Source organism: Cervus canadensis, chromosome 3, assembly GCF_019320065.1.
Source record: "Cervus canadensis isolate Bull #8, Minnesota chromosome 3, ASM1932006v1, whole genome shotgun sequence".
NCBI lineage: Eukaryota > Metazoa > Chordata > Mammalia > Artiodactyla > Cervidae > Cervus > Cervus canadensis.
The window spans coordinates 87871016-87991597 of record NC_057388.1 but is presented as its reverse complement, the minus strand read 5'-3'; the positions used below and the strand labels follow the sequence as shown (position 1 = coordinate 87991597).

The 120582-nt window shown below is 54.8% G+C and overlaps 6 protein-coding genes and 1 pseudogene across 17 annotated transcripts; 2 read left to right on the top strand and 5 right to left on the bottom strand.

Annotated features, from left to right (window-relative positions):
- The first annotated feature begins 5171 nt into the window (after nt 1-5171).
- Nucleotides 5172-34513, top strand: LOC122438619 (kielin cysteine rich BMP regulator). Of its 7 annotated transcripts, XM_043463675.1 has the most exons (42): nt 5172-5526; nt 8575-8741; nt 9262-9451; nt 9532-9608; nt 10210-10285; nt 12020-12087; nt 12287-12383; nt 12535-12617; nt 12822-12915; nt 13759-13847; nt 17580-17673; nt 17789-17868; nt 17945-18038; nt 18366-18451; nt 18526-18607; nt 18862-19014; nt 19105-19208; nt 19286-19379; nt 20376-20549; nt 20669-20751; nt 20907-21000; nt 21089-21277; nt 21621-21791; nt 22507-22683; nt 23330-23415; nt 23641-23749; nt 23862-23929; nt 23999-24092; nt 26083-26256; nt 26523-26605; nt 27201-27321; nt 29695-29774; nt 29971-30070; nt 30553-30641; nt 30949-31051; nt 31147-31289; nt 31544-31716; nt 31801-31912; nt 32007-32108; nt 33060-33224; nt 33642-33948; nt 34093-34513. In XM_043463675.1, exons 1-42 carry the CDS (start codon nt 5184-5186, stop codon nt 34359-34361), a joined length of 5337 nt encoding a protein of 1778 aa, XP_043319610.1. In that variant the 5' UTR covers nt 5172-5183; the 3' UTR covers nt 34362-34513. The 7 variants fall into 7 exon arrangements, with proteins under 7 accessions (XP_043319610.1, XP_043319604.1, XP_043319603.1 ...); XM_043463669.1 differs by lacking the exons at nt 23641-23749; nt 23862-23929; XM_043463668.1 differs by lacking the exons at nt 23641-23749; nt 23862-23929 and having other exon boundaries at nt 18526-18682.
- A 2692-nt stretch (nt 34514-37205) lies between these two features.
- Nucleotides 37206-37608, bottom strand: LOC122437824 (annotated as a pseudogene).
- Nucleotides 37609-42851: 5243 nt separating this feature from the next.
- LOC122438620 (proto-oncogene FRAT1-like) lies at nt 42852-44293 on the top strand. Its single transcript, XM_043463676.1, has 2 exons — nt 42852-43625; nt 43697-44293. The coding sequence occupies exons 1-2, from the start codon at nt 43071-43073 to the stop codon at nt 44099-44101; spliced, it is 960 nt and encodes a 319-aa protein (XP_043319611.1). The 5' UTR covers nt 42852-43070; the 3' UTR covers nt 44102-44293.
- Nucleotides 44294-44298: 5 nt separating this feature from the next.
- On the bottom strand, nt 44299-47005 carry ATP6V1FNB (ATP6V1F neighbor). Of its 2 annotated transcripts, none has more exons than XM_043463677.1 (3): nt 46882-47005; nt 46082-46533; nt 44299-44593 (listed from the first exon to the last, which is right to left on the bottom strand). In XM_043463677.1, exons 2-3 carry the CDS (start codon nt 46500-46502, stop codon nt 44484-44486), a joined length of 531 nt encoding a protein of 176 aa, XP_043319612.1. In that variant the 5' UTR covers nt 46503-46533; nt 46882-47005; the 3' UTR covers nt 44299-44483. The 2 variants fall into 2 exon arrangements, with proteins under 2 accessions (XP_043319612.1, XP_043319613.1); XM_043463678.1 differs by having other exon boundaries at nt 46082-46178; nt 46408-46898.
- A 26-nt stretch (nt 47006-47031) lies between these two features.
- On the bottom strand, nt 47032-49814 carry ATP6V1F (ATPase H+ transporting V1 subunit F). The gene is made up of 2 exons (XM_043463679.1): nt 49554-49814; nt 47032-47507 (listed from the first exon to the last, which is right to left on the bottom strand). The coding sequence occupies exons 1-2, from the start codon at nt 49709-49711 to the stop codon at nt 47306-47308; spliced, it is 360 nt and encodes a 119-aa protein (XP_043319614.1). The 5' UTR covers nt 49712-49814; the 3' UTR covers nt 47032-47305.
- Nucleotides 49815-52770: 2956 nt separating this feature from the next.
- On the bottom strand, nt 52771-80888 carry FLNC (filamin C). 3 transcript variants are annotated; one of them, XM_043463665.1, is made up of 49 exons: nt 80219-80888; nt 75390-75638; nt 73770-73867; nt 73504-73654; nt 73294-73412; nt 73042-73119; nt 72671-72833; nt 72216-72416; nt 71760-71825; nt 70686-70823; nt 70198-70324; nt 69911-70047; nt 69488-69681; nt 69281-69394; nt 68492-68635; nt 68183-68306; nt 67869-68029; nt 67566-67656; nt 67308-67477; nt 66972-67089; nt 66615-66877; nt 65410-66007; nt 64620-64793; nt 64339-64501; nt 63938-64098; nt 63004-63171; nt 62803-62926; nt 62101-62257; nt 61836-62025; nt 61716-61739; nt 61359-61606; nt 60826-60906; nt 60413-60512; nt 59971-60111; nt 59585-59713; nt 59325-59498; nt 58623-58784; nt 58324-58527; nt 57729-57881; nt 57518-57640; nt 57149-57391; nt 56707-56976; nt 56472-56609; nt 56091-56206; nt 55256-55388; nt 54991-55167; nt 54626-54844; nt 53774-53983; nt 52771-53660 (listed from the first exon to the last, which is right to left on the bottom strand). In XM_043463665.1, the coding sequence occupies exons 1-49, from the start codon at nt 80571-80573 to the stop codon at nt 53473-53475; spliced, it is 8229 nt and encodes a 2742-aa protein (XP_043319600.1). In that variant the 5' UTR covers nt 80574-80888; the 3' UTR covers nt 52771-53472. The 3 variants fall into 3 exon arrangements, with proteins under 3 accessions (XP_043319600.1, XP_043319601.1, XP_043319602.1); XM_043463666.1 differs by lacking the exon at nt 71760-71825; XM_043463667.1 differs by lacking the exons at nt 60826-60906; nt 71760-71825.
- Nucleotides 80889-87024: 6136 nt separating this feature from the next.
- CCDC136 (coiled-coil domain containing 136) lies at nt 87025-114598 on the bottom strand. Of its 3 annotated transcripts, XM_043463662.1 has the most exons (19): nt 114433-114598; nt 113527-113634; nt 111717-111974; nt 111559-111633; nt 105792-106115; nt 103459-103570; nt 102701-102869; nt 102311-102451; nt 101818-101973; nt 101366-101536; nt 100705-100890; nt 98995-99189; nt 98323-98550; nt 96386-96889; nt 95781-96008; nt 94405-94686; nt 93388-93693; nt 91509-91615; nt 87222-87355 (listed from the first exon to the last, which is right to left on the bottom strand). In XM_043463662.1, the coding sequence occupies exons 1-18, from the start codon at nt 114488-114490 to the stop codon at nt 91514-91516; spliced, it is 3603 nt and encodes a 1200-aa protein (XP_043319597.1). In that variant the 5' UTR covers nt 114491-114598; the 3' UTR covers nt 87222-87355; nt 91509-91513. The 3 variants fall into 3 exon arrangements, with proteins under 3 accessions (XP_043319596.1, XP_043319597.1, XP_043319599.1); XM_043463661.1 differs by lacking the exon at nt 91509-91615 and having other exon boundaries at nt 87025-87355; nt 114433-114595; XM_043463664.1 differs by lacking the exons at nt 93388-93693; nt 94405-94686; nt 95781-96008; ... (4 more) ...; nt 101366-101536; nt 101818-101973 and having other exon boundaries at nt 114433-114593.
- Nucleotides 114599-120582: the final 5984 nt, after the last annotated feature.

The following is a 120582-nucleotide window of genomic DNA, read 5'->3' as shown; positions in this document are numbered from 1 at the left end:
GAATCAGATCTGTGATAAACATCGCTCAGTCAGTCAGGGTAACCGCCGCCTGGGGTGAACATGATGTTGTGAGTGGGGAGAGAGGGTCCTGGGTAAATAGGGAGGTGGAGACAGGAACCACCAAGAGAGGAGCTTCAGGGGCGAGTGGGTGACTTGCAGGGGCAGATGGTGTGGGGGGATGGGATCCTGCATGGCCCGTTCCCTAGCACCACACCCGAACAATACCATGCGTTGCTCACAGGCTTGCACATGGTCGTGTGGGCCAGGGGATGGGTGTGGAACAACGGACCTTGTTACCATTGGTCACGTTGGGGGGTGGGGGGAGTGATAAGCAAGGAAGGGCTGAAGCAGGTGTCATGATGCACTTTGCCTTTATAACATTGTGATGGCTTACTTCATTTGTTACAACTGGCGTGGTTTGAAAGGTTGCTGTCTTTTAGTCAATAAGTTGTGTCCAACTCTTTTGCGACTCCCTAGACTATAGCCTGCCAGGCTCCTCTGTCCATGGGATTTCCCAGACAAGAACACTGGAGTAGGTTGCCATTTCCCTTCTCCAGGGGATCTTTCCGAGCCAGGGATCAAACCCGAGTCTCCTGCATTAGCAGGTGGATTCTTTACCACTGAGCCACCAGGGAAGCCCCGGACTTGAAAGGCATTAAGTACAAAATTTAACAATTTTGCTTCTCCCTATCTCCCTCACTCCTTACAGCAATCTTTTGCTTCCAGCCACCAAATCCAGAGGAAAACCAACCTGCTGCTCTTGTCATACAATCCGAAGGAGGGGAGGAACGGAAAGTAACTTATGTTGGTTTCTTTTGTGTACCAGGCGCCACACATGTGTCAGGCACACATCACATGTACATTGCCTCATTGGACTCTCCCAACCTACAGCAGTGGTTATTACTTCCTTTTACAGATGAAGGGGCTTCCAGGTGGCTCAGCGGTAAGAATCTGCCTGCCAATGTAGAATATGCAAGAGACATGGGTTCAATCCCTGGGTCCAGAACATCCCCTGGAGTAGAAAATGGCAAACCACTCCAGTATTCTTGCCTGGAGAATTCCAAGAACAGCGGAGGCTGGCAGGCTATAGTCCATGGGGTTGCAAAGAGTCAGACACAACTGAACACTCGTATGCATGTATTATATTACAGATGAAAGATTTTGGCTTAGGGAGGTAGAGTATATGTGGTAAGGTTAGCATATAGGCTAAAGGCCCAGGAGAAAAGAGAATTCCCCTCCAAAGGGGTTAGCTAAAGACAACTTTAAGAAGGGACCTTCTTAAAGACAGGTCTTCTTTAAGACAGGTCTTTAGACATGGTTATGAGAATCACCAGGGATGCTGAAGGCCAGGAACTTGTTAGCAGGGATCCCCTGCCACCCTCTGAGCAGATAAGGGGCAGGAATAGTGTGGTGAGCAGGAGGCCAGGAAGAAATAGCCCAACCACTCTCCTCTCCTGCCCTCAGGTCCTGCCTGTGCCTCTCTTTGGCTGACCCAGCAGGAAGACAGAGGGCATGAAAGCCAGAGTGAAGCAGTCTGTAAGGCGTGGAGGGGGAGGATGAAGGGAAGAGGTAGAAATGGAGATCACTCAGCACAGACAGTAAGTGGTGGAGCAGGATTTGAACTCAGGACTCACTGACTCTAGACCCGGAGCCCTTCTGCCGCCTTAGTGAGCTACACACGCTACTGTGCCCACAAGCTCCGCTAAGTCCCAAACGCCCCTCCAGACGTGGGGACACCCTGTCAAGTAAGGACTCAAGCCTGGGCCAGAGTTATTCCTTGTTTCTCTAGCCAGAAAGTTCCTGGCTAAAGAAAACAAGAAAGCATTGGTTTTTGGTGAGGATGGTAGCATCTGGTTCCACTAGCTGAGCGGAGAAATATGAACCCTTTATTCCAAGCCTGACATTTGCGTGCACCTAGGGTCCTGTGTTCATGCCCCTCCCTCTGCCAGGGGCCATGTCCCGCATCCCTTGGCCTGGTCCAGGGCGTTCTGCCCATTGCTCTTCCTGATTTGTTCATCCCTGTATTCCTGTATCTGGCTCAATATCTCGCGCCAAGAGGCTATGATCAGTTGTGGATGAAACTCAACTGCCTCTCCCAAACAACACCCTTTCCTGGGTTTTTATTTCATACAGTGACTTTTCCAGAAGTTTCTGTACCTTCTCTGGCAGACAAAGAACACTAATATTAGCTTTTCAGGTTGGGATTCAGCAGAAGATGATAATGATGTCAATAAAAATAATAATATGCTTTAGGTGCTTAACATGTGCCAAATACTGTAGAAAGACTTCTACAGGCATTGTCTCATTTGTTGGACACCTCTTCTGCGAATTCTTTCAGTTCAATTCAGTCACTCAGTCATGTCCGACTCTCTGTGACCCCATGGACTGCAACACGCCAGGCTTCCCTGTCCATCGCCAATTCCCGGAGTTTACTCAAACTCATGTCCATTGAGTCAGTGATGCCATCCAACCGTCTCATCCTCTGTCGTCCCCTTCTCCTCCTGCCTTCAATCTTTGCTAGCATCAGGGTCTTTTCCAAGGAGTCAGCTCTTCTCATCAGGTGGCCAAAGTATTGGAGTTTCAGCTTCAGTATCAGTCCTTCCTATGAATATTCAGGACTGATTTCCTTTAGGATGGGCTGGTTGGATCTCCTTGCAGTCCAAGGGACTTTCAAGAGTCTTCTCCAACTCACCTGCACCTTAATCGATTCTGCGAAGCACGCAGCTCTGCAAACACACGTCCTGGCAGCGTCTCGCTTCAGACCCCAGCTGTTAATCACTCCCATCTTGCTTTGGAACTTCCATGTTGCATGGCGCTGGACACCTCGGGAGCCCACTTGAACACTTGTTCATGCCTAACTGGGAGCAGTGAATGCCCTGCGGGGCTAGCTCAGGGGAAAAGTGTTTTCCCTTTCCGGCTGAGCTGTTTTCATACAGATGGACCCGTGGGATTGGACACACAGATGCCCAACACAGTGATCAGCTCCTCCACAAGGCGGTCTTGTATCAGCTTTCCATCCTTCCCTCCCCTCATTCCTGCTCCCTGGGATCATATTCCAAAATAAACCTACATGTAAGCCTTTGTCTCAGGCTCTGTTTTCAGGGAACCCAGGCTAAGACAGCCCTTATAAGAATCACAAGGGAGGTACTATTATTACCCCTACTTCACAGGGGAGGGACCCGGGGCTGAGACTTGCCAAAATCATATAGCAGATAAGGGTGGGGCCACTGAAACATTTAGGAAGGAAGGCAAGGGTATGAAATGCTTCTCTCTGGGAAGAGGAGATTGGATTTACCAGGGATTTTTTTTTTTTTTTTAAATTTTTGGCCTCATTGCACAGCATGTTGGATCTTTGTTCCCCAACCAGGGATCGAACCTAGGCTCCCTGTAATGGAAGCATGGAATCCTAACCGCTGGACCACCAGGGAGTCCCCTTACCGGGAAACTGTAATAGAATTTCTGACAGTGTTTCATGTCCATTGAAGTTTGTAGACATGAATTTGAAGTGAATCTAGTCACCCAAGGGCTGGAATGTTCTCCAGCGATACTCAGGTGCTCTGACAGAGGACGGAGGGGCTGGAGTGGGCATGGTGGGCGGGCAAGGGTGTGGGGGTTGGCCAGAGCAGGAAGCAGCTGGGAGCTGGGATGGCCAGGGGTGGGTGCTTGGGCCCATATGGAGTATGGGCCCTGGGGCCCCAAGGGCCTGGCATTGAATCCAGGCTCCATGGTTTACTCCCAGGGTAACTTACCTGACTTCTCAGCTGACTTCACAGCTAACCTGACTTCTCAGATTCCTCATCTGTAAAGTGGGAATAATGGGGTGACCGACATCCCAGAAGAGAAGTGATAAGACCTAATGCCTATGTTCCAGGCCCTGTGCTGAGTCCTCTTTCCAGCCGTTAGCTTGCTAACCCTCACACGCCAATGAGGTGGGTGCCGTTAGAGCTACAGAGAAGAAAAAGTAGCCACTGAAAGTTAAACGACTTTCCTGAGGTCACAGCAGAGAGCATCAGACTCTGGACTGACCTGGAGTCTGCTCTTAACCTCTCCTCCACCCAGCCTCCTGGGGCCCTGCTTCTGAAAGACATCACTTTGCTTAACCCTGGTGGGAACACAGTTGCCACTCCCTTGTTCCTCTTCCAGCCAGCTGGCCCTGGTGCTCTTCTGCTCCTGGGAGCCTGGCTCCAGGCTTAGCCAGGCCAGGTCTCACTACTGACCCATAGCTGCCCTCCCTGCCCCCTGCTGCCAACTGCTGGGGACCTTCCAGGGGTCCACACTCGGGGTGGGGGGTTGGGTGGGGGAGGAGACACATCTTTCCCTTATGGAGCTTGGCGAGTGGGCTAGAGGGACATTTAGCCCTGTCCTGGGTCGACGGTGGGGAGCTCTGGTTTTCTGACCTTTGTGGCTGGCGGACCAGGGGAGGGGGAAAACTGCTGTGGCTGGATTCGTGGCTCCACCCTCCATGTCCCTGGGCCTGTGAGCTGGGGCCCATCCCCACCTCCCCTGCTTCCCAGCTGCATCGAGGAGTTTCCCAGGCTTGCAGTCCACGTGACCAGCGTCTCTCACTTCCTCCCCTTGGCCCCCTCCCCCTGCAGAGCCCAGGGCCTAGCCCAGCCCCCTGCCTGGACACACAACGCCCCCCTCCCCAGGCCAGGCCTGAGCCCAAGATCTGGAAATGGGCTGGGAAAGGAAAGTCTCGGCATTTGGGGCCCAGCCTGGGGCTATCAGGGTGGATGAGGGTGGCGGATAGAGTCCAGGAAAGAAATGCAGAGGTGGAGAGAGGAGGAGGAGGAAACCAAGAGTCCTTGACTTTGGACACCTGGAGCATCACTGCTTGTTTTCATTTGTTTACTGAGCACTTAGTCTGTGCCAGCCACTACCCTACCCTGCATTCCTTATCTCCACAGTCTCGCTTAGTCCTCACTGCAAGTCTATAAAGTAGATATTATGACCAGTTTACAAATAGGGAAACTGAGGCATGAATTTAGAGGCCTAGGGGCACGTGGAATTGGCTGAGTCGGGATTTGAACCCAGCTCAATTTGCTTCTCCTATGCACAGGTGAAGAAGGGAATGCCAGGTGGCAGAGTGACCCAAGGGGCAGGGAGACCAGCGGTCCCAGAGGCCGAGAGTGAAGAATTTGTGCGTTTGTTTTTTTTTTTTTTAGGGCTGGCTCCTGGACCCTATGCAGGAGAAGTCGCCCCCACTTGCTTCCAGCTTCTGGCCCCCCCAGGCACTCTCCTGCACCTCTGAGCCAGGGCTGGGGTCAGGATGGGGCCTGGGGGCCCTGGGTGGAGGTGCCAGCAGGGAGGCAGGCACCACAGGCCGGGATGACAGACACCAGAAGCCCTCCCTGAACAAAGGCTGGGTGGGAGGCGGCCTGGTGTGTCCCCACCCCCCCTCCCAGTGCGTGCTGAGCCAAGACCACAGTCAGCAAGGCGGGCCGAGCATGGCCAGGGCCGCGGCCGTCCTGCTGTCCCTCATTCTGCAGCTCACGAGCCGGACACTGGCCCCGGGGACCAGCAGAGGTAAGTTGGGGTGCTGAGGGTTTGGGGGCAGCCAGGTGGGACCTTACCTCTGGCTCAGCCCAGTCTGAGAGAACAGCTGGGCCCCGAGGAGGACTGCCTCCTGGGGCCCTGCCTTGGGGTGGGTTTGCCTCTCCCGCCAGCCTGAGTCCTCCCCGTCGGTGGAGGAGCCAGCGTGGTGGCGGCAGGACCGAGGCTATGGCATGGGTTTCTGGGGTCCCGGAGCAGGAGGGGGCTTCCTGCTCTGGCCTCGGGAGGAATTCCTGCAGGCAGCGGTGGGGGAGAGGCTGCCCTGGAATCTGGGAGTCTGAAGTTAATTATTTGTCTTGAGAACAGGAAAAAAAAGAAGGTCTGCCATGGGAACTGGCTTTGAGTGTCTGTGTCTGGCTTTCCTCCAGAAGGACCGGCAGGAATAGAGGGGTCAGTGTGAGGAGTGTGTTGGGTGGGGGGGTGGGGAAGGGAGGGGAGCTGAGGACAGTTCCATTGTGAGCAATCAGGCTTTGCACAACAACTAGGAGCTCTTCTCTGCAGGTCTCTCCAAGTGAAGGACTGGCCGGATCTTCCCTGAGAGTCCCAGAGGACCCCAAGTTCTCCCGACCCCCTGATTGTGTTTGCTTAAGCAGGCCTGGGGGCAGGCAGTGGCCTGAAAGGAGAAATCATGGGGCATGGGGTGCAGAGCTGGGGTGGAGGGTATAAGATACCGGGACCCCACACTTGGCCACCCTTCATGGGGCTGGGGAGGGAGCTAGGTACCACACCAGGACAGGGAGTCCTTCCAAGTGACGACACCCTGCCCAAGGTGTGGGTGTCGGCGGGTAGGAGAGTGGGCTGAAAAGATGACGGCACTTGGGAAAGGTCACATTTGGACTTGCTGCTCGGCACCTTCAGATGTGGGATTTAAAGCAACTGTGCCAGGAGGAGAGGAGCAGCTGGAGGCAGGGAGACTTCAGCCTCCAGAGTGGAGATAGAGGGGAGAGGAGTGGAGCTGGGGAGATGGGGTGGGGGGATAACTGGCTGAGACCAGAGACTGATGGGGTTTGGGAGGGGTACCAAGAGGGCAGCTGAGCCCCAGATTTCTAGGTAGGTGGGGATGGCATCGAGCTTCCCAGGTGGCGCTCATGGTAAAGAACCTGCCTGCCAATGCAGGAGACCTAAGAGATGCAGGTTCAATCCCTGGGTCGGGAAGATCTCCTGGAGGAAGAAATGGCAACCCACTCCAGTGTTCTTGCCTGGAGAATCCCATGGACAGAGGAACCTGGTGGGCCACAATCCATGGGGTCACAAAGTCGGGCACGACCAAAGCAACTTAGCACATACCACAAGGGTGGCTTTAACCAAGCTAAGGAACTCAGGACAAAGTAGGTTTGGACAAAAGGAGGCAATTTAGGTTTTGGACTAGAATATCCAACCCACTTTGGTGGAGGCAGTCAGGGGGCTGGAGAGTGAGTGACATTGTGCCCTTGCTTCACTGGACTAGTGTTCACCAGAAACCCTTTCAGCCGCCCAGGCCAGCCTCACTAATGAGATGCCTCTGCGGAAGGACTCTTCCCTCTCCCTCCTCCCCTTCCTCCTCCTCACCCCCCTCCTGCTCCAGACCCTCTGCTGCCCTGCTCACCTCACCCAGAGGAGGGATGATGTTTGGGAACCAAGCCTGGAGTCAGACGATCCCCATCCACATGGTCTTTATTTTCCTGACTGCGGAATAGAGATCAAAGTGAGGCGAAAGTGGCCTTCCCCAGCCTCTCCTAGGACCCAGTGTCATCTAGAACACAGGACAGGCTGTCTTCATTCCGATGGAGCCTTGAAAGCTAGTAGGGGCCCTGCCAGCCCTTCCCCAAACCCTTCAAGAAATGCAGCTACATCCTGCTTTCTGGAGCCCATCCTGCCCAGTGTGGGCCACCAGGCCGCTCTGCCACAGGCCTGGAAAAGAGTGGCAAGGCAGCACGGGGAAGAGATGCCCATCACTGTGCCCAGAAGTGGTGTCCTTTCTGAAGGTGAAACCGAGCAGATGGAGGTGGGGTTTGCTCACAGACCCCAGGTGCCTGAAAGCAGGCCCATCTTTCACTGATCTGTCTCCCTCTCCTGCTGACTGTTCTGACTTGTGGGCCCTCCCAGCATGACATGTCAGTTCCCCAAGCCACTCCTGGCCAAGACTCTGGTCTGAATGAGGCTTGATGACCCTGGCACGTCCCCCGTCGTTGGGGACCCCTGCAGAGTCAGAGCAGGCTACAGGGAAACCTGGTCTATATCCTCCCCCAGGCTCCCAGTGAGCTGGGATCCCTGGGGCTTATACCTACCTGAGGTTCTTATTACTGTTGTTCAGTCAGTAAGTTGTGTCTGACTCTTTGATACCCCATGGACTGCAGTACACCAGGCTTCCCTGTCCTTCACTATCTCCCAGAATTTGCTCAAACTCATGTCCATTGAGTCGGTGATGCCATCCAACCATCTCATGCTCTGCCACCCTCTTCTCCTTTTGCTTTCAATCTTTCCCAGCATCAGTGTCTTTTCCAATGAGTCGGCTCTTCTCATCAGGTGGCCAAATTATTGGAACTTCAGCTTCAGCATCAGTTTTTCCAGTGAATATTCAGGGTTGATTTCCTTTAGGATTGACTGTTTTGATCTCCTTGCTGTCCAAGGGACTCTCAAGAGTTTTCCCAGCCTCACATTTCGAAAACATGGATTTTTCGGTGCTCAGCCTTCTTTATTGTCCAGCTCTCACATCCATACACAGCTACTGGAAAAACCATAACTTTGGCTATACAGGCTATTTTTTAGCAAAGTGATGCCTTTGTTTTTAATACGCTGTCTAGGTTTGTCATAGCTTTACTTGGGAAAACTGGTCTGGGTCACTTTTGTCCACCCAGGGCACCCTCCTCCTCCTCCCATGCTTTCACTCCAGCCCCTCACAGACCATCTCTCCTTCCCAGGACGGTGGGTTTGGCAGGTGGACAAGGGTGGGGTATAGGACGGATATCATTGGGAAGACAAACCCAGGAAGCCTTGCTAGCCCCTCACCCATAGGCCCTCCCTGGATTCTTGTGCCTTCAGGTGGGGCCATCTCCAGGGAGCCCCTTGGCCTTGCTGACGTCCAGGACTACCAGTCAGAGGGGCCAGCCCACTCGTCAGCCCCTGCTGGGGCCCCCGAGGAACGGCGGCGCCCCCTGGAGGAGCGGCTGGAAAGGCTGGAGGCTGAGGTCTCGGAGCTCAGAGAACAGGTACCATTGAAGGCGGTGGGTGTGCAAGGGGCAGGGCAGGCCTGGTGTAGTGGGAAGAAAGGAGGGAAGGGGAGCCTGTGGGACCCAGAAATGGAGTTTTGTTTTAAATAAACATAGAAAGGCTCTTATCTGAACAGTTAACATCGGTTCTTTCTTACAAGAGAAGGACCTCCAGGTATTTGTCAACCAGATTTTCATGTTCTTTCACTTATTTGGTGAACATTACGGAGTACCTACTTCATATAAGACACCGTCGGGGAAGATTTTGGATGGATAAAGGTCTTTAACTGTTGGGTAATGGGGACTGGGCACCCTTTTGTCTAAAGAAGAGGACTGGGGGCCCATGCTTCTCCAGGAGCCCATCCAGACCCCAGGCCATGAGAACTGGCGCTGTCTGAGCGGGATGCTGCCCGGAGGTGGGCCCATCTCTGCTCTTCCTTCTCCTCCTGCCCTGGCTTTCATACCCTGCGGGAGACAGTGGGGGAGGCTGAACCAGTGCCTCCTACCCCCCCTTCCCCAGAACAAGGAACTGCAGGGCAGGGTGACGCAGCTGGAGTCCTGTGAGTGCCACCCGGCTTCCCCCCAGTGTTGGGGCTTGGGCCGGGCCTGGCCCGAGGGGGCTCGCTGGGAGCCCGATGCCTGCACAGCCTGTGTCTGCCAGGACGGGGCTGCAAACTGTGTCCCCAAGCCCGGCCCGCCCCACTGCCGTGGTGAGTGCCATCCGCCTGCCCGTGGGCACCCCCCTGGGGCCTGGAGATGGCCCTGAGTGAGAGCACCATGTCCTCCCTAGGCTGCAGCCACAATGGTCAGGCCTATGGCAATGGGGAGACCTTCACCCCAGATGCCTGCACCACCTGCCGCTGCCTGGTGAGTTCTCGTGGACCCCCGGGATACCCCACCCCTGTCCCCCTCACCTCACCTGCCTGTCGCTGCAGCTGGTGTGCAGAATGTTTAGAAGAGGGTGTCTACCTGCCCTCCCCCCAAGCCTTGCTTCTGGCAGCCTTCAGTTGATTTGGAATTGTTGTGCTTTCTGGAGCTCAACCCCCACAACACACATAGAGGGGTTCCTGTCCTCCTGTACCCGCTCCTCACCTGTGCACCCTCAGTGTCCCCCACTCATGCGTCTGTCCCTGTCATCTACCTGCCTCTTCTCCCTCACTTGGCTCCACCTTCCTCCAGCCTTCCCTTCTTCACCCCTCCATTGAGGAAGCTCTCGGTTCCCTTCCCAGGATTTCCCCACTCTGGAGATGTGGCTGGCTCTTGAAAGCACTGGTTTCCGAGGGTTGAGAGTGGCAGGAGATGATGGGGCGGGGCGGGGAAGGACGTCCCTTTTCTGCCCTTGGGCCAAAGGTAGCCTGCAGACTCTGAGCCCGCTCAGCCTCTTGCTCCTCCAGTGGGTCCCAGCTTAGGGGGAGGTTTCGGTTCTGGAGGACCACCTTTCAGAGTTCCATCACCTGCTTCCCCACAGGACGGTGCGGTAACTTGCACCCAGAAGCCATGCCCGAGAGGACCCTGCCCAGAGCCGGGAGCATGCTGCCCACATTGTGAGCCTGCTTAGCTTCCTGTCCGCCCCAGCCCCACCTTCCACACTGGTTCCAGGGCCCCCAAGCCTGGCCTGCCCCCCGCCATGTGCCCAGAGGGTGCCCTCCCACTTGCTCCAGTTTAGGGAGTTTGGAAGCAAAGTGCAAGTCAGCAAATGCTGCCTCTGGCCTGGGACTGAACCAAAGGCTCGACATGATCTTCTCCCTTCCCTCCAGGAGCTTCTAATCTAGTGAGAAGATAAATTTATATAGCTAGTGTAATACAAGACTTAAGAGCCAGTGAACAGATTAAGAGGAAGCAGAGAAAGGTAGTAAGTGGCTGGTTGCCAGAGGAGAAGGCAGGAAAGCAGGGAGGGCTCTATGGACAATGGGTCATCCAAGCTGGGTCTTCAAGGGAGAGTGGGGTTTCCTTAGAAAGAGAGTCCTTTGTGCACCAGAATGCGGAGACGTGTGTCACAGCAAATCAGCCTGGGAAAGCCAGTGGGAACAGGCTGCTACAAGCCTTGCAGTTTGGACTTTCTTCTGCGGACAATGGGAGCCGTTGAAGGCTGCAGAGCTGGCGTGTGGCATGTTCCAAGAGGCATTTTTGGAATATTCATCTGGTATGGGCTAGATGCAGGAAGACCAGGTAGGGGGTTACGGTATGCCCAGTGGTGTGGGCATGGAACCAGAGATGACAGTGGGCTGCAGAAGGAGGGTTGTTTCTAAGGAACATGGTTGTATCCCATGCAACAGTGGACTTTGAGCTTAGGAGACAAGGAAGGCCGTGGGCCAGTCACGTGAAGAGAGCTGGGCAGAAGTGGAGGCAGTGACTGCTGGGAAGTGTTACTAGCTCATAGGAAGATAAGGTTTCCAGGTTCAGCAAATAAAAACAGGATGCCCTGTTATATTTGAATTTTAGATAAATAATACATATTTTTTTAAGTATGTCTGGTGCAATATTTGAGGTATACTTATACTAAAAAAATTATGTGTTGTTCATCTGAAATCCCCATTTAACTGGGTGTCCTATGTTTTATCTGACAACCATACCGCAGGAAGAATGGTAGCTGGTAGTTTGAAAGGTGGGACAGGGGCCCAGGCACTGGTTGAGGTCTGGCAATGTAGCCTGAGAGTCTTGGCCAAGATGAGATGAGGAGTAATGTCCTTGGAGTCACTGGATCTCAGTGAAAAGGGACACACAGACAGACACACACACATGCGTGCGCACATACACACACATAACTTGTAAGTTAAATGGTGCCTCGGGGCCATTGCCAGCCCATATGATGTCTTAGAGAGTTGACTCATTCATTTGAAAAGACCCTGATGCTGGGAACGATTGAAGGCAGAAGGAGAAGGGGACGACAAGAGGATGGGATGGTTGGATGGCATCACCGACTCAATGGACATGAGTTTGAGTAAACTCCGGGAGTTGGTGATGGACAGGGAGGCCTGGTGTGCTGCAGTCCATGGGGTTGCAAAGAGTCGGACACGACTGAGTGACTGAACCGAACTGAACTGATGATGTCTTTGGTGAAATTAAAAAAAAAAGTCACTCTTCCCTCACTGCTTCCGTGTGTAAAATCATGGACCTACTGATACTAGAGTCAGACACTACACTGCCATCTGCTGAAATGTTGTAGTAAATATACAAATCTGATTCTCACCTGAACAGTGCCCCTTTGATGTGGTGTCCTTGTCTTTTGCCCCAATTCTCTGGGTCCTTTACTTGGGGGCCTGGCCCTGGTTTTGCAGGCTGCTCTGGAGGCCACAGGGATGGGGAAACGTGGCAATTGGAGCGCTGTGTTATCTGCACCTGCCAGGTAAGGGAATCAGTGCCTGGCCCCAGCTACCACTTACATCCTTGCTGTCCAGCATACCCCAGGCCTGGCAGTGCCAAGCCTGATCTGGGGGCCAGGCAGGGCTGCTGCTGCCACCCTGGCACTGAGCCCTGGAGCTGTCTAGGACTCCACTCGGCTAGGGCAGTGGAGAAGGAAGGAGGGCTCAGAGTCTGTCCTGCAGGCAGGGACAGTGCGGTGCCAGGGGCCCTCATGCTCAGAGCTGAACTGCCTGGAGAGCTACACCCCACCTGGGGAGTGCTGCCCCGTCTGCCGGCCAGGTGACCTGCCCCTCTCCTGCCCACCCCGCCCCACACCCCAGCCTCAGCCCCAGAGGGTTCCGTACCTACTTGGGGTCATGCCTTCCCCTGGGTGATGGCCACCCAGCTTGCTCTCTGCTGACTGGCCTGTCTTTCTGGCAACCCTCCCCAGGCTGTGAGTATGAGGGGCAGCTTTACGAGGAAGGGGCCAATTTCCTGTCCAGCTCCAACCCTTGTCTCCAGTGCTCCTGCCTGGTGAGTCCCCCGCACCTTTGCCTAGGCCCTGCTCCTCCTGGGATGCCCGCGCCTGCCCCGGCCCGCACCTGCCACTCTTCAGCCCCTCACATACCTCGCGAGGCCTGGTGCCAGAGAGATCCTCCCTCCAGCCCCACCCTGTGGCCCAGCCTGCTCTCTCTGGGAGCCAGAGCCAGAGGCAGCACAGCTGTGGGTGTGTTACAGAAGAGCCTGGTTCGCTGCGTGCCCATGAAGTGCCCGCCCATCCCCTGCCCCAAGCCGGTCCTGAGGCCTGGGCACTGCTGCCCGACCTGCCAAGGTGAGAGCCCCTGCCCCTTCCCTGGTGGAGCTCCATGCCTGTCAGGGGCTGTTAGGCCGTTTTGTCAACCGAGAGCCCACTCTGCAGACCCCTGACCTGGGGGTTCCGTCAGCGGGCGAGCCGTGCCTGACCACACCTGGTCCAAGGTCTGCCCTTGACACTAGTGCTTGTGTGCCTCCGAGGGAGTTACTCCATGCCTCAGTCCCCCTTTTATAAGAGGGGGATAATGATACTGTATACCTCAATGAACATTGACTATTACCTGCTTTGTGCAAAAACACCCGGTGGACCCTCGAGGCAGACCATTAGAAGGCGACACTGAGTCACAAGCCAGGATTATTGCAAAAGTGGGATTAGATTACAGATGCTACGGAAACTCAGAGGAAGGAGACCTAGTGGAGACCTAGTCCAACCTGGGCACAGAAGGGAGGGCGTCCTGGGGGTGGTGGGTCCTAACTGAACCTCAGGGCTAAAGAGCAGTTCTCTAGGTGAAGGGCAGAGGGCATGCCAGGAAGAGAGGGCAGTTTGGGACCGACCCTCCATGTGAGGTGGGCGTGTGTTGGTTGGGAAGGTGCAGGCTGGTGGGCGTGGCTTACACTGAGAGGTGGGGAGGGGCCAGAGGCAGGTGGGCGTGGCCATGCTGGCCCTGGAAGACCTGGAAAGTCAGGTTAAGGAGCTTGGGCTTGACCCTGCCTGGGGTGCTGGGGAGCTGGGGCGAGGGGTCCAGGCAGAGGCAGGCTCTGGTGGGGTTTAGGCTCTGAAGAGGACCCTCAGAGAGCAAGTGGAGGAGGGAGGGTCTGGCTGAAATTTCCACCAGGCCTCCTCTCTGCCTGTCTCCCCTAGCTCAAGGCTGCACAGAAGATGGTTCTCACTGGGAGCATGGCCAAGAGTGGACCACCCCTGGGGACCCCTGCCGGATCTGCCAGTGCCTGGTGAGTCCCCATGCTGCTCCTGTGTTGCCCCCACCACTCCCCGACCCCAGGTCACCCAGATTCATCCCTTCACTCCACTGAACACACCCCAGAAGGCACCATGAGGGAAAAGAGATGGAAGAGACCTAATTCTGGAGGCCTGAGGGTGGGGAAGGGGTCGCTCCCCGTATGTCCAGTTCCAAGCACAGTAGGTGGGCGGCATGTTTGTGAACCCAAACCAAGGCACTTCAGGTTACAGGAGGAGTGAGGCTGGGCAGGCAGGATGTGACGAGGGCACAAGCTCCAGGGAGGGAGAAACACAGGTCACCTGAGATGTCCGGGGGCTATCTGAGCAGGAGCCACTCCATGTGGACACTGAGCCTCTGAAATGTGACCGTCCTGTTTGAAACATGCTTTAAGGGTAGACTATGCACTGGATTTCAAAGATGTATTATGAGAGGAAGGAACATAAAATGTCTTATTAACACTTCATGTTAATTACATGTTGAAATAACTTTTTGGATATATTGGTTTGAGAGGAATATAATGTTAACATTTAGTTCCATCTGATTCTTTTTCTTTTTGAATTTTGACTACCAGGGAATTTTAAATGACATATGTGGTTTTGTGTTATATTTCTATTGGGCAGCTCAGATCTAGAAAAACTTTGGGGTGGGGTGGTATTTACTTAGATCTGAATCAGTGAGTAAGATTTGAGCAGGGAGGAATGGGAGGACACTCCAGGTGTTATAGACTGACTATCTGTGTGCCCCCTTAAATTCATATGTTGAAATTCTAACCCCTAAATGATTGTATTAGGAGGTGGGGCCTTTGGGCGGTGATTAGGTCTAGAGGGTAGAGCCCTCATGAATGGGATTTTGTAGTTGTTCAGTTGTTCAGTCGTGTCTGACTCTCTGCGACCCCATAGACCGCAGCACACCAGGCTTCCCTGTCCATCATCATATCCCAGAGCTTGCTCTAACTCATGTCCATCGAGTAGATGACGCCATCCAACCATTTTGTCCTCTGTCATCCCCTTCTTCTCCTGTCTTCAATCTTTCCCAACATCAGGGTCTTTTCTAAAGAGTCGGCTCTTCACATCAGGTGGCCAAAGTACTGGAGCTTCAGCTTCAGCATCAGTCCTTCCAATGAATATTCAGGACTGATTTTCTTTAGGATGGACTGGTTTGATCTCCTTGCAGTCCAAGGGACTCTCAAGAGTCTTCTCCAACACCACAGCTCAAAAGCATCAATTCTTTGGCGTTCAGCCTTCTTTATGGTCCAACTCTCACATTCATACATGACTACTGGAAAAACCATAGCTTTGACTAGACGGACTTTTGTTGGCAAAGTAATGAATGGGATTAGTGCCTTTATAAAAAAAAAAAAAAAAAAGACCCAAGAGGGATTTCCCTGGTGGTCCTGTGGTTGAGACTCCACACTTCCACTGCACGGGGCACAGGTTTGATCCCTGGTTGGGGAACTAAGATTGTGTGCGCCATGGAGCACAGCAAGTGCAGCCAAAAAAAAAAAAAAAAGACCCCGGAGAGCTCTCTTGCCCCTTTCACCTTGTGGGGGACACAAGCAAGAAGACAGCCCTCTATGAAGCAGGACTGGGAATATGCCCTGGAGGAGGGCGTGGCAACCCACTCCAGTATTCTTGCCTGGAGAAGCCCATGGACAGAGGAGCGTGATAAAAGCTACAGTCCGTAGCATCTCTAAGAGTTGTACATGACTGAAGCGACTTAGCAGGCACTCATGCTTGAAGCAGGAAGTCCTCTCACCAGACACTGGAACTCCTAGCACCTTTATTTTTAACTCCCTGGCCTCCCAAACAGTGAGAACTAAAATTTTTGTTGTTTATAAGCCACCCAGACTACAGGATTTTTATTACAGTAGCATGAATGGACTAAGACACCAGACATAGGGAAGAGGTAGGGCAAAGCCTGGGGGAGAAAGGCAGGGACACGAAGGCCTAATGTCCAGGCAGGGTGCACGCCAAGGAGGGCTATGATTCAGAGGGCTGAAGCCAGAGCCACAGAGCTTCCTGACAGCTCACCAAGGACGAAGGACTCCACTGTGAAGGCCAGAGTGCACCCACCCCTTGTTACCGTGTGCTTCCCCTCTCTGTTCACACTGACACCCCACATCCCCACCCCACCTGTGAGAGAGTCACTGGCTGCCCAGGTAGCAAGCCCAGGTATAGATGTGAACTCCAGGGACTGGGTCTGTCTGGGAAAGACCATGGGGAGTCGTAGCAGCTAAGAGTTTATTAAGTGTCAGCTTCCAGAGGTGGATGCCACACCACACATCTATCTTATCCCCATTCAAGGATATGAGGCAGGACTATTATTGTCTCTTTAAAAAAATTTTTTATTTTATTAATAAAAAGTTCCTCATTGGAGCTAATTGCTTTACAACGTTGTGTTGGTTTCTGTCGTACGACAAAGTGAATCAGCTATCAGTTCAGTCACTCAGTCGTGTCCAACTCTTTGCGACCCCATGGACTACAGCACACCAGGCTTTCCTGTCCATCACCAACTCCCGGAGCTTACTCATGTCCATCAAGTCGGTCATGCCATCCAAAATCTCATCCTCTGTCATCCTCTTCTCCTCCTGCCTTCAATCTTTTCCAGCATCAGGGTCTTTTCCAATTAGTCAGTACTTCCCATCAGGTGGCCAAAGTATTGGAGGTTCAGCTTCAGCATCACTCCTTCCAATGAATATTCAGGACTGATTTCCTTTAGGGTGGACTGGTTGGATCTTCTTGCAGTCCAAGGGGCTCTCAAGAGTCTTTTCCAACACCACAGTTCAAAAGCATTGATTCTTCAGGGCTCAACTTTCTTTATGGTCCAACTCTCACATCCATACATGACCACTGGAAAAACCATAGCTTTGACTAGACTAGAATCAGTTATACGTATACACATATCGCCTCCCTCTTGAGCCTCTTTCCCACCCCTCAGCCCCACCCCACCCCTCTAGGTCATCACAGAGCACCAAGCTGAGCTCCCTGCACTATTGCAGCAGCTTCCCACCAGCTAGCTATTTACACGTGGTAGTGTATGCATCTCAGTGCTACTCTCCCAGCTCATGCCGTCCTCCCCTCCCCCGCCCCGTGCTGTAGGTCCATTCTCTACGTCTGCGTCTCTATTCCTGCAGATAGGATCATTCTCTGTTTTTCCAGATGAGTAAACGGAGTCACAGATAACTTTAGGTGACACACCAGGTTATCCATCCGTATTTGTTTTTAGGGCTGCGGTAACAAAGTGCCACAAACAGAATAGCTTAAACAACAGAAATTGGTCCTCTCATGGTTCTGGAGGCAGAAGTCCAAGATCGAGGTGCTGGCAGGGTTGGTTCTGACTGAGAACTGTCAGGGAGACTGTTCCAGGCCCCTCTCCAGCTCTGGTGGCCGGCTGGCAATCCTTGGCATCCTGTGGCTTCTGTCTTCGTCTCTACATGCTGTTCTCCCTGTGTGTGTCTGTGTCCAAATTTCCCCTTTTTAAGAGAACACCAGTCATTGGATCAGGGGCCACCCCCTTCCAGTCTCACCTCATCTTATGTGATTACATCTGCTACGACTCTATTTCCAAATAACATCACATTCTGAGGGGGTTAGGACTGCAACAGAAGAATATGAAGGGGGACACAATTTGCTCATAACAACATCTGGTAAATGGATAGCTGGGACTCGAAGGCTGTTTCTGCTACCTGTCTGCGCTCTGATGGCCCCTTCCTCTGCCCCCACAGGAGGGCCACATCCAGTGCCGCCAGCGAGAATGTGCCAGTCTCTGCCCATACCCTGCCCGGCCCCTCCCGGGCACCTGCTGCCCTGTGTGTGATGGTGAGTCAGCAGGTAGTAGGGGGATCAGAAAGCGGATCATGGGCTTCCTGAGAAGACCAGGACACTGACTGGCATGCGGCCCTGAGGAGGGTCTGAGGCACCGTCTTCCCAACAGGCTGTTTCCTAAACGGGCGGGACTACCGCAGTGGGGAGCCCGTGGGCTCTGGGGACCCCTGCTCGCACTGCCATTGTGCCGTGAGTGTGGCTACCCAGCAGGGAGGGCCTGGCGTCTGGGCCTGCCTCTTGCATGCTGACCAGGCCCTGTTGGCAGAACGGGAGTGTCCAGTGTGAGCCTCCGCCCTGCCCACCCACGCCCTGCAGACACCCAGGCAGGACCCCGGGGGAGTGCTGCCCTGTCTGTGACAGTGAGTGAGGGCTCCAGTCACCAGGGGGAGGGCTAGCCGCTGCCCCAGGAGAGGCTCTGGGTCTGGAGGTGGGGGTGGTTGCCTCCACTGAACCTACAGAAGCCCCCGTGAACCAACCTAAGCTCTGTCACCACGGGTGAGGGACAAGCTCTCCCCTCGCCTCATGGCATGTTGGGCACCTGGGGGCCGGCGGAGGCTGGCAGGCAGGGCTTCCTGGAGAACACGTGTGACTGTCCTTATCAGATGCGGGGTGGAGGCCTCGGGTGTGGTGAGGCTTCCCCATCAGCCCCCAGCCCTGTCCCCCTGCCCCTCTGTCATCCTGTCCAGGCTGTGAGTACCAGGGGCACCAGTATCGGAACCAGGAGACCTTCCAGCTCCAAGAGAGTGGCCGCTGTGTCCGCTGCGCCTGCCAGGTAGGCAGTCCTGCTGTCTCACATCCCAGGTCTGTCTTGTCCCCTGAGGGCCTCTCACCCAGCCTCCCTCCTAGGCTGGCGAGGTCTCCTGCAAGGAGCGCGAGTGCCCAGGCACGCCTTGCACCCTGCCTGACTCTGGCCCCCGGCTCTGCTCAGGTGTGTGTGCTGGGGGATGGGGGCGGACAACCATGAAAGGGTGCTGCTTGCAGTGGCCAGGAGTGTTCCTTCACAGTAGGTGGGGGGCGCATCCCTAAGTCCACCAGCCCTTCCAGAGTGGGTTCAGAGGCTGCTGTGGGGATGGCGAAGCTCGGGTCCTGGGAAGGGTCCTGGGTGGTCTGGGAAGGACAGGGATGGATGGAGGTGCCTGGGTTGCCATGGTGACAGCCATTCCCCACCTCACACCGCTGTAGTCTGCGTGCTTGATGGAGAGGAGTTTGCTGAGGGTGTCCAGTGGGAGCCTGATGGCCAGCCCTGCACGACCTGCTCCTGTCAAGCTGGGGTGCCTGTGTGTGGGACTTTGCTCTGCTCCCCAGCCCCCTGCCAGCACCCCACCCAGCCCCCGGGTGAGTGCCCTGCCCCGAGCTAGCTTTCTCCCCCGTGCCTTGACCAGTTCACCTTGATGGGTAGGACTCTGACCCACCTGCCCTGCCCAGGTGCCTGCTGCCCCAGCTGTGAGGGCTGCACTTACCACGGCCAAGTGTACACCAACGGGCAGAACTTCACAGACGCAGACCCTTGCCGCACCTGCCGCTGCGAGGTACCTCCCCAGGCTTGCCGCTGCCCGGCTCAGCCCCTCCCGGGACCCACCACCATTGCCCTCTCACCTGCTCCCAGGATGGGACCGTGACGTGCTCCTTGGTCAACTGCCCTCCCACAACCTGTGCCAGGCCTCAGAGTGGACCCGGCCAGTGCTGCCCCACGTGCCCAGGTATGTACTTACTGCTCCTGTGTGGCTCGGGAGGCCCTTGACTCTAACACTCCATGGCCCCTGGGGCCCTTAGTGAAAGTGAAAGTCGCTCAGTCATGTCCAACTCTTTGCTACTCCATGGACTCTACAGTCCATGGAATTCCCCAGGCCAGAATACTGGAGTGGATAGCCTTTCCCTTCTCCAGGAGATCTTCCCAACCCAAGGATTGAACCCAGGTCTCCAGTACTGCAGACAGATTCTTTACCAGCTAAGCCGCAAGGGAAGCCCAAGAATACTGGAGTGGGTAACCTATCCCTTCTCTAGGGGATCTTCCCAACCCAGAAATCAAACCAGGGTCTCCTGCATTGCAGGCAGATTCTTTACCAACTGAGCTATCAGGGAAGTCCCCCCTGGGGCCTAACCCTAACTTTAAACAGCAATGGCCTTCTGAATTGTTTTCAGTCTGACATAGCTTGGAACTCTCTGGAACTCAGAGGGTGTGGGTGGGAGACACGGTAGACATCTGTTTGTCTCTTCGTGTTACTATACCCACCCTTCTCTCCCATCTTATTCTTCCTCTTCCACTGCCCACACACCTGGATCCCCCCGTGTATCTACCTGTACAAGACTGATTCAGATGACAAGTGTTCAAGTTTTCTATACCTTAGGCTGGGAGCTGGGATGTGATGTGCCCTGATCCCTGCCCACATGGAGAGTGTGTAGGGTGAGAATCACAAATACAGGCAGGCATGTGCACAAGCCCTTCAGCTCTTCACCCTCAGAGGCACACACATCTGCCTGCAGGTAAAGAGACTACACACATACACACAAAGGTGTGTGCTCAGAGAGATACCCTTGCGTATGTACACAGCCGCTCCTCCTCCTCTCCCTCCATGCGGACAGCTTCCAAGTGGCACTTCCACAGTGGCTCTGGACTCAAGGCGGGAGGGGCTGTCGGCCTGCTCCTTGCACTGTCTCTGTGCCCCCATCCTGCCCACCCCCACCCCACTGTGCAGACTGCGTCCTGGAGAAACAGGTGTTTGTGAATGGTGAGCGCTTCTCACACCCCCAAGACCCGTGCCAGGAATGCCAGTGCCAGGAAGGCCATGCCCACTGCCAACCCCGGGTCTGCCCCCGGACCGCCTGTGCCCACCCGCTGCCTGGTGTCTGTTGCCAGAACAACTGCAATGGTGAGGCAAGCAGGATGGGGGGTGGTCTCCGTGACGGCTTGGCCTTTAGGGCTGGGGAAGGCCGCGTGCCCTGGAGGGAGAAAGGCCTCTCCCGGGCCTCTAGCTGCCCTCTCCTCCAGGTTGTGCCTTTGGAGGGAAAGAGTACCCCAACGGGGCCGACTTCCCCCACCCTTCTGACCCCTGCCGGCTGTGTCACTGTCTGGTGAGTCTGGTGTGGATGGGAGGAGTCCAGGGAGGGAGGGCGGGGCTTGGGGAGACCAGGAGAGGTCAGCCGAGGTCAGCCAAGGTCAGGGTGGGAAGGCGTGGGGTCTCCTCCACCTCCTATGACTAACTTGCCCTGGCCTGGTCCATCTGCAGGGAGGCAATGTGCAGTGCCTGGCGCGCCGCTGCCCGCCCCTGTCCTGCCCAGAGCCGGTCCTGCTGCCTGGAGAGTGCTGCCCACAGTGCCCAGGTAGGAGCTGCGCCCCTCGCCACCTCTCCAGGGTGGATCCCCTCCACAGCCTGTCCCCAGCCCCGCTGATGGAGGCTCTCCCCTGCAGCCTCCCCCTCGGGCTGCCCTCGGCCGGGGGGCTTGGTCCCCGCCCGCCACCAGGAGCACTTCTCCCCGCCCGACGACCCCTGCCGCCACTGCCTCTGCCTGGACGGCTTGGTGTCCTGCCAGCGACTGCCCTGCCCACCCACGCCCTGCACCCACCCGCGCCAGGGGCCCTGCTGCCGCTCCTGTGACGGTAATGCCCTGGCTGTCCCCCTCCCTACCCTGTCCCCCCTTCTTCTAACTCCACCCCCCTTCTTGGTGCCCCTCTTCCTCCACACCCCTCTTTGTCTCCAGGAGGGCGCCACCTCCTCTCCCCACTTCCTCCTGGCCCGCCCCTCCCATGTCGGGGTTCTCACTAAGAAAGTGGGGAAACAGTGCCCACCTGATCCACAGGGCCTGGGAGGTAATGCTCCTCGTACTCAGCAGGATGGAGGGTGGTCTCCGGGATGGCTTGGCCTTTAGGGCTGGGAGGGCAGCATGCCCTGGTAAGGCGCCTGGTACTCCACGAGCCCCCAGCCCCTCGCCTGCGCCCCTAGGCTGCCTGTACCAGGGGAAGGAGTTCGCCAGTGGGGAGCGCTTCCCTTCGCCCACTGCCGGCTGTCACGTCTGCCTCTGCTGGGAGGGCAGCGTCAGCTGTGAGCCCAGGGCTTGTGCACCTGCACAGTGCCCCTTCCCTGCCCAGGATGACTGCTGCCCTGCCTGTGACGGTGAGGGGCAGGGACTGGGGGCGGGCTGGGAGGGCCGGGTCAAAGTCTTCTCGACTGCCAGCGTGCGCGCCAAGTCGCTTCACTCGTGTCCGACTCTTTGTGACCCCATGGATTGTAGCCTGCCAGGCTCCTCCGTCCATGGGATTTTCCAGGTAAGGATACTGGAGTGGGTTGCTATTTCCTTCTCCAGGGAATCTTCCCAACCCAGAGGTCAAACCCAGGTCTCCTGCATTGCAGGCAGATTCTTTACCATCTGGGCCACGAGGGAAGCCCCTTTACTGCCCTCCGTTCAGTCACTCAGTCATATCCAACTCTTTGTGACCCCATGGACTGCAGCACACCAGACTTGCCTGTCCGTCACCAACTCCCAGAGCTTTCTCAAACTCATGTCCATCGAGTCGGTGATGTCATCCAATTTATTGCCCTAGTGTGGGTCAAATATATTTATTATTATAAGAAAAAAAGCCCTGGGCTAAATTCTAGGTGGATTTTCCCTATAGACTGGACAGGGGGCTTCTTTGCAGATCAAAGGGGAGAAAGTCTGTCCTTTGGCCAGTTCATCCATCCCACTGTGGCTCCCTACTGCCGGCACTGAGCCCTGCCCTTTGCCTCCAGGTCTTTGAGCCCTTGAGCTCAGGCCAGGTCCAAGCTTAGATGACCAGTCTCCTATCTGATTTCCGCTCCTCCACCTTGGCCTCCCTGTCCTCTCTTGAAGGCTGTGAGTATCTGGGGGAGTCCTACCTGAGCAGCCAGGAGTTCCCAGATCCCCACGAGCCCTGCAACCTGTGTACCTGCCTTGGAGGCTTCGTGACCTGCAGCCGCCGGCCCTGTGAGCCCCTGGGCTGCAGCCACCCGCTCACCCAAGCTGGGCACTGCTGTCCGACCTGCCAGGGTAGACCTGCCCTCCCACTGCCCCTGTCAGTGGGTCTGGTCACTGTCACCCTCCCCTGAGACGGCCTCATGGCAAGCCCACACCCGAGATTCTCCTCTGGTTTCTCACCCCATACTCGGCCTCCTCTGGGTCTCTGCTGGCACCTCACACTGCCTGTTGAACTCACCAAATAAGCAGAAGGTCTGTCTGGCCAGATCTTCGCATCCTTCGGTTGTCTCCCTGCCTTCCTCAAACATGTCACGAGGTTCAAAGCCGTTCAGTGACTCCCACGGCCCTTGAGTCGCCTAACACGCCCAGCACCTTCCTTCCCTCCTGGCTTCCTTCGTCCACCCTCCCGAGCCCAGCCCACCTCTCACCTTCATTTTCAGGTGCCCCTCCCTCACATCCTCCTCCCACCCTGGTCTGTGGTCTGTGATCTCACCCTTAGTCCCCCCCTGCTTCACGCACACAAGTCTCTCCACCGTGGTCTGGCCGAAGCCTTTCCTCCCATCCCTCCCCTTCCCAGCCACTCACCTCTCCCTTTCTGACTGTAAGCTAAGCTTTGGTAGAGGACCCCAGGCCCGGTGTGTGTGTGTGCATGTGTGGGTGGGTGAGTGGAGGGCTGCACTGACTGCAGCCCCTTCCACTGCATTCCCGTTTCTGCCAGGATGCCTCTATCATGGGGTCACTGCTGCCCCTGGAGAGACCCTTCCTGACCCACTAGACCCCACCTGCTCGCTCTGCACCTGCCAGGTGAGGTGGCCCTCTGGGGGCTTGGGAACCCTTCATCCCTTGATCCTCCTTTCTGGCCAGAAAAAAGGTTGTTCCTCCTCCCGGGCTACACTCTGCCTGTGACATCCACTGGGGCCAGGACTGGGTTCAGGTCTCCCAGGGCCAGGGGTGGGGGTCAGTACGGGTACCCCCACGGGGGGCCGTGTGCAGCCCTGTGTGATGACACGGGAGTCGGGACGTGGCCAGGCGGCCTCTCTCCCCCAGGAAGGTTCCGTGCACTGCTGGAAGAAGCCGTGTCCTCCGGCTCTCTGCCCTCGCCCCTCTGCAGGACGCTGCTTCTGCCCCACTTGCCACAGTGAGCGCACACGCCTGCCCCCGTGCTCCTCTCTGCCCCTCCTCCCTCCCTCTCTGCCAGGCCTGAGCTGGGACGGCCCCGCAGCCTCACCCAGGGACCGTGTAGCCCACAGGCTGCCCCTCTCCGGGCCAGGAGGAGTCTGAGGGGCCCTCAGGCAGCTGTGAGCGGTGTCGCTGTGAGGTGTGGCAGGGAGGTGGCCGAGGGGCTGGGGGCGGCGGGAGCAAGTCACTGAGCGTGCCTCTCCCGCAGGCCGGCCAGGTCAGCTGTGTGCGGCAGCCCTGCCCGCCCCTGTCCTGCCCGCTCCAGGTCACGGAGCAGGGGAGCTGCTGTCCTCGCTGCAGAGGTACGCCTGGTCGATGGGGAGCTGCCCCCTTGTGTCCGTCGCTGGGTCCCGTGTCCCTCCATCTGCCCCACCTCCCTCTCTCAGCTCTCCTCCGGCCTTCCCGCCTCCCTGTCCACCCATCTGGCCTTCCCACACCTCAGGCCTTGAGCTCTCACCATGCCCACCTTCATCTCTTCCTTCCTGTTCCTGCCCCTGGCCTGCCCAGCCCATTTCTCCATCTAGACTCTTACTGGAATCTCCTCAAAGCTATCCTGTTCCTAACCACACACCATTCATATTGGTTCGGTTCAGTTCAGTTCAGTCGCTCAGTCATGTCCGACTCTTTGCGACCCCAGGGGCTGCAACACACCAGGCTTCCCTGTCCATCACCAACTCCCAGAGTTTACTCAGACTCATGTCCATCGAGTCGGTCATGCCGTCCAACCATCTCATCCTCTGTCATCCCCTTCTCCTCCCGCCTTCAATCTCTCCCAACATCGGGGTCTTTTCCAATAAGTCAGTTCTTCCAATCAGGTGGCCAAAGTATTAGAGTTTCAGCTTCAGCATCAGTCCTTCCAATGAATATTCAGGATTGATTTCCAGGCTGTCACTGTTTCCATTGTTTCCCCATCTATTTGCCATGAAGTGATGGGACCAGATGCCATGATCTTAGTTTTCTGAATGCTGAGTTTTAAGCCAACTTTTTCACTCTCCTTTTTCACTTTCATCAAGAGGCTCTTTAGTTCTTCTTCACTTTCTGCCATAAGTGTGGGGTCATCTGCATATCTGAGGTTGTTGATATTTCTCCTAGTAATCTTGATTCCAGCTTGTGCTTCATCCAGTCCAGCATTTCTCATGATGTACTCTGCATATAAGTTAAATAAGCAGGGTGACAATATACAGCCTTGATGTACTCCTTTCCAATTTGGAACCAGTCTGTTGTTCCATGTCAAGTTCTAACTGTTGTTTCTTGACCTGCATACAGATTTCTCAGGAGGCAGGTCAGGTGGTCTGGTATTCCCATCTCTTTAAGAATTTTCCATGGTTTGTTGTGATCCACACAGTCAAAAACTGTGGTTCATAATGGTAATTTTGATAGTTAACATTTATTGAGTATATACCATGTGCCGCACCCTGAGCTAGGCACTTTATACACACCATCTCATCAGGTAGGTATTATGATTAATTATTCCCATTTTACAGGTGAGAAAACTGAGGTACAGAGTTAACATAACTTACCTGTGGTCACTTAGCCAGTAGGTGGCAGAGTCAAGATCTGTATCTAGGCCACCTGGTTCTAGAATGGGGGTCTTTTTTTAGCCTATGAAGAAGACCCTCACCCCATACACTGCCCCAAATGGTATAAGAACCATGAACATCTCCTTGCCCTGGGAGGTAGGCAGGACAGATGAAATCTCCATTTAATGGGTGAGGAAACTGAGGCTTGGAGAGATGGAGTTACCTTGGGCACATGGTTAGTGATGGAACCTTTCATTCATCCCGTGCATGCCTGCTAAGTTGCTTCAGTCGTGTCCAACTCTTTGTAACCCCATGGATTGTAGCCTGCGAGGCTCCTCTGTCCATGGGATTTTCCAGGCAAAGATACTGGAGTGGGTTGCCATTTCCTCCTCCAAGACATTGTCCAGACCCAGGGATCCAAGCCGTGTCTCTTGTGTCTCCGCACTGGCAAGCGGGTTCTTTACCACTAGTGTCACATGTATGCATTACCCTCCTGCTGCAGGCCGGGTGCTGCTGCTGGTGCTGGGCTGGGACGGATAGCGCCTGCTGCCTGGCTTAGGGTCTAGCAAACAGGCAGGAACAGGATTAGAACCTGGGCGTTCTGACCCGGACCCAGGGTCTTTCCCCTCCAGCACACACTCCTACTCCAGCCCTGAAGAAGCCCCTCCTGGTTACCCACATGCCCTACTGACTATGCAGCGTGGGGCAGAGGGTCGGGGGCAGACATGCAGAACCCAGACTCAGAGCTCATCCCCGCCCACTGCGGACACAGGCTGCCTGCTCCATGGGGAGGAGCACCCCGAAGGCAGTAGCTGGAAGCCCCCCGACAGCCCCTGCTCCTCCTGCATGTGTCATGAGGGTGTCGTCACCTGTGCCCGCGTCCAGTGTTCCACCTCCTGCGCCCAGCCCCACCAGGGGCCCAGTGACTGCTGCCCTCGGTGCTCCGGTATGCCCTTGTTGCCTGGGGAGGGCTGAGGCCGGGGGTGGCAAGGAGGCAGAGCCAGTCAGCATCTCCCTGTCACTGCCCTGGGCTGGGTGGCCCCCGTTCTTATACACACTCCAGTCTCTGAGGTTGGGGGAGTCCAGGGGGCAGAGAACCCCACCCCTGGCATGGCGGCCAGTCTGAAAGTTCCCTGGTTTTGTTCTACTCTTACCCCACCCGACCTGTACCCCTCCCATCCCCCCACCTCCCAACCTTCACCCTCCAACAAGACTGTGAGCATGAGGGTCGGAAGTATGAGCCAGGAGAGAGCTTCCAGCCTGGTGCAGACCCCTGCGAAGTATGCGTCTGTGAGGTAGGGGAGGGCACTGTGGAGGGGCAGCCTGGACACTGTGGGAAGCAGGCACTGTGGGGTCAGGGACAAGAGTGTGTCCTTGTGGCCAGGGACAGAGGCAGGGGCTTGGGGTGAAGAGCCAACAGGGCCAGGAAGTCTGGGGTTGTGGGGCAGGCAGTGGGCAGGCCCATCTGGCTGGAGTGGAGGGTGGTGTGGGTAGAAATCTGGGGGGAGGCACCTGGAAAGTGGTCGGGGGCCCTATCGGGGAAAGTCTATTTGAAAGAACCATGAGCCAATGGAAGGGTTTTGAGCAGGCAAATGATGTCATGGATCGGGAGATTAGGCAGTGGGACTGGGTAGGGAAGATGCCCTGAGCTTGCAGAAGGCTCAAAGGTCACACAAAGGCTCACGCCCAACTGACTACAGGAGCAGGCACCCCATAGGTCATCTCTGAGGATTGGGTGGGGGGTGAGGGGCAAGTCTGGGAAGAGATTGAGTCTCTCTGCAGACCAGAGTCTGACCTGCACAAGGCAGACAGAGGTGCCTGGAATCCAGTGGAAAGGGGGCAGCTCTTGGCTTCCGTGGCCCGGATCCCACCCTCTGCTCTCTCGCTCAGCTGCAGCCTGAGGGGACACCCAGCCTGCACTGTCACCGGCAGCAGTGCCCCCGCCTGGTGGGCTGCCCCGCCGGCCAGCTCCTGACCCCTGGGCCCCAGCAGTGCTGCCCCACCTGTGCCGGTGAGTCCCCGGACTAGGGGGGCGGTCAAGAGGGCAGGGCTGCCACCCCTCAGAGTGACACCAGACGGGCCAGCCAGCTCTCCTCCGCAGTCCCAGCCCCTTCCTGAGTCCAGTGGGTTGTTCTAGAAGCCCACACCCTAGCCAGTGAGACCTGTACAGCCCTAAGGGGAAACCAGGGAAACTAATTGTTGCCGGGAGAAATATCAATAACCTCAGATACACAGGTGACACCACCCTTATGGCAGAAAGCGAAGAAGAACTAAAGAGCCTCTTGATGAAAGTGAAAGAGGAGAGTGAAAAAGTTGGCTTAAAACTCAACATTCAAAAAACTAAGATCATGGCATCTGGTCCCATCACTTCATGGCATATAGATGGGAAAATAATGGAAACAGTGACAGACTTTATTTTCTTGGGTTCCAAAATCACTGCAGATGGTGACTGCAGCGATGAAATTAAAAGAAGCTTGCTCCTTGGAAGATAAGCTATGACCAACCTAGACAGCATATTAAAAAGCAGAGACATTACTTTGCCAACAAAGGTCCGTCTAGTCAAAGTTATGGTTTTTCCAGTGGTCATGTATGCATATGAGAGTTGGACTATAAAGAAAGCTGAGCGCCGAAGAATTGATGCTTTTGAACTGAGGTGTTGGAGAAGCCTCTTGAGAGTCCCTTGGACTGCAAAGAGATCCAACCAGTCCATCCTAAAGGAAATCAGTCCTGAATATTCATTGGAAGGACTGAATGAAGGAAGAAGCTGAAGCTGAAGCTCCAATACTTTGGCCAGCTGATGCGAAGAACTGACTCATTGGAAAAGACCCTGATGCTGGGAAAGATTGAAGGCGGGAGGATCAGGGGACGACAGAGGATGAGATGGTTGGATGGCATCACCGACTCGATGGACATGGATTTGGGTGGACTCCGGGATTTGGTGATGGACAGGCAGGCCTGGCGTGCTGCGGTTCATGGGGTCGCAAAGAATAGGATACGACTGAGTGGCTGAACTGAACTGAACTGAGCTGAGCTGAAGCCTGCTGCCTCTTGTCCAGCAGGTGGTGCTACAGGGTTGCAGGTGTGCGGGCTGCTGGCCTGTTGAGGGCAGGGATCTTAGGACCAGAGGGGTCCAGCTACAGAGGTGGGGAGAGCTATCCTTACCAACACCTGCTAGAATGTGCTGCAGGGGGAGAGAAAAATAGTAATACTTATTGAGCACCTACTGTATGCCACGTACTGCTGTTGTTGTTGTTCAGTCATTCAGTTATGTCTGACTGTTTGCGACCCCGTGGACTGCAGCACGCCAGGCTTCCCTGTCCTTCACCATTTCCCGGAGCTTGCTCAAACTCATGCTCATTAAGTCAGTGATGCCAACCAACCATCTCGTTCTCTTTCGTCCCCTTCTCCTGCCTTCAATCTTTCCCGGCATCAGGGTCTTTATTAATGAGTTGGCTCTTCGCATCAGGTGGCCAAAGTATCGGAGGTTCAGTTTCAGCATCAGTCCTTCCAATGAATATTCAGGACTGATTTCCTTTAGGATGGACTGGTTGGATCTCTTTGCAGTCCAAGGGACTCTCAAGAGGCTTCTCCAACACCTCAGTTCAAAAGCATCAGCCTTTAAGGTGCTCAGCCTTCTTTATGGTCCAACTCTCATATCCATTCATGACTACTGGAAAAAACATAACTTTGACTAGATAGACCTTTGTTGGCAAAGTAATATCTCTGCTTTTTAATATGATGTCTAGGTTGGTCATAGCTTTTCTTCCAAGGAGCAAGCATCTTTTAATTTCGTCACTGCAGTCACAATCTGCAGTGATTTTGGAAACTAAGAAAATTTAAAGTCCATCATTGTTTCCATTCTTATTAAGCACCTACTATATGCCACACACTGTATGTGTTACTTTTAATAAACAGTTTTACATTTACTTCTCACAGTTACCCAGTGATGAGGAATTTTACAGATGAAGAAATTGAAGTTCAGAGAAATTGATTAATTTGCCAAAAATGGCACAGGCTCTGAGTGCTGGAGCCAGGATTGGAACTGGGGGGTACCTGGCTCATTGTGCTTCCTTCCAGACAAAATGAACAGAAGTGGGAGGGGCAGGCCAGGCAGCCTCATGGTCCTTAGCCACCTCAGGCTGAGGAAGCCACACCTTGTCCGTTTCCAGGGCCCCATCCTAGCAGAGTTCCTTGTCAAAAGTCCAAACTTTTCTTGGCTGAAACAAAAGGAAAAAGGATTTATCTTCCCTGGAGTCAAGGTGTCAGGGCTATAAGTATGTCCTGGGCTCAAGAAATCCCGGGACACAGTAAGTGGGTAGGCAGCCCACTGGGCTTTCGTCCCTGCTCCCCCAGCATCTCCCATACTGCATTCTTGTCTTCACAGAGGCGCTGAGTCACTGCACGGAGCACCTGCTGGGGTCTGAGCTGACCCCACCAGACCCCTGCTACACCTGCCGGTGCCAGGTGAGCCGTCTTGCCTTGAGGATTCCTCCAGCCCCCTCTTCTTCCTCCTCTGTAGCTGTGACTCCTCTGTTTAGCACCTCCAGGCTTCCCAATCGCCCCAACAACATTCGCCCACTTGTCCTGAATGTCACATTCCACCTAGGCCCTGCGCCTTCCCTGTGGTTTCTACCTGTGCTGTTCCCATGCCCTTCCATAGGACCTGACTTGGCTCTGCATTCACCGGGCCTGTCCTGAGCTCAGCTGTCCCCTGCCGGAACGCTACATACCCCCTGGGAGCTGCTGCCCCGTGTGCCAGGGTTCGTGCCGTTTTGTTCTGCATCCTCAGAACATGAGCCAGGAGGGAGACAGGAGGCGTGGCCTCTATGGGCCAAGTGGGCAACCTGGGGTGTGCACTCTGAATGCAGGCTTTGTTCTTTTATAGAAATAGAGGGCTGTTCATTAGTGGAGGGACCTGTGAGGTGGAGGGAGGCAGGGAATGGAGCCTGGATTCTCGAGGGCTGGTCAGAAAGGGCCAGCACTCTCAGAGTGCATCACACTGCTGAGCTGGCAGCCAGACCAGAGGAAAGTTCTGGCTCTTTCAGTTTCCGGGATGCTCTGGATATCCTGGGCGCTGGCGTAAGGTCTGCCATTTAGTCGGCCATGGTGCTGCTGGTTGAAGAAATTAACACCCTCAGGGTACTAATTAGATGGGGTGGGCACTGCCCTGCCCTGGGCCTTCAGGGTGAGCTCATGCAGCCAGAATGACAGTGCTTCCCCATCCCCATTTCTTTGTCCTCAGAATGTGTGGTGGAGGCTGAGGGCCGGACAGTGGCGGATGGAGAGAGCTGGCGGGACCCCAGCAATGCCTGTGTCACCTGCACCTGCCGTGTGAGCTGGGGAAGGGAGGGTGGGGGGTGGAGGACCTTACAGACGGATAAAGGGAAGGGCCTCAGGACACTGGACCAGGGAATATGGGGTCTTGGAGGTAATTAGAAAAAGGCAGCCCCTGTGGGTGAGAGGGCAGAGGTACCCCTGTGTGAGGGCAAGCAGCTGAAGGTGATTTCACCCCCTACTTGATCATAAAGTGGGTGCCCTTGTGGGAGAGGGGTTGCTTGCCCAGTCCCTGATGCAGAAGTGTGAGGCAGGGACTCCAAACCCTGCTGGAAGTCCCTAGAGCAATGCCGTCCGTCCTCAGCGGGGCCACGTGGAGTGCCGCCTGGAGGAGTGCCAGGCGCTCACCTGCCCGCGCGGCTGGGCGAAGGTGCGGGAGGCTGGCCGGTGCTGTGAGAGGTGCCAAGGTGCGGGCCAGGGCCATGGGGCTGGGGGTCGGGGCGCGGAGCGAGACCCAACGTGAGGGGCGGGCATCTGACTCTCCCTCTTCCCGTCCCCCCAGCCCCCGCCCCGTCGTGCGCGCACCAGGGCCGGCGGGTGGCCTCCGGGGAGCGCTGGGACGTGGACGCCTGCACCAACTGCTCCTGCGTGGCAGGCACCGTGCGCTGCCACAGCCAGCGCTGCGCGCCGCTCTCCTGTGGGCCCGTGAGTGCCAGGGCCTGGGGCGGTGGGATGGGTGGGCGCGTGGCACCGCCCACCTGGAGCACCGGGGAAGTAGGAGAGGGGCTCGCCCGGGTCGTGCAGTGTCTGACACGGCCACGAGGGGGCGTCCTGACCCCCGCCAGCAGGGGCTCGGGAGCCCGGGAACCTCCCCGGCGATGCTCGGTCCTCTGGGGAGGCTCAGCATGGGGCCCGGCCGGGAGCGCGGCGTGTCTGATCGTGTGCGGGGCGGAGGCCAGGACCAGGCCCCCGCCCTGAGTCCCGGCAGCTGCTGTCCCCGCTGCCTGCCCCGGCCCGCTTCCTGCATGGCCTTCGGAGACCCTCATTACCGCACCTTCGACGGCCGCCTGCTGCACTTCCAGGGCAGCTGCAGCTACGTGCTGGCCAAGGACTGCCGTGGCGGGGACTTCAGGTGCGCCGCTCCCTCTGCCTTCCTCCCTGCCCGCCCCCCACACCCGGCCCTGCCGAACCCTAAACCCGGGCCTCCCACCCGCAGCGTGCACGTGGCCAACGATGACCGGGGCCTGAGCGGCGTGTCCTGGACCCAGGAGGTGGCTGTGCTGCTGGGAGACGTGGCCGTGCGGCTGCTGCAGGGCGGGGAGGTCACGGTCAGTAGAGCCAAGGATCCGGGGACCGGTCAGTCGGCGCTGTCCCCTCCTCGGTCCCGACCTCGCTCCTCCTCCCACGTCCCTTCTCCTCTAGGTGGATGGCCGCCCCGTGGCCTTGCCCTTCCTGCAGGAACCGCTGTTCTACGTGGAGCTTCGGGGACACACGGTGGTGCTGCACTCCCAGCCGGGCCTCCAGGTGCGGCCTGGGCCAGTGTGGGGCCGGGGGCGCCTCAGGCCTGTCCTGTAGGAGGGGGAATACCAACTACCTGCCAGGCCGTGAGGCCAAGGAGCTTAGAGAGTTCTGCGGGATTCCAGGGGGAAGAGGAATCAGAGCTAGAGAACTCCAGGTGTGATGAAAGGAGTTCTGAGCCTGGTGTCCAGCCACCGATGTGCTGGGGCTCTTAGGCCATTGCCTTAAGCCAGTCCTCTGGGCCTCAGCTTTCCCATAGTCAAACCAGAGGAGGGTGGGGTGGGGAGACAATGTCAACTATCCTTTCCTAGATGATGGTTTCAGAGATTCCAATTCCCATGTCAAAGAGTAATTCACTCCCCTGCCTCCAGCCACAAGCACATTTGTAAGTCCACGAAATAAGGCTTATCCACACTTAGGATGGGGCTTCCCAGGTGATACTAGTGGTAAAGAACCTGCCTGCCAGTGCAGGAAACATAAAAGATGCAGGTTTGATCCCTGGGTTGGGAAGATCCCCTGGAGGAGGGCATGGCAACCCACTCCAGTATTCTTGCCTAGAGAATCCCATGGACAGAGGAGCCTGGTGGACTATAGTCCATGGGGGTCGCACAAAGTCAGACACGACTGAAGCGACTTAGCACACACGAAAACTTAGGATACCAGACTCTACTTGTGGTTTGTCCTCTGTAAGGCCTGAATGCCCTTGAGGGAGTGAATCTCTGAAAGTGGGTTGCATTTCACGGGGAAGCCTAGCTCAGGGATGATGACGGGAGAAGGTGCCCTCCTGAGGTGCCTTCCTGGCCTTGGCCAGAGCAAGCCTCCCTTCCATGAGGCGCCCCACCTGTCCTTTCTCCTCCCCTCCTGCAGGGGGCATGCTGACACACCACTGGGATGGGCCCTGGGCTTCCTGGGGCCCCTGGCTTTCTCCTGCTCTCCAGTCCCCGCCTCTCTGCACAGGTGCTGTGGGATGGGCGGTCCCAGGTGGAGGTGAGAGTGCCTGGCTCCTACCGGGGCCACATGTGTGGGCTCTGTGGCAACTTCAATGGCTTTGCCCAGGATGACCTGCAGGACCCTGAGGAGCTGCTCCGGCCCACTGAGGCTGCGTTTGGGAATAGCTGGCAGGTGAGTTGCACAGAAGTGAGAGGCTGGGGGAGGCACAGTTGAGCCTGAGTGTCAGAGCAGCCCTCTGGTAAGGAAAGGGCGGCGGGCGGGTGGGGGGGTTTGGGCTTTGGGGCTTTCAGTAAGGTTTGGAGTCTTCTTACCTGTTACAGTGCTGGGTGGGGTGGACCTGTTGGAAGGGATCTCATCAACTGAATCCCCAAGAGCTGCTTCATCACTCACTGACTCTAAGTCTTGGACAAGACACTTAACAAGACACTTACTTTTAAGGAAAAGTAGCTGATGCTTTCTTTGCTGTTCTTGTAAGGAAGTTTTTGAGGCTAAAACAAAACATCTGGTGCAAAACACTTGGAAGAACATAGCATACGGAGGTCAGCTGCCAGTGGATGCTGTCATATCAGGGCCGCCTTCCCCACCTAGGTCCCAGAGGGCCCAGGATCTGGTCGGCCCTGTTCCAAGGGCCGTGAGGTGGATCCATGCCGGGCAGCAGGGTACCGTGCCAGGCGTGAGGCCAACGCCCGGTGTGCAGTGCTGAAGTCTGCCCCGTTCAGCCGCTGCCATGCTGTGGTGCCACCAGACCCCTTCTTTGCCGCCTGCGTGTATGACCTCTGTGCTTGCGGGCCCGGTTCCTCTGCTGACGCCTGCCTCTGCGATGCTCTGGAAGCCTATGCCAGCCACTGTCGCCGTGCAGGGGTGACACCGGCCTGGCGGGGCCCCACACTCTGTGGTGAGGGGGCAGTGCCCAGGGCAAGCTGGGGGAGGGGGTGACACGGAGGGCTCAGGTCTGGACAGGGAAGGTTCAGGGAGGGTCACGGGGTTGGGGGGGAGCCTGGAGACTGGACGGTGACCCTGCGTTCCACTCCGTCCGCAGTGGTGGGCTGCCCCCTGGACCGCGGCTTCGTGTTTGATGAGTGTGGCCCACCCTGTCCCCGCACCTGCTTCAACCGGCACATCCCCCTGGGGGAGCTGGCAGCCCACTGTGTGCGACCCTGCATCCCCGGCTGCCAGTGCCCGGCGGGCCTGGTGGAGCACGAGGCCCACTGTATCTCACCCGAGGCCTGCCCCCCAGTCCTGCTCACTGGGGACCAGCTGCCCAGCACTCCGCGCAACCCCAGCCGGGAGCCCCAGGGGCCAACCTGAGCCAGGACGACACCGACCAGGACTCACCGGGCATGAAGTCTCCCCTTGGCGAGCATGTCTCACCCTGCCTGGGTGCTGGGAGGCTGGGCGTGGCTCTCACAAAGACCCCAGCTGTGTTGCATTGGAAACAGTAAACTTAGGGTCCAGCCTAAGGTTTCCTTGTGTGTATATTTGCTTCTTCCTGGTGCTGGGGTGGTGGTGAGGGGGGCTGTTTGGAACGTGGGGTCCAGAGGTCAGTGTCCCAGAATTGGGGTGGTGGCAGCTGTGGGGACTCAGACCCGGACCTTACACACTCTCTGAGCCTGCCTCCCTGGGCTGCCCTGCCTGCCACACCCTGGGCTGCCTGGGAAACCCTGCTGTGGGCAGGAGGAGGACCCAGGAGTGCCATCCCAGCCCTGTGCTTACATGTCGTAGGCACAGCCTGTGACCCCTCTGCAGGGGCTTCTGTGGATCCTTGTGCAATCGTGCAGGGGCTGAGGAGCCCGGAGAAGGGGCTCAGTCCCCATGTTGCATCCCCTTTCCTCGTGGTTTCGGGGATATTGAGTGCTCAGGCACCCTGTGGGCCACTCTAAGATCTGGTGACACGGGGACCCCGCGCCTGGGGTGAGGAAGAGGAAAGACAGTATGTATGTGATGACATGCAGACCCATGATGGACTACACACACACACCCCTCAGAAGCCCAGATAAACCCATGCACGCACTCTGTGTGTGTTCGCAGCTACACCCACCCCTGATGGACATGGGGGCAGGGGACACATGGGTAACTTTCAAAGACATCCTTATAGGGAAAAGAACTTGGAGTCTGAAATCGAAAAAAAGAAAAATCTCCTTTTTTGACAAGGAAAGTCTCTTTTCAAAGAGAACTCTGAGTTCTCTCTGCCACCTATCAGTTATGTGATCTTGATATTTTAGGGACCTTAGCTAAACAATTGGGGTTGGGGGACTCAGTTCTCTTGGTGGGGCCCCCAGTATTCCAACAGGGTTGAAGGCAGGGCATTGGGCTGAACTGAGACCCTCTGCCTGCTTGTTCAGCCTGCTTCCACTGGGGCCCCTTTCACAGAGCTATTACAAGACGTAGGCAGGCCAGGATACTTCTGACAGCAGGGGAAGATGACAGACCATCCCATACGTGTCCTCACCCGCTTTATCTCCTGTGTTGCGGGGAGTGACCACGGACAGTTTGGAGCAAGCATTAGGGACCACATTTTCCCGGAGCCTGTTTCTTGGGCTGTGTGTCTCCAGATAAGGGAGACAATGCCCTGTGTTAGTTAGGGCAGCTTACTCTCTGGGGCCTGGTCTTCTCATCTGTGAAGTGGGGATGAAGATGATACCAGTTACTTCACAGAGTTGCTTCAAGGAAGGATCACACGTCCACAGCAGCGTCTTGTGCCCTGGCAGACAGTAAGCTGTTGGGAACTGCTGCCTGTTTGGGCATGTTGTTCAGTCACTAAGTCATGTCTGACTCTGTGAGACCCCGTGGACTGCAGCACACGAGGCTTCCCTGTCCTTCACCAAGACCCGGAATTTGCTCAGACTTATGTCCATTGAGTTGGTGATGCCGTCCAACTGTTTCATCCTCTGTTGTCTCCTTCTCCTGCCTTCAATCTTTCCCAACATCAGGGTCTTTTCCAATGAGTTGGGTCTTCGCATCAGGTGGCCAAAGTATTGGTTATATTTCACATCTATAATGCAGTTGCAAGCTTCATATATACAGTTTTGGGTGTTTTTTTTTTTTTAATCTGCGTGCTATTTTACTTCCATTAGAAAAATATTATCTCTGTAAAATTTGGTCCAGTTTCTTCTCCTTTACCACATTCAAACTTTAATTTTACTCAAGTAAAACCAGAATCACAGATCTGACATAACAAAATAGTTCACATCATTAAATTAAGAGTTTAATTGAATTAGATGTGCTCATTCTTTTTTTTTTTTTTTTGGATGTGCTCATTCTTATTTCCTGAGGAATAGTAACTCATCTTTCCTCCATGTTATTCCCTCCTACTTTTATTTTTCTGAGTTAAGTAAGGCATGTCTGTTTTCCCACATCCAGCAATACAAGTGTTATAGAAGTGTAATTTATACTATTGGTAACTAGATTCATCATTAATCTTCAATTCATGTTCAGTTCCCCTTATTTTATAGTACATGGTATTGTATTTTCCTAATATTTCAACCTTACACTTGAAAGGTTGTTTCTGAATCACGCAAAGACGCCAGGGTTCTTGGCCTCCGGAGGAGAAGAATTCAATCTGGGGCCAGAGACAAGGCTGGATCACTCAGAGCTTTCGTGCAATACAGTTTTATTAAAGTATAAAGGAGATAGAGAAAGCTTCTGACATGGACATCAGAAGGGGGTAGAAAGAGTACCCCTTTGCTAGTGTTAGCAATGGAGTTATATACTCTCTAATGCATCCAAAGAATGTCTGGAGGTTGTAAAGACCTCACCAGACCTACTCCCATAATTTACATTTTAAGATAACAGAGTTGGCCAGAAGGTTTAATCCAAAGACTGTCCTCAGGCAGGATACATCCTTGTAAAGACCAGACCTACTCCCATAATTTATGTTTTAAGACAACAGAATTAGCCAGAGGGTTTAATCCAAAGACTGTCCTCAGGCAGGATACGTTATTGTTATATAATCTTAAGGAATATAAAGGAAAAAAGTAAAAAGTTTGTCCTTTTTTCCTCCTTGAATATTCCAGACCTCTCTCTCCTTAGGGACCCCCAGACTTCTTATCAACCTGCCTAGGAAATGACTCTCTCACACTTTCCAACAAAGATTAAGCCATTAGTTTAAAAATATTAAAATTCCAGACTAAATAACACTGGGCCCACTTAGAATCATGCTATTCCGAGAGGTCCTTGCACAGCTATTGCTTTGCTCTCAACACAGTCTCCTTTGGGCAAAGCAGCAACCTGGTAAGCAGCTCAAGCAGGAAAACTACTCTGGAAATATTGTTTGTGGATGTCATTGACAGTATTGAAGTCATTTATGTCAGCCAGCAAAACAGTTGTTTTTACCACATACGTGAAGCCGCAGCCTGCTGCTTTTAGAATTTCACCCATGTTTATAAGAGCCTGTTTAGTCTCTTCTGCCACCCCTCCTGGCACAAGCCCTCCACTTGCAGGGTCCATGCCTAGCTGTCCTGAAATGTAAATGGTCCTGTTGACTAACACAGCCCGTGGGACCAATGGCCACTGGGGCTTTCACTGTGCTGATCACCCTTCTGATCAAAGATGACATGGCTAACCCTTTTCCCTTGCTGCCCCTCAGAGACAACTACCCAGTAAATGACTGTTACTCGTGCCTCTCAGGACTCCGTATATATAGTTGACATTTGAACAACATGGCTTTGAACTACACAGACGCACTTATACTCAGAATTCTTTTCAGTAGTAAATACTACAGTACTATACCCTCCCCGATAGCTTGAATCCTTGGATACAGAGGGCAGATTGTAAGTTATATGTGGATTTTTGACTGCAGGGAGGGTCAGGGCCCCTAATCCCTGTGTTGTTTAAGGGTCAACTGCATACATAAAGCAGATGCTCACGCGGGGCTGCAAACGAGCACCTGCACACACCTCTCTCTGTCAGATCATAGTCCTCACCCCACACTGCCACCCACGTGGCCAAGAAACCTGGATCCAAGTCAGGCCATTGTCTCTAGGAGACTTGGCTGAGGTCCAGGCCTGGGTCAGATGTCAGGGCCCTGTGTTAATGAGCTCAGGAGCCTTTGTCTCCTTCTCGCCCCTGTCCCCAGTTCCTGGTCCTTCTCTTCTCCAGGAGTAGCAGGGAGTAGGGGGTGGGGAACACCCTCCCAGGCCCCCAACGCCATGGAGCAGGCAGCCACCCTGGGGGGCCTAGGGCTCCCTTGTAGCCCCAAGCAGGCCTTGGCCCTGTACCAGCACCTCTTCCAGTGCCCTGCAGGCCTAGACCAGCTCCGGGCTGCCCTGCAGCAGGTGAGGGCCACAGGGCACCGTCTCTGAGTGGGCAGGTGTCCGTGGGGTCTGATTCCACCTTGCCTTCCCAGGTGCAAGAGGGCCAAGCCTGCCCGTCAGTCCTGGAACTGCCCAACGTGCTGCTGCAGATGGAGCGGAGCCGGCGGGCCCAGGAGCAGGTAGGGACCGGCTGGCCAGGGGGTGCGGCAGAGGGTGGGGCGAGTGCCCCCTCACATCCCAGCACCCCACCTTCCTGCAGCTCCTGTGGGATTTGGAGCTGCTGACTGGGGCGGGCCTGGGCCTCTTCTGGCCACCCTGGGCCCAGTTCTGTGGCCTAAGGGCCCAGGTCCAGCACACACAGAACCAGCGCAGAAAGCCCCAGAGCAGGACAGATGACAACTCTGAGCGGCTGTCGAGTGGGGTGAGCTGGGGCTCGGCTGAGAGTTGGGGGGTCAGTGAGACAGTGGGGCACTCGCAGTGGCCTAGAAGTGGAAGGAACGTGGGCTTTGGAGACAGATCTCAGTTCATATCTCCGTTCTGATGCTTCCTGTGGACTGGAAGCCTGTTTCCTTCCTCGGCTACAGGACGGGGAAGATAAGAGCTCTTTTCAGAGGGCTGCTGGGAGGCCCGTGAGATCATCTGTGTAGAGGGTTTAGCACCCTGCTGGACATACAGGACTGTTCCGGCCTGTTACTGTTCCATAATGAACTGTTCTAGTCCAATCAACTGCATGGTAACACCATGCCTTTAGCCATGGCTACAGTGAGACAGGAAAGCAGGTCTGATGGGGCCCAGAAGACAGAGGCGCTGACGCTCAGGGTGCCCCTGAGATGGGACCCTGAGTAGCCCCAGCCCCAAGTCCCTCCCTTCAGGGCTGGTGGCTCTCCCCCTGGCCTGCCACCCTGGGAAGGATGGTGCTGTGGTGACTGGAACTGAGATGTGCCTCCCAGTCCTGGCTCAGCACCCTGCTGCCTGAGGCCCTTTGGGCAGGTTAGTAGCTGTAGCAGGAGTGGGTGTTAGTCATGACTACTGAGGAAGTGTCCAGCCAACATTTTTGGCCAGGGCTGCAGTCTCATCTGAAGGCTGGAGTGGATAGGAGGGATCCGTCTCTAAGCTCCTTGACTTGGAGGGAAAGGAGAGGGGTCACACAAGGGCACAGAAGCCAGAAGATGGATCCCTAGGAGCTGTTTTAGAGGCTGCCTACCACACTGGGGGATGATGCCTTGTGGGCTGGGGCACCCCCCAATCCTTCCAGAATTCCAGGCTGTGCCCACTGCCCCAGACTGAGGACTCCCTAAGCCAGAACCATCAGCTCCTGGAGGGGTAAGTCTCCATGGAATTCCGTCCACTCCATGATGCCACACAAAGTGACCAAACCCGGAACCCTTTGCCCTATAGCTCTCCAGAGCCCTGCCCAGCGACCCCTCCTCATGCCCCTAACTCCTCCTGGGGCTTTTACTCAGTTGAACCCACGTGGTTGCCCCACAGTCCCTGAAAAGGATAACCTCAAGTTCCAGCTCCTAGCATCCAGTGGTGGGTGAGAGGAGGCTGCCATGGACTGAGTTTGGGTGATGGGGTGGGAAGACTCCTGTAGCCTGCTGTGGGTGGGGAGTCCTACACCCCCCAACCCCCCTGGCAGCAGAACCAGAAACAAGAGGTATGCCTGAGGCAGTCCTTGCATTCCTGCAGGGGTCGGGCAGCGGACCCGCCATCAGCCCTGGATCTGAGGGAAGCCAGCCTGGATGCAGACCCAAGGCAGGAGAGCCCTGGCTGGCCTGCGGAAGGGCCCACATCTGGTACTTTGACAGGAGGGGTTGGCAGCCAGGAGAACAGAAGCCCCTGGGTTGAATTCAGTGAAATAGATGCTGTGAGCTTAGGTTGGGACAAGCCGGGAAGCCATCACCCCAAGTCCCGGGATTTTGGTTCATCCTTACCTATTCTTCCTCTCATACCTTTTTGTGGGGGTGCCAGGGGCAACCAGGGACAAAAAGTAGGTTTTCTTTTATAAAAAATAATTTTATTTATGTATGTATGTTTGGCTGTGCTGGGTCTTCATTGCTGCACAGGCTTTTCTCTAGTTGTAGCAAGCAGAGGTTACTCTCTAGCTGTGGTTCAGGCTTCTCATCGCAGAGGCTTCTCTTGGTTCAGAGTACAGGCTTCAGTGGTTGTGGCACTTGGGCTCCATACTTGCTGCTCCCAGGCTCTAGAGCACAGGCTTAGTCGCTCCACCGCCTGTGGGATCTTCCTGGATCAGGGATCGAACCCGCGTCTCCTGCCTTGGCAGGCGGATTCTTTACCACTGAGCCACCTGGGAAGCCCCAGGTTTTCTTTTCTATGCCAACTCCACCTGATTGGTGCCAGCCATCTCAGGCACTGTGTCCAGGAGGATTCTGAAGCTAAGCTGGGGCTCAGAGGAGAGAGTGCTGGGAATGGCTGTCTATCCTCCCTGTCCTCCAGCAGGGACGGAATGGAATGGCAGCTCCAAGCTGCCACCCTCATGCCAGGCACTGGGGAGATACAGGGCACAAAAGTGACTTGGCCAGTCACTTGTCCTCATCTCCGAGGAGATCACAGCCTAGTGAGAGAGTGTGACAGTAAACAGGTGATTAGAATTCATCAGGATGAATGCTATGAACCCTGGGTCTGTTCATTTAAATGAAACAGGCTCTCAAATGATTGGTTAAATAATAAGCCTGGCAAAGTCACAAGCTTTTTAATTGTGACATCGTGTACGGGCGAGAGGAGGAAAGTACAAATGATTATTTTCTGATCGACAGAAACTTTACAAGTATATTATCTCTTAGGACTACATCGGCAGAAGATATCTAGTACGGTATTATAACCAGTAAAATAAATGATCCAGTAAGACAACAGATCAGAATTACAGAGGGACGGGGTTGGAGGTTATTTTCACAGTTCATGGCAATAATTTCTGAAGGCTTGGGACTCTTACCAGATGTCTTTGTTCAAAACTCTTCCAAAGACAGATTTGTTTTCACAGAGAACATTCCCATTTGGTTACTGTTATGAATATTCACACATCCATGTTGCATAAAGATGGCATTTCTTATGAGAGTTCTCAATTTAAGACCTTATGAAATCAGGTTCTTTTAAGTGGTTTTATGAATGCAAAACGATGCTCCTTCCTCCACAGCTGCAAAGGAGCAGCGACATTTCATCTCTTTTTTTAGATTCCTTTTGTTAATTATAAAGACTTGCAGTTTTTAGACTAGTCTCTGGCCTAAAATTCCACTTCTTGAATTTCATTTGATTTTGCTGTCCAGAAACCAAGAAAGAGCTAAAGAGGATTATCCTTAACAATAGAAAAGTCAGGCGCCTATTGTGGGGCTGGACAGGCACACAAGAACAAAGTAGGGGTGTCCTTAAGAGGGACTGGTGACCCTGGCAGACAGTCCCTTCCTGCTCCTGGGCTGCCTCTGGCAGTTTTGAGGAAGACAGTGTACAGGTTCCTCCAAGGTGGTCCTTGGCTGAGAGGATGAGGAAGATGGGGTCAGCTGTTGGCAGGCCAACCTGACAAGCAGACACATAGCAGGTTGTGTAAATAAAGGTGGAATGGTGAGCTGGGAAGGCCTTGAAGTTCCAACACCAGCCCTCAGGGTGCCCTACCACCACCACTCAATTCAGTCCCCTCACGTGCTGGGGACTCCCTGGGCTTCCTGGTCCCAGTTCAGGGGTGTGTGTGTGAGGGGCTGGGACATGAGCAGACATCTGACTTTCTCCCTCAGGTTGCTTCCAAGAGCTGAACCTCACCACCAGCAGTAGCCCTGGAGAACCAGGAAACTCAGAGTTCAAGGTGAAAGGGTGGAAGTTTCCTGGGCAAGACCCCTCTCAGATTGGGGATAGCAGAGGTGGGGTCTGCCTGGGAGGAGACTGCTGGGGTGAGAAGCCCGCAGCCAGGTGGAAGAAGGGGCCATCGCTGAAGCAACTTTTAAACTACATACATGGGTCTGGGGCTTCCCAGGCTACCGTCCACGAGGCTGCAGAGTCAGGCATGACTGAGTGACTAAGCACAGCACAGCACAACATGGGCTTTACAAATGCAGGAGTCAGGCCGGGGCCTAATGGAAGTAAGGCCGACCGGGGCCCTGGGGCTCCAGGTATCCCTTGGGGGAAGTGGCCCTGGAGGGAGGATTCCATCACAAACCTGGGACAAAGTGTTCTTCCTTCCTAGGACCTGGCCCAGAGGCAAGAGGGGAGCCAAGCAGAGCCCACGCCCCAGAGGCCCCATCAACTATCATCCGGGAGCCTACAGGAGAAAAAGCTGGCTCAGGGAGCCCCAGGGCGCCCAGGCCTCCCCTCCCCGGGCCTGCCAGAACCCCAAGATCCCCTGGAGGGGCTGGGCCAGGAGAGAGCAGAACAGAAGAAACTGCTAAGGACTGAGATTCCTCACAGTCAGAGAGAGGGGGACCCTCAGGGTCAGAGTAAGAGAGAGACAAACCAGGGTCCGAGTGGGGAGGCCACTCAGGCTCTGATGGAAGAGGTCTCTCAAGGTCAAAGATGGGAGGGCCTCCAGGGTGAGCACAAAGGGGCGCCTCAAGGTCAGAGCGAGAGTCGCCTCAAATGCGGGAGAAAGGAGGCCCTCCCAGAGCCGAGTGCAGACTCCCCTCGGGGTTCGGGAGAGAAGATCCTCCAATCTTCGGAGGGCAGAGCCTGTATCCCACCAGCCTGGGAGGCGGCTCGGGGAGAGGGGCCCCGGGAGAAAGGCGGCTCCCCGGGGGACATCTGCAGGTCCCTGGGGGAACGGATGCGGCAGCCTGGGGGAAGGGCGGGCCCGGGGCCCCGGGGCAGGACCACCCAGCTGATGCAGGTTAAGACCCATGGCCTGACAGGAGACAGCGCACCGGCCCTGGGAGCGCAGGGGCCCCTCAGGGAAGCGTTGCGGGCTCCCCTTCAGCTCGCTGGGCCCCTGACCCGGCCACTGCTCCCAGGCCCAGGAGCGGTGATGCTAGAGGCCCCATGCACTGGGGGCTCCGTGCAGCGGGAGCGCCCCGCTGCTCTCCCAGGGCACCTGGGCCCGCTGCGCGATCCGCCCTCGCTTCAGGGCCCAGGAGGAAGCCCTGGCCCCGCGAAGCAGGAGCTGGGCGGCTCCACGGGGCTTCCAGGCGCCTTCGGGAGACTGAGGGGTGCAGCGGAGGCCCCCAGAACCTCGAAGACCGCGTGGCTCGAGCCCCCGAGCAGAGACCGGGCGTCGGCGGGCATGAACGCCGCGCAGCAGGCGTCGGCTCTGCAGCGGCTGCTGGAGCTGAACCGCGAGGCCAGACGCCGGCGGCAGCGGGACCGCGAGCAGCAGCGGCTCCGGGTGCGCGGCCGGGCTGGGCGGGTGGGGCCCCGAGGGGCGGCCGCTGGGCCGCTGACAGTCGCCTCCTGCAGGTCCTGGAGCGCCTCCGCATCGCCAGGAACCGCCACTGCCGGGTGCACCCCCTGGAACCCCCACCGAGCCCAGCTCAGCTCCCACCACAGGCAAGACCCCCAGGAGAAGGCGGTGGGGCCACAACGACCCTGCCGGGGCGGGGGCCGGTGGCCGAGCTGGGAGCGACCTGGATCGCTTTGACTGGAGTGTATCCCGCACTTGCCATAACACCTGCGGAGCGGGCCGACCCGGCTGCTGCCCTCTGCTGGCCGCTTCGAGCCCGGAGGCCGGGAGGCAGCGCGGGCGCTCAGCGTTCCGTCCCTCCCCAGGAGGACGCGGCAGGGCGACGACGCGCCCTGCGGGAACAGCTGGAGCAAACGCATCGGGAAAGGACCGGGCGGCTGCGAGCCCTCGGGGCCAGGTGAGGGGCCGGAAGGGGAGTCTTGTGGGGTGGTGGCGGTCACTTTTTCCTGACATCTGGGATGAAAGGCCACTCTTTCCCCCAGGAACACCCAGAACTTCCAGCAGCTACTGTGGGCCCCCGGCGCTGTGGAACCTGACGAGCCTCGCCCATCCTTCCGAGGCCCCTCTAAGTCTCTGATGAATCCTCAAGGAGATGATTAAAGAGACGGGGGTTTAAGGGAAAGGGACGAGGGCAACCGGCAGGTCGGAGGGAGTTTCAGAAAGGCCCAGAACGCAGCCTCCGCGCCTGGGAGAGCCACAGACACAGACACACATGCAGCTTCGCCCCACCAGGAGGTGTGTTATTTCTTCTTCCCTCCCCTAAGCTCTCTGCCCTGCTCAAGGTCAGAGGGCCAAATCCCGGGGATCGAGGAGCGCGAAGGCCCCATTCTTGCGGAAGAAAGATTCAATGCGGCACATCTTGCAGAAGACCAGCTCTTGCTTCACTGGCGGGCCTGGGAAAAGATGTCAGAGGCCAGGGGTGGGTTCGCCTGTGTTGTATCCACTTTGTAAGTGTGCAGAAATAAAAAGAAATGCTTCTGAGAAGCGGGAGTTACAGGGAAACCGGGAGCTGGCTGGCTGCCCACCCGGATTAGCAGTGATGGCCAAATGCCAGTCAGCTGTGTGCCAACACCTCCCCCAGCCTCAGAATCCTCCACGGAGGTGGGTGGTGGGACTCCCATCCGTGCTTGCTACAGGGACAGACAGAGCTGGACTTCTCTGGGGGCAGACAGGGCTTCTTTCTACCTCCTGCTTTCATTTGGAAATTGTTCCCTTTCCTCTCCCTTTAGGGCCCTGGGGCAAATCACCCTTGGGCCCTGGGGGGATTTTTTGTTAAGGCCAAATTTCAACTGTGTTTATCCTCAATCATCCACCTTTTCCGTGCAGGAACTGGAGAAAACACCTGAGTAGTCTCACTTGAAATTCATGACCACAGACAGCAAAGGAACCCTCATCAGGCAGCAAACCCATGACACTCCCTGGCATATTCTCTCCACACCTTGACTCTTAAGCTCAAACCACACCATTGCCTTCGCTCCTCTCCCACCCAGTTGACGACCACGAGTCAATCTAGATGGACAGCCTTCTTGCCAATACCATGTCTGCATATCACTGTGTCCCCCCCACTCCTGCACCTTCTCCCTGCGTGATCCAGCCTCTGGAGCAACCTGGGTGAGCCCACCCACTCTCAAGGCTTTAAAGAGCACCTATATTCTGATGACTCCCAAAACTGTGTCTTCAGCTCGGACCTCGCTCCAGAGGGCCAAATCACTGACACCTCCAGCACAACATAGCCAACGCTGACCTTCACACCCCGCAGCACTCTCCCTACCCCCCGTCTCCCCTGCTGTAGCTGCTTCAGTCAAACACCTGCGTGTTGCCACTGCATTCTCTCCTTCTGTCATTCAAACCACCAGTAAGTTCCATTGTGTCTTCCTCCAAAACACATGCGGAATAGATATCAGCTCAACTGCTAATCACTCTAGCCCAAGCCACCGTCTTTCTTGCCAGGATAACTCAACCATCTGTCAGAGTTTGTTCTTACTCCTGAAAAGGCCACTACCTACAGAATAGTCAGGGTGATTTTTTTTAAGTAAATCAGTATCATTCACCTGCTTAAAACTCACTGTGGCTTCCCCTTAAACTTAGAATAAAACCCAAACTCCTCTCCCTTGTCAGTTAGCTCACTCGGCCTCTAGGTCCTGAGAGAGGCCTTTCCTGACAATCCATCCTAAAGCCGTGCACCCCCCTGCCTCCTCGCCCATCACGCCATTTCACTCTGGAACTTGGCCCTCTCTTGTTCTTATGTTTCTCCACAAGGATGGATGCCCCCAAAAGGAGTGTCCATGTGTCTCGTGTGTCTAGTGCCAAGAGCGCTGCCTGGCTCGTGGCAAGTTCTCTGTGTCTGTGAGGTGGATAATTTCCGGGAGGTTGGGGCTCACCCAGCTGCCAGCCATATGTGAAGTTGGTGGTGATGGGAAAGAGGTAGCGTTTCTCTGGCACGTCCAGTTTTCGGGTGCTGAGGTAGTGGTAGCGGCCCTGGAAGTCGTGGGAGATGCCTTCGTACAGCAGGGCCCGGGTGGCAGGCGGGACTGGGTACATTTCTGACTGAATAGGAGCCTCCAGGGTGGGGCTGGAGGCCCTGGAAGGAACTGCTTTGGGGGCGGGTGGGGGTGAGAGTGGGGCTTTGGGGGGCAGGGTGGGCAGCTTGAGGGGCAGGCGGGCTGCAGCCTTGGCCTTCTGCTTGGCCTTCACCAGGGACCCGTACTTGTGGTGCCACTCGCAGCGCAACATCTTCTCCCTCAGGTATTCCTCCTTCCAGAAGTTCTGCCGCACCGTGTCCATGTTGAGTTGCCGAGACATGGAGGCACAGGAAGGAGCAGGAGCGGGGTGCCTGCCGCCAAGGGGTGAGCACAGCAAGCAGAGTCCCTCTGACAGCAGGTGGCTGCCCAGGGACAGTCACTCGGCAACCGTGCCTCACCTCACACAGGGCCATGCCCTCAGCATACATCACCTGCCTTGCTTGCTGAGGCAGCCTCAGGCCAGGGCCCACTGGCTAAGAGCCTTGACCCCCAAACCTCTTGCCAGACTCAAGCTGAGTATCTCTGGCTTCCAGGTTTGCTGTGGTTCCTGCTTCCATCCCTTGAGGTCCCGACCCCTCCCAGCCAATACAGACTCAAGCAGGGGCATCAGGGGTCTGGACACAAGCCTGCTTCCATTCCTCCCTGCCAGAGCTGGTTACCTTTAATTCAGAAGACCAGGCTGGCACAATCTTCTCGGTCCAACTCTTCTAGGCCTGGGTCTTTGGCAAAACCTTTTCGAGCCCTGCCAATCAAATCACCCCCACAAGAGCCTCCTTCCACACACGTCCTTCCTAGCACCCAGCCTCAGATTGGAGAGAAGCAAGAACATTATTTTAATTTAACATCAACAATGACACTGTGTAACAGCACAGGGAAGAGGTAGTGGAGAGAAGACACTCAGGTTTCCTGTACCCCAACCAGCCTTAATTTTAATGGCAGAGCCCCAGCAACCTTGGAAGCACCCCACCTCTGGTGCCTCTCAGTGGAATGGGAAGGGGCAGGGAATTGGAACTCAGAGGCTAAGATCTTAGAGAAGGGCTGATGGCAAGCCTGGGGAGAGGCTGCAATGTGGAGGGGAGTCCTCTAGCGCAGGTCTTCGGCCGTAAACATGCCCCTGGCCCTGCGCAGGATGGAGTCCTTGGCAGCATCGTACGGGTGCTCCTTGGACGGGATCTCCAGCACGGCCGGAATGGAGCGCTGGTGGGCGTCCAGGGCGTGCCGCACCATCTCTGCGATGTACTGGTTGATAAGGATGATGCCGATGTCATCCCGATTTAGAAACTGCCTGGAAGGAGAGATGAGAAGGGAGTCCAGGGCGGCCCACTCTGAGTTGGTGGACTGGGCCACAGATGGAATGGGCTTAATCCAGAGAGCACAGTGGACAAGAGAAAAGGGTGCTACACTAAACTCTCCACTCTGTTTAGAGTCAATTTCATTCAAAAGCTAAGGGCATGGCTTCTATCCCACCCCCACCGCCTAGAAGACTCCCAAATGATCTGCTAATGAAGATGAGGGTGTGTGCTGGTGTGTTCCTTATGCTGTCTTCAGGTAAGAATGGGAGAGGACAAGACTATATGTGCCAGTCTCTTTGTATCTGCATAAAGAAAAAAGCAGAAAGATAAGGAAAAAAATACATGATGAAGGAAGGAAGTAATGAAGTAGAAGAGGTCAGGGGTTGAGACTGTGACTTCTCAATGTGTAGATCTTTTAAATATTAATTTGTAAACCACATGAACATGTTAACTTTTCAAAAGGAAACAGGTTAAATTTCTAAACACACACACACACAAGACCACACCACGTGGCACGTGGGATCTTAGTATCCCAACCAGGGATGGAATCCGTGCCCCCTGCTATGGAAGCATAGAGTCTTAACCACTGGACTGCCAGGGAAGTCCCCATAAAAATTTTTAAGGGGGAAAGGCGCTGTTCAGACCACTCATGGTCTATGCTGATGAGGGCAGGGGGTGGGTCAGAGGGGAAGTTTGGCCTGAGCCAGGAACACAGCATAGGAAGAGGAAAATCAGTAAGGAAGGAATCATACTTTCCACACAGAAGGAACCTGGCATTGGGCGCTTACTTTCTTGTGATCACCCACACATTTATTATTTACTCATTAAAAACTATTTACTATTAAAAAATAAAAACTATTTACAGAGTAGCTACTCTTTACCAGACACTAAGGCAGGTTAGATTTGATGATTTCAGAGGTCCCTTTTGGTTGGAAACTTGAAGTAAAATTTGTCCTTCTCTCATGACAACTTGAGTCACTTTACCAGACTGCTTAGAGATCAGCCTCCTGGGTCAGGGCCAATCATATCCCAGGCAATAGGAACCAGTCTTAGCCAGCAGCTCAGGGCTAGGCTGTTTAGGGGAAAACAGGTGGGAGAGGTTTGTTCCTAGCACTTGGCATAGGGGCTCCAGAGAAGGGGTGTGGGAAAGGACAGAGGGCTGGCACTCTCAACTCTAGTCACCAAGTCACCTCCTGGATTAAAGGACATGGCTGCACCCACAGCTTGAAGCTCCTGCTTTTAACCCGGGACAGGAAATGAAGATTTGAAGCGCAAGGTATCAGTAGAAGGTAGGATAGTCCTGATATTCTGTCCGCTGAGCTCAGGACAATGGGAAATTCCAAAGCAGACCAAGAGCTGAAGGAGTAGAGTGTGGCCCTGGCTTAAGAAAGGCAGAAAAGGTGAGACTGGGTTCAAATCTTTGCTCCATCTTTTTTCGAATTGTAGGACTTTAGTGTGTGCCTTTAACCTCTCTGAACTTTAGTTTTTTTACCTGTAAATGGGAATAACCCCTACCTTACATGATGACCGTGAGCTTCTAAGGGAGATGAAAACACATGAAAGTCCGAGCCTACTGCCCAGGTGCTCACTGAGTGAGTGGTTCCTTTAGGGGTCAACTCACGAGAGTCGAACGCTTGCAATGAACGGGTCCTGCTCTACCGGTGAACTGGGAGCTGAGAGTGGCCGTCTCTAGGCCTGAGCACTCTGGAAACTCAGCTCTGGCGGGCCAGGTTGGACCAAAGGGCGGTGCCCGGCGGTCATGAGCTGTTCCCCTTCTTTCCTGACACACGGTCATGTGAGAGGGGCCTTTGTGGACCCGATCTAGCCCTGATCCCACCGAGCCCCAAAAGGGAACTTGGGCCGCAGTGGCCTCCTCTCAGTCGGTGGACCGACCCCCGACCCTCACCCTCGAGGACGGGGTATGACACTTCAGCCAAAGTTTGGAAGCCCAACGCCGAACCCCGCCCCCAGCCTTCTCCCCTCCCGACGCTCCCACCAGGCAGAAGAAGGTCCCGTCCAGGCCTCGCGGGCTACCTTACCGAAAAGTGTCTTCGATCTCATTGATGGTAGTATCCTTCTCCACCACCAGGAAATTAGGGTGGCGGTTCTTGTTAAGCTCCCCTATGCCGCCCAGCAGGAAGCCAGTCACAGTGTCCTCGTCTCCGATCACGGCAATTAGCTTCCCCCGCCCCGCCATCCTCACAGACAAGCCGAGATCCTCAGCGACCGCCGGGTGTCACCGAAGTCCTGCCTTCGCAGCGCACCGCCTTCGGCCCGCACCTCAACCCACCAACGCTTTGGACATGCGCAGTTGTACCACTCCGCCTCCTGGGACATGCGCATTAAGAGCAGAAGCGCCTGACTCAGAATACGCCTGCGCCATAATGGGAGGCCAGAATCGGGGACTACGATTCCCAGAAGTCCGCGCGGCACAGTCGTGTCTCGCAGGTAAGTTCGCTGCTTTGTTGGACGGAGGTGAGGCAACTGCTGTTAGACGTCTGGACGCCTAAGGAGAGACGGTTTCTGTTCTGCAGGGTAAGGTCCGAGTCTCTGTCGTGTATGTATGCATATAGTTAACAACTAGTGCATATTTGCTCAATTAATAAAAGGATAGATAAGTTAATGGTGATACTCTTTAGTGAGTAGTGTGTCAATTGCTAAAATGTGAAACGTACGTGGAAGCGCCCATCAGTGTAACTAACCCATGCGAGAAAGGGGGCGCTCAAAGAAGGTCGCTAGCTGGATGAGGCTGGTAGAGATGAGGACAAGAGGGTGTTGCTGGGGAGAGAAACAGCACGTGTGAAGACTTAGGGACTAGAGAGAACCTAGTGCCTTCAAGGAAAGAAAAAGAATTTGGAAGTTATCCTGAGGACAGGGTTATTCTGAAGCCAGTGAAGGATTTTAAGCAAGAGAATGATATGGCCAAATTTATGTACTAGCGATAGGTTGAGACCTGTGCTGTGTGAGGAGGCAGGACTGAAGGAGAAGAAACCATTGTGGGATGAGAATGATGGTGGGCAGATCCCAGGGAGTGGGAATGGGGAATGTGAGAGTCTGGTGGAGCCAAGAGATACTTAGAGACAAAGCGGACAGAACTGGTATTAGATATGTTTGGGGAGGTAGACAAGATGACTTCCAGGTTTCTGGCCTGTGCAGCTAGATGGACGGGAGTCACATTCCTGAGAGAGTGAACTCTGAGATGAACATGTTGAAGGAGAAAGGTCCCCTCGCTCTCCCTCCCTTCTAACAAACAGGTGTCCTGGCATCTGGCATTTGATCTGCAGATCGAGAGCACTTGAGCTGTCCGGATGGTCTGATCTGGTGGTTACATGTGTGATAGGTTCATGATTTGAACATAAGTGGTATGAATCTCAGCTCTGCCACTTAGAGGTATGATTTGGGACTCATCACCAAAATTCCCAGGACCTTGATCTCTTTAGGTAATTATGTGCCCATCTCACAGAGCTGTTAGGATTGAGTGAGGCAGAGTCTCTACATGCTCAGCAGCTGGGACCATGCTACCCCTGAGGTGAGCAGCACTGGATATTCATAAACACACCACCTCACAGGTAGAGGGCAGCAGAAGTTGAGGAGGAGGCCGGCAACCTGGCAGGAAAAACGCTCCCATCTTGGGGCGAGGTGGGAGGGGAGGCAGAGAGTGAGGAAGCATGTGTGTAGAAGCACCTGACTCGGTGCCTGGCACAGAGCTGGCTCTTAATGGCCATGAATGGCTGGGACCTTGAGAAGGGATCTCGCCACAGGTGAGGGAGCTGTGAGAGCACCCATTCATCACACACACCATTCAACCAACCTTTATCAACTGTGGCCATGGAGAGGCTGAGGACACGAGATTTATAAAATACAGCTTCTGTCATCAAGGAACTCTCTCGGGACTGAGGGGAGAGTAAAAATATCACAGGGAGAGGGATGGACTTACAGAAAGAGAGGCCCTGGAGGGGTCTTGAGGAGGAAGAGAAAGACGAGAGGAGCCAGGAGGCAGACATCCTTTGAGTGAAGAGGTGGGGGATGGACGTATTTGGAGCCAGGCCACGTGTGTTGGGTTTTCTTTGGTCAACCCACCGCTACATGCCAAATGTCTGGAATGAGTCTAGAGCGGGGGGGATCAGTTGAGTGAAGCTGCCTTGCCCTGCTCTGGCTACTCAGTTGCTTATTTACTCGTTGGTCACACCTGTCTGTATTGGACCTCCTAGGCCAGGGAGTGCAGTCTGGTGGGGCAGGCCCACCCTCAGATTCACTGTTACAGATGAGGGTAGTGGTAATAAATGCAGTCAGAGATGTGCCCCAGGGCAGCACGAGGGCTCGGAGGCAGGTCTGGGACGATAGGGAGGGGTTCAGGAAAGCTTCCTGTTGGCCAGGAAGGTGAGGAGGGTGGAGAGGCAAGGATGTTCCAGGGCAGAGGCCCAAACTGCAGCACGTGGGTCTGGGAATCTAGAAGTTGTGAAGAGGGTAGGAGGTGGAGGGTGTGGTGAGAAAGGGCATGCCTGCCAGCTTGGCAGGAGGTTTCAATGAATGGGTAGGGAGGCTGGTGTCTGAACCTATGGGCTTTGGGGGCCTTGTTAGAACACGTAGACCAGTCTGGAGAGAAGGGAGCCACAGAAGGGCCTTGGACCAGAGAGGGACACAGTTCCTGTAATGTGACCACCCTCCTCTGGCTGCAGTGTGGTGAGCTGGAAGGGAGCTGCTGGTGGATCAGGAAGGAGGGACCAGTTAGGAGGGAGGCCCTAAGCAAGGTTGGGCTGGAGGGACAGAGGAGACCCTGCTTTGACCCAGGACCTAGCTGGAGTGACAGGTTTCTGGGTTCGTTTGTGGTTCTGCCTGCCTGCTGGTTGAGGAGTATTCCTGCATGAGCCAAGGGTGACTGTTTTTTAAGGTCCTGATTTTGAGAACATCCTTGAGATCCGGCTGAACAGAAACTGGCCTCCTGGTGGTCCCTGGGGCAATCTTCTATAACACTGTGTCCACCTCCCTCTCCCACCCCCAGCTCTCCAGGAATCTGAGGACCAAGCCCACATCCCTGACATGCCCCCCTTTCTTTGGAGCATTCTGTGAACATTCCAGACCTCCCCAAATAGATGGCCCAGAGGGGTGCCTCTCTGCCCCAGGCCCTTCCCCTGGACCTGACTCGGTCCTCCAGGGGACACGCAGCCAGCCTCTGCCTCCCAAGGCCTGGTTCAGGGTCAACAGCCAGAGCTGGCCAGCCAAGGAGAGCACACACACAAGGAACAACCACGCCCCTGCGACAGGCCGCACTTTATTTGGAGTTTTCCGCCTAAACGGCTCCCAGCTGAGCCGCATGACATGTGCAAAAGCCCCCCAGAAAGCTGGGCCTCGCAGTGTGTAAAAAAGGCCCCCCCATGGGGCAGAGCTGTGCAATTATTAAAAAAGAAAGAGAGAGAAATCGTCCCCCAGGAAGCCTGGCTGGGGTCTCAACCGCCCGGAGCCAGGACATGTGTGCAGCTGCCGCTAGGTACACTTTCTCCTCTGACTGTGCTTCGTTTGCCAAGTCGTAACACTCTGGGATTGTGGCCACCAGAGGGGCTGGATGCAGTCCTCAGTGGCTAGGAGGCCCGGCTGGCAGTGCGATTTGAGGGTGACCTCTCTCACACATGCAGACACCCCCAAACACGTGCTCCCCCACTGGCCTCAGCCCCACCAGAAAACACAGGGCTTCCCTGGCCCCCCAACCCCCAGTTCACCCTCATGTCACATTTGAGGCGAGGGACACTGCCCTGAAACAGACAAGGCCCTCCAGCCAGAGGGCCTGGCGGGGAGGGGGCAGTGCCGCTCCACACCCTAGGGCAGGTGTTTGTGGTGTCTGATTCGGCGAGCGTGCATCTGGGTGTGGCCCATTTATGTCTGTGTGTCTGTGTGTCTGTGTGTCTGTGAGTGTGTTTGGCCAGAGGTGGGGGCCGAGGCTGGGGGAGGCACTTCTGGGATTCAGGGCACATTGACTTTGAAGGGGCTTCCGGGGACACTTTCGTCGCCCCACTTGACGATGAGGATGTAGTCCCCTTTCTCCTTGACGGTGTAGGTGACGTTGTACACCCGGTTCCCCATGTGCTTCACATACACCTCCTCACAGGGGGTCTTGGGCCCGTGCACGCCCACCATCATCATATTGGTGCCTGGAGAGAGAGGCAGCGAGGGACAGGCTCACCCCGGCCCTTGGCCCCATGTTCGCGCACACTTGCCCACCCTGGGAGATGGCCCCCTCTCCCCTGCTCCACCCGCTGCCTGCCTGCTTTGCTGCAGTCCACGGTGAAGGAGTTCTTCTGGCCCACAAAGGCCTGGGACAGCCCGGGGCCCCGTGTCACCACCTTGCTGGCATCTGAGGAGAACTTGGGGATGGAGCTGTAGCTGGAACCCCGGCTTGAGGACGACTTGGTCACAGTCTCCACCAGGACCGTGGATGTTTCGTGAAGGCTGTGGCCTCCAGACAGCCGGGGACCTGAGGGGCAGGGTGGGGTTGCCACGAGCTGGGTCAGAGGCCTGCTCTTCCCGAGGCGGTAGGCCCCGTGTGGCAGCCCTGACAGCCCACGTTCCCTTCCTCAGCAGCAGCATCCTAGGAGCAGCAGCCCATTTCACACAGGGCTCTCGGGCAGGCTTATCTCCAGGTCTGGGGCCTCCATGGCTCTGTCCACCCCACCCCCACCCTTCTGGGCTTTGTCTGGGACCCGAAGTCACACGGTAGGTAGAGCCCTGCTTTAAAAAGGAACAGTATCCAACCAATCCTTCACACAGCTTCCAAAAGGAAAATCGGGTAAATGTCTGCTGAGCTATGTCTTCTTGGAAGTCAGAAATGGGGGATGCTAGGAGGGCAGAGTTAAGTGAAAACTTGGGGAGCCACTGCAGGGAAAAGATTAGTCAAGGGATGGACAGTAGAGAGGGATTTGATTTTTTAAAAATGATGTACACAAGTCCACACATAGAAGGTAGAGAATGGCACGTTGTGTAAAGCCAGGCCCACTTTATTCTTGGTAACCTGAAACCCTGATGTTTGGGGCCAACTCAGACCCAGATGTGAATGGCCACTGGAGGCAGCCCAGGATGGGCTGGACTGGAGGGACCTCGCCCCACCCAGGACACTCACCTGTGACTTTAGCCTTGAAGGGGCTGCCCACGATGTGCTGGGGGCCACCATACTTGATGGCGATGAGGTAGTTGCCAGGAGCCATGGGAGTGTAAGTGACCACGTGACCCTCAGGACACTCCCGACAGTCCAGCTGCACCTTGGAGGGGCCGTCAATAGTGACAGACAAGGCCCCTGAGCCCGCATTCAGGGTGTTGACGATGAACTCTGATGACACACCTGGGGACCAGAGGCAGCAAGGATGTAGACAAGAAGGGCTTGGGGCCCAGAGCTGGGATGGGCCCAGGCTCCCCGGAGCAGACCTCAGCCAGGACTTGTGGCTCATCAACACTGTCCCACCTCTCTCCCCAGCCCCAGGCACTCACCTGTAGTGCCTCCCTCGAGCCCAGGACCATAGGCCGACACCAAGCCTGGGTCCCCAGCCTGGCTCTGCTCCCCAACTCGGATCTTGAAGGGACTGCCAGGGATGTGGGCACCGTTGAACTTGACGTCGATGGAGTGGACGCCGTTCTCATGGGGGATGAAACGGATGGTGTGCTTGTCTGTGGGGGCAGAGGTTGGTGGGTGAGCCTTAGTCTTTTCCCTCCCCTTTCCAGAAGGTCCTAGCCTGGCAGGGACAGGCCAGCTCACCACTGTCCAGTTCGGAGACGTAGCACTCCTCCACGGCACCTGAGGGCGTGTGCACCCTAGCGTCAATCACGCCCCGTGCGCCGTTCAGCTGCACCGCAAAGGACGCCGGCTGGTTCACCTTGAGCCCGGTCTCCTGCAGAGACCACAGAGGGTGCTGCTGGAGGGCTCATGTCTGCAGCCTGGCACCGATCTCCCTTCCTGCCCGGCCTGGAGGCTCCCTCCTCCCACCCCCAGCTGCCCCCTGCCGCCTGGCCCAGCTCAGGGAGGTTCTCAACAAGGCTGCAATGGGAGGCGGAGGCTAGGTCTCTGGCCTTGGCAACCACCTGCTAAGAGGTGGGGCCTCCTGGCTGTGCCGGGCATGGTGGGGGACCAGAGATGATGTGCTCTGTCCTGGTTGGGGAGGTAAAACCCAGATACCGTAAAGCGGGCCTGATAGCAGAGAAACCAGTGCTGGGACAGCACTGTGTGGACTGCGAGAACTCAGTAGCTGGGATGGGAAAAGAGGCGTGTGGGCTAGACTGCCCTGGGGGCACTTGATGGAGAAGGTGGGGCCGCTGGGGAGGCTGGGGGTGGGGGCAGGTCCTGAAGATGAGCCCAGTTCTGGAATGGGGGAGGGGGAGGAGAGATACAATGGCACCTGAGGCTGCTAAGACTAGCCCAAGGGGCAGCTAGTACAGCTAGAGCCCCCTGTTGTCCAAACACTGGGAGAGAGGGGCCATCTGTCTGGACCTTCCAAGGTCACTGCTAAGTCCCTGGTCACATGGGCCTGCCATCCTCTACTCCTGCCCATCTCTCAGGGTGGCAGGAGGGCCCCACCCCACCCCCGGGCACACACCTGGAGGCTGGTGACAGTGAGACGGCGAGCATCATCTGAGAGGGAGGCCACGGGTACCACGAAAGGGCTGTCTGGGATGTGCTCGTCGTTGAACTTGATGGAGACCTCATAGTCACCTGGGGAGAGAAGACCAGTCAGCGCAAGCTCCAGGACAGGGGACAGCATGGGGGGGAAACGTCCCCACCCTGATCTCAGCCCAGGATGAGCTCCGAGGTCAGGCTCAGCTCTGGAGACACGTACTCCTGGGAGTGTAGGGTGGAGGGAAATGGGGCAGAGAAACTGCAGTGGCCCAGGTGAGGGGTTGGTTTGGGAGCCCCATCTCTTGCTGGGGCAAGCAGAAGCCTGGTCTGGAAAGTCGGGCAGGCCCAGCAAGATGCCCACCTGGCTCCTGGACGACATAGGAGACCCCACACGAGCCATCCTTGCGGTCCTCAAATGCGATCTCCGCCTTGCTGGGGCCCTCCACGGCGATCGATAGGCCCCCGGCACCTGCTTCTCGAGTCCAGATGCTGAACTCGGCTGGAGACAGAAACGGGACAGGGGCAGGTCTTCAGCACCATCGCCCACCCTGCTGGCTATCCTGCCCCCACCCTGTCCCGGCCGCCTGCCCGCTTACCTGGCACGCCGGCCACCCCTCGCTCCAGCCCTGTGCCTCCAGCTCGCACCTTGTGCGCACCGCCTTCACCCAGTGGCCCCACGGTGAACTGAAAGGGGCTGCCTGGCACATGCTGGCCGCGGTACTTGACCGTGACCGTGTGGGGCCCCATCTCCTGGGGCACGAAGCGGACGCTGTACGCGCTGTCCTCCCCCTCCACGATCTCGGCGGCTTCCGTCTTGCCCGATGGGCTGGTCACCTGTGCGGTCATGTCCTGAGAGCTGGCCTCACCTGCAGGGGGCGGGGAGTGTCAGGGCCACACTGGGGCTGCTCCAGGCCCTTGCCCTTCCCTCCCTCCCTCAGTAAACACCCCCTCCTCTGCTCAGACCAGCAGCCTCCCTGGCCAGTCCCGAGGGACAGAAGGCCCACCTCCCTGTGAAGACCCCCGCCCAGTCCTGCTCACCCTCCTGCTGCCGGGTGATGCTGCCAAAAGAGCCCAGGCGCTCCCGGCCCAGGAAGTCCCCGAAGACGGCGGGGAAGGGGTCTCCGCCAACCTGGGTGGACTCCTCCACCCGCACTTCGCGCTTGGTCTCCCCGCCCCGCGTCTTGCTGATTTCCGTGCGCTCTGTGCGGGTGTAGGTGTGGCTGCTGCGGGTGAAGGTGCGTGTCAGGCGCTCCTGGGCGGACACCATCTGGAACCAGTTCCCTGTGGGATACGTGGAGCCGGCGGAGGGGAGGGAGGTGAGAAGTAAGCCAGAAGGACAGAGGCCCCAGGGACGGGCTCTGGGCCCTCCCCTCAGCCCCGCCCCACCAGGCTCTTCCCGTTGCCTACCTGGGATCTTGAGGTTGAGGTCGCAGGTGCTGCCGATGGTGGCGATGGACGGTGCCTGCCTGCGCCGGGTGATGCTTTCCTTCATGCGGCCCTCGCCGGTGACCTTCACCGTGAAGGGGCTTCCTGTAGGAGCGAGAAAGAGCAGGTCAGCCACCTCATGCCACTCGTCTCTGGCCTCCTGGCCCATCCGGGCCACAGCCCAGAGCCTTACCAGGCACGTGCTTGTCGGCGAACTTGATGTTGATGATATAGGTGCCGGGTTCGGTGGGGCAGTAGGTAACTTTGCACGTGCCATCCTCCATGTCCTCGCAGTTGATGTCCACCTTGCTAGGGCCTTCAATACTCAGCCCCAGGCCACCATAACCTAGCGGGAGGCAAGGGACACATCTCCTTCAGTCCCTACTGCCATCTGCTCTCCCCTCCCCAAACCGCAGACTCCACCCAGAACAGACACCCAAGGGGCATCGTAACCACTAAAGAAAGGTGGCTCAGCAGAAGGAGGGGTGAGCCAGGCACTGACCCAGAGGGTTAGGGATAGGTAGTCTGGAAAGTTCTCTAAGGCAGGCCTCTTGGGTTTTGGTGAGTGAGGGAGAGACAAACTCAGGATGGCTGAACTTTCTCTTAGACACAGGAGAAGTGTCAGGGGGGCATTTACTCTTCCCAGATGGGCCCCAGAATGGGAATCTCAGCAGACTGGGCCAGGAAGTTCAGGAGGGGAGGGTATGGCCCAGGGGCGCTGGGAAGGAAAGGACTGGTCCCCACCGGAGGCACCAGCTGCAGTGAGGAGTCTCCGGGGCAAGAAGCACCTGCATTACGAGTGTCCACGATGAACTCCGCCACCTGGAACGTGTGTCCCTCGGACAGGCCCTTGCCCCAGACCCGCACCTTGCTAGCATCCCCGATCTCAGACGGTCCCACCAGGATCTTGAAGGGGCTGTTGGTGACGTGCTTGCCGCTCTTGCGCACGCTCACCACGTGCTCCCCAACTTCTTTGGGGGTGAAGGAGATGCCTGTTGCAGGGGGAGGTCAGGCATGAATGGAGCTCGGGGCCTGGCAGTGGTCCTTTCCCAGCTCCCCAGGGCCCCTCCCATGGCACCATGCTCACCGATGTGCCGGTTGGGCAGACGCTTCAGCAGGCAGGGCTCCTCGTTGCCCGAGGGGGCACGGATGCTGGCGGTCAGCTGGCTCAGGTCACTCTCGGTGATCTTCAGGGACACATCCGTGGAGGTGCCCACGTTCAGCTGTGACGTCCTCATCGAGTCATCACCTAGGGGAGAGTTGGTGTGTCAGGCAGGGTGACTCCGGGCAGGCCCTGCCCTCCTGGGGATCAGGAGACCCCCTGGACTCAACAGATCCTTCCCCCCCCCCCCCAAACAGGCGCACAGAGACAGGGAGAGCAGTCTCCATGCACATGTTAGGGGCCCAAGATTAGGGCCCCAGTCCTGAATGGGTTAAACCCCTAATTTACATAAATTTAAATTCAGAGTCAGGTAATTTTGTGGAACCAGAAAAGAAAACTGAGTCTAGACCACACAGCCCAGAACCCTTACCTGCTGTGTGTCGCCCCTCCAGGCCTACTGGTTTCCTCACCCATCATCAACATCCTGACTTAAAAGACTACGAGTGTGTTTTCAAAGGGTGGCTGAGTGTTTCTCACTTGCTGTAGAGAACAGCGCACTCCTTACATGTATCCAAAAATGACCTCTTCCACCTCAAGGGCACCCTACCCTAAACACCCCAGAGACCTGAAGGTGCTGGGCTTGCGCAGCCATTGTGTGCTGGGATGTGTGCCCACGCATACACCCACCTGTGATCTTGGCCGTGAAGGGGCTCCCTGGGATGTGCTTGTCATCAAAGCGCACAATGATGCTGTAGTCTCCGGGCGCCGTGGGGAGGTAGGACACGGTGCAGGTGCCATCCTTGTTGTCCTTGCAGGTGATCTCCGCCTTGGACGGGCCCTCCACGGCCAGGGACAGGCCCCCTGTGGGGGCAGGCGGGGCTACGGTCAGAGGTCCTCACCCCTGCACCGGCTGCCCACCCGCAGCCTCTGCCAGCAGCTCCCCTCACCTTCCCCGGCATCCTTGGTGACAATGGTGAAGGTGGCCGGCTTGTTGACCATGCCATGGCTCAGGCCTGGTCCATAGGCGCTGACGTGGCGGCTGTTGATGGCGTCCACGTAGAACTGCAGGGGGCTCCCTGGGGGTGGTGGGGGAAAGGGGGCTGGGTCAGCAGTGAGGACAGGGGCTGCCTGAGCCCACCTTGGACCCCCACACCTTCCCACAGCCTCCCTGCCAGGCCCTGCATCTGTGCCGACGGGGTCTCCCACCAGGACACCAGCCTTCCCAGGGCTTCACACGTGTCTGCACACAGCACGTGCTCAATAATTATGAGTGAAAGAAGGTCGATGAGGAGGAAGTCACTGTGGGCTCCCCTCAGCCCGGCCCCCGACTCACCGGGGATGTGGTTGCCGTCATACTTGATCCCCATCTGGTGCAGGCCCTTCTCGGTGGGCGCGTACCTCACCGTGATGGTGCCGTCCTTGTTGTCAGTAATGTTGGGCCGGGCGGTCTTCCCAGAGGGCATCCGCACCTCCCCTGCCAGGCAGACACAGGTACATGTGGGACCCCAGTTTCTCCCAGCTCCACCCCCTGCTGTCCCAGGCTCCCCCACCCCCACCCCCAGGTACCAGGAGACAGCCAGGGGGCCTCAGGGTGAATCCTGACCTGGGAGACAGAAGGCTGGAGTCTCAAGTCCCAGCTCTGCTCAGCTTACTGTGTGACCCTGGGGAGCTTACTTCCCCACTCTGGGCCCCAGCTTTCATCTCTTAAGGAGGAGCTGGGCCTGGACACATGGCATCCCTTGGGGCCCTCCTGCCACGGGGCCCTGGGGCAGTACCTGTGAGTTCCCCTTTCTGCACAGTGAAGGGGATGACCAGGTTGAAGGGTCTCAGCATGGACTCCATGGGTTCCGCAGGCACCACCGGCTCCTCTGTGGCCTGTGGTGGGGGAGAGGGAATAGTCACGTGGCTGGGAGAGGTCTGGGGAGCTCGGCCTGAGCCGTGACTGAAGACAGAGAAGATGAGGAAAGAGCGAGATGGTTAATGGTGAAACCAGAGGGCAGGAGAGGCGCGTCAGCTGCAAGAGAAGAGGTGCCGTGCCCAGCTCCGGGATCCGTCTGCCCCGCCTGACTTCCCGCCTGCTCCCCAAGATGGCCCCCAAACCATGCCCCGGCCCTGGCCGCTGAAGAAGAGAAGAGATGAAGGAAGAGGAGGCGGGGGGCGAGTGTGGCCCGGGTGGGAGGGGCAGTACCCAGTGTGTGGGGTAGGCGCTGGGCCGGTGCAGCTGCGGCACATCGGGGGGCTCCTCCACGCGGGGCATGGCCTCACACGCCTGGGAGGCAAGGCACGGGAGAGCACAGGCTGTGACAGGCCAGTCCCCGCCAGCTCGGGTGACCACAAGCTGACTCAGAATGGCCCAGGGACCTGATATCCTGGGCCGCCCCTAGGGCAGGATGGCTATCTCGGGTGCTTTACTCTCCCGAGGGCTTCCCTGTCCTGCAGGGCCACCTGAGGAGATGGACGGGGATAGTGGGCCCGAGGGTCAGAAGGAACACAGCAGGTTCTACCAGAGAGAGCTGACTGATGCCCAGAGGGGCCAGCGGCAGGGCTGTGAGTGCCTCCTGGGTTGGGAGGTTGCCGGGAAAGCACAGGCTCCACCCTGGAGCACTCTGGGCCCAGGATCCATTAGACGTGGGGATGGGTTCTGGGGTTCCTTGCTCCCACTGAGAAGGCCTGGCCCCCCTCCCTTGCCACCCCCAGCTCTGCTGCAGCCGCTGAACTTACCAGCACGTGGAAGGGGCTGTTGGGGATGTGCTCGCCTCCGAAGCGAATGGTGATGACGTACTTGCCAGGCTCGGGCGCCGTGTAGTAGATGTCGAAGGTACCGTCGTGGTTCTCGACCACGTCCACGTCGAGCTCCGCCCCGTCAGGGGTGGACACTGTGCATGTCACCTTCCCCTTGCCTGCTGCCTTGGCGTCCACTGTGATCACCGTCTCCTCCCCAATCTGGATGCGGGGGCCCAGGCAGGCACCTGCCACACAGGAGTGCCTGGTCAGGGGTCCATGGGACCTGTGCCCAGTCCCCCTGCTCAGTTCCCAGCTGCCCCCATCACCTCTGCCCACAGGAAAAAGGACACTCACCTAGGCCGTGGCCTCCAATGGACACTGGAAATAGAGAAAAGCGTAAGCCGCAGTGTTAAGGATGAGCAGGGGTGAGGGATGGGGTGTGTAGGGAGGGGACGGGCAGGGGTGGGTGCCCACCTGTGACCAGGCACTTGCTGGCATCCCCAGTGGGCAGGGCATGGATGCGGAAGGGCGAGTAGGGGATCTCATCGCCGCCATACTTGATGGTGATGGTGTACCGGCCACTCATGTCCGGGAGGTAGGACACGGTGTACGTGCCATCCCCGTTGTCTCGGATGTTGGCCTTCTTGGGCTTACCCTCAGGGTCCTGGGGGAGAAGCGGCAGTCAAGGCCTGCCTGTGCCTAGACCCTGACCTGAGAGGTGGGCAGCACGTGGACTCACCAGGATCTGGACAGTGAGCAAGCCCTCCCCAGCATCCCGGGCGTCGATGGTGAACTCCACGGGCAGGCTGGCTGGGATGCCAGAGGCATTGAGGCCAGGGCCGCTGGCCCGCACCTTGCTGGCATCGTGGGCTGGAAGCACCTTGATCTTGAAGGGACTTGAGAGGCAGAAAGAATAGACAGTTGGCTGAGATTCAGGGGGAGAAGGAATCCCATCTCATTTTGAGCCTGGAGTCCTCCCTACATTAACAAGCAGGGGAGAGGAGTCCTGGCAGGAAGCAGGGACCAGGTCACAGCTTGGGTCTTAGGGGAGGGTCACATAGGTGTGCCCCTGACAAAGCCTGGGCATTTCTTCTCCATTCTCCGGGAAGATGCTGCAGATGGTTTAAAGAGGAGGCTGCGGGAGGCTGCCCTGTCACACCTGTTTGTAGTGACATGGTGCCTTTTCCCAAGGTGCTGATTTTGTAGCTAACTGGCGGGACAGCCCAGCCAGAGGAGAGCTCCTGGGGTTGCGCCACCTCCAGGGTGGAGAAGAAGATGGGCAGGGGGCCCCGAGGAAGAGTGGGATGGGGCAGCAGAGAACAGATGAGGCGTAGACAAGTAGGGGAGTGTTTCCAGGGCCCTGGAGTGGCCCTGTAGCTGTGGCCCTCGTGGGAGCTCCCCAGAGCCCAGCAGAGCACAGAAGCCCCAGGCTGGGCCTCACCTGCGTGGCACCTCCTGGTCGGCGTACTTGACGGCTACTGTGTAGGGCCCGTCCGTGGCTGGGGTGTAGTGGACTGTGTGGGTGCCATCCCCATTGTCACGCACCTCCACAGGCTCGGCCACACCTGGGCAAAGGGAACAGTCAGCAAAGCCTCCTGGCACCCTTTCCGTCTCCTTCCACCCAGCCTCAGACATTCTGTACCTGTGGGGCCCAGCACGGCCACCTGCAGGGGCGCCCGGCCAGCTTGGCTGCAGTCCACTGTGAAGGTCTGGGGTACCCGGGCCCTGACGCCGGCTCCCAGCCCTGGGCCCGAGCACTTCACCTTTCCGGGGTCCACCACGTCCTTCACTGGCACCCGGAATGGACTCCCTGCAAGGAAGAGGGACGTCAGCCCCGGCCCACCTGCCCCAAAGGGTCCCCCCGACTCAGAGGACCCAGGAAGATGAGGCCTCCCCTGCTTTTGAGATGCCCCTGGGAGACCAGACCAAATGTGCAAACACTTAGAAACTTGCTAAGTAAATGTAACAAGGAGAAAAAAAATCAGCTGCAGAAAGCACCTATACTCCAATAAAAATTAATAAAAGTAAAAGTTAAAAACAAAACAAAAACTTGGCTACAGGCTGAGCCTGGGTGAATCCACTTATTTAGGCCACACGCCTGAAAACAGGCCTTCCTAAATTAATAATTTGCTAAAAGAAGTATTTGTAAAAGAAAATGAATTTTTTCCAGCATGAAACTAGATAAGTGGGGCAGGGAGAGTCCCATTTCAGCAAGCCCAGGTAATGTGATAATTGAAGACACCAACCACCCTCAACCCCTGCTGGAGGGCAGGGGTTCCTGGCTTTGCAGACAGAGAGAGAGGGTGTGAGAGGTTGTCCTGGCTGAGCCAGCGACACTGGCTTGGACTGTGAGTGATGGAACCCACGAGATCTGGTGCTCTAGGCAAAAGGGCCGAGACACCAGTGCTGGGCCTCTGGGAATGAACTGTACCCACCGCCCTGCCCCTGCCCTAACCTTGGCACCCGTGCCTGCCTGCTCCTTGTCCCTGCTGCTGGTTTGGGGCTTTCCTCCTCATCCTATTTCCTTCCAGTTTCCCTCCCCCTGAGCAGGCCCCCTGCTCCCTCCTGGTGCACACCTGGGATGGGCCGGCCCCCGAAGGTGATGTTGACGTCGTAGTCTCCGGGGGTGAAGGGGATGTACTCCACGGTGCAGCTCCCGTCCTTGTTGTCCTTGCACGACATCTTGGCTTCTGACGGGCCCTCGATGGCTAGGCCTAGGCCCCCGGTGCCGGCTCCCCTACAAAATAACACCCCTATATCAGCACCGCAAGGACCAGTGAGTGGGGATGGAGGAGCAGGTGAAGGGGGGTGCGGGGCCGGTTGAGAAGGGACCAGCAGCGATAGCAGGGAGGTTTGCAGCCTTGACAGGGGATGGGTGGGGATGAGGTCCACACAGGAGGATGAAAGGGCAGGGCAGGTGGCTGGGCTCAGGGAGGCCACAGCATTAGGGCCAAGGTTAGGAAAGGGGTGGGCGTACCTGGTTTCCACGGTGAAGCGGTTAGCCTTGTTGACCAAGCCCCCCTCCAGCCCCGGCCCAAAGGCCCGGACACGGGTGGGGTCACAGCCCTCAGTCACGCCCACGCGGAAGGGGCTCTTGGGCACGGCCACGTCATCGTACAGCACCTCCACCAAGTGCACTCCTGGAAGTCAGCCACACGGCGCAGGTCAGGGCGTGCACGGCCCCTACCACCCGCCCCCCTCTGAAAGCGCTGGGGCCAGATCCCCGCCGTCCTGGCCCAGCCCAGCCCAGCCCCTCACCCTCTTCGTAGGCCGTGTACTGCACGCGGTAGGTGCCGTCCCCATTGTCGGTCACGTAGGTGTCTGTCTTAGCGCCCGAGGGGTTGAGCACGCGAGCCGTCACGTGGTTCCCACCCGTGGCTGTCAGGGATCTCGCGTCCACAGTGAACTCAGTGGTCACTTCACGCAGGACACCTAGGTCCCAGGAGACAAGCGCTCAGCCCTCACACAGCTGCCCACCCCTGCCCTCCCTCCCCAGATCCGAGGCGGCTCCTCCTCTCCACCTGCTACTCCTCAGCCTGGACCATTCCCCAAGCCCAGGCCCTGCTTGCCACAGCCCTTGCCTTCCCTCCCTTCAGCAGATAGTGACATTCTGCTCACCCGAGTCTCCCCACCCGGCTGTGGGCCCCTGGAGCGCGGGGCTGGCTCTTCCAACCCTCTGCATGCCCCACCCTGCCTGGCCCACGGTCTGGCCCCCAGCAGATGGTAACTCAGTCACTGAACTGAGCTGAACCATCTCTGACTCTCGTCACCCTCGACTCCAAAGCCTTCCCTCTGTACCATTGAGTGCAAGATTCTTTGATTTTCAGATCAGCTGATGAAAGTTGAGGATCTCCCAAGGAAAATGGCCACGGGCAGAAGCAATCTTGCCACCCAGACCAAGGCAAAGCTCCACGCCCTGCCCTTGGCTTTGACACTTTCTCAGAGGTAATCTGAGCCCCTGAGATGCCAGTGCTGCCCCCCAAGCCCTCAGCCCCACTTCCCTCTCCTGGACTGGTGACGTGACCAGATCCAGGTTTCTCTCACTCACCGTGCGGCTCCACACCGGGCCCTGAGACCTTGACGCCACTGGTGTCGACCGCGGGCTGCACGTGGACGCGGGTGGGGAACTTGGGTACGGGGTGCCCGCCGTACTTGATGGTAATGGTGTAGGTGCCGGGGAAGGCGGGGCTGTAGGTGATATGGTAGGTGCCGTCCGCGTTGTTGTGGATCAGCACCTCGGCCTTGACGCCGGCATCCGACAGGATCTCGATGGTCAGCTCGGCCTCGCCCGCCTCCGAGCAGTCCACAGTGAAGGTGGCCGCCTCCCCAACCTTGCCACGCTCCAGGCCTGGCCCGCTGGCCCGCACCTTGCTCGGGTCGAACACGGGCCGGATGGTAGCCTTGAAGGGCGAGCCGGGGATGTGCGCTTCGGCAAACAGGATGTTGATGGTGTACTCGCCCGGCTCTGTGGGCAGGTAGCTGACGGCACAGGAGCCATCCCCATTGTCCTGGCACTCGATCTTGGCCTCGCAGGGGCCCTCTACGGTCAGCCCCAGGCCACCGGTGCCCGCTCCCTTGGTGTCGATGGAGAAGGGCGCTGGCGTACCTACCAGCCCACCCTTGAGACCAGGGCCGTAAGCACAGACCTAAAAGAAGGAGCAGGTGTGTGGGTTACCTCGACTGGTCCCATGCCCAACCTTCATGGCTCCCAAATCAGCTAAGCACTTTCAATTGTAGCAGCTCCCATAGGCTGAGTCCTCATCACAATTCTATGTGAGGAAATGCAGGGAGATTAAAAAATGTGTCCCAGCTGACAGACCTGGGGTTGAAGCCCAGGTCAGGTCCAAGGCCAGGCTCTTAATGACTAAGCTGTCTTGATATGAGTTTTTATATATGGAATGGATAAACAACAAGGTCCAACCGTATGGCACAGAGAACTATATTCAACATCCTGTGATAAACTATAATGGAAAAGAGTTTTTTTTTTTAATGTATGTATTTGTATGCATGTATAACTGAATCACGCTGCTACAGCAGTAATTAGTAAAACATTGTAAATCAACTATACTTCAATAAAAATATAAAAAAACAAAAACTAAGCTGTCTCAAAGGCAAGTCCTGCGGTGGGGCACTGCCTCGGCTCTGGGCCCTTGGCTGTGCTCACCCCGGGACATAAGGCCTCTGGCCTTGGCCCCTGTGAACTACCCACCTTCCCTACAAGCCCCCAGCTCCCACCCGCCCCTACTTCCTCACCTTGGAGGGGTCAGGGGGCAGGACGCCCTCCACGGTGAAGGGGCTGCCAGGCACCGGGTGACCATCATAGGTGATGTCCACCTTGTAGGGCCCCTCCTCAGGGGGCATGTAGCGCACTGCCTGGGTCTCAGCTCCACCGCCGGGCTCCAGCTTGCAGGGGATGGGTCTTCGGGAGGGCGAGGTCATCCGCACGTCCAGGTGGCCCTGACCGCCAGCCCCTCGTGTGTTCACAGAAAATGCCTGTTCCTGCCCCACAGCCACCTCTGTGTGGAGAGGGAGGGATGCGGTGAGCAGAAATTCCAACCCACCGCCCCCCTCAACCCTCCTCACTGCAGGGGCAGCTCCCGCCCCACTTACTGCTGTTGAGGCCTTGAACCTTGACTTTGCTGAGGTCCAGCGGCGGTGCCACGTTCACCACGAAGGGGCTCTTGGGGACAGGGTCTCCACCATAGGTCACTGTCACCGCCATGTTGCCCTAACGGATACAGCAGGAGGTCAGAACTGAGGGGCTGAGACCCAGCCCGCCATCGGTCCTCGGCCGACGTGGACCAGAGGCTCAGAGACCCACGGCAAGAGAGGATGGGGAGGCAGGAAAGGGGCCAAGACCCCCAACGGGCCCTGTGAGACTGGAAGAAGGAGCCCCACGCCCCCAGTCAGCCAGGATAGGAGGGCCAGGGCAGGGGGTGGACACACCTGCTGCACAGCCGTGTACTTGACAGTGTAGGAGTAGTCATGGTTGTCGATGATCTCAAAGTCTCGCACGGCTTCTCCCTTGGCGGCTCCGGCAAAGTGCACGTCCAGCTTGGCCTTGCCGGCTCCCTTGGTCAGCACCGTGAAGTGAGTGGGCTTCCCAACTTCCACACCTAGAGCGCCCATCCCGAGATGGTGGTGAGGGACTGGCAGCCACCCAGCCCCAGACCCAGCCCAGCCCAGCCCAGCCCAGATAGCTACCTGTGCGGTTCAGCCCAGGGCCCTCTGCCTTGACCTTGCTGGCATCATGGGATGGGTCCACCTTGATATGGAAGGGACTGGCGGGGATCTCCTGGAGGGAGAAAAGGCTTGGTCAGGGTGGACACTGGCAGTGTCTGAAGAGTCTTGTCCCTTTTGCTTCCTCTGAGGCACGTTGTCCACACACAGGAAGTGCTCAGTGAGGGGCAGCAGAATTGTCCCCAAATGACAGCCTCTCAAGCTGCTGGTTGGGAAGGGGTAAGGGGGTGAGGTTAGGGTTGATAACCAAAACCCAAGCACAGGTACCTGGTTGGCAAACAGCACCATGATGGTGTAGCGGCCTGCCCCCGGAGGTGTGTACTTGACTGTGAAGGTGTCGTTGTCATTCTTGATGATGTCAAAGTCGATGTCAGCCTCTGCGGGGCCCACCACACCGGGGGCGCACTTGATGCCAATGCTCACATCGCCTGAAGGGAGGCAGGCACGAGGCCATGAGTTGAGGGGGCTCCACAACCTCCTGCATGTGACCGGTCCCACTCCGGGGAACAGGTGGAGGGCAGCAGCGCCTCCTGCCGGGACACCCCCTGGCCCCGCCCCCCACTCCCTGCTCCTGGATGCACCTTGCCCCGCTTCGCTGCAGTCCACTGTGAAGTAGGTGGGCTCATTAGCCTTGAGGCCTGTCTTCTCCACGCCGGGGCCATACACCTTCACCCGCTCAGGGTGGCTGCCCTCTCCCACGTTTACCTGTGGGGAGGAGTCAACGGTCAGCGTGGGACCCCCTCCCTCAAGGTCTGTCCCTCCCCTTCACAGGGGCCATGAGGTCGGGAGCAGGGACAGGGCCCAGGGACAGCCAACATTCCCCGCTTGGGGCTCCACCCTCCCTCTGGGGTTGCTGGCAGGGGGCACCGGGCAGGGCTTGGAGGACACACCCGGAAGGGGCTCTTGGGGACGTTGACGCCTCCCCAGGAGACGATGATGGTGTGCTTAATGGGCTTGGTGGGCACGTAGGAGCAGCGGAAGGTGCCGTCGCCATTGGGGATGACCTTGATGTCGATGGGGCATCCGTCGGCATCCTGTGGGCATCACCCAAAGCAAGGTTCTTAGAGCACCCCGGCCATCTCAGAGCATCCTGGCTGTCTCAGAGCGCCCGCGCCTGCTGCTGGGCTGCTTGCCCACCATCAAAGCCCCTCCCCGCAAACAGATCACAGACTTCCAACCACGTGAGCCTAGTGCCACGAGTTCTGGTGGCCAGGCCACACCCTGGAGAGCTGAGGAACCAGGTTTGAGGTCATCTGTGTGGCCTGGTCTCTGATCCTAGGTCTCCGAAGTGTGTTGTTAGGGGAAAAGGCTCAGCTAAACCAATGTTCTTAAAACTGAATAAACAAACTTTCAAGAAAGAAACATCCTCCTGGACCAAAGGACATATTCATTAACCTCTAGGGGTCAAAGGACACCATTTTGAGAAAGTCACCTGGAAACCAGTATCTTAACCCAACCATCTTTAAATTGCAAATGATTAGCATAAAAATATATGTTTGGTAAAATGTTTTTTAAGATTATCATTAATAAGAAAACACAAAACTTTAGACTTCCCATAGTTCAAATGGATTCATGAGAATCAGTCCTGTGATGCCTTGAGGCCCTTTTCTCTAACCTACCCTACCCTCCCAGGGTCCCCCCATGGCAGCGAGGGGCAGAAAGATGGGGCAACACCCTACCTGGGCGTAGAGCTTCAGGTCTCCCTTGCCAGCAGCCCGGGCATCGATGGTGAACTCCGCTGGCTTGTCCACGATGCAGCCGGTGGGCTCCAGGCCGGGCCCAAAGGCCTTCACCTGTGAAGGGGCAAGAGTGGAGGGCTGGGTTGGGGACCGGAGGAGGGTCTGTTCACCCTGTTGCAGGCCGGGGTGCAGGAGCTGGGGACACACCTTGTCCGGGAAGCAGTCGGGTGGAGCTGGCTGGATGTGGGCGATGAAGGGCGAGTCCCGAATGTCCTCGTCGTCACAGATCACGTGCACTGCATACTCGCCGGGCTCTGTGGGCCAGTACCGCACATCGCAGGAGCCGTCTCCCTTGTCATCACACTCGATCTTGGCCTGTGAAGGCCCCTCAATGGAGAAGCCTGGGTGAGAGGAGGGGAGGGTCAGGGGGTACCAGAAGCGACTTGGACACCCAGGCAGGTCCCCCATCACTCTCCCAGCATCACCACTCCAGCCATCCCCATTCCAGTGCCTCTCATCTCAACACTGGCCCAAATTCCTGCCTCCTGCCCCTCCCCGCCGTCACTCCCCAGTGTCCTTCCATCACACCACTCCCCAGAATTCCCATCAGCTACCACCTCGGCCACTTACCCAGTGTCCCCACCTCTGTGCCAATGGCCTCCACCACAAAGTCGGCTGACTTGCCCACCTGGCCAGTTTCCAAACCGGGACCCCAGGCCCGGACCTTCTGCATGCCTGCCTCTGGGCTCACCTGCACCTCAAAGGGGCTGGGCAAAGAGGGAGCTGGTGTCAGCGCCCCAAGGTTCCCCCATCAGAGGTACCCCTCTGCCCTTCACTCGGAGCCCCAGGCAGCCTGCCTCTCTCCGCCCACCCTGTGAGGGCCCAGGCTGGAAGGCTCAGGCCTGCGTGCTGCTCACCTGCGGGGAATGGCGTAGCCGCCCCATGTGATGGTCACCACGTACTTCCCAGGCACCACGGGGTAGTACTCACACTCGAACACGCCATCCCCGGCCTCCCGCACCTTCACTGGTTCCTCTGTGCCTTCTGAGATGTGGGAAGTGGAGGGATCAATGATCTGTGCGTCTCCGCACCTCAGTCCCCTCAAGGACCCTGGGGACTGGGCTGTGGGACATTCCCTGGCTGAGGACAGCGCTGCGAGCAGGCACCGTGGAGCAGGCACCGGGTAACAGCCTCATGCAGCCTTTCCAGCTTGCAGCCTGGGAGACTGAGCCAGGCGGGGCGGTTCACCTGAGGTCCCACAAAGTCTCTGGTCAGTGTCTTTTTGGAGCCCTTCCCCCCAGGGGAGTGCATGGTGCTCTCCTTGCCCTCAGGGGGTCAGAAGCACTGGTTGCCTTTCCTCCCAGCTCCCCGACCCCCCACCACAGCCCTGGGCCCTGGTACTCACTAGGTCCCTTGACTGTGACCTTGAGCTCCCCACTGCCAGCGCCCTTGGTGAACACCTTGAAGTCAGCCACTTCTTTGACACGCACACCCTTGGGCTGCAGACCCCGCCCAGAAGCGCGGCAGGCATTGGGGTTACAGGCTGGGAGGAAGAGGAGAGATGAGGTTGGGGGGTGCTGAGGGGCCCTAGACAGAGCCTCAGCCCTTACCACTCGTCCCTACCTCACTGTGCGCAGTCTTCCTGACCGACCGCCCCCACCCCCGTCCCCTTCCCCCAGGCACAGGCCGTGGCCTCATGCAGCCCTCCCCTGTGCTCCCTGGCGCCCCCGACACAACTGAGAGCCATGCTGGACGGGGAGCGGCCGCAGCGCCCCCAGCCCCTGTCCCCAGGCTGGTTACAAGAAACCCTTCCCTCGGGGCTCCTCCGAGTCAGGGTCGGGTGGGACAAAGGCCGGGCGGAGCCCAGAGCTCAGACAGACCGGAGGGGCCTTTCCTCCACCCCACAGCCATCCACCTAGAGCCCTCTGAGCCTGCTCGGAGCTACCACAGCAGCTTCAGGAACTGAGTCATGCCACAAAACACTCAGCCACACCATGGAACGAGGGACGGTCGTGTGATGAGAAGCCTGCCACAGGTCACAGGCAATGCATGAAGGTCAGCCTGCTGCGGGACGCTGCCGGTGGCAACAACTTTGCTGCTGAACACAGACCATAGGACAGGGATCTCAGCCCGCCACGGGACACATAAAATGGCACGGAACCCATGGGGTGCCAAACAGGCGACGGTGTATCATCCACCCAGGCCTGCCCCGGAACACAGACAAACGGCACAGCGTCCGGGGACTGCCACAGAACAGGCGACGGCACGGAACCCAGACCCTTCTCACAGAAATCACCAGGCAAGTCCCGAGAGACTAGAGCTGCCACAGAACAGAGGCAAAGACGTGGAACCTGGGGCCTGTCACAGAATGCCACGGAAGGGGGCGGCGAGTCCACCCCGCTCAGGCCATGCCACACAGCACAGGTGAGGCCAGTCAGCCGTGGCCATGCCCGGCCCGCCTCTGCTGGCGTGTACTAACGTGGCACCACTCTCTTGGCCTGGTGGACGATGGGCACGGAGGGGGTGGGCGGTGGCGGCCGGGGCTCTGAGTGGCGGAGAGAGAACCGGGTGGGGGAGTCACTGCCTGAGAGCCTGGTGTGCAGGTGCGCCCGTAAACATGCCCTTCCACCCACAAGGTCCGCTCGCTTGCCCCTCAACCCTTCCACCGTGGCACCTGTCTGGTACCCTTCACGGTGGCCTCCTGACCGTCCTCGGGGGCAGGGGCTGGACAGAGGAGCTCTCGGGAGCCCCACCTCTGGGCTCTTCCTTCTGCCCACTTTAAGCCTTCAGAAGGCTCCCCCTGACCCCATCCCCACCCACCCTCACCCCCCTGGTTGTAGTGCTTCATTTCCCATAAGTCCTCAGGCTTGGTAGCAACACTCTGCATCCTGGTCTTTGGCGAGGGGGGTCGTGGGGGTGGGTGAAGGGCCTTTACCTTCTGCCACGTGGACGGGGAAAGGACTGCGGGTGATGGGGGCTCCAGCGAAGGCCACGTGAACCGTGTGGGGTCCCTCCATCACAGGCCTGTATGTGCAGCGGAACGTGCTGTCGCCCTTGTCCTCCAGGGCCACCTCCACGGTGTCCCGCCGGCCCTGCGGGTCCACGATTACCACGGCAACGTCCCCAGTGCCGGCCCCTGTCATGACAACGGCTGTCAGTCCCTCCTGCTCGGGTTCCCTCACCCTGAGACCACAGCCTCCTGGCTGGGCCCAGCCCCCAGCCCCCAGGCACGGCCCGACCCTGCCCCCGACAAACAGTCATGGGGTGTCCCTCCTGCTCAGGGCTCCCTCACCCTGAGACCATGGCCCTCTGGCCAGGCCCTGCCCCTGGCCCCCAGGTTCCCCCACCATGAACAGTCATGGGGTGTATGGTGGAAGGGCCCATCCCCACCTGCAGTGTAGATGTCAAAGTACGTGGGTTTGTTGGCCACATTGCCCACGGGTTCCAGGCCAGGACCACGGGCTGACACCTTGTTAGCATCTCCCAGGGCCATGCCCACGTTCACCTCAAAGGGGCTGCGTTCGATGTTCTGACCAGCAAAGAGCACGGTCACCTGGAGGTCAAAGGCCAAAGGTGAGCTTCTAGAGGAGAGCAGCTCTGGGAGGGGGGTTGAGGGGCGGGGCAGAGCCAAGCGAGGTGGGAGGCAGGTGGGGCCGGTGCAAGGGGGTGGGGCAGGGTGCGAGCTGAGAGAGGGGTCCATTCAGCCAGATGGAAGGATGTGAATGGAGTGGGGAAGACATGAGAGGGTCTACAGGGTTTACCTTGTGCAAGCCGGCAACCTTGGGCACGTAGGAGACAGCGTAGGTGCGGTTCTTGTCATTGTTGGGAACTACCTTGGCCTATGGGAAGGGAAACGATTGGCCGTCAGAGCTCCTCCTGACCCCATGCTTCCTGCAACCCCCATGGTGAGGCCTCCCCCTTCTCCAGCATTGGAAAGTGGCCCCAGCAGCCCTCTCCAGCCCATTTCGCTGTTGGTCTGTGCTCCTGTCTGATCCCCAGTGGCCTCCCCATACCTCCTCGGTGTGGCCCTCAGGATCCTCAATGTAGACCAGAACCTCGCCCACGCCAGCATCCACTGTCTGCACAGTGAAATGGGCAGGCTGCAGCACGGTGTTACCCTGGGGCTCGATCCCTGAGGGCGGAAGGCACAGCCAGAGTTTAGGGAGAACCATCCCAGCCTGTGTCCAGCTGCCCAGAGAAGACCGTCCGGGCTCAACACATACCAGGCCCGTAGGCGATGGCCTTCTTGGGGTTCAGTTGCTTGGACCGAACAGGGGCACCAGGTTTGAGTTTGGCCTTGGGGAACTGGGACAGGTAGGTCATGACCGAATGTTCATCCACGTTGGGGTCCACGATCTCCTCGGGGGCAATCACCTGCCAGGGAGGAAGGAGTCAGAAAGTGTCCTCCATCCCCAGCATCTTGCCCAGGGAGCCTCACAGACCCAACCCCACGGCTGGCCCTCTCCGGGTCCCTTTGCTCTCCACCTACCTGGGGCACCCCGAGCCAGTCGTCCGCCTGCTGCATGGCCTCCCGGGCGTTCTCCACAGGCTGGTTGGGGTCCCAGGCCTCCCAGTCAGGGCAAAGGCCTGGAGAGATGGTGGAGGGAAGTGATGACGAGGGGGAAGCGGTCAGCCAGGACACAGAGCACCTGCTCCACCGACACCCTCCCAGGCCATGGGTTTACACTCTCTTCCCACACAGCCCCAGGCCCCTGACCAGCCAGGTTCCTGCTGACCCTACAGCCCATCAGCTGGGATGCCCATCGCTGTTTAGACGCACCACAGCCCTCCCGAGCACCAACAATGAGGCCTTTCTGCCCCAGCTGACGCAGCCTGGCACCAGTCCTGCCAGCCGGCCTCCGGCCTGCCCAGGCCCCAGCACCAACCCTGAACACCAAACCCCGGGGGAGCGCACCCCTCGCGGACCTCCCGCCTCATCCCAGCTGCCTCAGGGGTGGGCAGTCCCTGTCCCACGAGTGCCTCTGACCCATCCCTGGGAGGTCTCCTCACAGCTGCCCTGAAGCCCTAGGTGTCCATGTACTTTTCCCATATCAGGCTCGGAGCATAAGACTCTCTCTGCTTCCTAACTTCTGCCTCGGGGAAATGGAGGCACTGAAGGGCTTGTTTGAGAGGCCGAGTTCTCTCTGGGCACCCAGAACCCAGCCCTTCTGATGGGAGGACTGCTGAGGTAGCCGCAGGTCACTCCTGGGAAGGGGTGCAGGGGTTAGGGGGTGATTGGTCCAAGCCAGAGCTGGAGGAGGAGGGTGATGCTCCCTGGCGGGGAGGGGACCAGCTCAAAGGCTGGAATCCATGACTGGCCAGAACAGCTGAGCTCACTGCTGGCAGCTGAGCCAGCCATGGGCAATGGCTCAGCAGCTGGGAATGCTTCCCAGGCGGCTGGTGCCCCCGCCTCCCACTCGTTGCTCCCCAGCTGACCCCAGGCTGAGGGAGGATTCCCCCAGGGGGACATGGCTCCAAGAGGTGGGGAGACGACAGATTGTCTCAGGAGATGAGGGTCAGAAAGGGAGCCGTACGTGGGGTACCGTTCTCGTCTGTGACATCTAAGTCTTACGGGCCCTCAGTGGCCCCCACCTGCCCAGGCCAGGCCTGGGTCTCCTGCCGCTGGGGCAGCGTCACACCAGCCTCAGACCACATCATCCTGGGCCTCAACCCCTTCTCAAAGCTATCCCAGGGGCTTGCAAAAAACAGCCTTCTCCAGGCCTAAAGTCCTGGCCTTCTCTCTACAAGTCCCACCATGTTTTCTTTCTGCTGGCTGAGCAGAAATGACCCCTATGTAGCAAAATAGGAACTTCATGGAGCAGAGAGTTCCAGGTCCTGGCCGACCTCTGATTCAGTTCTGCCACAAATAAGCTGTGTGGCCTCAGAAAAGTCACTGGCCTTCTCTGGACCTCAATGTCCTTGCCACTGCAGGATCTGACAACTCATCGGGAAGGGTCTAACTCCAGCAGTGATTCTCAGCTGCAGCAGGAGGCCCTGATTCCCCCAGCCCTGGGACACACATTCTGACAAACACAAGCCTCGGCATCACCAGCTCACCCCGCACCCCTTCCTGACTCGGGGAGCCACGGTGTGCCACGGGTCCACTCACCAGGGGCACAGTTGTCCACCAGGGCGCCCAGAGCTTTGCCGTCCTGCCAGTCGCGGTTGAAGTTGGTGATGGGCAGCTGGGGCACCTTGTTCTGGATCCAGCCGAGTAGACGCTGCTTGGGTGTCTGCTTGCGGGCATCCTCGTCGTCCTCGTCCTCCCACATGGGCATGGAGATGGAGTAGTGCAGGATCAGGGTCCAGATGAGCCCCAGGATCAGCTTCAGGTTCCCATCCACGATGGCCTTGCTGTCTGCAAGGAGGAGGGGACAAGCAGGGCTCATGAGAGCCCCACTTCTGATGCAGCACCCTCCCTCTCCTGGCCCAGCTTCTGAGGCTGCTGCTTGAGTGTTGGCTCTGGACGACTCCTCCTGGAACCTACCACTTCTCTGCCTACCACATTCTGCATCCCATGAGGCCCAGCCCTTGATGTATCTCCCACCCCCCTCAGAACAAGGCTGCATCCCAATATGTCACTTGGGCAGGTACTTTCAACTCTTTGACAGCACTTGCATGGGCCTCCTATCAGGCTACAAGCATCTATACCGTTATGCAAGATTGTAAATCTCTAGGGGCAGACACTGTTTTGTTTTGTTTCCTTTCTTGTTTGCTTGATGTACAACAAACTGTACATATTAGAAAGTACAACTGGATACGTTTTGACAATATGTGAAAAGTGAAAGCGTTAGTCGCTCAGCCTTGTCCAACTCTTTGCGACCCCATGGACTGTAGCCCACCAGGCTCTTTGTCCATGGATTCTCCAGGCAAGAATACTGAAGTGGGTTGCCATTCCCTTTTCCAGGGTATCTTCCCAACCCAGGGATTGAACCTGGTTCTCCTGAACTGCAGGCAGATTCTTTACCATCTGAGCCACCATGGAAGCCCTACCTTTGATGATATATGCATTACCACAAATCAAGATAGTAAACACATCCACCGTTCCTCAAAGTTTCCTTTCTTTTGGGAACCATCACTCCTGCCCCTTCTAGTCTATCCTTCGAGACAACAACCAATCTGCTCTTGGTCACTATACATTAGTTCGCATTTTCCAGGATTTTATACAAATAGAATCATAGAGTATGTATCCTTTTTGTCTGCCTTCTTTCACTCTAGATACTATATTTTTCTCTCCATATATTCAGAGCCTAGAACTTAGTAAAATCTCAATAAATACTGGTTGAATGAACATTTTAAAAAGTGAAGTTGGAGAGGAGTGGGACCAACCTGGTTCCAGCCAAATTCTCCTTTGAATACTATAAAAGGCTTTTGGAACAAAGTTCTGGGAGGAGGAGGGGTTGGGGACAGTACACGTTCTGTTAATGGCAGGGACCAGTGAGATTTCACAAGAGCTGGGGGAGTGTTACCCATGTGGACTCAAGTCTCAGGAGCTGAGATCTAGACCCATCCTCTCCCTTGATAAATATTATGGACCAGAACTCCAAGATTTGGGGTGGTGGGGGGAGGCCTAGTTCCCCGTAACAGCCAGAGAGAAAGATCCAGGAGCCGGAGGTGGCTTAGAGAATAGGTTATTGAAAACCAGCTTACTTGTGAAGGGCAAGGCAGGCCTGAAATCCACCAGCTTCCCTGAGCACTGCTTTCAGGAGGTTGGGAGGGGGTGAAAGACTCAGCCTTGTTTACTGGTGTTACCCGAGAGATGGGAAAGGGTGGGGTTGGAGGTGCCCCCTTACATATCTTTTCCTGCCCGCCCCCCTAGATCTTGGGAGATAGCCTTTAGAGAGTAAAGATCCCAAAGGTGTCTCCCCTTACATATCTTTTCCAGAATGCCCCCCCGCACACACCCTGTCCCCAGCATTTCCCCAACCTGCCCCCTGGAGGGGAATCTCAGTCTCTCTGTCCCTCTGGTATTGGGCTCTGGTCCCCTTGGCTCCCCCACCCTTTCACTGATTCATCCTTCCTTCCCCAGCAGCTCCCCAGGCCCGCCCCCTCTCCCCCTGGCTCTGCTGCAGCACAATGGTTTGGCAGCTTGCAGATTCCATGACACACTCACTCCCAGACTCCCGGTGCTTTGGTGCAGTCTCTCTCAAACACACACAGGCCCAGGACATTTTCACACAGCCTTGACACCAGGGCCTCACGGCCTCTCACAACCCTGACAGCCTCCAAAGCTGGTGCTCACACACCCAGAAGTGCTTCTTGCAAACTGAAGCCAGATCCTAGGGAGGGAGGCCCTGAGGCCGCCAGGATCGCCAGGATTGGGAAGAGGTGGGGGGAATGAGGGGGGTCATTCGTATTTGCTGCAGGGAGAGGTTCCTCCCCAGCAACTGGCCCTGGGCCAGACAGCAAGTGGCAGGAGAGGGGTGGGTCCGGAGTCCCACTCTGGGAGCAGTGACCTTCCTCACCCTCCTCCCCCTCGGAGGCCAGGCAGAGGAGGGGAGCTCTGCTCAAGCCAGGCCTCTTCCTTCGTCGCACCCCACTGGGGATACCACCAAAGGGGTGGGAGGAGCTCCAGAGCCAGCCCCTGAGGACACCCCAGGCCTTGCGTGGAGTGGGGGGAGAGGAGAGGACCAGTGAGGGAGGGGCTGGGACAGCTGCTGCCCCCTGCAGCCCCTCCCTCGGTGGTTGGCTCCAGGAGAAGGAATAGCAACTGGGGAACAGCTGCGGGACAGAGCGGCCTCTAGGCCTCTTTGTTCAGAGGGGTGGAGGGGGCGGTGTGCGGGTAAGGAGGGCACACCGCCCCTTCAACCCAGGCTGTGTACCCTGCCCTCCTTCAGAGGGACTGCTCAACGCCCAGCTCCCACTCCACTCCTGGAAAGGGATATGGGGTGCCTAGAGGCTCACATTCAGTCCTGAGATGGTACCCAGAGAAGCCCCCGTCCCAGCCCCTTCCCACCACTAAGTGGGATCCAGGGAACCAGAGGAAGCAGAAAGGGGAACCCCTGACACCTCCTTCCCGATGGATGGGTAGCCGCTGCTGTCTGTGCCCCCTCCCCTCCAGCCTCCGCCTCGGGCCCAGCAGCTGAATTGCTGACAGCTTATCTCATCGGCCTCGGGAGTCAGCCACTTGGCCCAAATGGGGAACAGTTCCCCGCAGGAACGGGAAAGAAGGGTTCCTTCCCGCCCCCAAGCCAGCTTTCCCTCCTTCCCCCTCTATTCTGAGCCGGCCTCTCCAAACACAGTTAAGCCAAGGGGGCTGGAGCCAGAGGCACCACCGTGGGGGGAGGGGAGAGGTGTGCGCTCAAGAAGGATGAGGCCAGCAGAGGGGCCGAGCGCCCCCGCAGTGGGGAGGGGAGGAGGAGGTCGAGCCATTTCCTATGAAGTCTTGGTGAGGCCCCAGGCTCTCCCCTCAGGATCCCACCTGGGACAGTCAGTCCAGGCGGTCAGATCGCAGCTGCCAGGGGGGTGGAAGGGCCCAGGGCTGACACCTCGCTGACCCCTGCCACCTCCCCCCCAACCACACACTCTCGGGCAGCCCTTAGTCCCACGACACACACCAGGGTGGCCCCCTCCCCCACCCCCTGTCCTCAGCCTTGTCCTCTGGAAAGCTCAGAGACATCTGCTGTGTCACGGAGGCAGGGCTATTTCCAGGCCAGAGAGGGTGGGGTGGGGGGGGGGACAGTATTGGGCAGGAGGGGGTAAGGCGTAGAGGGGACTGGACAGGGCCAAAGGGCCCCAAGACTGACCTCAGCTACTAATTCAGGAGGCCCAGAGATGCCCTGAGGGAGGCTGAGGATAGACAGACCTTCAATTATCTGAAGAAATCTCTGGGGCAGCCTGGGGGTGGGCATTGGGCCCCCTGTGAAAGTCCCCTTCTGGGGCCCTGGGGTGCACTCCATTAAGGGGCGCTTTCCTGAAAATCACAGCAGGACACTTAAGAGCTCACCACAGGGGTAGGGGTCTCGCCCAGACCCCCAGCCTGAAGGGGTGACTGCAGAGCTGAGAGGGAACGGCCAACTCCCAGGCTCTCAGAACCCATCCTTGGCTCCCCCAGCTCTCCAGCCTGGAGTGCCTCCCCACCCCCACCCAGCACTGACACACCTTCCAAATCTGGTTACACTCAATGACTTCCTCCCTTTTCCAGGCCTTGCCTCCCTCCCCTCAGCCCAGATCATTAGCTGTAGCCAATCGGGGCTTAGGGGGTGGGCTGGGGCCGGGAGTAGATGGGAGGGAGCCCCCTCCCTGGCCTGCTGAAGTCGACGTAGGACAGGCAGGGGTTAAGGCTGCCTGCGCTCGCTCAGAGCCTTTTTAGGTTTCCGAGGCCGGGCCCTGCCGGCTCTGGCCCCTGGGCCTGAACCCAGCTGCCGAGCACATGCCGGCGGGGGGCCTGGGCCCCGTGCCCGCCCGGCCACCCGCTCTCCCGCTCTTCTTGGGATCCCTGGGACCGGGCAGCGATGGGGACCTGCCTTCAGCCTCTCCTCCCCGGTGGACGTGCTGGGAGGCTGGGAAACCATTTGCTTTGTCTGGGGGCGGGGGTGGGGGGCGCCCCCGGGAATCGGCAATGAGCATTGGCCCCGTCTTCTCAAGCCTGGGCTGGGGGTGCGGGTGGCAAGAAAGGAGACGAGGGGGTAGAAGCAGGTTGGCCAAGAGCGTGCGAAGGGACCTGAAGCTGGAGGGCTCAGAAACGGCCGGGGCTGGATGGCCCCCCCGGGAGGCCCCCTCGGGATGCCGGCAGACCAGAGCCGGGAGTGAAGGCAGGGCCCCCTCGGGGCCGGCGTGGGTGGGCTCCGGGAGAACTGGGTCAGGATCCTCTCCCGGTGCCGGGCACCCCACCCTCGGCCCTGCCTCGGCTCCCCTCGCGCCCACCCAGCCCCGAGCGCCCTGTCCCCGTGGGCCAGCCCCTCGTCGGGGCACTGCCCCCTCGCCGCCCGCACTGACCGATGGACACCAGCTTGATGTGCTCGCGCTCGAGGAACTCGAGGGCCACGGACACGTTCTCCAGCTTCATCTGGCGGAAGTTGGGGCGCGGGTGGAACTTGCGGTACATGCGCTTCTGGCTGAGCACCTCGAGCAGCGCGATGAGGCGCAGCCCGTCGCTGAGGTCGCGCTGCAGGTCGGTGAGGCGCTTGCCCACGCACTTGAGGTGCTCGTTGCACCAGCGCGTGAACGTGTTCTGCTGGATCTTCTTCCACGGCGCGTCCTCGGCCAGGTCCTTCTCCGTGGACGGCATGTCGTCCACCTCGTCGCCCAGGCCGAAGCCCGGGGCCTCGGAGTAGCCGCTGTTGTTCATCATGCTGGCGAGGGCTGGGGCGGGGGTTGGGGGCCGGCGGGGCTTGGGCTAGGGGGGCGCTGTCCGGGACGGGACCCGCGGCTGTGCGCTCCGCTGCTCTGAACTTCTCTCGCGCCCCTGGCTGGCGGGACTCGGGCGGGCCTCCTCGGCTCCTCGGCCGCGCTCTGTCTGTGTGTCTCTCTCTCCCTCCGGGGGCGGAGCGGTGCTCTGGAAAGTGCGGGCCGGGCTGAGGCGGGGGGTTTAAGAAGCCCCCGGGCCGCGTTCCCCCCGCCGAGCCCGCGGCCCCCGGGTCCACGTCAGAGCGCCGGCCTCCCAGGAATGCCGCCCGGCCCGCGGGTGGGGGCCCGCGCCGAGCCCCGCCCCCCCCCCCCCCCCCCCCCCCCCCCCCCCCCCCCCCCCCCCCCCCCCCCCCCCCCACGCGGCCCTCCATCCTGACTGGGGTCCCGGGTCTGCTGCCCTCACCCCGGGGGAAGGAGGCTCTGGCCCGAGGCCGCCAAGCTGGACAGATGAATAGTGGAGCTGGAAAGTTAGGGGGAATGACGGCTCCCAACACCCCCAAATTAAGCATCGCTAGTCAGAGATGAAATATATACGCCCCCCCCCCCCACACCTTGCAGGACTAAAGAGATGCAAAGGGAAACTGAGGCCAGTGGTTCGGGCAAAACACGCTGATCGGGTGTTGACAGAATTTTCTGGACTGGCTGGTGGCAGGGCTGTTGACAGGGCCGGGGAGACCTGGCTGCTAGCCCAGGGTATTGTCCACCTGCGGACCGGCAGGGGAAGTGTGTGTGCTTGTGTGTAGATAGACTGAGAGGAAGCGACAACTCCGCGCAGGCTGATTAGGGAGAAGGCCTGGGGTGGGGGTGCTCCACTTTACAGGTAGAAAAGTCTCCTCTGCAAGCATAAAAAAAAAAAAAAAACCCTCTGCAACTCCAGGGTCCCAGGGGAAAGATGGAGGTTACCCCTGATTCAGTCCCTGTCACCAGTCCGTCTGCCCTCATCCTCTCAGAATGAAGCTGAGCTCAGAAAAGTGTACCCAGTGAGTCACACTGTGCCCCCTTCCCCCAAGTCTGACTCAACTAAGGTGACGCGAGAGGAGGCAGAGCCTCTGCCCCGTACTACCAGGGAGCCCCCTGGGCAGTGTGCCCATTTGGGCCACCGGGCAGATCCTTCCAGTCAGAGGGCAGGTTAACCAGACAAGAGACAGAGAGCCCTGCCCAGAGCAGCCACGGGGAAGTGTGATGGGGGCTGGGGGACATGGAGAGCCCTAGGGAGCCCGCCAGGAAGCCTGGGCAGGACGGGGCTCAGGGTAAGCCAAGGGCAGCTGACATCAGGGAAACTGAGGCACTCAGAGCAGCTGGCCTGGGATGAAGTGAAAAAGTGGTAGAATATACTTACATAAAGAGACTATGTATTCTGAGATTCTGTAGGATAACATGTATTCCACACCTCCTGGTACCCCTTTTAGGCCAAATTTCCTCCACTTTCCCATCCTTCTGGACCCTTAAGTTTGGGCCCCAACTCAAATTGTGTGATGACTGAAATTGGGCACGTTTCTGGTGAATCATTTGACCTTATTGCTCTTCCCCAACCAAGCCCAGTTAAAAGGGAAGAGATGGTGGGCATCTCTGAGGGCATTGTGAGGGAAGAAGTTCAGGAGTTTGGTGGTGGTGGGGGGGCAGCAATAATAGTGAAAGGGCTCCATGAATGATTTCTTTCCCTTCTCATCAGTTAGGGAGGGGGAGGAGGAGAGAAGGGACCAGAAACAGAAAAGGGACCTGCTGTGCGTGACTTCGGAGCGGGGGAGCTCTGGGGGCCCTGAGAGTGACAGGCGAGATATAAATAGCTTGGGCCCCGCGGCTCATGTTCTGTCGGCTGCCTGTGACGAGGTGCTCAGGAATTCCACTCTCCTGTTGGCACCCCCTTGCCTGTCTCCAGAACTCTCGCTCCCCCCATGCCACCTTTGTCCCATGGCCAAGACCAGCCATCAGCCATCAGTGCTGTCTGTCTGCTTGAGAGGCTGAGCTCTCCTGTGGAGAGATGCCCAGCTCCTGGGGACACATGACATGTAGCTGGGTCTCACAAGGGAACTGTGTGTGTGTGTGTGTGTGTGTGTGTGTAAAAAGGCAGACTTCTGACACCCAAACTTAGGTGCCAGTTTGGGGTTCAATGATGAAGAAACTGAGATATATACATCTGGAAAAGGATGGATCCCTCTCCCTGAGCGCCTAGGGAGAAGAGAGAGGGATAGAGCGGTTTTGCTTGGAGCTGACAGCCTTTTACAAACCCTAAAGGCTCACAGTCTTGTTTTGAGGGCGTTCCCCAAGGTCCTCCAGTAAGTTGAGGTTCTCTCTTAAGGTGGTGGGAGTTCAGAGGGAAGCCAGCAAGTGGACAAAAGACTCCCCTCTCCCGCTTCTTGTTCCCTCTCTTCAGGAGAAGTCTGTGTGCAGCCCCAGGGGAGTGAGTGAATGGTCAGCAGAGGGTGCCCGGTGCCAAGGATAGTTCCCGGCACCCTTCTCACACCTCCCCTCCCCACCCCCACCCCAGAAACCAGAGCCCGTTGCTCTCCAGGATAAATCAGGGCCTGACTCAGGCCCCAGCCAGCCAGTCACAGTCAGCTACCCAGGCGCAGGTTGGTGACTCAGCCCTCAATATAGCCCATGAGCCCGGGCCGGGCCATGAGAGCTGGAACAGGCCGTGCACAATGCTGGTCCTGAGGCCTGCCAAGCGGGGGCCCCTCCCGGAGGAGGACTGACATGCTCCTCTCGGAGCCAGGCAGGGGCTCCTGGAGGGGCCTATGGGGGCTTTCATCAGCTGAGTAGTTGGGGGCTTTGCTGCTGTGGCTACAGACTGTTTATAGCCCCCTGACTCACCACCCACTGACCTGTCTCTGGAGACCAGGTTTGGCCTTTCACCTGGCCCTGCCTTTCCTACCAAGGGGCACTACTTCTCTGCCACCAATGCTGGCCATATTTAACTTGAGCTGAGAAGCATCTGAGTGAGCGAGTCCTTGTCTGAAAGGCTGTGTCTGAAGATCCTGTGTTTCCATAGCCACCTGTGATGGCACCAGGTTGGCCAGGCTCCCAGCAGGCACTTTGTTCAGTCTGTGATACTGACATGGCCCTGGCCCAGGTATGGTAGGGTTGGTAAGATACCTAGGCTGAATTCCAGCCTCTTTACCTCTGGTTCTATAGCCGTGATCAGGAAATGTAATTCTTTGGGGCCTCAGTTTTCTTGTCTGCAAAATGGAATTAATAGTACTCTCACAGGGATTTTTTTTTTTTAATGGGTGAAGATGTGAAAGTAGATAACAGGTAAAGTGATTAGCATGGTGCTGGGCAGTTAATAGGTGATCAGAAAAAACAGTTTGCATCCTCTGCTGGTATCCTGGGGACCATGTGGGTTCTAGTGAGCTGGGCCCTCCTCACAGCTACCTCTGCCCTGTGTGGCATCCGCTGCCAGCATCTTCCTCGGCTCCACTGTTCCCTTCCTTGCATCCTAACACCCCACCTGCCAGAATCAGAGCCAGAGTACTACTTACGATCTTTAGAGCCACCCACCCTGCCCCCCATTAGCAGCTGGTCATGGACAGAGGTGGCAGGTGGTGTGCCTACCATGAGGCCTGGGAAGGGAAAGCGGAGGGGGACCGTGGTGCAGGGAGAGAGATAGGAAGCAGTTATGCAGAGGGCAGTAGAGGGGGAAGATGGAGGCCCAAGAGGTGTTTTGAGTCCTTGGTTCTATCTGTACCTGGGCCTGGGTGCGTGCCTGCCTGTGACATCCCTGTAGATTTAAAGCTAATTCAAGGGACTGTTTCACATTCAACAGGTAGACCTATTTAATCTACTCTGGTTACTGTGTACCTGCAAGACCAGAAAGCACAGAGCCCAAATCAACGAAGAGCACAGTCTTCTAAGATGAGCCCACAGGGACAAGTGTCCTAAAGGGAAGAGCTCTATATTTCTAAGCAAAAAGACTGAAGAAAAGGACTACTTCCCTGTCATTGTAGGCTCTGGGTTTGGGCCTGGAAAGGATCAGATAAAAGTCCTTAACAGGGGCTGACTGCCTCCCAGACCATAACCTCCATCTTGGCTTCAAATTCGAAGTTAAAGCAATGATACTCACTGGTGGGTAATCTTCCAGTCCTTTCTACCACACATGTTCTCCAGCCAACTGGTGGCTGGACTAAACTGGATAAAAAGCACAGTCTCAACAGCAAGGGGACAGGGTAGCAGGTAGATTGTGAAGGAATGTCAATTAGGTTACAACTGAGAATACGCAATCTGATATAGTTGAAGGCAGTGCTGCTCAAATTTTATTTTGCACACTAATCAACTGAGGATCTTCTTAAAATGTAGATTCTGTGTCTGGGCTTGAGCTGAGGGCTGAGATTCTACCTTCCTAACGAGTTAACAATGCTCTTGCTGCTGCTCCGTGGGCCACACTTTGAGTAGCAAGGGGCCAGTCCCCTCTAAATCCCTGTCTTCAAAGAGGAGTCACTTAGAGGGAGACCAAAGGGATCTGTGGCACTGCCTTCAATCTGCCTACTTGCAACCCTGTATATAGGGGCTGGTCACCACTTGGGCCCTGGCCCCAGGTCTCCTAGGGGTCCCAGTCAGCCTTGCCACCCCTCTGGGCTGCACACAATTTTAAAATCTCCTAATTCTAAATGTCTTTGCTACTCCCCCAAGGAAAAGACTGCGGAAGAAATAAATTCATTTAGTGCTCAGTAGTGCCCACCCCAGTATATACTCGATAGTCACGTGCTACTTTGGATATCTGGAGAGAAAAACAAACTCCTTTGGTATCAGGTAGAAAGGAGGCAGAGAGAAGAGTCCCAGGAAACCAGCAGTTATGGGGACCATTCTGCCCAGTATGGTGTGTGAATACATGTGGGGACTTTATTATTGATTTATGGTTGTGCTGGGTCTCTGTTGTCGTGGGTGGGTTTTCTCTAGTGGGGGCGAGGGGTGCTGCTCTTCATTGTGGTGCACGGCCTTCTCCTTGTGGTGGCTTTTCTTGCTGCAGAGCGTGGGTTCCAGGTGCAGGGGCTGCAGCAGTTGAGGCTCGCGGATCCCAAAGCACAAGCTCAGTAGCTGTGGTGCCTGGGCTTGGTTGCTTCCCTGCACATGGAATCTTCCTGGACCAGGGGTTGGGCCTGTGTCCCCCGCATCGGCAGGCAGGCTCTTATCCTCTGTACTAGCAGGCAAGTCCCTGTGGGCTTTCACGTGGAAACAGCCATGATGAGAACAACCCATCACAGAGGGTTCCACAGGAACGAAGGCCAACAGGAACACTCATCAATTATTCTCATCATTCTGCTTGTTTCCACTGAGACCGACTAAGTCCTCTGCCTTGCTCCAAACTGCAGGAGGCTGACCTTGAAAGACTGTCACCTGGGCACCTCTGCTCTCTAGCCGCTAGTTGGGAACTGGCAGGAGAGAAGAGAGGGTGGAGCAGCACATACACTCCCCATCTCACCATGGCTCTGACAAAGGCCACAGCCCCTGTGGCCACTGTGTGTGTCTGGCCCACAGTGTGTGTCTGGCCCACGCCAGGTCTCCAGCTCTTGCTTCCTCCCCTTCCCCCTTCAAGCCCATGATGGCAGCACTTTTCCACTGTTGCTGGTGCCTGGTGCTTGGTCGTTCAGTCGTGTCCAACTCTCTAGGGCCCTATGGACTGTAGCCCGCCAGGATCCTCTGTCCGTGGAATGTTCCAGGCAAGAATACTGGCATGGGTGACCATTTCCTACTCCAGGGGATCTTTCCAACCCAGGGATCATACCTGCTTCTCTTATATCTCCTGTATTGGCAAGTGGATTCTTTACCACTGAGCCACCTGGGAAGCCCACTGTTGCCCCGGGACTTCACCATTTCTTGTTGGTTCTCCTACCTCTGCCCTCTGCACATAGTCTGTTCACTAAAAACTCTTCAGCTAAAGTTTTTCTCTTTTTTTTGTCTGCATGGCTTGTGGGATCTCAGTTCCCCAACCAGGGACTGAACCTGTGCTGTGGCAGTGAAAACCTGAATTCCAACCCTGAGGCCACTGGACTCCCTTCAGTTCACTGCTAGGAGCCTGGGTGATTTTAAGTCATCTCTGAGGGTAAATAGCTCAAGAAGTCATAAGAACTAAGCCACGAAGGCCCACACACAGATCTTCTCAGGGCATCCTCCTCACGGGACCCAAGGGCAGGCCATGTGGCCCCCTCACACAAAGCACCCAGATCATTCCATTTCTCTATGCTCAGATGAGTCCCTCAAGATTAGGGTAAGTGTGGACAGAACAATCCATTTGTGACTTGGCTGGCCACACAAGGAGCCAACCTCATTGTTGAGGTCATTGGCAGGGTTAGAAATTGTAGGGAGGTGCCAGACCCTTAGTGAGTACCTGGTTAGAGGGAAACCACTCTGTTCTGGTTGTGTTGTGAGGTGCTAAACAAGTAAAAAGCCACAAAGTCTCGTAATTCAGTTGACATTTAATTACAAGGAACCCAGGTTCTTAGACAGGGCAGGAGATGGGAGCCAGCAGTTCCCTGTAAGCCTGAATCGCGGAGGCTAAGGAGATGGGGACACGGGGAACATATGGGTGGGGTGGGGTTGCTGGCACAGTATGTCCTGCCCAAAGATGAGGGTAGTGGCCACTGGTAGTCTGCCCCCTCGGCTGGCCCAGGCCTGCCATCACTCCATGAGGCAGAACTCTGTCTCTTGCGGTCGCATGTTGGGTAACACATACAGAGCCACAGCTGCAAGAGCCAAGAACACCACAGGCTTCCACATCCCAAACATGTTCTGTGGGGACCAAAGACAGATGGTGAGTGCCCAGTCTTCTGAATCCTTCCCTAAGCCAGAGAATGCCCTGCTTACTGGTGCTGAGAGATACCTCAGCAACATCATTATGGTCCAGTCTCTCTTACCTCCTGGGTGACCGCTGCAGACAATGAGGGCTTAGCCCCGGCACCACTAGGCATCTGGAACAACACTATGTGGATCCCCTGAGTGGGCTGCCTCCACTCACGTCCCGTGGGGTGGAAAGAAAACCAGCCCCTGTGTGTAGGAGGCAAGCTCAGGAGCAGATTTTAGAGCATCCAAATGGTTGCCACAAAGGATTAGATGCCATGGCAGGAAAAAAGAGGGTAAATTTGGGTCCTTGGGAGAAGCAGCAGCATCATTTAGCTTGATGGAGGAAAAGTGAACTCAGAGTCAAGAGGGAGGATGATAAGACTGGGGGGGAGAAGTGAAGAAAGTGCACCATGAAGTACAGGCCAACGTGAGGTTCTTACGCAGCCCAGACTGTGAAGGACAGATGTCCTTGAAGGATGAATTCAAGGAAGCTGGTCACTGGCCCTGGGAGACAAACACCAGGGTCATTACAACACCTCCAGTCACCAGGCTTGGTGACTGGCTTCCTGAGCATGTGCTGGAGTTGCTGAGGCTTCCAGACTCTGCAGACCACAGCAAAGCCTGCTGATTCTTGGGACTGAAGGAAAAGCATCATTCAGGGAACATGACATCTTGGACAAGAAAATACATATACTTGGGAAATTGTTCTTATTTTATATTCCTTTTTTTTTTTTTTAACTTAGAAGACAATTTGGATTTTGAGTCATAAGTATAAAGGCATAAGGCATAAAGTAACAGAAGAATCATTTTTAGGTAAGGACAAAGAATAACTCACTATGCTAAGGATGCATTTGCTCAGAGAAAAATGGGTCTAAAAAGATTTTTTTTCTGCTAAGTACTGCCTTATTTTATTGTGGCATTACTGTTACACCTTTTAGGTGTACCATCTTCATATTTATTTTCTGTTTGTCCTATTGTTTTCTGTTCTGTTGTTTCTCCTTTCTTGCCTTCCTTGGGTTACTTAAAAAGTAATTACTGAATATTATCTTTTGGCCTTTTGGCCATACCTCTGTATTCTAAAAAGAGGATTTTTAAGCCAAGTATAAAGATCAAAGAAAATCTCCTAAATTTGTAGAAACAGGTTCTGAGAAGAATAGAACATACGAAATGAAAGAAAAGCAAAACCATGTTGGAGGTGCAAATACAGAGTAATTCACGTGAGAAGATAACTGAAAAGGGAGCTAGGAAAACATTTACTCAGATGCTTACAACCTAACACGCACTGCAAAAAATATCATTCTGGGACTTCCCTGGTGGTGCAGTGGTTAAGAATCTGCCCTGCAGTGCAGGGGACATGGGTTCAGTACCTGGTCGGAGAACTAAGATCTCACATGCCGCAGAGCAACTGAGCCTGTTGAGACACAACTAAGACCCGATGCAGCAAATAAATAAATTAAAAAAAGAAAAATATTAGCCTGATGTTCTTAAAGGAGGAAAGAGCTGAACCCATAGATAGGAACTCGTGGCCTTTTACACCAGGCAGAGCTGAGACTTTAGACTGGCTGAGGCGACAGTGGGTGTGGATGTCCCTAAGGAGTGAGTCATGTCAGGCTTTCCTTTCAGACTGCATTACTGAATTGACTGATCAAGGAAATCGTGTTTGGGGGACTTAATCAAGGTGTTTGACAAGATTTTCCAAGCTGTCCTTGGAAAGAATATGAGAATTCAAGAGCAGGCTGCTGTCAGCATGAGCACTCGTGTGTGACCAGTGAGTCTGAGCCTGCAGAGGGCCTCCAGAGGCTTGCCCTCACCTGTAACTCAGGTGAAGACAAGATGGTGGCTGGTCACCCCTGAGCATGAGGGAGTGAACATGAATATTTTGAAAACACAGGGCCAAGAGGAAAAAAACAAACAAAAACAATCTATAGGTGAGAACAGCAGACAATGGACTAGACCTCACAGAGCTGAATGGAAAATTCTGCCTTGGATCCAAAAAATCAACTGCAGGCAGAGGACAGGGAAAGAATGCTCAGCATATGCAATGTGAAAAGGGGTTTTATAAACAATACATGAAATAAATTAGCAATGTGGTATTAGTTAGCAAGAGAGCCAATGAGATCTGAGGCTGCACTAAGAGGCTGCTGAATGGTGTCTTCCTAATTACTTGGAAGTAACCAAGGAAAACTGCTCAAAATGAGGAGAGATACAGTGAAACAGGATGAAAATTCTTTTTCTTTTCTTTTTTTGGTCACACAGCATGGCATGTAGGGTCTTAGTTCCTCAACCAGGGGCTGAACCCACACCCTACCTACAGTAGAAGCACAGAATCTTAACTACGAGACCACAGTGAAGTCCAAGAGATTAGAATTTTATCTGATGCTAATACTAAGACCTTAAAATCATTCACAATTTACTGGCTGTATTACATATCCTCTCTAGGCCTTAGTTTTACCATGTATACACTGATGATAGCTACCTTGTTGGGTTGTTCCGAGAATTAAATGAGTTGATTCTTACAAGGTGATTAGAATAGTGCCTGGCATATAGTATGCATTATGTAAGAAGAGTATGTGCTCATTATTATTTTTGTGGTGTTCTATCATTTATAAAATATTTTCATATACATGAACTCATCTGTTCCTCATATGAGGAAGCCACAGGACTTAACATCTTTTGCTTACATTTGAAGAGACTAATGTTCAGATTATCCATTTTGCCCACTGGGACTAAGCCGTAAGTAAGAGACAGACTCACCCAACGTCCCTGCCACACTTGCTACTCGACTCTGAAGCCTCAGTTCCTGGATGGGGGGCAGCATACTAGGGTCAGCCAGGCTCTGGGCTAACAGGTTCCTCCCAGAGGACCCTTACCCAGGAGTTCCTTTGGCTCCCCTGGACCAGGCCTGGCTGGGTGTGAGTTGGTGAAAGGTTATGGCTGAGTGCTTTGAGTGAGTCCCATCCCACAGGGAGGGACTCAGAAATCCAGGAGTGTAGAGGGAGAGAGTCCTCACACCAAAGGAGTTAAAGACCCTCCGAGAGGAGTAACTGGAATTGTCTAACAGAAGGGAGGAGACAGGTTGAAGAGAAAATAAAAGGTGAGGAGGAAAACAGGAAGGAGAGAAAAGGAAACAGATAAAAGCTACAATGGTCCAGCAGTCACTCTGAACCTGCATGTGCTCTGAGTCAACTGCACTCCATTTACAGGGATGTTAGAAGAGAGGGTGAGCAATGGAAGTGGCAGGCGGAGCATGAGAAAGGAGCCAAAAAGGGCCAAGGGAGAATAGTTTACGGGTTCTGGAAGGGTTCTACTTTGGGCCGTTCTACATTCTACTGCCTGAATTTGGTGTCCTGTTAACAGATCAGATTACGTGGATTGGTACCCAGAATATATCAGTTTGGTTCCCTGAGAACAAGGCATCTCTGGTGAATGGAAACTTTTCACCAGTACCACATCCTCTTCAGAAAGCCTAGCTTGGGAAGCCAATTACAACAGAATCTGACCCCCCAAAAGAGATGTGGCTTTCTTTTTCTGATTTCTTTTGGAGACCAGAATTCCCAAACCAGAGAACATCTCAGTAGGAAGTATATAATACGGTGGAGTTTGATGCCAAGGCTGACAGACAACTTAGACTGCCCTCATACAAATGACCCTGGGGCTCACAGCTCTCCAGACCTCCTCTCTCACCCAAGGGGGGAGGCGGTAATTAATAGTTATAGTGAGAACTTAGCTCTAGGGCTAAACAAAGACAAAGAGCAGCCAGGCAAGCCCTGCAGTCAGACATCTCTCATCGAAAGTAGTTGAAGGGGCTCTGAAAGTAGCCACAGGGCTGCAATTTTTCCAAGCCAGATTTTTCCAAGCCAGAGGACAGAAACTCAAACTGTGTCAATGGTGAGCATTCCAACTCCCCACACATTAGGAAGCCATGCTATGGGCTTTGTGGTAGCCCAACGGGAAGCCAGGACTAACAGTCAGTCGTTACTGTCACCTGTTGTAAAATGACAAAAGCAAACAGCAAGCCGCTGATAGAAAGGGTGAAGAGGAGAGGCCAGGGCAACCTGCAACCCCCTCTATCCCTAGGAAGGAGAGGACGCAATACCAGTACCTGTGTTAGGACGACGTCTCGGCCCACCAGCACCAGAGCAAAGCCGATATGACCACCAGGCCTACGAGAGGCAAGGAGAAGATGGGGGGATTGGGGGCAGGGGATGACTGCAACATGTCAAATGAGGAAGAGGCACGAGGAGAGACCAGGAGATGAGAGATGGTATAAAAAGACAAACATACATGAATCCAACAGATAATGAAGATGATAAAACAAAGGGAAGAGAGAAAGAGATCAAAAGGTTAAACAACAGGTCAGCGAGAGCAGTGGTGTTTCTTTTCCACAACTCAGGCCTGGTTCTTCCCGTGGGTAACCTGCAGAAGACGCAAAACTGAATGGGTTAAAAGCAGTAGCTTAGGTCCAATTCGGGACCAGGTTTCTGGCTTGTCACATCCCACTTGTATCTTGTCAAGCCAGGGTTATCTGCACCGAGACGTTTCTTGTGGATCAGTACCTCTGGGGAAGTGAAGCTCCAGGGGGTAAAGCTGGGCGCTCCAGATGTGCAGGATGTCTGCTCCGCCTGGGTCACTCTAGGAAGGGCAGTCTTCTGCCAGGCCACCTGGCCCTTTGTTAGCCACGTGTTCTGGCTGCTTTCCACCAAGTCTGTGTTCTGGGCTCTGGTCCCTACCATCCCCTAGGAGTCTAATGCTGTCATTATGAGACAAAATGCACTAAAACAAGCTGACAATGGAGAAGGGCTAGTCATGACCGCAACCATCTTCCAGAGAGAAACTGGATTTGCAGGCAGTAACACATATGCCAGTAGAGCTGCTTGTAAAAGAGGTAGGACCCACACAGGCAAGGGGACATCTCCATAAGCAGACACAAGAAATGTACTAGATTTTGAAGTATAAAAATCCAGGCTGCTGTCTAGAAAGATGACACTTGAGGCAAGGAGATCTGTGAGGAGGTTCTGAATAGGCATGTGGTGGGACATAAAGACTTCAAAGAAATGGAACCTTGCAGGAGGGGCTGAGCTTACTCCTACTTCCCACATCCTAAGTCAAGGTCCTCTGCCACAAGAATGACAGAGAATTGTAACTGGGTCCTTAGCCAGTGCCACAGACTGAACCGATAGAAAATTCCAGAAAACCTTAAGAGTTGACTGGGACATCCCACCACAAGAGACTTACTTTCTTACCCTGTGTTCAAAGGGACAAAAAGAATCAGTACTATAAACTGAGGACTTCTTCAGATACTAATCAAACCCTTCAGAAATCAGAGCCCCCAGTTAACTTCAACCAGGGCAGAGAGTCAGCTAGTATGTTCCTATATAGATGTACCAGTTGTTAAAATATAGAAATGCTTTTGTACCGTTGGTACATTACCCAGGACACTCCTCTCCAACCTCCCAAGATCTGGTAACTAGAGGGTTAGGGCTCTGGTTGGCCTCCCGAGATTGGCCAAAGGCCCTGCAGTACAGATGGAATGTCCCAGCACTTCTGATGGGTTCCGCACCCTTCCTCATGCCTGTAATACTATATAGAACCCAGGAGGCACACCAGCCTCTCCACACCCCTCACGGCAACAGAAGTCAGCCCTAGGGGTGCACCCCGGGAAAGCAGGGCTGGATGACTTGCCCCGGCTGACAGAAATGCCCATCAGTGTCCTCAGCGTAGTGCTACGAGAGGGTGAAGAACCCTCCTGAAGTAACAAGGGCTACCTCATAGATGAAAGGAGGTGGGACTCCAACCAGCACACTGCGGTTCCCAGAGAAGGTGGTCCCCACCTCCATTCCCACTACCCCAGTGTGGTGCCTCAGAGCTTGCTGGCCTCTGTTCCTGCCGAAGTCCATCCAGGGGCTGGACCACCCTCAAACACCAGGCACTTGCAACCAAGAGCCCATTTCCCACACAATCTAGCCTTCAGCTATGGTTACCTTTTTGCTCTCAGAAAGTGTGAGGGGGTTGCTTTCCTCTGAAGCTTCTTCATCATCCTCCTCCTCCTGGTCGTCTTCGTCCTTAGCCTCCTGGCTGGGGAACTCTTCGTCTTTCTCCTCCTCATTGTCTTTGAACTTAACCTCTTTAGGACCTGATGGCTCAGAAACCATTCCGTCCTGGGACTCCTCCTTTGTTTCCTCCTTGGCTTCCTTCTTCTTTTCCTCTTCTGTTTCCTCTTTCTTCTCCTTTGTTATACCATCCAAGGATGTGTGGCTGGCTTTATAGTACAGCACCACCTCCAGACTCTGTGGGCGGGGGGCAGGATCGGGGATGCTGCTATCACCTTCACGATGATGCTCAACTACCTCAGGAACACGTGCTTCCTGGTGTGTCATAGTGCATACACAGTACTGTGTCCCAGGACCCAACTGATGCCCCTGTGCACCAGGTGAGGGTAGCCACACCCAACTTCTCTGTGCCTGTACTACACCTACCTGGGACCACACACCTACCTGGGACCACACCTACCTGGTACTACACCTATCCGTCCATTAGCCATTTCCAACAGTTCCCAGAGCTAAAGATCCTACACCTCAACTGCTGTTTCCTACCCTTGCATGGTGGCTCCTATTTTATCCAATCCTCTTCTGCCTATATGTACCCAGGGCTTTGAATAAATTCCTTTCTTTTCATATATTTGGTGCTTCTCTTGGGCATGTGACCCAGAAAAACAACCTCCCACCCCTCTGCAAATTGCACTGGGCTACCTGAAACAGTCATCCAGCCTGGGGGCTAGAGCTCCAGATCTGAGTGGTCTGTATTCTACCCTCCCCTTGACCTCGAAAGAAAAGGGAGGACCAAAGCACTACTAAGATGAATCTACTCTAGACGAGTTAAGAGACCGTAGAAGCTTCTCCACAGTGACCTCATCTGGTCACAGCGGTGGTAAAGATGAATTTTCTTCCCAGGATCTCTGCTAACTTCCTACTTGTCTGACTACTAAGGTTATTACTCACCTTCGTGGTCTCAAGGCCGCTCTCAGTACTCTCTAGGTTTTGCTTGGCCACCTTTTTATTTTTCACCCCATTGGCATTCTTGTTCATGTTCTTGTTGCCGTTCTTGCTCCTGGTTTCCTTGGTAACAGAGGCCTTCTTCTCTTTGAGCTGGCGGAGTTCTTCCTGGCAGCACTGTAGCTGCCCCTCCAGCTGCTCTTGCACGGCCAGGAGCCGCCCCTGCTCATCCATGCTGGCCTGGTACTGCAGCTGCAGCTCCCGCAGCTTGGCCTGCAGTTCTTTGATCTGTTGGTAGTGGAGAGCCCATTACCCGCGGCTGGGCCTACATGATCAGTCTGGCCCCTGCTTGGGGGTCACGGCCTTAGAATCTCCCTGCTAAAGCCCGTGGGGAGGCAGATAATACAGAAAACATGAAAACCGTGGAAAATGAGCCTCAAAAGCAGTTTTACAAAGAGGTTCTCCCTAACTTGAGGCACCTGACTTACATCTAATGTGATAAAAAAAAAAAAAGGATGACTTAAATTATGCTTTTACTATGAACTGGCGGGAGAATGACTGCTGGGCTAACTGAACCATGGGGCTTGATTACCTAGTGGTTTTTGATAGGAACTCCTACTTTGCTCAGGCTATTTCTCTAACAGGTCAATCATTACCATAGGAACTGTGTCATATGCTTCTGAGACCGGACTGGGCTCCTGCACCTCGCCCTGGAAACAAAGGCAACTGCCAACCCTGCTCATTACTCACTGACTTTTGTCCTTCCTGGCTTCTGGCAGCACACTGTGGCCTCTGAGGTAGTTACCAACACCAAGCAACTGAGGCCCATGTGTTTCCTGCTCTCTGAGCTTCTCCCATGCATACAGTGACCCCCACTGGACAGTGGACTACTCCTAGTCAGAGTCAATGCCCTCTATCCCATTCCTAGGGATGCAGAGCACTCTGCTTGGTATTATGAGAAATCCAGAAGAAGACCCGGCCCTGTCCTTGAGGGGCTTACAATCTAGTTAAAGAGACAAGGTGGAATACACACAAACTAACTAAAGAAAATTGGCAGGGAAAAAAAAAATGCAGCTCTACATAAGTGCTCTAGGACAAGAGAGAGAACAAAATGGCAGAGGGAAAAAAAAAATCATTTCAAGGGGTCTTGATGATCAGTAAATTCCAGCACAGTGGGCGCCTGAGAAATGCCCGTCAGAAGCCCAGCAGACTGCCCTGCTGCCTGGGGTTCAGCCCCTGCTCCGTCCCTCCACCAGGAGGATGGCACCTGTACAGAGCTAGCAGTGAGCTCCCGTCTCACCCTCAGCCTCTCTGAAAGGACTCCAGCCTCCTTGGGCTCTGGAGACACCTATGAGCAGCCCTGCCTCGCTGAAAGCGGTTACCTCAGTCTTGTCCTTGTCGCTTGGGGAGGCGACGGGCTTCTCGAGGCCTTCCATGCACTCCTTGAATTCCTTCTCGCAGGCATCCAGCTCCTCCTTGAGCTCCTTCTGCTCATCCAGCAGCTTCTTCATTCGCTGCTGCAGCAACTCGTGCTCCTCCTGGCTGAGCTGGTACATGGCCTGCACACTCTGCAGCTTGATCAGCACCTTGGCGACCACGTCCTCAAGGTGCTGTGGAGGGCGAGGAGTGAGGAGGGCACCCTGAGGAGCCCCTGCCCTCCACCCGCTCTCTTTGCCGGGCCCTTTTATCTCATGGGTACAAAACACTGGCCGAGAGGATCTGAAGCTGCCCAGGGGGAGAACACTGAATTTCTTCCCATGAAGAGCACATGACTGTGTTGATGAAAAGTCCAGAATCTTAGACTTCAGTCCAGATGGAACTGTATCTCCATAGGAGGTGGGGAGAGCACCTCATTCATTTCCTGACGGTCACCCAGCTCAGCTCTGAGCCTGCTGCCCACTTCACCTCTCGGGCCCTTCCCCATGGCCTCTCCTAGCGAGACAAGAACCATCGTCCCCTATCTGACCGGACACCTGACTGCCTTTACCTCCACAACTCCAGGCTCAGCCAGCTCGTCGTCCATGCTGCTGCTGACGTAACTCTTGTGACAGGTGTTGGAGCTGCTGCTGCTGTAGCTCCTCTTATAGGTGTCGGAGATGCTGCTGCTGCTGCTGAGGTAACTCTGCTGATAAGACTCGCTGGCACTGGTGCTGCTCTGGTAGCTCTTGAGGAGGCTCTCTTCGCTGGCCTGGCTGCTGCTGTAGCTCTTCTGGTAGCCCTCATCGTCATTGATGTCGCAGCTCTTGTGGCAGTTCTCGTTGCTGGTGGTCGTGCTGGCATAACTCTTCCTGTAGGAGTCCAGGCTCATCTTGATTGAAGGGGACTGGTCTTGGAGCAGCTGCATTTCTTCTAGACAGAGCTGCAGGTCGGCCTGCAGCCTCTTCCGCTCCTCCAGAAGCCGCTCCTGCTCCTGCTGCAGCAGCTCCTGCTCAGTCTTACTGGCCTCGTACAGCTCCTGTAGGGCCTGCATCTGGGCGATGATCATCTTGGACTGGCGGGAGTGGGTGGGGAGACACCAGCGTTACTTCAGACGCTGTGGTCCTTCCAGCAGAACCCCTCCTGGTGAGGATGTCTGAGATCCCAGGTCAGGGAATGGCACACCTGGCCCTCCCAGCTCACCGCAGCCCAGGACTTCCACTTAGCCTGCAGGTACCTGGCATGTTTCAATTTCTTACTCACTGGAGAAAATCTCCTAGGGCAGACACTCTGCAATGTCTGGGCTCTCATTTCCCCTGGCTTCTATGCTCTGGTAATCCTCTCTCCCTGGAGCAGCACTGAGTGGGTCTCAAGGTCACTCAGCCTCCCTTCTCTCTTCTTAGTCAGGTGGACCCATTATCCTGACCTCTGGGGTTCAGTCCCCTCCTCCACTCCCAATTCTAAAATCAGCCCTGGCCATGAACATGAGCGTACAAAGAACTCCTTCCTTGGAAGATGCAGACTTTCAATCAGGGTCTCATTATGAGTCCCTGCACCTCCTGCCTCAATTCCAAATCTGGTTTCTGGGCATGCTTCCTGGGCCCTCTGGGCCTGGCTCCTTGGCAGCTGATGCCCAGGATGAGAACTGATCAGTTAAGGAAATATTTTCTATTTCCTGGTCTGGTTCCTGGTCTATGTTATCCAGGCTGAAATTGGATGCCCCTGGAACCCGATCAACCAAATCGCATGGTTTGGACTTCTGCTGCTCCCTGCATCTATCTGCCTGTCTAGGCTAATATCTGGACAAATCGATCTCACTTAAATGGAAACTGTCTTCCTGCTCTTCCTTGCCTACACTGAGGCCTCAGACTAAATGCATCTCCCAATCCTGAACACACTTGTTTAGAAAATTCCACCAGTATGACCTCAGAGGCCTGACCATTCACTGGTGCTTGAGAACAGCCAGGTCTAGTCTAACGCCTCTGACCTGGCTGTTACTACTGCAAAGTTTCAATCCAATGAAGACAGTGAGGTTAGTACCAAGAACCCCATATGCTGCGAATTCCTCTCTTGGAAACAAATGGCCCCAGATATGCCTCATGTAGAACACCAAAAGGTTACAGATTTGGATCACTGGAAAGCAAACTTCTCAATCATCAATCAGCTCACAAGGAAAAGACAACATGTTTAGAGTCAGTCCTAAAGAACCCAAACAAACACTAGGTTGATCTACTTCCAACTACATCTGGAAAATGAGGTATTAAAGAGACTGAGTTCAAAGTATCAGGAGATCACAGACTTCCTCGTCATCACAGTGCTTCAGCTGGGCATCCATCCGGAGCAGCTCAGGCCAGACCTAAAGCTGTGACTAAGGAGTCCATGAGTGGGCTTTAGCTTCCTCTCTGCTCCTGGCCAACAGGCCTTCAGAACTCAGACCCTGCTATGGAGCCCCTTTCCCTAGCATGCTGCTGCCCCCAGAACTGTCTCCCTGCTTCTTGCTATGGTTACCTTGTTGTGACCACACTTTGAGGACTTAGGCCATTTGGGATCCTCGGGATTCTCCAACACTTCCCGGAAGCTGGACTCCTTGAAACGATGCAGCGCTCCTTGCAGTTCTAACTGTTCTTTTACTATGTTCTCTTGGTTCTGTATCAGTTTCTTCTGCTCCTCCTGCATGCCTTGGTAGAGCATCTGCACTTCACACAGGTCCTGTAACTTTGTGAGGAGCTCCTGACTCTGTGAGGCGGAGTGGAAGGAAGTGGGCGGCACTGTGATGGTTACACAGAAAGACCTCTGCCTCCTTCCCGCTGGGGACCCTTCCCTCAAAAGAGTTAGCTTTGCTCAGCCCACCTGGGACAGGAGGGGAGTCTTTCTACACAGACCTGCTAGTGGAGGAGTAAAGACCTCCTGTGGGTGGATGTCTTTTGTTGTTTACAAAGTGATTTCAAGGACATTTTCTCCAGATGGACTAAATATCTAAAATGCTGGACAGATTCCAGAGTTGAGGATTTATTTCAAGATTTAAAGCCCTAATCGGCTATACTGAGCAGTTTTGTGTAAGGAGACTGGCGAGAAAGTGAGGAGTTAAGACAAAGTTCCGTTTGCACCCTTTCACTTCTCCTCAGGTTGCTCACATCCGGGAAGGGCCTCGCAGCTGACGGCCGCCCTGGCCGCCATTACCTTATGGAAGAGACCAGACTTGGGGAGTGGGAACGTGAGCCTGTGCAGCTCTTCTTGTAGCTGGCCCTGCTCCTCCTGCATCCTCCTCTGCTCCTCCAGGAGCTCGCACTGCTCCATCTGCAGCTGCGCCATCTCCTTCTGGCTGGCCTTGTAACTCTCCTGCAATTCTGTCAGTCTGAAGAGCAGCGCATCACACTGTGGACGGGGCAGGGCACACAGGGCGGTCAGCGGACCACGCCTGTGTTCTGTCCTGTGATTCACCAGGGTCTCCCGCCCTGTGGTCACTGTAGACTAATCACCCCACGCCCCACTGCGCCCCCTAGAGGCCTAGATGCTGAACGGGAACCCCAGCAGGCGGCTCAGGACTGGTTTGGCTGTGCTGGAAATTTTGCCGACCAGTCCTCTCTGAGGGTGGTTTTCAAGGGAGTGTTGGCAATGCCCCTCCCTTTTTACCTCCCCACTGCTTCTTTCCTCTGGTGAAGACCATTTTCCCACTGTGCTGGGAATTCTAGTTCTCCAGTTGTTTCTATAACTGATTATGTTCCTTACCAATAAGGATGTACTTTCACCCTAATTTCCCCCCAATTTTGTTTTCATCATCAGCTTTAAGAATCTTTAGAGAAGTATGAACTATTGCTGAGCTGGGGTTGAGAAGATTAAAGTATCCTGTGACTCCAAAAACCCAATCTTCTAATATCAGACTAGTCTCAATGCCCTTTTAGGACTAAAGAAAAGACTGGCTTTGTGTGCCAACATCCTTCTCCCTTCCCATGGTCCCCTCCCCTGGTAGAGAAAGTGATGAGCAGGATATGGACCTGGACCTCTCAATGGAGTTGGTGTGGCGGGAAGAGGGAAAGTGAGCCTGGGTGTAGAAAGGCAGGTGGACTACTAGGGCAGCCCAAAAAATATCTGCAGCTCTGTGTCTTGGGAAGGCCTTCCCCTGGGTACATAGCCTGCTTTGGCAGGAGTGACAGAGTACTCTAGCAGTATTTTGCATCATATTTTGACATTTTTCCATTTCCTATCAGTGATCAGGAGCTGAAAGTACTCAATAAGGCTAACTAATAATGACTTGCATTTTACACACTATGGAAAAAAGGGAAAGTGAGGAAGGAAGGCCTTATTGATCACCAGGATTTTTCACTAAAACAAAGTGAGGAAAGAGTAGTATTCTGCTCAATTTAAAAAGGGTAAGATTTGAGTTGAGACTATGAAGTCATGGAATAAATCCGGGAAAAGCCTAGGTTCTTCTAATAACCAGTCAGCATTCAGGGCACCAACCATGCCTTCAGACAAGAGCACCTACAATCTGCCTCAGAAAATTGGACCTTCTTTTTCTAGTTCTAATAGTCATAGTTGTGTATATGGGCCTACATGTATGTTCTCCTCCACAAATGACAGGATATCACTACAGGTCAAATAAAAAGTATAAAGTCTACACTCATGGAATCATGTGTAAAATCTTCAGGTGTTCAGACTGGACCCAGATGTATTGATTCTACTAAGCTGTAGCTCAGGCTTAAAGTGAAAGGTTAAGTCAAAGCTTTAATGTTAACAGCATGGATTCTGCCTCTGTTCCCTGCCTTTCCACACTCAGCTGTGACCGGACAGGAAGTCCATCAAGCCTCTCAGCTGCACGACTTCATCTCTTGCCCCTCGCCCTCCTCTCTCCAAGGCTCGGGAGACCTCACCTGTCTTAGTTACAATTACCTTATTAGCACACTTCCCCTTGTCCTCTAGGATGGACTGGGTGCTCCTGAGCTGCTGCAGCTCCTGCTGGCAGAGCAGGAAGTCCTGCTCCAGCTGGTCATACATGTGCTTCTGCCGGTCCAGAGTTTCCTGGCTGCACTGGTACAGCCGCTTCGTCTCCTGCAGCTGGGCGTGGACCTCTGCACTCTGGGGTGGGGAGGCAGACCCCGCCATTATCCCCAGAGCCCCATGGCTGCACTCTCTCCTCTCAGGCAGGGGCTAAGGCGTCCTACCCTGTCCTTTCCAGGTCTAGGGGGGATTCCCTGAGATGGACCAACCCCTAACAGGCTCTCCACAGACACTGGGGGCTTCCTCTCTGGGGAGGCAGAGAAGGGAAAGGGCCTCCTTTCTACAGCCCTTTCGGACTTAAAATCACAGGAAGCCAAGCATGTTGTGACCCTCTGAGGTCACCTTTCCACTGAGCACAGTCATAGTTGTATATATGGACCTACATATATGTTATTCATGAATGACAGGATATCATTATGGTTCTAATAGTAAGGTATAAAGTCTCCTCACCAACCGCTCCTCCACAGAACTACCATCCCTCTCTCCTGTGGACCCAGCCTCTGACGGGAGGGTCTGCCGGGCTACCTTCTCCCTCGCCTGAAGCCTGTTTTACCTTCTCGCTGCTCTCCTGGTAGGTGGCCACAACACCCCTGAGGTGCTGCACCTCGGCCTCGTGGCAGCGCAGAGTGTCCCGCAGGTGCTGCTGCACGTCTAGCAGCTTGTCCTTCTCACATGAGATGCTCTGGCACTGCAGCTGCAGCTTCTGTAGCTGGCACTGTAGCTCCTGCGGTGGAGGGGGCCTGGGGCAGTGCCTCTGCAGTCCTCCACCCACTCACTCTTCTGCTGGAGTTGCCCTCAGACACAGACAGTCTGAGAATCCACTGGTCCCTGCCCTGTGCTTACAGGCTGCCCTCTGGTCCAATGGGGGACTCGAGGGCAGCTGGAGTCCTGGACCTGTGGTGCCATACAGGTGGCAGCTGGAGCTATTTCAATGTTCTACTCTCCTCCCCACCCTGCCCAAACCTCTTGGCACCTAAGCAGCCCCTCAACTTGGGTCACTGTTACCTTCTCACTCTGGCTTTCTACTGTGCTTTTCATGATTTTGAGCTGCCGGAGCTCAGACTGAAGTTGTAGCTGCACCTTCAAGAGCTCACTCTGCTCATCCTGGCTAGCATCGTACTTCTGCTGCAGGGCACAGAGTCTGGTCTTCAGCTCCTCGTTCTGTGATGGGGAGGATGTGGGAAGAGTGGTTACTCTCAGAAATCAGCAGACCCCTCTCCACACCAGAGTAGTTCTTTTTGCTGAGTGGACATCTTGAGGAGCTCCCCTTGGGCATTAGGGTTTAGTTTCTTCTCTGCAGCAGATGCTCCATCATGACTACCATTCTAGAATGCAATGCTGTGTGACTTCTCCACTTGTTCTCCAGTTGACTGTACCCCTGGCTGGAGGCCAAGAGTCAGTAGAGCACAGTCCACCTCTGCCTTCATCCTCCCTGGAAGCGGCAACTCCAGTCAGGCCCTTCTGCCCTCCCCTGGTGCCCAGCCCCATCCATGTTTACCTGGGTGACGCTATGGGACGTCTGAAACCGAAGCACCTCATTCTGTGCACACTTGAGCTCCCTCTGCAGCCGCCTCTGCTCCTCCTCGCTGGTCCGGCGATGGTGATGTAGCTCTTGCAACTCACAAGTCAATTTCTTACACTGTGTGGGAAATGGAACAGGAAGCCTGAATTACTACAGGGACTATATGCACTCCAGGAATGGACCTGGGCAGAGTACGGCAGTCCTTTTACTGGAATATTCCGTGAAAGACACGCAAGGGAGACCGCAGAGTCTGATCTCTTGCCATAGCACCTGTCCCCCTTGTAGGCCTTGTGTCTAAGGAGATGCTGCTGCCACAGGCCAGAAGAAGGTAAGAGCGAGGCAGTGAAGGGGCTGGCCTTCCCCTACCTTGCTCTGCATGTCAAGCATCTGCTCCTTGGCTCCCAGCAGCTGCTGCCGCAACAAATGCATTCCAGGATCGGGCTCCAGGAAATCCTCTTCTGAGGTCTGAGACTCTGCTGACTTCATGGTCCGTAGCGTTTCGGACTCCAGCCACCTTTCTGTTGCTCTTCGTGTTCTGTAATTCAGAAACCCAGAGCCACATTCAGGAGAGAGCTCTGCCCAGCACCACCTGCCAAGTATGCCTGGTCCTAATGCCTTCATTTAAGGCAAAAGGCAGTTAAGGAGCCTTCTCTTGTGATTGACCTCTCAAACACACTTAGAAGATGACAGAAAAGGCCCCCAGCACCTCAAGCTGCAAAGGCATGTCTGGCTCTGGGAGACCCTAAGGGTCCTAGTCCAGTCAGGCTCCAGGCTGGGACTGGAGCCAAGCCAGCTCCAGTTTGGAGGCAATGCATCCTTAGACTGGATCAAGTCTGGGAGGACAACAAAGGAATTGCTTCTCCTCTACTCCAGAGCAGAGTCAGTTAGACCTAACTGCCTAGAGTGGAAGAAAATGAAATTTCAGAACTCGCCCAGCTCTAGTTCTGAGACATCTGGTTGGATTCCCATACCTGCTTCTCTCAGTATTTGAACCCCTCAGATACCATGGGAAGGACCAGCTCTCCCACAGTGGAGGGAGGCTGGGGAGCCTGACATCAGCCTTCGCCGGTTCTACTCAGGGAACAGCCCTGTCCTAAAGAACCCTGTGGGCCTGTGGGCTGTACCTCTCACTCTCCAGATCCGCAAGCTGCCCTGTGAGGCTGCTGTTGCTCTCCTGCAGGGCCCGGTACTCCTCGTTCAGGAAGTGGTAGCGTTCCCGCAGTTGCTGCAACTCTTCTGCAGAGGACAGGTGGAGAGGTGAGAACCAAGGGAGGAAGCACAGATGACGAGCCCCCAGTTTTCCAGCCTAGAAATCTGGCTGCAGAAAGCTGAAGAGTTTCTTTTTCTAGAGACAGATGAGATACCCCATGCAGAGGTTTAGAAGACCGGGCCTGAAAAGTTTCATGTTGCAATGGGTCTTTGTCCTATTTCAGTGTGCTGCCCTTCTTTTCAACTTCCCAGAAGACTGGCCCTGGGTGTCCATCTTCAAAACCTCAACCAAGACGGCTGGGGGAGAGGGGGTGCGCAGAGGTGGCAGGGGAAAAAAGCAAAACCAACCAAGACAGTGTCTTCAGATTTTTAGGAGCTTTTGAGGGTTTAATTAATTAACTGTGAGGAATTTTGGTTTATTGTGTTTAAGGTTCCCATTCAACTGTTTATGGTTACTGTCCTTACACTTTTAGTACAAAAAGCTAACAGTGTGAACTGCCAGTCCTCAGCTTTCAAGACAACTCAGGCATCTTTGCACTTCTTGTTGTCCTTTTACTTCCTTTATCATCACACCCAATCCATTGGCCTGCCTGTGGTCAAGAATTTTTTCTAATGATCTTTTTCATCTGCCGACAAAAAAGCCCACCACAATCGAAGCCACAAATCATACATCCGCAAGCATCAGCAGAGATCTGGTTAAAATGCCCCAGCACAGATCCTAAGTTCCAGATACCAACACTTTTTCATGATGTGAAAATAGAAACATACATATCTGCTTTGTTTTTTCATGATTAAGAATTAATTCTCTCAGAATACTAATTCTACCAATGTTTAAAGAACACTAACTTGCTCCAACTAGAGCCCAAGGCCTATCTTTCCCCCTGTAAGAGTCAACACCCTGACATTCACTTCTAGTGTTCCTTCTTTAGTCCAACCAGAAGTCTTTGGCATACTCCAGATTACCGTAGAAGGAAGGAAACTAATCTTTAATAAAAAATAACCATGTGCTAAGCATTAGACTGGATGATTCCAGCCTTGGAGTTAGTTGTGTGTGAGTGCTTTCAGCATACTAGGCATTTCATTTAATCCCCAAAATAGCCCTATAAGGTTTTCTTTCTTTCTCCCTTTTTAAATAAACTTTTAGTGTTAGAATAGTTTTTGATTTACAGAAAAGTTGCAAAGATAGTGCAGAATTCCCTGGGAGTATTCTCACCTAGCTTGTCCTCTTGTTAACATCTTTCCATGGGTACATCTGTCATGAGTAAGGAATGAACACTGGTACATTACTGTTAACTAAACTCTATACTTTATTCAGATTTTTCTACGTTTTCCCTAAGGTCCATTTCCTGTTCCAGAATCCCATCCAACTATAAAGTTTTATTAATCAATTTTCACAGCTATGGAAACTGTGAGATAATAACCAGGCTAAGTTTATCCTGCTAATTAGCAGAGCTGAGATTCTGAACAGCCCAAGCCTTCCCACTGTGTTAGCCTCCTTCTCAGAGTATATCAGTCCAAAGGCACTTCTGAGAGGCCTGTTACAGCTGGGAAAACTTGCAGTTCTTTTGATTCCTTGTTGACTGCCTCTGCTTGACCTGGCCTAGTACAGGGCCTCCCATTATACTCAGATCATAAATCTAGCCTCAGAATAAAGGCAAAGTCTCTGATGTCATGAAGCCTAGCAACTCGCTGGGAGACTCTGAGCAGACTCAGAGCTTTTGTGTACCTCATGTATTACTGGAAATAACCTCTGTTCCTCGCCAGCTGTCTTGCGCTCTGGTTTGTTGCCCCCTAAAACTTCTACTTGGGGAGGGCTGTGTGCTATGCTGTACTTAGTTGCTCAGTCGTGTCCGACTCTTTGTGACCCCGTGGACTGCAGTCCACCAGGCTTCTCTGTCCAAGGGGCTTCTCCAGGCAAGAATACTGGAGTGGGTTGCCATGCCCTCCACTCACATTCTTTACCATCTGAGCCACTAGGGGAGTAGGAAGGGCTTTAGCACAGGCAAATCAACAAATATATGATGGCTCTGTGAGGAAGAATTCTCAGGGGACATCTCCATGGTACTATTTTTTATACCACCATAGACCGGTTACATGACCTCAAGCTTTTCTCTCTTATAGTCTTGAATCCCATCTAGAAGTTTCCTCTACAAGCTCCCAATTCATGATCTAAGCCCACCTTCTTGCATCCTAGCTCCCTCTGCTTGATTTGACTCACAGACCAGGAGAAGGGCTCACTTTCTCATACCTTGCATCTCAGAGAAATCTGAGAGACTGAAACTATTGGAAGGGTCAGAGTTCTTCATGTCTATTTCTGCACGGAGGGAGGTGATCTCCATCTCATATTCTCCTCGGATTCGGTCCATGTCCTCGAGTTCATTCTGCATCCGGCAGATGTCCTCCTGCAGGGAGGCTATGTCACTGTCGTGTTCGGTCGCGGAGTCCTCCGCTGCTTGCCGCAGAGTCTGGATCTCAGCCCGGGCTAAATGCAACTCCTGTTCTATTTCCTTAAGTTCACATTCTTTTTCACGCTCTAACAGGGAAATCTCCTCCCGCAGGGACCGCAGCTCACCTGCAAAGCCCAAAGATAATATTGAGATGATCAAGAGGATAACCAACCATATTCTAGGGGCACAAAGTTAAAGGCAGGCTTATTTCTTATCTGGAAACTCCTGACAACCTGGTCTCTACCCCATCAGAGAAGTATAGCTTCACCTGATATGGAATAAAGGGAATACCTAAGAGAACAGAGTGAATCTAAGTAGTAAGGTGCAGTAGGAAAGCAGATCTTGAGGCTTGGCATCAAAAACAAATTAGGCCAAAAAAAAAAAAAACCAACCCAAAAGACAAACAAAAATAATTAGGCTACCCCAAACAAAAAGTATTAGGTACTTCTAAGAAATCACCTGACAGTTAAAGACCAGACCTAATTTTCAGCATTTCACTTATGCCCTGAGTCTTCCCAAAAAGTCTCTTACTAAAAAAACACTTATAGACTATTCTCATCTATTCAGTCTGGGAGCTTAGAAATTACAGAGCCTCAGATTTTCCATGAACTGCTTGTGTAAGTACTGGTCCCAAAAGAATGTGTATTTAGAGCTCACAGCTGAAATTCAAATGTAAGCTCATCGCAAGGTAATCAAACATGGGGAAATAAACTAGATGCCCATCAATAAGGGGTTGTTTAAACTGAAGAAGATGAAATAGAATATTGGCTGCCATTTAAAAGAAAGTGGCAGATCTATAGAGAAAACATGAAAGGGTTTCCATAATATACTAACTACAAAGAAAACTGAGCTGTAAAATACATGGTATTATCTCATTTTTGCAAAAATATTTATATGTATAATATATAACACAAATATACAAAGACATAGAAAAAGGTCTGGAAAGATATAAGTCCTCAACCATAAAACACAGTTGCTACTAAGGAATGATTTAGCATATGAGAGAGACTTACTTTCCACATCATATATATCACTGCTTTGTAACTTTTCACAACAAGCCTATATTTTATAATAGGTTTTAATGTACAAAATAAACATGTCAGAGCTCTCAGTATCTGTGGAGCATCTCAGGGTTTCTGAACAGAGGTACCCAGGAGAAACTAAAAGTGGAGCAAGAGTAAAAGATATTGCCACCAATACAGAATCCAAAATTTGGGGGTCAGGATTAGGAAATTAGGATTGAGTTAGGAGGGTCAGGACCTTCCCACAAACTCTTTGCAAGGCACCCTCTCCCTAACCCTTGCCCCCAACTCCCTTCAGATTTCAACTTTCCCTAGCCTCTCCCCCCACCTTCTCAAAAAATTAAGCGAAGTCCATTAAATGCTCTCATAGCCCCTTGTACTTTTCAGTGTGTGTGTTATTAAAACGCTGGCCTCCCCTTCACTTGTAAGCTTCATGAAGACAGGAATCATGTCTGTTTTGCTCACCATTACAGCTCCAGGATCTGCCAGAGACCCTAGCATAATGCACTCAATAAATACTTGCTGTATACACGCATAAATGAAGCAGGGGATACAACTAGTTCACAAACTTTTACTGAGGACCACGGGTGCAGAATTGTATGTTTGGGTATTAAAAAAAAAACAAAAAACAAAGCACCACTAGAACAGAAAACGGAGGTTTGAGAAGAAAAACTTGGACATACTACAGACATAAATGCTGAGCCGATGGGGAGTCCGGAGGCAGGGGGTAAGGTCTCCGGCCCTACACTGCCAAGCTCACAGGTGCGGTTCCAGGCACACCTTTTGCCAGTCTTCCCTTCTCTACAAGCATCCTAGCAGTCTCCTCTACTTAGACTATTAAACAAGTATTAGTTGATCACCTCTGTGCCAAGCCCAAACATCTCTGCTTAGATTCTCTGACTTCCTTCCTATTTGAAGGCAATATAGTCCTTGCTCTTTTTACTACTGAACGGTCTGCCTCTTGGAGCATATAGCCTAGTGGGGGAGACACACAAGTCACAGGCCATTAGGATAAAGGCCCGGGTGGGTTTTCTGTCGGAAACCTCCACTTCCCCACTCTGCCCCTGATGTTCAGGTTCAAGTATCCCTGAGGTTCTCCTCTATGTCTTTAAAAAAAAAAAAAAGGACATTCTTAGATCCACTGAAGAATGGCGGAGGGTCCCTCTAAACCTTGAAAAGCTCTTAATTAGAAACACACAGGGGCAGAGGGGTGGAGCTTGCGGGCACCAGGGAGGACCTTATCGGAAGGCTGGGCTGGGCGGCCCCTCACTGGGGTGGCCTCGCTAGGAGTTGGAAAGGCCGGACCGGGGTTCTGAAGAGCCGGCGCCGGTTGACAGTGAGACTGGGACCATCGGGGTGACGGCGAAGGCCCTGGAGCCGGGTGAGGGGCACAGAAAAATCAGTTCTCACTCACTGGTTATGGCCTCCATCTCACCGGCCCGCCCCCCACCAAGAGGTCTCTCTGGGGGGGCCTCCCGCCGCCGCGGGTCCCAGCCCCCGAGGGGCTGTGGCGGCCGGAACGGCCTCTCAACACCAGCTACCTCTGAGGCCGCGCGCGCCCCCTCTTGGCGGAAACGGGCAACGCGCGTGCGCAAAGATTCCTCCCCCGCGGGGTGGGGTCTGGGCGCCTTCCCCATATCTTCCCTCATAGCTCAGTGGGTAAAGAATCTGCCTGAAAGGTAGGAGACCAGGGTTCGATTCCTGAGTCAGGAAGATCCCCTGGCGAAGGAAATGGCAACCCACTGCAGAATTCTTGCCTGGAGAATCCCATGGACAGAGGCGCCCGGCTACAGGGCTACAGCCCGTGGGGTCGCAAAGGTAGGATACGACTTAGCGACTAAACCACCACCACCCAGACCTGCAGCCCTCCTCCCCATCCCGCCGCCCCACCCCTACCCCAACCCTGCACTTAGGTGAGGTCTCATGCTCTAGCGGATCCTTTCTTTCATCATACCAACATGATCCAGTGTGACCCATCCCCCAAAAACGAAACACCAGGAGCTGTCCCTTGGCTTCCTTTCCATTGTTTCTCTGCTTCTCTCCAAGACATGACTACTGGAATTATGCGTACTCACCTTCTCCATTTCACCTCCCCTTTCCTCTTCAAGTTGAGTACAGTCAGGCTTCTATCTTCACTGAAACATCTCAGAGCCCTCCGTCTTGCCCAATCCAATGGCCGTCTTACTTAGCAACTTTTGACAGCGCTGATCACTGTCTCTTTGAAGCACTTTTTGTTCTTGGCTTCCAGGTCACCACATGCTTCAGTGGTTCTTCCTACTTCAGTCTCCGTTCATTTCTCCTTGCCTGTGAGACTTTTAACTTCCAGAGCATCCCTGGGACCAGACCCTTTTCTCTCCTTTTCCTGTATCTCTCCATGTGATTTCACAGTGATCTCCCATGGATTCAAATGTCATCTATATGCTAATGACTCCCAAATGTATATCTCCAGTCCTGGTTTCTCCCCTGGTTCTAGATTCATATATCCAACAGCTTCCTTTAATATATTTACTTAGATGTCAATAGCCATTTCAAACTCAACATGTAGAAAACATGTCTTAAAGGGTTCTCCTAGCCCTAAAATTTGTTTCTTGTCAAGTTGTTCCCATCCATTCAGTTTCTCAAGGCAAAGTCATCTTTCATGCCTCTCTTATCCCCCAATCCAATTCAGCAAGTCCTGAGAGCTCTAAATTTCAAATTGTATTCTCAATCATCTCCATTTCTACTGCTCTAATCCAAGCAACCACCATTTCTTTGCTGGACTATTGCAATTATTTGCTGACCAGACTCAACTCTTTTGACTCTTCTGTTGTCATTCAATTTCCACAGAGTAGCCAAAGTATTCTTTTAAGAATGTAAAGTGGATCATATCCCTCCAGCCCTGGCTAATACCCTCCCATGTTTTCCACTATACTTAGAATACAAGTCAAACCTCTCAGCTGGCTTATAAGGTCCTCTGTAATCTGAACTCTCCCACTTCCCAGAACTCTCTCTTAGCAAAATCCTCCACATGCACTTTGCTCCAACCACGATGGCCTTCATTCTGTCCCTCAAGTACATGAAGCTTATTCTTGCCTCTGAGCTTCTGCAGTTGCTAGTTCACCAACCCGGTGTGCACATCCCTCAGATCTTCTTCATGATTCAGGTCTTAGCTCAAATGTCTCCTTCTCAGACATTTCTAATTACTCTATCAAAAATACACTTCCATCTTACCCCCGTCCATATCATGTTGTTATATTTTTTCCTAGTATTTATTTTCTTCCTGAACTGATGGTATTTGTCTGTTTTCTGCCTCTCCCATCAGAATGTACTCTTCATTAGAACAGGGATCTGATCTATGTTGTCTATAGCTGGTCCTCCAAGTATGCAGGTACTCAATAAATGGTTGATAAAGCATATAAATCAGCCCTATTTTACAGCTAAGGAACTGAGTCTCATAAAGATAAAAGTGACTTGCTCAAGATCACAAAGCTTGTTATGTGCCAGAGCTGAGCTCAAGAATCTAGGTGACCTGAGAACAATGCTCACACTCTTTCCCCAGAGCAACATGGCTCCTGCAGTTTTTCTCCCTCCCCGAATGGCAGTCCACTCCAGAATTCTTGCCTGGAAAATCCCATGAACAGAGGAACCTGGTGGGCTATAGTCCATGGGGTTGCAAAGAATTGGACACAACTGAGTGACTTACACTTTTACCTCCCCACCCACCTCAGCGCCTTTATTGTCTACTTTTTCTGTTTTATTTTCTACCTTTGCTTGCGTCTTCTTTCCCTTCTCTTTCCCTCCTCCTCTCCCACCTTGGCTTGCTCCTCTCCAGGCCTGCTTGCCAGCCTTCCTTATTTTTCCATTTATACTTCTCTTTTGGCTTGATCTCAGTTCTCCCTGGAGAGTCCCTGCTGTTTTCTAGGGCAACTCCCCAAAACCTTCCCAAGGCCCACAGATGTAACAAAACCTGCCTCTTTATTTGGTGGCACAGTGGACTGTAGGATGCCTGCTTTGCTGCTTCCCAGAGACGTGGGCGTTAGGGGAAAAAAAAAGGGCTTTGGGGGCCACTAGCTCGGTCCTAGGTAGCAAGAGAAGCATTCTCATCTGCTTCCCTTAAAAGATGCACTGAGTCCCCTCCTGTCACTTCTCATTGGCTCACCATTCTTCCCATGATGCTCTTGGAGGGATGGGGGGAAAAGTAATATGGTTTGCAATTTAACTGTGACTACCTACCCCTGGCACTGACCAGGAGAACAAAGAAAAGGGGATGCAGGTGTGAAGGGGAGAGACTGAGGGGAGAAGAGGGAGTTAGTCTCAAGGAAAGGGGATGAAATGGGAGGGCAAAAAAAGGGAAGGAGGAGGGGGACAGAAGAGTCAGTTAGAGGTGCAGGAAAAAAAAAAAAAAGGAAATTAAGAGGGTAATGGAGAGATGAGGAGAAAAAGGTAAGAACAGTAGAAGAAACTGAGGACAAAGTACCAAGCTCGGCTCCATTGGTCTGCTGTGCCTCTGCTAAACCCTCAAGACACAAGTACTCGGATGACCGCCAGTCCGAGTGCAAGGATTTACCTTGGAGTTGCTGGATCTGCTTAGTGAACACCTCTGCCTGCTGGGCACTGGCCAGCCGCTCGTCCTCCAGGAGCCCTGCAGGGACAGGGGAGCTGGTGTCAGGCTGGGGACCCAGTGCCTTTGGGCCCAAGACCTCCCACCCCATGGCAGGCACTCACCCTGCAGCTCCAGCGAGTCATCCTCATGCTGCCCTGCCAGCTCCCGGGTCTCCTCCAGTTCTGCCACCAGCCGCAGCACCTGAGCCCTCAGCTCCTCCAGCTCCGTCTCCGTGAGGCTCAGGCCTCGGTGCTTGCTGACTGACAGGGAGCCCGCGTTGCCACCTTTCTGCCCTGGATCATCCTCTTCTTCCATCTCTTCTTCCTCCTCTTCCTCCTCCTCCTCTTCCTCCTCATAGAGAGCTGGGAGTAACACTTCCCCTAGGAGAGAACCCCCCCAACATCCCGCCAGCGAGTAAGAGCCAACTTTCTTCCACAGCCCTTAGAGGGCCCTCTGCCTCACTGTCCTTAGAGGGCAGAGATGGTATAATAGTGCCACCTGCTGTCCCCCAAGGAGCCCCTGGGCAGCACCTGCATGCCTGAGGAGCCCTGAGGTGTGAGAGTGAAGTTTGGAGGTATCCATCCCCCTCCCAGGCCCTTTCTGGACCAACATTGCCTCTGGGGCCTCCAAGGACTGCCTTCAGGTGGACTGAACAGCCAGGGATCGGCTTGTACAAGGATACCTGCTTCTTCCATCCTTGTCTCTGGGCACAAGTAGTCAAGAAAGGATTCAGACACTGGGTGTGTCTTTAAGCCAAACAAGGCAAGAATTACAGTTTGGGGGTTTGCACAAAGTTTACAAATGATCCAGGTGGCTTGTGAGAAACTAGCCTTTCCATGATAAGAAAGTATTGCCTGTCAGTAGGCAGAGAAAGAGAACAATTGAATGAAATGATCTAAAGGTTTTACTGGACAAACACTGGGGCTGTTCCAAATATATTCCATCGAATAGCCTTTTTGAAATTTTCTACCAAGTCCACTTTTCTTTTCCTTGCTGAGTGTCCAGGGGTCTCCCTTCCTCCCCTGCTAACCACAAGGCAGTTTTTAGGGGGAAGTCATAGGTTGTACTTGTGTGTAAAAGAAAGCCTGCCATTTTAATGAGTTAAGAAACTGGGGTGTGCTGGTCCCCAGTCTCTGGCTGGCAAGCACCCCCTCCTTTACTGCAATGCAGTTCCTCTAAATAGCAAAACCTTATCTGGATGGCAACTGTTTTGTTTTAAAATTCTGAATCTCTGGCCTGATTTTGTCCAGTAACCACAGCCTAAGATTCATCTGGGACTCCTTGCATCATCTGTCTCCCCGGGGCCGGGGAGGGGGGCAAGATTGTCCACACTGGATGTGCACAGGGACCTGGGGACCCTTCACAGGAAGTCCTGGCAACAGGACCAGCATCCTTCTAGCATCCTCCTGGTGTTGGCAGCAACTGCCAAGTCGCATGGGTGTGGTAGGAACACACATGTGTTGGGAGGTTGGCCTTTTCAGCAGCCCCCTTCCCAGGCTCCCTCTTTCAGGCAGTAAGGTAGCCTAGAGAACCAAAGCCACCAGGCTTCCATTTGAAGTCAGTGGTGGTGGCACCAGAAAGATAGTTCACAAGTTCACTTCCCTGTTTTTCAAAATAAGAGACAGCTTGAGATCTGGGTCGGGAGGCAGAGAGAACAAACCCCCTGCTGAAAGTCAGCTTCAAAGCTCTGTCCAAAGAGGCCTCTTTCTGTCTGGCAGCTCCCTCGGGACACACAACCTGGTTAGCTGGTGATTAAAACCCCAAAAGGATGTACCTTGAACTTCCCTCAAAGCCTGAGCCCTGAGGAGGGCTAGGGGCTGCTGAGCTGAACTAGGGGGAAGGTGTGTGTCCGGCTCAGAGTTCTGGGGGGTCAGAGGGAGGAAGGAAAATTGGGTGAGGGGGAAGGAGAGAAAGCTGTATGGGAAAACTCACCCTCCATAGCTTGCATCCCCCGCCGTTCCAACGACCCCCAGCGTTGGCCCTTCTTCCTCTCGCAACCCTCAGACACCTCGTAGGAGCCTAAAGTGGTCACTGTGGGTCCTGTGAGCAAGGAGAGAGGAGGGATTGTGGGGTGCCAGGGTGGCTGGGGTGAGGCAGGGAGGGGAAGGGACACACCTTCTAGCCCTTCGGAGCCCTGGGGGGTTTTCATCCCGGTGGAAGTACTTGGCTCACTCTGCCAGGCGCTGCGATTCCTCTCCCCAAGCTGCCCCTCAAGCTGGGCCTCTGGGGACACCGCCCTGCCCTGCCCATCCGCTGCAACCTCTGTTCCAGGCTCCTCTCCCTTGTACAGGCAGAAAGGGTGTGTGTCTCTTTAGCCCAGAGGGGACGGGGGGGTGGGGGAAGATGGACAAGGATGGCAGAGGGTGGGAGCCAGTAAACAGGCTGAAACGGTGAGGTGGTGCGCCTAAAGGGAAGGTGGGGAGGGGGGACGGCGATGGCTGGCGGGGGTCGTGTGGACCGGAGCCCCTCCCCTCCCCTCCATCTCTCCCTAGACTTCGTCCACCCCACCCGCGCCCCGCGCTCAGAAGCTTTAGGGGTGCGAGTGGGTGCAGGATCTATAGAGCTCCTAGGACTGGAAGCAGTATGAGGCTGGAGAGTCGAGACTGAGAGGGCTCAGGGCAGGGACTGTCAAGGAGGATGCGGCCGGTGTGGGGAAGACCCAGCCGGGAAAGATGGAGACCGGGCCCGGGTCGGGGGCGGGATGGAGGGAGGAGGAAGACTTCGGACGTCAAGGTGGGGAGTAGCGGAGCGGGGGGAGAGGCCGTGGGGGTCTGGAGGGAGGAGAGATGGAGAAGAGGAAAGAGCGGCAGTGGAGAGGTGAGGGAGGGGCGCTCTGACCTGGGCCCGGGCAGCTCCAGCCCGAGGCGCCCGCGCCAGCCCCGGCGCCCGCCTCCATGGCCGCTCTCGCCGCCGCCGCTGCCGCCCGGAGCAGACGCCGCCGCCGCCGCCGCCGCTGCGAGGCCGGGTACCGGAGCCGGGTGCGCAGGGGAGGGAGGGCGGGCCGGCCGAGGGGGCGGGGCCTGGCCGGGCCACCTGACACCGCCCCCGCCGCCGCCCGGAAGCCGGTCGGCCGCCGCAGCTCCCGGGTGCCCCGAGGCCGAGCGAGCGGGCGACCGGAGGAGACCCGCGCGGAGAGTGCGAGCAGCCAGGAGTCGGCTCCGCGGGGGGACCCTCGGCTCCGTGTGCCAGCATCCCGTCTCGCTCGGTGATGAGGCAGGAAAACCCAAAGAATGGACGGATCCTCCCGGCCTGTTTCCTGCAAACACGCGGATGCTTTCGCACTCCCCTGGCTCCCTACAGCGTAGGGCGCCCCCCACCCCGCCCCCCGAGCTCCGCAGTCTGCGCGGATCCCGGCAGCTCGCCCCAGCCTCAGAGTTGCGTGAGGGCAGGAGCGGGGAAACTGAGGCCCGGATATGTGAACTCGGGGCCCTGATCCCTCTGTTGTCCGTGCGTGCGCCCCTTACCAAGCCAGAAGCAGGAACCCTCTTCGGAGGGGCGGCTCCGTGGCCCTACACAGTCCTTAGTGTCCGAAGGCCGCCTTTCTCCACCGCTTGCCTTCCCAAGAGCCCGGTGGGCTTCGAGCATGACCCCCACTCATCCTGCACGCGTAGCCTGCTCAGGGTGGGCACTGCTGATTTACACTCTTAAAAATGGGAGATGTGAAACTTCTGCGGGCTTATTTCACTTAACTTCTTCATTCATTCAAGGAACGTCTTGAAGAAGCAATTGTTCTTACATCTCTGAAGGTCTTAGCTAGGGAAAATATGAGTACACTTGAGCACTGGGGCGTCCCAGGACATCCAGAAAAGCCCTGGGAGATTCCTAAGCCAGGGACACACACCAAGGTCTTTGGCATATAGTGTCTTTGTCACAGCCACAGGCTCCCAGGTTCACGAGCCCTCCGTATTCTACAGGGGAGAACCTTTCTTCGCCTGTACATCCCCTACTTATCCTTCAACACTCAGCAGGGAGTCATCTCTAGGCAGCCCTTCCTGACGCCCCCTCCCACCCCATTATACACACCTGCAGTTTTCCACCCTATCTTCCTTTCTCTCTAGGGCAGCGCCAGTCACTCAGGGTTGTCAAGATCAGGTTTTTAATTTTCTGTCTGCCCATTTTCTTGAAGACTGGGAAGTTACCATGGTCTTCTGTGTATCTCTAGCATCTGACAAATTCTCTTACACATAGAATGAATGAGTAAAGGTAAATCTCCCAACTTCACTTCTGTATACTCTGCTTATCATTTAGTATATGATCTCACACTCCAGGAGTTCAGTGTTGCCTGTTAATAAGGTTGCCTCTCAGCCTCTGTCTGTCTCTCTTTCCCTCCCTCCACACCCTGCCTTCTCTCCTCACCTTTCTTCCTCCCTCTCATACTCCCAGCCCAGTATGTGTTCAAAGAGATGGTGAGCACAGATCAAGATGTTTCTTGTGCTCCCTGGGGGACAGGGCTCCACTCCAGACCTTGTGGTTAATGTGATCCAGCTATGGGGAAAGACTGTTGGGCAAGTCCACCAAGACCCCTTCCAGAGGGACTGCTGCAGACTGTAGGTTTGTCAAAACTTGGGGAGCAGAGTGCTTGTCATGTATGGTGGAAGGGGTTGGCATTAGGAAGGTAGAGGGCATAGGGTTGGCATCAGGAGGATGAAGGGCATAGGGTTCCCAGGAATGACGGAGGCTAATGCTGGAAGTAGAGTGACTCTTTGTTCTGCACCAGCCCAGCTCCTTCTGGTTCTGACTGACCAGCAGGGTCAGTTAGCAGACCTTGACTGCTGACCTCTTGGCTAATAGAGGGAGGGACTGGGAAGGCAGTTATCAACTGTAACATCCAAGGGTCCAGGGTCTCCTCAGGGAGCTCTGATCCTGAGCATTAGGATTAATCTCTTCTTGGCTCCTGGGGTGCAGGTCATCATTTACCCTTGATTTGAGGAGTATTCAGGGGGCACTTGAACCAATCTATTCTAGGGATCCAAATGTGGGTAATCCCTGAGCAGAATAGTACTGGGTTGAGTGTGAGAGTGGAGATAGGAGGCAGGAAGTATGGGGAGAAGTGGACTGTGTCCAGAGATGCATCTCTGAAGGGCTTGGAGTCCTGGGAATGCCAACCAGGTGATCAGCTTAGGGGGATGATCTGAATTAATCCTCATAATCCCTGGACCCAGGACTCAGCCTCCCTCCTAATCCCATCCCAGCAGATCATCCTCTCTGAGGACTGATGCAGCCATTTATCCCCATTTACCCTTATTTCTAAATACCTAAATCCTTTCATTAAAAAAATAAAAGTGAATCTTTTAAAGATGCATAAAGTACAATACAGAAAGTAACATAATAAAGATCCATGCACTCACCACTGAAATCTAACAACTGTTCATTTCTTGACACATTTGATTCAGATAGCCCATCTATTATATATTTACTTAAATATATGTATCTACAAACAATGGACAATATGTTGTCACTCTGGTTATTTAACTTATATGCAGAGTACATCATGTAAAATGCTGGGCTGGATGAATCACAAGCTGGAATCAAGATTGACAAGAGAAATACCAACAACCTCAGGTATGCAGGGGATATCACTTTAATGGCAGAAAGTGAAGAGGAACTAAAGAACTTCTTGCTGAAGGTGAAAGAGGAGAGTGAAAAAGCTGGCTTAAAACTCGACGTTCAAAAAAACAAAGATCGTGGCATCTGGTCCTATCACTTCATGGCAAATAGATGGGGAAAATGTGGAAACAGTGTCAGATTTCATTTTCTTGGTCTCCAAAATCACTGCAGACGGTGATTGCAACCACAAAATTAAAAGACTTGCTCCTTGGAAGAATATCTATGACAAATCTAGACAGTGTATTAAAAAGCAGAGACACTTTGCCAACAAATGTCCATCTAGTCAAAGCTATGGATTTTCCAGTAGTCATGTATGGGTGTGAGAGTTGGACTATAAAGAAAGCTGAGCGCCGAAGAATTGTTGCTTTTGAACTGTGTCGGAGAAGACTCTTGAGAGTCCCTTGGACAACAAGGAAATCCAACCAGTCAATTCTAAAGGAGATCAGTCCTGGGTGTTCATTGGAAGGACTGATGCTGAAGCTCCAATACTTTGGGACTTGATGTGAAGAACTAACTCATTTGAAAGACCCTGATGCTGGGAAAGATTGAGGGCAAGAGGAGAAGGGGGCGACAGAGGATGAGATGATTGGATTGCGTCACTGACTCAGTGGAAATGAGTTTGAGCAAACTCTGGGAGATAGTGAAGAACAGGAAAGCCTGGCATGCTGTAGTTTATGGGGGTCACCAAGAGTCAGACATGACTTAGTGACTGAACAACAACAAACAATAGACAATACTGGTTTGTGTGTTTTAAAAATATATTTAAATGCAAACATTCATGCTATTTCATATAGTGCCAGTTCATAAATTTTAACTGCTGAATACTGTTTCATGGTTTGGATATACCACAACGCATTTATCCATTCTTCTGCCAATGGGTATTTAAGACTTTTCAGTATTCCAGATCATAAGCAATTCTGTGATAAACAGTGCTGTGTGTGCCTCTTTGGCATATATGTAAGCACTTCTCTAAGGTAGATACCTAGAAGTAGAATTTGTGGATCATAGGATACATGCACCTTAAACTTTACAGAGTATTGCCAAATTGTTCTATAAAGCAGCAGGACCAATTTACATCCCACCAGCAGTGGCTTTCAGTGCTTGTTTAGATTGACGAACATATTTATAAATGTCTTTGCTCATCATTCTTTCTTGTGTTTCATGCCTTTCTTCTTATTTCAGTTTCCTTCTTATGAAGTATATCCTTTGGTGGCATTTCAGAAGTCTCTGAGTGGTAAACATTCTCAGTCTTTGTCTTAAAAGATCTTTTATTTCAAAACACAAATGGCAATTTAGTGGCCATAGATTTTTAGGCTGACAGTTTTCTCTTGGCCTTTTGAAGATATTCTGTTCTTTCCTATAATCTTTTGCAGTGAATAAGAAGTCAGCTGCCAATATAATTGTCCTTCTAGGTGAACAGGCTCTTTTTTTCTGGTTGCTTTTAAGGTTTTTATTTTTCTATTCAGTATTCTGCAGTTTCACCACAATCTGTTTATAAGCTCAGTTTCAACCTGAGAACTGTGTCTTCCTTCTTTTTGGAAAATTATGGATCATTATCTATTGGAATATTACATTTCCCTCATCCTCTATCTTTCAAGAAACTTTATATACATATAAACTTTATATGTAAAATATACCAGTTCATTGCATTTATCAGTTTAGTTCAGTTGCTCAGTCATGTCTGACTCTTTGCGACCCCATGGACTGCCGCACACCAGGCTTCCCTGTCCATCACCAACTCCCGGAGCTTGCTCAAATTCATGTCCATCACGTTGATGATGCCATCCAACCATCTCATCCTCTGTCGTCCCCTTCTCCTCCCGCCTTCAATCTTTCCTGGCATCAGGGTTTTTTCCAATGAGTCTTTTCCATACCATTTCTGTCCTTTATTGAGCCACTGTTTCCACTGTTTCCCCATCTATTTGCCATGAAGTGATGTGCCATAAAGGTGCTGTCATCTGCATATCTGAGGTTATTGATATTTCTCCCGGCAATCTTGATTGCAGCTTGTGTCTCTTCCAGCCCAGCATTTCTCATGATGTACTCTGTATATAAGTTAAATAAGCAGGGTGACAAAATACAGCCTTGTCTAGCTTTTTTCTTAGTGATGCTTCCTAAGGCCCACTTGACTTCACATTCCAGGAAGTCTGGCTCTAGGTGACTGATCATACCATCGTGATTATCTGGGTCATGAAGATATTTTTTGTACAGTTCTGTGTATTCTTGCCACCTCTTCTTAATATCGTCTGCTTCTGTTAGGTCCATACCATTTCTGTCCTTTATTGAGCCCATCTTTGCATGAAATGTTCCCTTGGTATCTCTAATTTTCTTGAAGAGATCTCTAGTCTTTCCCATTCTATTGTTTTCCTCTATTTCTTTGCATTGATTGCTGAGGAAGGCTTTCTTATCTCTTCTTGCTATTCTTTGGAACTCTGCATTCAAATGGGTATATCCTTCCTTTTCTCCTTTGCTTTTCACTTCTCTTCTTTTCACAGCTATTTGTAAGGCCTCCTCAGACAGCCATTTTGCTTTTTTGCATTTCTTTTTCTTGGGAATGGTCTTGATCCCTGTCTCCTGAACAGTGTCATGAACATCTGTCCATATTTCATCAGGCACTCTATCAGATGTAGTCCCTTAAATCTACTTCTCACTTCCACTGTATAATCATAAGGGATTTGATTTAGGTCATACCTGAATGGTCTAGTGGTTTTCTCCACTTTCTTCAATTTAAGTCTGAATTTGGCAGTAAAGAGTTCATGATCTGAGCCACAGTCAGCTCCCAGTCTTGTTTTTGTTGACTGTATAGAGCTTCTCCATCTTTGGCTGCAAAGAATATAATCAGTCTGATTTCGGTGTTGGCCATCTGGTAATGTCCATGTATAAAGTCTTCTCTTGTGTTGTTGGAAGAGGGTGTTTGCTATTACCAGTGCACTCTGTGATTTTGTGCAGTGATTTTGGAGCGCCCCAAAATAAAGTCTCTCAATGTTTCCGTTGTTTCCCCATCTATTTGTCATGAAGTGATGGGACCAGATGCCATGATCTTAGTTTTCTGAATGTTGAGTTTTAAGCCAACTTTTTCACTCTCCTCTTTCACTTTAATCAAGAGGCTCTTTAGTTCCTCTTTGCTTTCTACTATAAGGGTGGTATCATCTGCATATCTGAGGTTATAGATATTTCTCCTGGCAATCTTGATTCCAGCTTGTGCTTCATCCAGCCCGGTATTTTGCATGATGTACTCTGCATATAAGTTAAATAAACAGGGTGACAATATACAGCCTTGACATACTCCTTTCCCTATTTGGAACCAGTCTGTTGGTCCATGTCCAGTTCTAACTGTTGCTTCTTGTCCTGCATACAGATTTCTGAAGAGGCAGGTCAGAT

Excerpts from the sequence above, each read along its gene's own strand:
- ATP6V1F (XM_043463679.1), bottom strand. The coding sequence starts at position 49,711 with ATGGCGGGGCGGGGGAAGCTAATTGCCGTGATCGGAGACGAGGACACT. Across the intron at positions 47,508-49,553 it reads GAGATCGAAGACACTTTTCG|GCAGTTTCTAAATCGGGATG; the intron begins GTAAGGTAGCCC and ends CTCTCCTTCCAG.
- LOC122438619 (XM_043463675.1), top strand. The coding sequence starts at position 5,184 with ATGCAGGAGAAGTCGCCCCCACTTGCTTCCAGCTTCTGGCCCCCCCAG. Across the intron at positions 12,916-13,758 it reads CTGCTGCCCGACCTGCCAAG|CTCAAGGCTGCACAGAAGAT; the intron begins GTGAGAGCCCCT and ends TGTCTCCCCTAG. Across the intron at positions 18,608-18,861 it reads TGGCCCCCGGCTCTGCTCAG|TCTGCGTGCTTGATGGAGAG; the intron begins GTGTGTGTGCTG and ends ACACCGCTGTAG.
- ATP6V1FNB (XM_043463677.1), bottom strand. The coding sequence starts at position 46,502 with ATGTCTCGGCAACTCAACATGGACACGGTGCGGCAGAACTTCTGGAAG. Across the intron at positions 44,594-46,081 it reads CACATATGGCTGGCAGCTGG|GCCCGCCAGTGAAGCAAGAG; the intron begins GTGAGCCCCAAC and ends ATCTTTTCCCAG.
- FLNC (XM_043463665.1), bottom strand. The coding sequence starts at position 80,573 with ATGATGAACAACAGCGGCTACTCCGAGGCCCCGGGCTTCGGCCTGGGC. Across the intron at positions 69,682-69,910 it reads CACAGAGGTGGGGACACTGG|GCTTCTCCATTGAGGGGCCT; the intron begins GTAAGTGGCCGA and ends CCTCTCACCCAG. Across the intron at positions 68,636-69,280 it reads ACCTGAAGCTCTACGCCCAG|GATGCCGACGGATGCCCCAT; the intron begins GTAGGGTGTTGC and ends TGATGCCCACAG.
- LOC122438620 (XM_043463676.1), top strand. The coding sequence starts at position 43,071 with ATGCGGCAGCCTGGGGGAAGGGCGGGCCCGGGGCCCCGGGGCAGGACC. Across the intron at positions 43,626-43,696 it reads GCGAGCAGCAGCGGCTCCGG|GTCCTGGAGCGCCTCCGCAT; the intron begins GTGCGCGGCCGG and ends CGCCTCCTGCAG.
- CCDC136 (XM_043463661.1), bottom strand. The coding sequence starts at position 114,490 with ATGGAGGCGGGCGCCGGGGCTGGCGCGGGCGCCTCGGGCTGGAGCTGC. Across the intron at positions 101,974-102,310 it reads CGTCCCATAGCGTCACCCAG|AACGAGGAGCTGAAGACCAG; the intron begins GTAAACATGGAT and ends TCCCCATCACAG. Across the intron at positions 87,356-93,387 it reads CACTTTCTGAGAGCAAAAAG|AACATGTTTGGGATGTGGAA; the intron begins GTAACCATAGCT and ends TGGTCCCCACAG.